The sequence below is a fragment of the Adiantum capillus-veneris genome, chromosome 6 (assembly GCF_014529385.1).
Source record: "Adiantum capillus-veneris isolate H3 chromosome 6, ASM1452938v2, whole genome shotgun sequence".
Lineage (NCBI taxonomy): Eukaryota > Viridiplantae > Streptophyta > Polypodiopsida > Polypodiales > Pteridaceae > Adiantum > Adiantum capillus-veneris.
The window spans coordinates 6,988,313-7,132,491 of NC_140936.1; the positions used below are offsets into that span (position 1 = coordinate 6,988,313).

The following is a 144,179-nucleotide window of genomic DNA, read 5'->3' on the forward strand; positions in this document are numbered from 1 at the left end:
GCCCCTCATATAATATATTTCTCTTTTTGGAGATAAGAGATTTCCTTTTATTTAAAAAAAATTTGTTGCAAGCTCAAAAATTTCAAGGTCCTTGAGGGATGTGTAGAAGAATGGTGGGAGTGACATTTTATTTGAGTGGTGGGAAAAGAATGGGCAATGGGGAGGGTAAAATAACATGCATTGGTTTATGCAGAGAGACTCATCAAGGAAGCGAGCCATTACAAACACTTCTACTAAGTAGAATGAAGAGCTATCAGAAGTAAAAACACATTTACATGGAATATCTAGGAATCCCTACGGAAAAAGATACAACTAAACATGTCGAACACACAACTAAAAATGTATGAAGAAAGACTGCAATTCTAGGATCAACCAAATAGGACAGTGAGGACCCAACATTGATAGATCTCTCTAAAAGATATGAAGCATATTCATCTATAGAGCAAAAGATTAAGGAATTAGAAATTGAGCTAAGGTTAGAACAAAAGCAACAGAGGGACCTTGCACTCTAGCACATGATCAAGGAGGTGGAACTGCAATCTAAGATAGAGGATTTGAAGGCACATTTACAAATTTCTAAAGAGGAGCTAATGAACAAGCATCTAGCCATTGAGTAAGATGTGTTCAAAGAGGCTAGATGCTCTTTGATACTCCAAACATAGATGATGCACAAGAAGAACCAAAAATTCGCATAGCACATGTGAAAACCAACACTTCTACAATACTTACAACCCTCAATAAGTATTGAAGCCATAAAACAACTCTAAGAAGTTGTCCTTAAAGAGGAAGATGAAGTCTGGAACGGGGCAATGGAATGGTAATAGACTTCCACTCAGTAATTGTGGGCCAAATCACTCCCAAGTACGTTAAACGATGCCTAGAATCAACACTCTCTACCCTACCCTCTCATGAATTTTTAGTATTTCATGCTCAAATAAAAGATGATTATAGAGATCCAAGAATTGAAGGCTAAAGAAAAAGATCTAACCAAGGAGATGAAGCAAAAATGGAGGATCAAGATTCAATTGGATCCAAAAAAATCTCCAGTTCTACATATTGCTTGTGAATGCATCGCAATAAATCAATGAAGATCCAGGGAAATTTTGACAAGGACTGACCACAAAAACATTTGCGAAGAGGTCTTTCCACTAGGGTAAGAATTTGAATCAACACCTCAACTTGTACCACCACACCAAAACAGATCCCTATAGAGACAAGTACATTGGTTTAAGCTTCTATACATTTCTCTATAGCAAAATCTTATGCCATGGATCCAAGCTCATCCTTCGTAGAAAAATCTATGCTCAATCTATATGTATCAATATAAAAGCCAATTTTTTGACCAAATTACCCGTCTTTCAAAGCACTAGAGAAGAGGGAGAAGAACCGGGTGTTGATTTGAACTTTGCCACAAATCAAAGTTGTACATCAAGTTGGGTACCAATAGGACAACCACGCCATGAAAATAGATCCATAACATGGATAATGTAAAGGCAATCGTTGCAAGTACAAAGGATACTTGTGAGGAAATGCCTTTATCTATAACAAAATCTTATGCCTTGGATCCAAGCTCATCCTTCGTAGAAAATTCTGTAATGTACCCAACAATTATCCATATAAATCATTTCAGATATTTTGCAAAGTAATTGAGATTCTCGATTTTGTGAGTCATCATGAGTTTATCAGAGCAATTGAAATGAAATCGGGTTCAGAATCTATTTATTTATAATCTTTTGTTATGTGGAATAATAGGTTTATGTGGGATCGTAATCTATGTGTGAAGAAAAAGCTTAAAGATAGTATTTTTAGGAGACAAAGAGAGGTGGATCAAAATTAGGATACTTCTTTCTTTCTCTCTTTCAAAATAGAATGTGAACTTGTAAGTATAGAGCTTTTTAAAATCTCGCATAGGATTCGCGTACAAAATATATATATTTATTTTTATTTTTTTTAGAGCCGCGACGACGCGCGAGCTTTTTTCCTCTCCTATTCTTGAAACCTCTCAGTATTCTTAGCACCCACCTAGAGCCTATATGAAGGACCCTTCTCCTCTCACTTTGAACACACACATCTACGTAAGCGGAAGCTCTCTCGCAATGACGCACCGGAGGAAGCCTCTCTCCCTTAACCTCTCACCTCCAAGCCATCTCCATCTTCAATCGTCGACGTGCCGTCACCCTATTTGTGAACACACTATCTCTCTCTCTCTCTCTTCAACAACGCGCTTTTCCTTTCTCCATTCCAAAGCTATGGCTCCGAAGCGTGTAACGTGAAGTTCTAAGGACGCCCATGACGTTGCACCACCAAGGAAGGTGGGAAGAAAGGTATCAACTCCAAACGTATCTCATGCGGAAGCAGCAACCGAAGAAGAAGTCGAAGCCGTCCAACCTCCAGCACAGGAGTTAACCACATGCGCTCCAAATCCAGTAAAACAAATTTATAATTTTGCATTGCTAATCATATTTGACTTGGGAAGCTAACCATAGGGAATCCCTTTAACCTTTCGAGAAACGCGATTCTATCACATAAAATAAGCATATGTTTTCATAGATTAGTGAAAGGACTATTTGATAAATTGTTATTGTTTGTTGAATTGTTATTGCTTAATAAATCGTTATTGTTTGATAATTGGGTGTTGATTGATATGAAGAATTGGTAGATCATGTTTGATGAATCATTTAATGAGAAGGATTGTTGAAAGGATATATTTTGTTCTCGTGGGTAGCGAGATGATGCCGTGGTTAGCGGAGATTAAGCTGAGGTTATCGGCTCTCTTTTATGCCTCACGGTTAATGGGATGCCTCGCGGTTGCGAGATGGGAAGGTTGCGCAATTCATGGTTAGCGAATAAATCCTTTGCAAAGGCTCTGTTGGTTAGACAGAGAAAGTCCACGGGTAGCGACAAAATCATGAGAAATTGGAAAAGTTATTTTTGTTGAATAATAGGGCTGCCTTCATTAGCATTGTTTAAATTGTTTTGGTATTGTTAAAGGGCTATATAAAAGAACCTGTGTTTGGAATTAATTAAGGAACACTGTTTGTATATGTAAAACAGTGTGGAAGAAAGTGTGTGTGTGGGGTGGAAAGTGAGGGCTGGCTCAAGTTGCCAGTCAAGGATGGGTGGTCTCGATTAGTCAAGAAACTCTCCACTCCCTCAAATTAAAGACTCATTGTGCCAAGAGTCGAGATGACCCAAATCTACGTGACACAAAATTACTATCTAGTTTAGACTAAATCTCTTATTATATTTATGGTTTATGGATGGCGGCCGTGCCTCTTAAACGTGAGGAAAAAGGCGTTGTTTATGGATTGTAAATATGTTATTGGGATTTCAACTTTAGGTTAAGAAATAGCTTTCATTGGAATCTTAGATTTATCGACCTGGCTTGTGGTGTATGATCATTATAACCACGTAAACAATGGATAGAGGACTTCTTCTCTTCTATTGCTCGTATCTCTACTTTGTGGAAACGGAGTAGGGTGTCGTTAACAGAAAAGGAGAACTAAGGAAGGCCATCTATCAAGTCGCCCTGGTCTTTTATGACGGGGACCTTACAATTGGTATCAGAGCTTAGGTTAAAAAGATTTAGTTGGCTACTTCAAGCTTCTATATGTGTATGGTTTTCTATCCTCATTATGAGACTCGCAGGGGTATTACAATATGCCGATTGATGTGTATCATAGTTATGGTCGAAACCTCTATTATGTTTGCTCTTGGAGAGATCTTTTGTAGACCCCTATATGACATTTTGATGATTTTATGATTAAAAGATTGAGATATTTTCTACAAAGACATTGTTTGATGGGTTAAGTCATGTAAGTGAGTTTTTGTGTAGATTGAATGAGCCATGACTGGTTAATTCATGTGATTGGATGACCCATGACTGGTTAAGTCATGTGATTGAGATAATCATGACTGGTTAAGTCATATGATTGAGTTTGACAGATTGGATAAGTCATGACTAGTTAAGTCAAGATTGGTTAGGTCATGTGATTGGGTTTTAATGAATCGGATAAGTAAGGATTGATTAAGTCATACGATTGAGCTTTCAGTGGACTGGATAAGTCTAAGTTTCGAAAGTACCCTATTGATTTGAGTTATTACAAACATTGATGTGCACTCAGGGGAATCCTCAAATCACTTCTACGTTGGAAAACCCTCAGAACGATGCTCTCTATACGGAGATTCAGGAGAAGAAGTTGTTGCTCAAACAAATGCAACCACCTTCTTTTAAAGGAGAGGGTGATGATATTGAGAAAGAAGCAGAAGTATGGATTGAAGCTATGGATGATTACTTCTCTGCTGCAAGGACCACACCTGCAAATCAAGCGATGTTAGGGATGTTTCGCCTCTCAGGGAAAGCGAAATTATGGTGGAAACAACATTGTCGTGACATGGGAGTGTTGGAAAACTCTCAGAGTTGGTGGGCGATCAAACAAGCGGTGAAGGAAAGACACTTACCTCCTACCCATGAAGCGATAAAGATGAATGAGTTCTTTAGCTTGAAACAATACAGTTTATCTTTGGAAGAGTACTACTCAAAGTTTGTAAGGCTTAGACGTTATGCACCATCAATGACCATAGAGCAGCAGGTAGCTCGCTTTTTTCAAGGATTAAGAGAACCAATTAGCTCGCGATTGGAAGCGTTGAAACCTACCACTGTACAAGATGCTTTACTACGAGCCAAACCTTTAATGAAGGAACAAGGGATTACAAGAAGAATTGAACAGAATCAAAGTATCAAAGATAGACAACCACAAAGGGTTTATGCTGCTAATGCGCAAGATTCTCGATGATTGAATGTTTGATGCTTTGAATGTGGGGAGTTGGGACATTATCGGAACTCTTGTCCACAACGAACTAATGGAGCAGTAGTAGCAAGTGAAGCAGACTAAGGGCCCAACAATTATCCATATAAATCATTTTAGATATTTTACAAATTAATTGAGATTCTCGATTTTGTGAGTCATCATGAGTTTATCAGATCAATTGGAATGAAAATCGGGTTCAGAATCTATTTATTTATGATCTTTTGTTATGTGGAATAATAGGTTTATGTGGGAACGTAATCTATGTGTGAAGAAAAAGCTTAGAGATAGTATTTTTAGGAGACAAAGAGAGGTGGATCAAAATTAGGATACTTCTTTCTTTCTCTCTTTCAAAATAGAATGGGAACTTGTAAGTATAGAGCTTTTTAAAATTTCACATAGGATTCGCGTACAAAATATATATATTTATTTAATTTTTTTTTAGAGCCGCGACGACGCGCGAGCTTTTTTCCTCTCCTATTCTTGAAACCTCTCAGTATTCTTAGCACCCACCTAGAGCCTATATAAAGGACCCTTCTCCTCTCACTTTGAACACACACATCTACGTAAGCGAAAGCTCTCTCGCAATGACGCGCCGGAGAAAGCCTCTCTCCCTTAACCTCTCACCTCCAAGCCATCTCCATCTTCAATCGTTGACGTGCCGTCACCCTATTTGTGAACACACACACTCTCTCTCTCTCTCTTCAACAACGCGCTTTTCTTTTCTCCATTCCAAAGCTATGGCTCCGAAGCGTGTAACGCAAAGTTCTAAGGACACCCATGACGTTGCACCACCAAGGAGGTGCGAAGAAAGGTATCAACTCCAAATGTATCTCATGCGGAAGCAACAACCGAAGAAGAAGTCGAAGCCGTCCAACCTCCAACACAGGAGTTAACCACACGCGCTGCAAATCCGGTAAAACAAATTTATAATTCTGCATTGCTAATCATATTTGACTTGGGAAGCTAAGCATAGGGAACCCCTTTAACCGTCCGAGAAACGTGATTCTATCACATGAAATAAGCATATGTTTTCATAGATTAGTGAAAGGACTATTTGATAAATTGTTACTGTTTGTTGAATTGTTATTTCTTAATAAATCATTATTGTTTGATAATTGGGTGTTGATTGATATGAAGAATTGGTAGATCATGTTTGATGAATCATTTAATGAGAAGGATTGTTGAAAGGATATATTTTGTTCTCGCAGGTAGCGAGATGATGCCGCAGTTAGCGGAGATTAAGTTGAGGTTATCGGCTCTCTTTTATGCCTCGCGGTTAGCGGGCTGCCTCGCGGGTAGCGGGATGCCTCGCGGGTAGCGGGATGCCTGGCGGTTAGCAAGATGCCTCGCGGGTAGCGGGATGCCTCGCGGTTAGCGAGATGGGAAGGTTGCGCAATTCGCGGTTAGCGAATAAATCCTTTGCAAAGGCTCTGTTGGTTAGACAAAGAAAGTCCACGAGTAGCGGCAAAATCATGAGAAATTGGAAAAGTTATTTTTGTTGAATAATAGGGCTGCCTTCATTAGCATTGTTTAAATTGTTTTGGTATTGTTAAAGGGCTGTATAAAAGAACCTATGTTTGGAATTAATTAAGGAACACTGTTTGTATATGTAAAACAGTGTGGAAGAAAGTGTGCGTGTGGGGTGGAAAGTGGGGGCTAGCTCAGGTTGCCAGTCAAGGATGGGTGGTATTGATGAGTCGAGAAACTCTCCACTCCCTCAAATTAAAGACTCATTGTGTCGAGATGACCCAAATCTACGTGACACCAAATTACTATCTAGTTTAGACTAAATCTCTTTTTATATTTATGGTTTATGGATGGCGGCCGTGCCTCTTAAACGTGAGGAAAAAGGCGTTGTTTATGGATTGTAAATATGTCAATGGGATTTCAACTTTAGGTTAAGAAATATCTTTCATTGGAATCTTAGATTTATCGACCTGGCTTGTGGTGTATGATCCTTATAACCACGTAAACGATGGATAGAGGACTTCTTCTCTTCTGTTGCTCGTATCTCTACTTTGTGGAAACGGAGTAGGGTGTCATCAACAGAAAAGGAGAACTAAGGAAGGCCATCTATCAAGTCGCCCCGGTCTTTTAGGACGGGGACCTTACAAATTCTATGCTCAATCCATATGTATCAAGATAAAAGCTTCTATACATTTCTCTATAGAAAAATCTTATGCCATGGATCCAAGCTCATCCTTTGTAGAAAATTCTATGCTCAATCCATATGTATCAAGATAAAAGCCAATCTTTCGACCAAATTATCCGTCTTTCAAAGCACTGGAGAAGAGGGATTTGAACTTTGCAACAAATCAAAGTTGTACATCAAGCTGGGTACCAATAGGACAACCACGCCATGAAGATAGATCCATAACATCGATAATGTAAAGGCATTTGGTGCAAGTACAAAGGATACTTGTGAGGAAATGCAAAGATATGCTCTACAACTTATCACATGGTCTAATACCACAAAAATCATCCGTCAAAGTTGAGACCAAAAGGAGGAATCTTGGTAAACCCCCAAATGCTTGTCTTGGCCAAGGAAAATGAAATGAGAAAAAAAAAACGATGATAAGCACGAGTAGGGATGAGTGAAGCACAAGGTAAGGGCCAAAGCCGTGAGCCCCTATAGCCAAGCACCCTCTCAACAAAAAAAAAAAAGATATAAATGAAGTGCCACCAAACCGAAGCAATGAGTAACACCATTGGCCTTCCAATAGTTGAAGGGATTCCTTTATTTCAATAGGGTACCAATCCCCACCACTCGGAGCTCCCCCATATAGCCTTCACTAGCTTACTCCTCAAGATAGCCAAATGGAATTGGAAATAATTCTTGAAACCAATGAAACCAAGAATTCTTGCAATCGGAAAGAATTCTTCAAACCAATGAGAATATTTTTGTGGAAAATAAACACCAAAGACTCGATGCCTTGGTAGTGGGCCAAATGGGAGTCTATGTTAGGACAATGGAGCAAGGTGGTATCACGATACTCAAATGTGCTATTCATGTAGAATCCTCGTGTGCCAAATTTGTGGGCTCAATCGCAAATCAAGACCAGGCATGGGAGATTATGATAAATGATATGATGGACAAAGCTAATCTCTTCTCTCAAGGTGGCCAATGGAAAGAGATAGAAGTACACGACAAACTATTGGCCCCTTGGTGTTCTAGCTTGAGATTAAGTGGCACAACGGGTGAGCTTGTATGCAAGTGTACCAAAGAAATAGAGACATTGGAGTGGGGAGAGATAACTACATATTTTTGAAACTTCATAACACACTAGACCCCTTGGGTCCCTAAAGCAGGATGCAAACTATTGAAGCCATTTTGGAGATAAATAGCGCAAAAGGTAAATAACAAAGGTCTCCAACGATCTTCCCATTTTTGGGACATCAATAGCAATAGCTAGAAACAAACATACCAATTGGCTACCCAGTTTCACCTCAATAGCACTAAAAGACTGCTGGTAAACATGACTATTGAAGGGTTGGACAAGTGCTTCATGCCTATCTACGAGTCAAATTTCAAGTGGAAAGCCTGGCAATGGCCTAAGAGTAGGCATTTCTGTAAGCCACAAATCAAGAGTATCTACCACAACATCTGGAAGCCATAGTGGCTACTGTCAATGAAGATCTTTTTGTGGAAGGTGCTATAGGGGACTTTGTCGACGACAGGCATGAAGATTCCATGGAGAAGTATTGGTTGAGGTACGTGCTCGATGTGCAAAACAGCAAGAGAGGACCCCTTTCACTTATTCAAGGAGTGTCCGGCGATTAGATGCCTAGCAGATAAGATTTGCAAATAGGTTCAAAGGACCTGGAAGATAGGGTAATTCAAGGACAGTCTTTTCTCAAAGGGAAGGTGATGAAAAGCTAAGCGTTGTTAATTTGCACACAAACTATTAGATTCTGCTACTTTCAGCAAGTTTGGAAGCCCTTGGAAAAAGGAAACACTCAGAGGAATATTGCCCTTGGAAAAATGAAACACTCAGAGGAGTGATATCAAGCACTTCTCGTCGTCTAGATCGTTAACAACGGGTAAGTGATAATGGATATTGGCTCGCCTATGTCTAGTGCTTTGTAGCATCTAGAGATGTTGAGAGATACCTCAAGGCTTGGCACCAGCTTGAGGCTACTTTGTACATTTCTTTCTTGAGATTTTAATACATATATCCAATCACAATTGTTAATTTGAAAAAAAAAATAATGTACTTGAGTACCAAAGTCTCAAATGGTAGCAAAGATAGAACCGGACCTTTTAGCTAGGCGTGGCACATATGGGTAATGTTATGCAAAGAAAAGAGTGGATGGTCCGACTTGAGACATTCAAAACACAAGGAATTTACAAGGGCAATACATAGTTACCCAAGCAATATTACCCCCAATATTCTCCTCAACAATCACAATCAACCTTGACAAAAAAATCCAATCACCCAAGTTCATATGTATGTTTGGAGAGTCAAAGAGAAGGAGACGTCCTCAAAGCCAGCAAAGAACCATGTCATCAAACATCAAAAGGAGAAATCAAAGACAACCAAAAAGGTGTGCCAACAGAAGAAAAAGGCCCAAATTGGCCTCTCATATAATATATTTCTCCTTTTGGAGATAAGAGATTGCCTTTTATTGAAAAAAGAATTTGTTGCAAGCTCAAAAATTTCAAGGTCCTTGAGGGATGTGTAGAAGAATGGTGGGAGTGACATTTTATTTGAGTGGTGGGAAAAGAATGGGCAATGGGGTAAAATTACATGCATTGAGAGAGCAACCCAAACGGAGGACTGGATGAGCCTCATCAAGGAAGCGAGCATTCGGTAAGGGGAACAGGGTAGCGGGAGGAGTCGGTGCAGTAGTCGTAGACGAGGAAGAAGCGCTGCACCCAAGAAAGTTGCCCCTGCTGCGTTTCATCCAAGCTCTGGTACGTCCCCTCGTTCCACCACTTTCCCTCCGCGCACGCCTCCCCTGCCCCTCCTTCACATGCATCCACTTTGTATGCCCCATACTCTGCTATGAAGGGTGCTTGCCCCCAATCGATTTTGTCCAGCCCCCCTCTCGTCGCCCACGTCTCCCCATCCCATAAGCTTGAGAATATCCGCATCGCCTGCATCCTCAGGTAAGGCACCCCCGCTGCCTCATTGTTGGCGAATCGCCTTATTGGTATGCCATCCACTGACAAGCTGCAAGCATGCACATCATATGTCATCAGTCTTTGTTTGCTTCAGAAAGGGTGGTAGCAATACCATTTGAATATGGAATGCCAAGGTGCCATAGTCTCTCAATGACTGCTTTAAGTTAGAAGCTTACATAACATGTTGCTCATTCCAAAGGACTGAGTACATGTGGAAGTCGGCGGCAGGATCAAACCAGAGGTAGATGCGTTGCTCTCGCCCTCCTACTCCATTTGAGAACACATTGGTTTGCAGAATATAGGGTTCGCCGGTCACATTGCCCAAGAACTCGAAGTCGACCTCATCGTGGTTTGATGTCTCTGATGAGAACTACATCATTACAGCAACCAGATTACATTCAAACTCAACTCTTTTGCATCAGCAGAACTTTATTTGCGACACAAATGTTGTCTGTTGGACTTGCATGTCACTTACATAATAGGCAGTAACCGTGCCGGCCGAATTCCCTGGCACAAGCTTGATTTGCATGTCTATGCTTCCGAACAAGTATGTCTTCTTCGAGGCAAATCCAGATGCTACAGTCGACAACTGTTGCTGTTAGATGGCATCCATGTATGCACAAAATTCAAGTAGTTTCTTGATCAGTGCATAGATTACTGAGGGACACATGCCACTCAAATTTTGTTAGCTCTTAGTTATCTTGATTCACTCTTCAAAGGTTAAGTGCCGTTCCGTCTGTAGAGCCTTGACCAATAACGTCTACAGAGCTACAATGCAATGCATTGCACATGCAACTTGGAGGTACTGTGAATGAATTTTAGTAGGAGACTACAGAGAACAGACCAGTGGAGTTGTCGAGGATGAGTTGCATGACTTGGCCGTCGTTGACAAGCTTGACATTGTTTGGAGCACCCCATGTCACATAAAAGTCATCTGTGAAGATGCCCGCTGCTGTGCTGCAGTAGCTTGTTGTCAAAGAGAGTATCATAATGACTGCAAAGGGTACTTGTGCACACCATCGCCTACATTTGCTCATTTTCCATCCCAACATCTCTCTTATGCAAACAGATAGCTCTTTGTGTCTCACCCAAGAAGGCAAAGATGGATGCTTGTCTGCACACCCAAGAGTTCTATGTCTTCCCAGGCTAGGGGTAAGACAGATGGTTGTCTCAACTAGGCAATTCAATCAAGAACTTTGATGTCTAGGTTGGTGCTTGGGGGTGGTACCAAGCATCACAAGAGTGAGTGAGTGAGTGTGTGTGTGTGTGTCTGTGTGTGTGTGTGTGAGTGAGAGAGAGAGAGAGAGAAAGCACCATTGTAACTGCTGAGAAGATGCCCAAGAGTGGCATCCAGCCTTGAAAGGTGTTGATGCCACCAAGAGCACCTTGTAAGTGGTAACCCTCTACTAGCTCACATTTCTACATTGTTCGTGTGGGTATGTGAACTCACACAGCTGTGAAGTATGCGCCCTTTGTGGGTTTGTGGGCTCTTATTGCTTTTATGACTTTGCTCTCAGTCTTGTCTCCCCTTGACATTTCCTTTATAAGAAGCTCTACACCCAATGGAAAAATAACTCATGTAACCACTAATTGATACTAACTTTTCTCTGTTAGCAGCAGGGAAAAGGATGAATATTTTTTTCTTTTGAAAGGTGAAGGACACCAACTGAATTAGCTGGTGTTATAGAACACTTTGGGGGCATCTCTCTCTCTCTCTCTCTCTCTCTCTCTCTCTCTCTCTCTCAACCCACACACACACACACACATACGTGCATGCATAGTGCTGACACACACTTGGATAATGCCCGTGGGTTGTTGAAGTCCCTCATCCTTGCATGACATGGGGTCCCACCTTTAGCAAGGGGGATCTAGGCCCCTAGTTCACCTCCTAGTACACCCTAGTTCACCTTGGTGATGCGCCGGCAGAGACCAAAGCCATGTGGTGCCGCCTAATTTGGGCCCTGGATGCTCCCTGAAGCAAACCCCTTGCTATATATACCTACTGATGAGGCTAGGCTGTCTTCGACTGGTAATTTGGCAAGGTGGAAGCTGAGCTCTTGTACTCTATGAGTGCTTGCTAATGAATGTAGTAGAGAGTAGAATGGTCATGAAAAAGAATTTACTCACGTGCAAAGGGCTACAATGAGTTGCCAAGTAGATGTGTAGCAATTGCATGGAAAGCTGTGTGGACTTGAGTAACGAGGTGACCACTACTTTCTATGTGAAGAAATGTCAATTTATTGGGAAACTTAGAGTAAACAATTAAGCTTGATCAAAACAAGTGCCAAGCTCCTGGCCATCGTTAATTTGCCTTGTGTCACTCATCGATGAGATTTATCCAATGGTGACAATTACTTACAAGATTTCAATGCGTTACCGAGGCCTCATGTAGAGACATCCTTTTCTTTTTTTGGCTTTTTTTCTTTTTAAAACTCACAATTTGAGAGTGAATTGTATTAATCACAGCATAAAATTACAAAACAACCTAAAGCTCAAGCCGAACCTCGAGGTGCTGAATATTACAAGTTTAATGTATATTGCCTCTCATGGAGGCTTACTTTTTCAAGGACTCAATGAAATTTTTGTTTGTGAGTTATATCCACTGCCAAGGGAGATCCCAGGTGCCTGAAGATATTCCCTTTTGCGACAATTTCGCTTGTCCAGTCAGAAGGGTTGGAGGAGTCGTTTTCTGATAGGGAGATCAACCTCTACTTTTGAATATTACACTTGGAACCCAAGCCACGGTAAACGTTTGCACAATCTCCAAAGCTTTCTACACAACTTGGGGACACGTCTTCAAGAAGAGGAGCGAATCATCTACGAGCAGTTTTGCCGGGAGCTGGCAATTGCCCGGTAAAGTCAGGCCTTCTAACTCCCTCTGCGTAGCACTGGCTTCGAGCATCATGATGAGAAGATAAGATCTGATGGCGAAGAGTAGGCGGGCAAGGGGGCATCCCTACTTAATAGACCTTTTAACCTCGAAAGAGTCCACAATTCTATCATTAAACAGGAGATCTCACTAGCTCACAACACCAGTGTACGAATGAGGCGACACAGGCGCGTGGCCCAAAGCCCAAAGCTTCCATAACATCTTCTAGCATTGATGATTTCATTGAGGAAGAAGAGGCAAATGTCAAGCTTATTAGTAATGAGCAGCTGGCCCTCTCTAGAATTCGACAACGATAAACATCAAACACATCTTCGTTGTTGTCTCCTCTTGTAAATTGGCTGTGGTTGTCCCACTTAGAATCACTCTACCGCTTTTCCATATCTCTCGCCTCTCAAGCTTATCCAGGTCAAAATCTCATGTCAAGTGCCTCATCGTATTCTCGTCAACGCTCCAATGCCCACTAATTTATTTACCAATCAAGAAAATGTGCTTTAAAAAAAACTCTCCTTTTTCATTAACAAAAAGGGGAGGCATCACTAAGGCAAAATTCGATAATAATCTTGCCTTTTGGAAAATGAAAATTTGAAGCTAATCTTCAAATATAACTTTAATGAATGGTTTAAGAAGGTTAGAAAACTTAATATATTTCTGTCACGTGACACGTTCAACCCTATGTGTCCGTGGACAAGCTACAGGACGACAAGGGTTTAGTCAGTCAAGTCAGTCTAGATTTAGAAGTGATCTGGCACTTTTGTGAGTCTATTTGTAGACCGTGCATGTCCTGTCACTTAGTGTAGATGCATATCCTTTGGTTGCACACAGCATGATCATAAGCATTCCCATCAAAATCCTTCAGGGGAATTTTTCAGTGCATTTAGCTTATTTTACCTATTTTTGGCATTTTTCACTTATTAATTTAAGTGACAACAAAAGTAGGTAGGGTAATTTTGCTAAGTTTGTATATAAGCAAACTAGAGCTAGCACTATTAGGCAGAAGAGGCAACAGGAGTCAAGCTAAGCAGGCAACTTCTCAGCAAGACCAAGCCTTGGTGGACCTTCCCTCCAAGCAGCAGATCCCCCATTCTAGCGTTTCTTCATCAGCATTGCATGGCGTTTTTGCACCAGCATATCATCGCCATACCTCCCACGACATAGCGTTCGTCATCAACATCATCGCCAGCAAACCCAGGCAGCTACTAGCGTTTTTGATAAACCCCAGCCTAGCGTTTTTTAGAACATCAGCCCTAGCGGTTTTGAATGACTTAGCGCCTGTAGATTCCCAGCCTTGGCGATTCCAAGCAAAGAAAGACAAGCAGATCCATCCATAAAGAAGTAACAGATTCAGCCGATAAAAACCTCAGTTTTCAGCCTTAAGCAACCCCTGTTTTCAGCTTTAAACCTACAGAATTTCAGTGACAAAGACCCACAGAAAAAGCCCCAAAAATCAGCGTTTTTGGACCTGTAGCAGATTTCAGCCCATAGCGTTTTTGGACAGCAGTAGAAAGATTGCAGATTTCAGCTCTTAGGTCGACTTCGTCATCCCCGTCGTCATCGTCGACATAGCCTACACTTACATCAATCATTCGCATTCAGTTGTACCAGTTTGTGCAATCATGAGTAGATCACTCTCACTGACGAGAGTGGGGCCTTTGGAGGAGGGTTTTACAACATCTCTGGTGTCGTATCTCTCTATCTCTCGGTCTCATACACTTGCATGCACAGTGTCCATTCACTTTGTTTGTGATCATAGCACTCTCTCTTTAAGAACGGAAGGCTTTACCTTCTATAAGAACAAAAGGAACCTTGAGCACAATTCGGAGCACTCATCTTGAGCAAAGCGCAAACATTCATTCCGTTGCGCCTAACATTGGTATCAGAGCTTTGGCAGTGTTCTGTATCACTCAAGGAAAGAACCACAAGAATCACAATAATTTTTTTTGCTTGTTGAGGTCGCACGAACCCAAGTTCACTTGGGCGTGACGATTCCTAATCGTGTTTTTGAAGAGTGACAGGAATCCCAAGAAAGAAGGGCTTGTCCAGCCTCCCCTTGTATCTCTTTTCACTCATTGAGAGCGGACCGTGCACTTAGCGGCCAGCCAATCGACCTGAGGTGGAAAAAAGCAACCTTGCTGTGAGCGCAAGGCCGCCAAGGGGTGCGCCCGCGGAAAGGAGTAGAACTCGGGTGAAGAGAAGATCCTTCTCAAACGCGGTTTGCAAGCGAAAGAAAGCCTCAAGAGCCTCAACACCCTCAAGAACTCAAGAACCTGAAGAATCCAAGAACCCAAGTTCCTCGTGAACTTAAGAACCCAAGACCACAAGAACCCAAGACTTCAGTGGATGGTCATCACTCGAAGCGGAATGGATACTTCGCTTGGAGGTGATGAGCATGAGAGAGACGAAGAAGAATTTTTCCCACGAGGAGGTTTTTCCAACCCTCACCCTTCCCCATCTACGCAAAGTGTTGTACCAACTCCTATGGAGGCTTTCGACAAGACGATAATGGACAGGAAGTTAGAAAGCGAAGAAAGAATCGCAGCCATAGAGCGTAAGTACCAAGAAAGAATGGCATTCATAGCCCGTGTGAGCGAGCAAGCAAGCCCGCTTGAAAGCCAAAGTAAGAGAAGCAGAAAGAAAGGCGGACTTGGAGCGTGAGCGTGAGCAAGCGCGCTTGGTGGCCGAACAGAGCGCTCGACACATGAAAGAGATGTTGCGACTCTTTTCTCGAGTGCAGGCGCAGTGGCTACCTGCATCAACGCCTATGTCATCACCTACATCATCACTAGAAGGCTCTAGAAGGATCTAGAAGATTTTAGAATTTTTTAAAAACATGGAGAAGATTCCGGAAGAATCTAGAAGTTTCTGGAGAGCTCTAGAAAGTTGAAGAAGGATCTAGAAGGTTCTAGAAGAACTAGAAGGATCAAGAAGTTTCTAAAAGCTTGGAGAAGATTCCGGAAGAATCTAGAAGTTTCTGGAAAGCTCTAGAACGTTGAAGAAGGTTCTAGAAGAATTAGAAGGTTCTAGAAGATTCTAACGTCCTCAAGAACCTAAAAAGTCCTAACCTCCTCAAGCACTAGTATAAATAGGGGTCTTGGGCCACAAGACCCTCAGTCTTGCCAACACCAGTCATGAGCCTCCTATGAGGAAAGCCCTCTTCTGGTTCTTGTCTTATGTTCAAGTCTTGTCCTTGCAATCAAGCCTTGTCTTGTACTCAAGTCATGTAATCCAAGTCTTATATCTAGCTCTCTTAATAAAGTATTAAGTCTTGTGATCCTTCTTCAACTTTCTAGAGCTCTCTTAATCTTCTCAAGCCATCATGGAGCCGACGATGGAAGGGGTCATCAACGCATTGCAAAGCATCCATGCTCAGTTACAAGAACTTCGTGAGAGTAACGCTCAACTTCAAGCAGGGCAACCCCTAATCTTGGGACCGGCGTTGCAAAATCTTCAACGTCAAATTCAAGAGCTTTAAGAGACAAGCACACATCAAGCACAAGCTGCAAGATCTAGCTACTCTCAACAACATAAGAAGGAGCCAAAGGTCAGCATGCCTGAAAAATTTGATGGGACTAGATCAAAGTTTAGAGGTTTTCTCCAACAAGTGCGCCTCTTCATTCGAATGCAACGAGAGCGTTATCGAGATGATGCCTTTGAAGTAGGCCTTATTGGGACCCTCCTCTCGGGTACGGCTCTCTCTTGGTTTGCTCCCTTGAAAAAGAATCTCCTCTTTTTCATGACTTTGAAGCTTTTGTGCGGGAGTTGTTTGCAACCTTTGGGGATATTGATAGAGCAAGGGTTGTTGAAACCAAACTTGGAAATCTCCGCCAAGGATCGAGACCTGCATCCGTCCATGCATCCGAATTTCAACAGCTCACTTGTGATCTGACTTGGCATGAGGAATTTTCATTAGTCAATTTCGGTGGGGATTAAAGGATGACGTAAAAGATCTTTTATTGACTATACCAAAGGTTCACACACTAAGCGAGTTCATCTCTCAAGCAATAGAATGTGATAATCGACTATTTTAGAGGAGACAAGAGAGGCGTCTTGGGGCACCATTGCGACCCCAAATAGAAGTGACACATAATGGCTACACACCTCAACAGGGCCATGAATCAAGCATTGATCCCATGCAAATTGATTCAGCACAGTTTCAACCTCTCTCAACCCAGGAGAAGCAAAGGCGATGCATTAATGGCTTATGTATGTATTGTGGAGAGCAGGGGCACATGGCTCAATAGTGTCCAAGGAAGAGAAGGATGAAGGTTCATGGTGCAATGGCCTCAACGTGTTCGGAAAACATGGACGTCCAACCCCAATAAAGACCGACCGGTTGGACAAAAGACAAGCAAAAAAAGGTCTCTTTCTTTCCGCTGATTCCACTTCAAGTTTTATGCTACCAGTCAAGATCCATATGTCGGGTAGGCACATGGATTGTGAAGCATTACTAGATTCAGGCGTAACAGCGTGCTTCATGGACAAAGAATTCGCAAAAGAACAAGGCATACCACTTGTGGAGAAGTCTAATCCAGCAACTGTAGAAGTCATTGATGGTCGTCCCCTCGCTTCAGGGGATGTCAGGTATGAAACTCACCCCATAGAAGTAACATTGCAGGAGCATGTTTCAAGAATAGGTTCAATATTATACAAAGCCCAAGCAATCCAATTGTTATTGGGCTACCATGGCTTGAATTACATAATCCTGACATCGATTGGAGGGTTCGGAGAATTGAACCACGAAAAGTCCAAAAGAAGAAGGGAAGGTATAATAGGCCTATATATCTTGGAGCCAAGGTCTTCGTGCGTGCAGCCAAAAAGTATCCAACTTTCCTGATATTTGCAACACCAACCGACACGTCGACAACAAAAATCATGGAGGCATTTCCACGTCAATATCAAGATTACAATGATGTTTTTGAGAAGAAGAATGCAGACCTCTTACTGGAGCATCGACCCTATGATTGTGCTATAGAGCTTCAGGAGGGAACCCAACCCCCTTTTGGCCCAATATACAAGCTATCTCAAGATGAATTGGTAGAATTACGGAAAAATATTGATGAGAATCTTGCTAAGGGGTCCATACGGCATTCAAAGTCCCCAGCAGGAGCTCCAATACTCTTTGTAAAGAAAAAGGACGGGAACTCTCCGGATGTGCGTGGATTATAGGGGCCTAAACAAGATCACCGTCAAGAATCGCTATCCCCTTCCCTTGATCCTAGAGCTTCTTGAGCACCTTGGCAAAGCAAGAATATTTACAAAAATAGATCTTCGTGGTGCTTACAACCTAGTCAGAATCAAAGAAGGTGACGAATGAAAAACAGCCTTTCGGACAAGGTATGGCCACTTTGAATGTATCGTCATGCTATTTGATCTCACAAATGTCCCAGCTATTTTTCAACATTTAATGAACAATATCTTTCGCGAGTATTTGGATTATTTTGTGGTAATATATTTAGATGATATCCAAGGATCAAGAAGAGCATGAGCACCATGTACGCTTAGTGCTTGAAAAGCTTCGTGCATCAGGGTTATATGCAAAGTTGGAGAAGTGCTCTTTTCATCAATCTAAGGTGGAATTTCTTGGTTATGTAATTTCTGAAAAGGGAATCTCCATGGATCCAAAGAAGGTTCAAACCATCCTTGATTGGGAGACACCCACCTCGGTAAGAGATGTTCAATGTTTTTTCGGATTTGCAAATTTTTATCGTATCTTTATACAAGGATACTCCAAGGTGGTTACAGCACTCACAAGGTTGACAGGCCATAATAAGTTTGTCTAGGACTTAGAGGCCGCGAAAGCATTTCAGACTCTCAAGCAAGCTTTCACGACCGCACCCATTCTAATTCATGCAGATCCTACAAAGCCTTTCATCCTAGAAACAGACGCTTCAGATTTTTCCCTTGGCGCTATTCTATCCCAAGTAGGAGAGGATGGTCGAGTACATCCAGTGGCTTTTCATTCCCGCAAGTTCTCAGCTGCAGAAATCAATTATGAAATCCATGACAAAGAGCTCTTAGCAATCATCGACTCCTTCGACACTTGGTGTCACCTACTTGAAGGAGTTCCTCATAAGATCACTGTCTTTACAAATCACAAGAATTTGAAATACTTCATGACATCCCGCGTCTTGAATCATCGCCAAGCCAGGTGGAGTGGTATCCTATCAAGATTTGGTTTTCTTATCTCTTATAGACCTGGCCGTCAACAAGCTAAGCCAGATGCCTTATCAAGAAGATCCTACCTTGCACCTAGAGAAGGCGATGCAGCATTTGATCAACAAGAGTCAGTGATTTTGAAACATGAGCAGCTTAAGCTAAACGCCACCATGAGCCAAGCTCCTGAAGATTCTACTTTTCTTTCTAAGGTGAAGACGCAAATGGCCAAAGACCCACTTGCTCAGAATATTAGACAACAACTACAAGGACAAGAGGTTAATGAGGACTTTTAAGAAATTGATGGACTAATTTACTATAAGGGTCTTCTCTATATTCCGCCAGGACCAACACGCTTGGAGGTACTTCAGCAACGACATGATCTTCCATCAGCAGGGCATTTTGGGGTTAATAAGACAATTGAGCTTCTCTCCCGCGACTTTTGGTGGCCTCAAATGTGGAAGCTTGTCAAGGAGTATGTAGGCACTTGTGCACTTGCAATAGATCAAAGGCCCCTCATCATCGTCCTCATGGGTTACTCTATCCCTTGCCCATTCCAACCAAACCATGGTCATCCATCTCCATGGATTTCATTGTAGAGCTCCCCTTGTCACAAGGATTTGACTCCATTTTAGTAGTCGTGGATCGGTTTACAAAAATGGCACACTTCATTCCAACCACTAAAATCATCACCAGCGAAGGTACGGCCAAACTCTTTCTACAGCATATCTATCGTTATCACGGATTACCGGATGGCATAGTTTCTGATCGAGGCCCACAATTCATCTCTAGCTTTTGGAAAAGCTTATTCAAGCTCCTCGGCGTACAAATCAACCTCTCCTCAGTCAATCACCCACAAAGTGATAGACAAACAGAGAGAGAAAATTGAGTTTTGGAACAGTATCTCCGCTGTACTATCAACTATCACTAGGATAATTGGGTGGAGCTCCTACCGCTAGCAGAATTCTCCTATAATAATAGTTTTCATGCCTCCACCCATCACACTCCATTCTTTGCTAATTATTGTCAACATCCCAAACAGGATATCTACAGACACTATCAAGTCAAGAATCCAGTTGTTATTCATCTTACACAACAATTATCTGCGATTTACAAAGAACTTACAATTCATATCAAAGAAGCTCAATCCAAGTATAAGGAAAGTGCAGATCTCCATCGCATGCAGCATCCAAAATACAAAGAAGGGGATAAAGTGTGGCTTCTCCGACGTGATCTACGTTCATGTCGTCCCTGTCAAAAGCTTGATTATCGAAGGCTTGGCCCGTTAAAAATTATCCGTCAAGTCAATCCAGTCACCTATCGACTTCGATTGCCCTCATCCATGAAAATCCATCCGGTGTTTCATGTCTCAGTCCTAGAACCTTGTCACACATCTAAGATCCCAAGAAGAGCCCTACAACCACCTCCTCCGATTGAGATTCAAGGACATGACGAATATGAGGTCGAGAAAGTCCTAGATTCTTGAGTTTCGCGTGGCAAGTTATAGTACTTGGTGCATTGGAAAGGCTAGGATGTTAGTGAACGAACCTCGGAACCAGCACACCATCTACAACATGCATCTCTCAAAGTCCAAGATTTCCATCAACAACATCTATGGAAGCCCAAGTCAAGGAACACCACAGCTCCTCGTGGAACTCGTCGCTAAAGGCAGGGGTAATGTCATGGATGCTTGAGAGTCAGTCATTGCCTGCATCATCACCTATGTCATCGCCTACATCATCACTAGAAGGATCTAGAAGATTCTAGAAGTTTCTAGAAACATGGAGAAGATTCCAAAAGAATCTAGAAGTTTCTGGAAAGCTCTAGAAAGTTGAAGAAGGATCTAGAAGGTTCTAGAAGGATCAAGAAGTTTCTAGAAGCTTGGAGAAGATTTCGGAAGAACCTAGAAGTTTTTGGAAAGCTCTAGAAGAACTAGAAGGATTAAGAAGGTTCTAACCTCCTCAAGAAGAACCTAGAAAGTCCTAACCTCCTCAAGCACTAGTATAAATAGGGGTCTTGGGCCACAAGACCCTCAGTCTTGCCAACACCAGTCGTGAGCCTCCTATGAGGAAATCCCTCTTCTAGTTCTTGTCTTATGTTCAAGTCTTGTCCTTGCAATCAAGCCTTGTCTTGTACTCAGTCATGTAATCCAAGTCTTGTATCTAGCTCTCTTAATAAAGTATTAAGTCTTGTAATCAATATTAAGCTTATCATCAAATCCAAGTTCTTGTACATTGTGAGCGCCTCCTCTTGCTCTCTTCTAGCTCTATACGCGCTCATAACAGATACACAGGATTTGCATGATGATTTGAATGATAATGATAAGCATGATGATTTGAATGACAATAACAAGCATAATGATTTGGATGCCAATGACAAGCATGATGATTCGCATGATCAAGATGTGATTTCTCACAAGCATGATGATTTGCATGAAGATGATGTGATTGTTCACAAGGATGATGTGTTATGTGATGCTTTTGCTAGCGAAGCTAACCTCGTTGTAGATTCGATCAATCACAAAGAACCGATCTTGGCTCTCGGGTCGAGGTCCAAAGAACCCCCACAGGACGATTCGATCATTCAGGAAGAAGCGATCTTGGCTCTCGAGCCTAGGTCCAAAGACCCCTCACAGGAAGTATTATGTGTTTGCATGATTGATATGCACGCATTGTTCGAGTGTTTCATTCGTGATCGTTTCCTGTATTTTAGTCAACGTCTTTATGTGGTCCCTTTTCCTAGGCATGACATATTGTACGTTGAGCACGTTTCACTCATGAATGAGCCTGAATGTATGCAGATTTTTCATGAAAAGCTGAAAAGTATGCATTCAAGGATGTCACATTCCATGACTCTTCCTTGGCATGCCATAGTTGTAGAAAGAGCACATGAAAGTATGAGCACCAAGCATGGGCATTTTTGTTGTGAATTGCCACAGTTGATTGATTTAGATCAGAAAGACAAGATTCGATCTCATTGTTTGTGTGTGTGTGGTGAACGGTTTAGCACTCCGTCTCTTTGTTCATCTACATTGCATGCACAGTCTTTGAGGCAAACAAGATTTTTTCCACTCACTTTACATGGAATGGATATGTTCATGTTTTTGTGTTGGAAATGGTTTTAGGAATTTTCAGCCATGGAGATTCTTGAAGAAAAAATTAGCATGATTAAAGACGAAGTTGAAGCATCGAAGGAGCCACAAGAGACTTTGTGTCGCTTTCAGCGCGGCCCAAAGAAGCAAGCACTGCAGACCTTTATGAAGTTCAAGTACCGCACGACCCACACATCAGAGTGGGCCGACGAAAAGTCCCTTCCAAGATTCCGGATGCTATTGGCGATCTCCCTCGATGCCATACAGTTCGATACCAGTACCTCACTTTGAAAAGGAGCATATGTCACGTGACGCATTCAACCCTATGTGTCCGTGGACAGCTACAGCACGACAAGGATTCAGTCAGTCAAGTCAGTCTAGATTTAGAAGTGATCTGGCACTTTTGTGAGTCTATTCATAGACCGTGCATGTCCAGTCACTTAGTGTAGATGCATATCCTCTAGTTGCACACAGCATGATCATAAGCATTCCCGTCAGAATCCATCATGGGAATTTTCCAGTGCATTTAGTCTATTTTTGGTATTTTTCACTTATTAAATTAAGTAACTTTCCAACAAAAGTAGGTAGGGCAATTTTGTTAAGTTTGTATATAAGCAAACTAGAGCTAGTACTATTGGAAGAAGAGGCAACAGGAGCCAAGCTCAGCAAGCAACTTCTCAACAAGACCAAGCCTCGGTGGACCTTCATTCCAAGAAACAGATCCCCCTTCCTAGCATTTCTTCACCAGTATTACATGGCGTTTTTGCACCAGCATGTCATCGCCATACCTCCCACGGCATAGCGTTTGTCATCAACATCATCACCAGCAAACCCAGGCAGCTAGAGTTTTTGATAAACCCCAGCCTAGCGTTTTTGAGAACATCAGCCCTAGCAATTTTGAATGACCTAGCGCTTGCAGATTCCCAGCCTTTGCACATCCCAGCCTTGGCGATTCCAAGCAAAGAAAGACTAGCAGATCCAGCCATAAAGAAGTAGCAGATTCAGTCGGTAAAGTCCTCAATTTTCAACCTTAAGCAACCTCTGTTTTCAGCCCTAAACCTGCAGAATTTCAGCGACAAAGACCTACAAAAAAAGCCCCAAAAATCAGTGTTTTTGGATCCGCAGCAGATTTTAGCCCATAGCGTTTTTGGACAACAGTAGAAAGATTGCACATTTCAGCCCTTAGGTCGACTTCGTCATCCCCGTCGTCATCGTCAACATAGCCTAGACTTGCATCAATCACTTGCATTCAGTTGTACCAATTTGTGTAATCATGAGTAGACCATTCTCACCGACGAGTGTGGAGCCTTCGGAGGAGGGTTTTACGTCTCTGGTGTCAAATCTCTCTTCTCTCTTTATCTCTCAGTCTCATACAGTTGCACGCACAGTGTCCATTCACTTTGTTTGTGATCATAGCATTCTCTCTTTAAGAACGAAAGGCTCTACCTTCCATAAGAACAAAAGGAACCTTGAGCAGAGTTCGGAGCACTCATCTTGAGCAAAGCGCAAACATTCATTCCACTGCACCTAACAATTTCTTTTGTCGATGACAAATTGGTCTTGTCGTGCCTTACCTTTTACACTTTGAAAAAACAATGTACATTGTAGAGGGTCTTGTTGACATTCTAAAAGACGAGTGCGTACATCGGCTCAATTTTAAAAAGTGTCTTATTAGATAGAATTTAAAAATATGCTTTCACTTTGCAAGTTTTATTTGCTAAAGCAAAGAAAAAATGTTTATGATATAATTTTCATCTTGGTAAAAATAGGTCAGCTCAATTTTGAAAAGTGGCTTATTAGATAGAATTTAAATAGATGCCTTCACTTTACAAGTTTCATTTGCTAAAGCAAAGAAAAAACTGTTTTTGATGTAATTTTCATCTTGGGAGGGAATATTCGCTCCAAATTAATGGGAGATCCTCTTATCCCTTAGAGCTAAACAAACATAAAAAGTAAATTCATTAATTTGTTGAGAGAGAGAAGAAAGGAAAAGTGAGGGGGGGGCGGGGGCCCTTACACTTGAGTTGTTTTTTTTTATGTTTTAAGGCCACCATACATACGATTATAGGCTTGTAGCCTAGTGGTTTAGCTTGACACCTACTCCTTCAACGTGATGGGTTTAAATGCAACTAATGAAACTTGAAATTATAAGTGGGTTTGTTGTGGCCTTTGAAATGGAGTGGGTGAGGATTCTGAAGCATCTTGTGAAGATTCCACATAACGAGTAGGAAGAGACTATTGTGTGCACAATTGTAGATTGTGACTGGTAGATTTCAATTAAATGCATACCTAACTAGTAACGCCCTTCCTCACTAAGGCTTGTTTAGAAATCCAACCAGAGCTCCAGTCCCAAGGAACCAGAGGGGCTTTGCTTGAGAGTGTCAAGGCTCACACAGCAACACAAGAAGCAAATTGTATATGGGGCAGCCCAAGGGTTATGCCTTCTACATCAAAAGTGGCCGTCCCATATAATCCACAAGGATATAAAGCCCAACAACGTGTCACTAGACAAAAATCTTGAGGCTAGATTGTTTGACTTTGGCATGGCAAGGCTCATACGTGTACTGGACGTGTGAGCACATTGGCAGGGGGACATTGCTATGTGTCTCTAGAGTACTATCAAAGCTTTAGGTGCACTTTCAAATGGGGCATCTCCTCATTTGGGGTGATCTTGCTAGAGCTCCTCACTAGGAAGCGACCTACAAACAAGGAATTTTTTGAAGACACAAATATGGTAGGCAGCTCGCTAAGGCAGCTTGTAAATGAGAGGCATACATCTAAGGAACTAGATCCATGGCTTCTGCAAGTGGATTGATCAAACAAGCGTCCACCTGGTTAGACACGTAATCGAACACCACATTTGTGTTTTGTTGTTTTTCCAAGCTAGTGTAGCGACATTGTGTGAATCTTGATTCCATAGTAGCAGGTCGATTCTTTGAGTTGTAATTTTGTCATGAAAAGTATAAAGGTCCAAATGAGCTTGCCACTTGCCATTTAGAAATCCCTAGGTATAAAGATCAATAACTTTAATGTCAAAATGAGGCTTATCTTTTGAAGAGAAGAGAGCTCTGTTGTACATACGCTTAAGCGACTACGAAGCTCCAACTTGTAATCATCGCAAATTAATGATTGGGTAATCCATTTTCAGTTTTGAAATTTGCATTGTGTTCCCCTTTTCATACTCTTTCATTCACATGTAAGCATTGTCAGTTCTGTTGAGGTTCGCGACTACGCGTTAGTGAGTCTAATCTTCATATTTGAGTACTTAAATCACTTTTTTTTTTTTACATTTTGACCATAGAAGAGTGTTCCTAGACCATAGAAGGACCTTTTTGGATAGTTTTGTTTCAGTTTTCAAGAGTTTTTTCATGATGGATCGTGATTTTGGTACCTTGTCAGATTGCGACCAAACTTCGTAGGCTAGTGCCCTAGATACCTTGAACCTCCTCCTAAAATTCCATTGCATTGCGACTTCGTTTGAGTGTCAAAATAGTGTGATGATTTAGAGCGGTGAGGTAGGACATAGGCATATTTTCCAATGATTGAGTGATGGTTTGCTTGCTAAGTTGTTGTGTTAGCTTGATAAAAGCACTTCTTGAGATTTGACAACCTCAAAGAATCTTCGTGCCTCATCCGGATTACTTCCCTAAGTATTGACATTATGTTAGTGCCAGATAGCTATGCTACAAACGTCTGTCGCGGTGACCCGCTAACATTGGCACCTTTGTCGGGGAATGATCCTTAGATGGTGAGTGACCTAGTGTGTATTTGGACTATTCTTTTCCCTGACGATTTGTCGTTCCATTCCATTTACACTTCAACAATGAAACAGCAGACACGAGGTTTAGTACTTGGTAGAGTTTAGAAGTCGAGAACTTGATAGATCTATTCTTGAGAGGTAAAGGGGGTTGTGAGTAAGATAGCCAAAAGCATTTCATTCTTTGATTTTCTCTATGCTTTCAGATGTACCGTTTTTTATTTCCACTTTATTTTGTACAATTTTGTTTGTTTTTCATCCTAGTTTCAATTCAGTACTTAGAAGTAGGGTAAGTAGAAACTACAACCATCCAATTCGGCTGAAAAGATCAGGGAATAAAGGGATGAAAACCATATTTTGGGCAAAACGACCATAAACTCTAATAAGCTGAAAATTTGATGGTAGAGACTTGAAAAGTGATCCAAATTCAAAAATTTATTGATCAAGGGCATTAGCAGACTCTCTAGGAGCAATTTGAAAAGTTTGAACAGATTTTGTGCTCAAACATGGACCACGATCCATGTATCCCAGAGACCATTTTTGTAGGAAAGTGATCAGCGACACTATGCATCAATGGGACATTGCTCTGAGAAAGTTTGTTGAAAGAAAAATATTGAACTCATATCACAATTGGCTAATAGGAAAAAAAAAACAAAGATTTTAGACGCAAAATTGGACAAATCTTGAGATTTTGAGATCCAAATTCAAAAATAAGTGAAAATATGGCATCCACAAAGTGCAAGCATTTAACTGACTAAATTTTATGTTCAGATGTGGTCAAACATGGATCGCAATTCATGTCTCTCTCAATCATCTAGGGTTGATATTTTACCAGTAGATAGTTGATAACATTTGGAGAAACAACCCAAAAAGACACCATAGGAAAAAAATGAAAAAAGTTGGTCAAAAGTATTAAACACAGAAACTAGTCAAAAATTGTAGGTCATACAAAAAAACTTGCTTTTGACTAACAAAAGGTTATCCAAATCCAAAAAGAAGTGGTGGAGTAGACTACCGATACTATAAGTAATCAGCATGCCGAATTTGGTGTTCACATTTGATGAAACATGGATCACGATCCATATCTCCCATCAAGTATTTTGAGTGATATTTGAGCAGTAGGTAGCTCAGACATAAACAAATACTTTTCTCAAAAGAAGCATTGTTAAAAAAAGTTGAAAAAAGTGGTCAAAAGAGCCAAAAACAAAACGTTGTCAAACCTACCACAACAGACTCATTTCACCTTTTTTTGTCAAAACTCATCCAAATTATTTAAAAAAATTTGGGGGATGGGCTACAAACATCCTAGTCTATCAGCTCACCAAATCTCAAGTCCAGAAGTGACCAAACATGGATTGTGACCCATGTCCCCCATATGAACTTTTGGACAGAAACTATACCAACCTCTATAGCAGAGACCATTGTGAACAAATCTTCCCAAAGAAGGTTTAAAAAAGTCCAAAACACTCATCAAAAGTACTAAAAAAAGTTCAAGATGAAAATTATTTAAAATAGAACTAGGGATTGACTTTTGCTTGACCTAATCAAGTTCAAATCATACAAAAACTATATAGCTAGCATCAAGGGACCAAGGACAAGCTATGTGTCAAGTTTCATCACCTTCTGACACAAGGGTACATGGATCGTGATCCATGTCCCCTGTCAGACTGAGACTAAATGTGTACGATAGCTAGAGCATGTCACAGACTGAGACCAAACGTGTACGATAGCTAGAGCATGTCACAAGGTGCATAGTGGTCTTTTCAAAACTGAATTTGGATATCAAAGACCAAGTCAAAAGCCCAAAACTATCAAGCATTTTGACAAAGTGCCAGAGAATTGACCTAATTTTCAATCCAAATATCCAAATCCAAAACACTTTGATATCATAGCATCTACTAATCATGTTGATCTTGATGGTACCAAGAAAAGTCAATTTAGCCTCCAAACATGGATTGTGATTCATCTCCCCATAGTGATAGCTTGACCTGAAATTTTCCAGATGAGTAGTACACACGGAAACCCAAGCCTAGTTTTGGAAAAAAATTGAACAAATTTGGGCCAAAAGATATCAAAACAAGTGACAGAATGAAAACTGCAGTGCATACCAAGGGCTGGATATTTGAACTATCAAACCAAGTCCAAATTCAAAAAGATTTTAGATTTAGCTTGTCATAGAAAGTAACAAGCTGCCAAGAGATCGAGTCCAAATGTGGTTGAACATGGATCCCGATCCATGTCTCCAACCTCAGAATTTGATGAAAATTGGCACAGAGTCTGCATATAACCTTGTCTAGCCACCGTCAAAATTTGGAGTCAAAACTTATCAAGGGGTCATGGATCGCAATCTGTGTGCCTCTTTATAGTGGGGGTATTTGACTTGATAAGCTTGTAGATATACTTGAGTACATCTCAAATCTCAAGTTTGGACTAAAAATACCTTTTAAAGACCAAGATATAAGCCAAAGTTTCTGTGTCTTGATCCTGAAATTGTTTGGAGTGTTGTTTCGAGTGCAGTTCACCAAAATTACTCTAACTTTTAATAGACAGCTCCAAATTGACTCAAATGTAGCCAGAAAGAAAGCTTATGAGCAATAGGACACACATGGACCTGATTTTTTTTCAGGTTTCCTCTTTTCAAACTTTAGGGTACCCAAAACCAATTTCTAGAGACCAAAGGACCACAAAGATCTGACTTTTGAGAGACTTGAATAGGGACAAAAAGGAATAAGTTGCTTTAAGCCAAAGTGGGCTTGTCCACGACTATCTTGGGAGTTTGAGTGAGACTTTACCATGACAAATCATTTAGCACGAGAGTTTTCTACTCCACTGGGAGACATTCAAAATGCAAGATATGTTGAAACTCTTTCGAGAGTGAAAATTGATGAAGACCTAGAGGAGAGGCATTCTTTGATCAACAAACCGAATGTGAGATTCATCAAAATCAACGAAGCCATGAGAGTTCTAAGAGATTATGCTCATGAGGGATTGTACAGGTTCACAAAAGGAGATCCATATACCTTCTACAAGTGTGTAGAACCCAATGCTGGAGGGTTGGCAGATCATAAGAATCTCTATGCATTCACGTATACATATGCACATGGAGTGCAAGTATTGATGGTAGATAAGTATGGGCGAGAGTACAAACCTGTTGATCCAATTGACCTAGAACGATACACATACAAGGATACTCCAATCTCTACTTACTTTCAACCAAAAGCAATTCCAGAGCACACATCAGAGAGGATTTCACCGAGATTTTCTCCAAGACGAGAAGAGACAGCGAGAGATATCCTTGCCGGAGACCATTAATTAGTTAGATGGGTGACTGAATCACGCAAAATGAGACCATTTCAAGTGGCTTAATGTATCAAGACAAAGTATGATGGGTCGGGGGATCCATGTAAGGTGCAACGGAAGTGAATGTTGAACTTTGCTCAAGATGAGCACTCCGAATTGTGCTCAAGGGTTCCTTTTACTTACGAAAGGTAGGTAGAGCCTTCCGTTCCTTTAGTGAGAGAGTGCAATGGACACAAACAAAGTGGTGAACACTATGAATGAAGGTACTAAGACTGAGAGATGGAGAGAGAAGAATACGACACCAGAATGTTGTCAAACCCTCCTCTGAAGGCCGTCTACATATGATTGCACAAATCTCTACAATGCTTGGACTTGCCGACGATGTCGAAGATGATGAGGACGACAACGAGACGGGTTGAAATCTGCAAATGCTAATGGCTGAAATCTGCAAAGCTTTATCTACTAAATTCTGATTCTAAGTCGATGACGATGCCGATGGCGACGATGCGACGATGACGCGTTGAAAACGTTGGTTTCATCTGCTGAAAATGCTGGATAGCAAGGCTGAAAATACTGATTTGATCTGCTACAAAAATGCTGATTTCACGTGCTACAAAAATTGCTGATTTGCTCTACTGCAAACCCTGGACAGCAATGCTAAAAATGTTGTGGCTGCTGATGTAAAAACGCCAGCAGATCAGGCTTGAAAATGTTGGCAAATCTGAGGTCTCAATGCGAGGATCTGTTACGGGTTCAGGCGGTTCATAGATGCTAATGGCTGATTTCTGGATTCTGAAAGATGTTGGCTGATATGGGAAGCACCAAAAACGTCAGGCTGTCTGTTGGGGGAGGTCTTGTTGAGAAGGTGCATGTTGAACACTGGGTTCCTGCTGCCTCTTCTGCTAGAAAGTGCTCACTTTGGTTTGCTTATATATTTCATTAGTAAAATTGCCCTACCTAGTTTCCAACAAAAGTTGCTTAATAAATAAGTGAAAAATGTCAAAAAATAGAAAAAATAGGTTTAATGCACTAAAAAATTCCCCTGATGGATTCTGATGGGAATGCTGATGATCATGTTGTGTGCAATCGGAGGATATGCATCTAATCTAAGTGTCTGGACATGCACGGTCTACGAACAGACTCTCAAAAGTGCCAGAACACTTTCTATTCTAGACTGACTTGACTGAACTGAACCCTGGTCATACTATAGCTTGTCCACGGACACACGGGGTTGGATGTGTCACGTGACATCCCCTCCTTTTCAAAGTGAGGTACTGGTACCGAACTGTATGGCGTCGAGGGAGATCGCCAACAGCGTCTGGAATCCTGGAAAGGACTCTTCGCCGGCCCACTCTGATGCCTGGGTCGTGCGATACTTGAACTTCATAAAGGTCTGCAATGCTTGCTTCTTTGGGTCGCACCGAAAGCGACACAAAGTCTGTTGTAGCTCCTTCCATGCTTTAACTTTGTCTATGGACGTAGGTCCACCTTCTTCAAGAATCTCCAAGGCTAAAAATTCATCAAACCACTTCCAACACAAAAATATGAACATACCCATTCCATGTAAAGTGATTGGACGTCTTTTCTAAAGACTGTGCATGCAATGTAGATGAACAAATAGACGGAGTGCCAAACCGTTCACCACACACACGCAAACCATGAGATCGAATCTTGTCGTGATGAACTAAATCAATCAACTGTGACAAAACACAATGGAAATGCCTATGCTTGGTGCTCATACTTTCTTGTGCTCTTTCTACAACTGTGTCATGCCAAGGAAGAGACATGGAATGTGACTTCCTTGAATGCATACTTTTCAGCTTTTCATGAATAATCCGCATACATCCATGCTCATTCATGAGTGAAACATGCTCAACGTACAATATGTCATGCCTAGGAAAAGGGATCACATAAAGACGCTGACTAAAATACAGGAAACCATCACGAACGAAACACTCGAACAATGCGTGCTGACGAATCATTTAAACACATAGTACTTCCTGTAAGGGTTCTTTGGACCTAGGCTCCAGAGCCAAGATCGCATCTTCGTGTTTGATCGAATCTTCCTGTGGGGGTTCTATAGACCTCGACTCGAGAGCCAAGATCAATTCTTCATGATTGATCGAATCTGAAATGAGGTTAGCTTCACTAGAGAAAGTATCAACTAAACCATCATTCTTGTAAACAATCACATCATCTTCATGCAAATCATCATGCTTGTCATTGTCATCCAAATCATCATGCTCATCATGATCATTCAAATCATCATGCTCATCATTATCATCCAAATCATCATGCTTATCATCATGCAAATCGTGTGTGTCATGCTTTGGAGAAGAAGAGACTGAGAGAGTCTCCTTCTCCTGAATCCTTTCAAACTTCGCCTGCACATTATAAATGAGAGATGAAGAATGAACAACTTCCTTGCAATCCAATTCTGTTTTCCTTTCTGCGTACTTGCGATCAAATTCTTTGGCCTCCAAGCGTAATTGCTCACACTCCATGGTTGCCATTCTTGCTTCGTGCCACGTTGTCATCATGTCCATCATCGTCTTGCACCAAGCCTCCATAGGATCTAGTGCAATCATTGGCGTAGATGGGGAAGGGTCAGAAAAACCTCCTAGTGAGGAAAACTCTTCTTTGCCACTCCCATGCTCACCACCTTCATGCGAAGTATCCATTCCGCTTCGGGTGATGACTATACACTTGAAGTCTTGAGTTCTTAAGTTCACGAGAAACTTGGGTTCTTGGGGGTCTTGGGTTCTCGAGGGTCTTGAGATTCTTGGGGGTCTTGAGGTTCTTGGGTTTTTGCGCTTCTTCTTTCGCTTGCAATCTGTGTTAGAGAAGGATCTTCTCTTCACGCAAGTTCTGCTCTTTTCCGCGGGTGCACCCCTTGGCGGCCTTGCGCTCACACCAAGGTTGCTTTTTCTCACCTCACGTCAATTGGCCGGCCGCTAAGTGCACGGTCCGCTCTCAATGAGTGAAAAGAGGCACAAGGGGAGGCTGGACAAGCCCTTCTTTCTTGGGATTCCTGTCACTCTTGAAAAACACGATTAAGAATTGACACGCCCAAGAAATCTTGGGTTACGTGCAACCTCAACAAGCAAAAAAAAAAAAATCTTGTGGTTCTTTCCTTAAGTGATACAGAACACTGTCAAAGCCCTGATACCAATGTAAGGTGCAACGGAAGTGAATGTTGAACTTTGCTCAAGATGAGTGCTCCAAACTGTGCTCAATGGTTCCTTTTACTTATGGAAGGTAGAGCCTTCCGTTCCTTTAGTGAGAGAGTGCAATGGACACAAACAAAGTGGTGAACACTGTGAATGAAGGTACTGAGACAAAGAGATGGAGAGAGAAGAATACAACACCAGAATATTGTCAAACCCTCCTCCAAAGGCCCCACTCTCTATGGCGAGAGCGATCTACTTATGATTGCACAAATCTCTATAATGCTTTGACTTGCCGATGATGTCGACAACGATGAGGATGACGATGAGACGGGCTGAAATTTGCGAATGCTAATGGCTGAAATCTGCAAATCTGTATCTCCTGAATTTTGACTCTAAGTCGGTGACGATGTCGATGGCGATGATGCGACGACGACGTGTTGAAAACGTTGGTTTCACCTGCTAAAAACGTTGGATAGCAAGGCTAAAAATGCTGATTTGATCTACTACAAAAACACTGATTTCACGTGCTACAAAAATGTTGATTTGCTCTATTGCAAACACTGGACAGCAAGGCTAAAAACGCTATGGCTGCTAATATAAAAACGTCAGCAGATCAGGCTTGAAAATGCTAGCAAATGTGAGGTCTCGATGCGAGGATCTGCTACGGGTTCGGGCAGTTCGTAGATGCTAATTGGCTAATGGTTGAATTTTGAAAAGTGTTGGCTGGTCTGGGAAGCACCAAAAACGCCGGGCTATCTGTTGGGGTAGGTCTTGTTGAGAAGATGCCTGTTGAACACTATTTTCTGGCAGAAGAGGCAGCAGGAACCCGCTAACTTTGGTTTGCTTATATATTTCATTAGCAAAATTGCCCTACCTAGTTCCCAACAAAAGTCACTTAATAAAAAGTGAAAAATGTCAAAAAATAGGGAAAATAGGTTTAATGCACTGGAAAATTCCCCTGATGGATTCTGATGGATTCTGATGGGAATGCTGATGATCATGCTGTGTGCAACCGGAGGATATGCATCTAATCTAAGTGTTTGGACATGCACGGTCTGCGAATAGACTCACAAAAGTGCCAAAACACTTCCTATTCTAGACTGACTTGACTAAATTGAACCCTAGTCATAGTGTAGCTTGTCCATGGACACATAGGGTTGGATGTGTCACGTGACTATTCATATGCTCAAGTCTCACTCTTTAAACAAGTCTTGAGAATTGAACAAATTGCAAATTTCCATACTCGTTATGAGGGATTTGGGTTGGCATTGGAAGAAACGACCTTGACTTGGTGTCAATCACTAAACAAAGATGATTTTCATGGGAGATCTCAAAAAGGGGAATCAAACACAACACGGTGTCACAGATCTATGCTTTTAAACAAAAAGCAAACAAGAAAGTAAAGAAAGCTTTGCTTCGCTTCAAACAGTACATAGAGAGGTCCTATGAGAGAGCTACCGCAAGATGAGAAACTGTCGATTCTCTTCATTGAGGTCTTGAGGAATGAGACTCCAAAAAAGGACCTGCATTTGAAAGCATGCACAACATTTGAGCAAGTCACTAGAGAATCTCTTTATCTAGTTGACAAATGTAAGGCCTATGGGGGGTGACGAAAGACGTAGAAACGCGACTAGTAGTGCCTCATCTCCAAAGAGTGAATCCACAACAAAGAGAAATGTTCAAACTCCTGTAGTGCCGAGCATTGATCAAGTGGTGTAACACTCAACCGGAACCGCAATATATGCTAGGGCAACAATCGCCTCTTCTGAATGAAGATAGAGTTGTAGTCAACTACACCCAACCAGCATATGCGCCACAACCCATATCAAACTAGTATTCCATGGACGAGAATACGATCATGTTCATAGTCGATCAAGAATATGGATCAAGGACCATTCTTACAAGACAAGAACAACAAGCAGCTAGATCACCAGCTATGCAACAAGAAGGTCCATGCTATGAATATGGAGGTGACCATTGGGCACGAGCTTTGCATCTTGAGCATATATCATAGCCAATCCCTCTAGCTTGTGTTTTGAACCCAGTAGGCATGGCACCCCATAGAACCTTCCATGGGACGATCTTTATTGTTGAGGGCTATGGAGGGTCCCAAATATTCTTTGCGACTAATGCCCATCTAGATTATGGCCGGTGCTTTCCTCATTGCTTATTAAGTCAGGAGAACCAAGTTTCTTTTAACATAGGTTTACAGTAGATTGACTTGGTGTGCGGTTTGAAGAAGTTTTTGTGCTCAGGCCTCTGTCATGATTTCCAATCCTGTGAGCCTACACAAATTAGCATAAGCACCTTGCTAAGATCATGGACAACTTTGCTGATTAGAAGTCATTCAGTACTATTTACATGATACTAGGAGGCCAGCTACTTTGCTTCTTTCTAACCCCTACTGACTTCGTCCCAAAAATGGGATAAATGTATCATTTCCTTGTTGAATTTTATGGCAACTACCCTTATAATGGATTTAAAAGATCCCTTCCCACTTTTGAGAGCCAAGGGGATCAATGTGCTATGGAGTTTTTAATATCTAGCTGCCTCACCCCATTCTAGTGTCTCTAATACTTTGGTACACTTCCATACTAGCTCACTTGTACAACCGCCCAGTTTCAAGTTTGCCCATGGAGGTTACAACAGTTTTTCATGGATCCCGACCTCATTCCTCAAGCCTCTTGGAAGATTAGCTTCACCCCAATCATGCATGATGGTGCATGCCTAGTCTTGTATGGCTATTAAGACCATAAATTTAACATACTGACTCATATGGTAACAAGTTTACAACTTGTTGGAGATCACAAAGGCCCATGTCCAAATTGTTCACATTCACAAAATGTGTGTATGTATGTTTGTGTCTATGTGTGTGCACGCGTGCGCACAATTGAGAAGTTGTAATGTCCTAGAAAAAATCCCAAGAGACATCAAAGACGACGAGTCAATAATTATAGAGAAATAACTTTTTGGAGAAAATTAAACCATATTAAATGTTATAGGAATTTAGTGCATCTATTTTTTTGATAGAGACACCTTCTAGGTAAAAAAAGCCTTTGTGGAAAACTTGGGGTCAACAACTTTTTAGTGTGAGTGGAGTTTGTCAAACTAGGATTCATAGAACTAAAGGGTACTGCCAGATAATAGCATTAGACTTAGACAAGTGGAAACAAAAACTAATGCCACAATCACAACAATGAATGGTAAAAATGGATTGAGACAAGAAACCATAGTACATTATTAGTAGAAAAGCAACAAAGTACAACTACAAGAGACAGAGAAAGCTTGGAAAAAACCAGAACTAAAACTAATCCTACTAGGATTGAATTGGACATTTGACTCAATTGGAAAGACTAGCCATAAATAGCTACACTACCAACTAATCAATAATTAGTGGAGGTATGGGCCTGAGGCTTCGGCTATCACTTTCGACCAACGCAAGCAGATCATGAATGCAAGCCTAGTAGCCAGCTAATCATCTCAAGGTGCCTAGCATCTTGGGCCAGCATCTCCCGTAGCAAGTCAGGACTCGACGTCATCCCCATTCTCGGCAAATTGCAGCTTGCATTTGGCATACGTGGATCAACACACAGTCAACACCACAACACAACAAGTAGCCCCTGCGCCCCCGCTGTCAAAGCCAATCCAACTCCACCCGCTCTCCAATCTCGCTAGAAGTGTATCGCCAGTTGTCAAGAGCGTGAAGCCCCTTCGAGGTTCTTACCTAGCCCTAAGGAGGTCTTGTGAGCCGTTAGTGTCAAGGGGTCTTCTAGACAATCTCAAAAAGGGCTAAGCATATTTCACTAGCCCTTAAGTGAGCAGCCACACTCACAACATTTTACTTACACACGATTGTTTGGACATGAAAGATATGCAAACACAGAAAATACATATATAGAATCACATTTTTCATGGAAGTAAAAGGCATTTGCACAAAAAATCAAATATGCACATCTCCAGGCCACATGTTTCCAATACAATCCCGAGCCAAATAAATTGATGGATTCCTTGAGAATTTCGATCCTGCATTGGCCGCTAACTGGGCGCGGTCTACTTTTCATAGCCTTTAGTTGGTATTGCATATGATCTCTGTTCGTTTTTGCCTCTCCAGACCACCCAAACTTGACACAAGATCAGCCTTCAATACAGATCAAGGAGGATCCTTGCATTTTAACCCTTCGGACCTCCACTTGCCAAGCCTCGGACGTACCTTAAAAACGTTGCTAGAAGTGCAAGTGACGGAGAAACAAAACATTGTCAGGACGGCATCTTAAAACGTTGCACGCACCGAAAGGGCGACCAAGTCCCCTAGCGTTTCAAAATGCTTGTGTTCAAGATCATTCTCCATGGCGATCTCCTCCTGTGCAACACCTGTTGGCCAACCATGCCCTCAAATCTTACATCTCAAAATGCTACCTACAAATGTAGATTTGGCATCGTTTTTCTAAAGAGGTTCAAAACGTTGGCCGATGTGCACAGAAGATTTAGACCAATCCAAGGGACACCCACTCAAAACACACAGCAGTAGCAGAGTTGTCGATTATTTCTCAATGGCAGTAGGAAACGTTGGGTCCAAGGCACCTTTCAATTTAGTATTTTAAAACGCCATGCCAAAACGCTACAATGCGGAAGTCCTCTTGCCGAGAGAGAGAGAGAGAGAGAGAGAGAGAGAGAGAGAGAGAGAGAGATTGTTGAACCAACCAACTGGGCAATGAATAGCGATATACAATGGGGGCTTGGGTGCTCTTGATAAACTAGCTTTGGCGACCATAAGTACCCCCTCACCAAATTGCCCTACCCAAGACTTTGACAAATAAGTAAAATAAATACCTAAAGCCAAAATAAATATTGGGATCACATTGGGCTATGCATTTGTGATCCTATAACTTTAACACCCTCTTTGTAGCTCATGGTGGGCATATGTAGGAACACCAAGTAGATGAAGAAGCTACTATGGACACCCTAGCACAAGGCCTTGGACTATTGGATACACCTCGATTGTGCTACCCTGACTTTTTGCCTTCAAAAAATGCTATCTTGAGCATTGGTTGCCTCATGAAAAATTAAATTGTAGACCACACTACATCCAAGAATCCCATTCGTGAAGTGTAAACACATCACATTCAAACATTCCCAGACAATGAACTTTGAAACACATCATGTCCATAATCTAGCCAACAACAATGGATTGTCTCTACAGCACATCCATAGTGTTTCGTATACATTGTGTTGGTTCGTTGCTAAATGCATGTTTCTTGAATTCCAACCCACGGGTTCAAACACCAATAACTTGAACTCCATGGGTCTATATCATAGGGAGCTTCTTTTGTTCTTCTTTGCAGCTCACAAGCATCTCCCTTGTTGAAGCTAGTTGTGGCAACTACCACTTGTCTAGAAATTTGGTGTCGTGGCCACTAAGGCTTCCTCTATGTGTGCTATGATGATCTCCTTTGTCAAATCTTTATCCTTGCTATCTTTGTTAAGTTGCCTTTGTCCTCTTGTGAGTTCTTGATTTTGCCTTTGGCTTCACATTCTTGAGTCAAACAAAGCGTCTTCTCACATTTGTAACAATAGCTCTCGAACCTCATGGGTACCAAAGGCAGTTAACTGAGCATTCGCCCTGTCGAGCTTGCCTTTGCTTATGTCGTCTAGCAAGCTCGTGCATTTGCCTTTGGCTTCACAATCCTGATCAAAACAAATTGATGGATTCTTTGAGGACTTCGATCCTGTATAGTCCGCTAACTGGGTGCCAACTGGTCCACTTTCCATAGCCTTTAGTTGGTATTGGATCTAATCTCAGTTCACTTTTGCCTCTCAAGGCCACAAAAACTTGACACAAATCAACCTTCAAAACATTCGAAGGAGGATCCTTGCATTTCAACCCTTCGGACCTCTAGTTGCCAAGCCTCCTATGTACCTTTCAAAACGTTTCTAAAAATACAAGGTCCAGAGATGAGAGAGAAACAAAACGTTGTCGCGACGGCATCTTAAAATGTTTCACCTAAAAGGGCAACCAAGTCCCCTAGCGTTTCAGTACGCTTGTGTTCAGGATCATTCTCCATGGCGATCTCCTCATGTGCACCACCTGTTGGTCAACCCTACTCTCAAATCTTGCATCTCAAAATCCTAACTACAGGTGCATATTTGGCATTGTTGCTAAAGCGTTTCAAAACGTTGGCCTGTGCACCCAGAAGCTTTAGACCTATCCGGGGGACGCCCTCTCAATACACACAGCAGCAGCAGGAAAGTTGTCGATTATTGCTCAATAGCATTAGGAAACGTTGGGTCCAACGCACCTATCGATTTAGTATTCTAAAATGCCACGCTAGAACCCTACAATGTGGGAGTCCTCTTGTGTTGCTCTTCAAAATGTCAACCAAAGTCCTTCAGAAATGCTAGGCAACAACCACTCCTCCTTTTGTGTTTCCTCTTCACAACGTCGTGCTTCTCCTCCCTCGCTTCGATGCCATGTCAAAGTGGACAATGCGGAAGCGTAGAGCAATGGGGAGAATACACGAGAGAGAGAGAGAGAGAGAGAGAGAGAGAGAGAGAGAGAGAGAGAGAGAGAGAGAGAGAGAGAGAGAGAGAGAGAGAGAGAGAGAGAGAGAGAGTTGAACCAAGCAATTGGGCAATAGTACCTAAAGCCAAAATTAATATCGGGATCACATTGGGCACTTCACTTGAGATGTTATAGCTTTAACGTAAACATCATGTGTACTTATGTATGCCATGCCTTCCAAGGCATCTATCAATTGTACTAAACTAGCATGGACTAGACCGTTACAAGCTTCAATCAACAAAGGCCAACAAAGAAGCAATGAACAAACAAAACAAAGGACAACAATAACAAACGATATTAAGCAAAGAAAGAACAAAATCGACATCAACAACAATCAAGCACATGGCAACAACCTACAACGACAAAACGTTGCAAATTTGTGTGGGGCAAAAATCCCTCAAACTGCCAACCATAACTCTTTGAATATATGTGTGTAGTCTCAATTTGTGTGCCACCCTCTGTGTAGGGAAGGAGTGTGCTCATCAATCTAAATGTGTGTGTACAAGAGGATTTGTGTTCTTTTGTGTTATAGGGGAGGATTGTGTGTCTACACCCTTTGTGTCAGGGGAGAGAATTTTTATACCTCACCCGTTGTGTGTTTTGAGGGGAGGCAGTTTGTGTGAGTGCTACTTATCATGAACCTATTGTGTAACAAAACCAACATGGGGAGGGTTTTTGAGGTGCAGAGTTTGTTGCACCGCAAGAACTCCTCCTATCCAAATGTGTCAACCATGTAAGCATTACCATGTGTTACGCCACATGTGCCATGTGCTGCCCTATAGGCCGTGTGAAGGGTCAAGTGTCAAGTTAGCATATTTTCCTTTGGAAAAGAGTCAACTGTCTTTTGGAGATGTGTAAAGGCCACAGGTGTTGCTTACATAAGAAGGCTATTTGTACTCAAAAGTTAATATAATGCAAAAGTTCTCTTTCATCTTAAATGTGTCTCTTGTCTTTCCACCATAACCTTTCACAAATCACCCAAGCTCCTCTAGATAAGCAACATTGGGGATGAGAAGAGGTTTGTTTAGAAAAACTTCAAGCCAACCGCATAGAAGAAGAGACGGAGGAAGTAGCTTCACTTGATAAGACCCTTAAAACCAAGGTGACTCCCAACAACCTAACCTTAGGTATAAGAGTTGTGGAAAATAAAGCGCATCAAACTAAGAGGTCAATGTTTAGAGATGTTATAAAGACCTATAGATTTCTTTCACATACCTTAGACAACTGAGATAAATTTTCCCTCTTAAATCAGTGTGAAGACATCCCTAAAACTGTGGAGCTTCAGAAATTGGAAGTTTGAAAAAGGAAGATTGCATCTTTGAATCAAAGACGATGGATTAGATTAGGCTTACATCCTACAAGCATTTCTTGAACACCTTTTGAACATTTCATATAGACCCAAATTTGGCTGCAATGGATGTGTTAAGGTTTTTTTTTTAAAGCTCTAAGCAAGTTCTATGACCAAGAGATATGACTTTGTACCAAATTGGGATCTCCCTCATAACAGTGCTGAGCGAGAAGATGGGATAATGGGATAGAGTAGCCAAAAGTTCAACAAGAGTTACCTATCATGTAAGTTTGGAAGAAACCTTCCTTAAGGACATTGGATTCTAAAGATGAGTAGCAAAAGAGGGAATATTATAATGCCACCTATGAAATAGAACAAGATCTACCCACTACAATTCAATTTGACTTTGAAAAAGAGCAAAATCATGGAAAGTTGTTGAATAGACAAGGGGAAAGCTTTTTTATTTTCTAACCAAAAACCTATAAGACTAAAATGGTAATAGCAAATGTAGGAAGCTAAATTGGGGAATTTATGAGCCTACCCCATGCCAAAGACATTTTTAGAAACCACAATTCTGCATGATAGTAAACTCAATTTTTTCAAGGAAAAGGCCACTACGTGTGCACCATCAAAGAGAAAGAAAGGAAAGCAAGTAGGTGGAGAGAAGAGTGCTTCCATGAGTCAATAGGATTTGACAATACATTGTTCAATCCAAAACCATCCTTAAACACGTGGATAAGCTACCACGATGGTAAGTTCCTCTATCGCTATGTACTCTAGTTCAAAGTTCATTTTATGTTGATAGCATGGAGTCAGTCAACATCACTTGTAAATGGCTATTAATGTTTACACCTCTTGGTTGTTGCACAAAGTATCGTTTCTGTCTCTGTTTTTTGTAGTCAAGGTGCATGCAACATTTGTACAAGCCACATGTGCGACAGAGTCTCTCTCAAGTAACCAGTAGACTAGCAATCTATTGTGAATAGTTTGGTTGCTAAATGTTTAGAGAACATGCTTGCAAAATATGTCTCACAAGCATTGAGAAGATTGGACATCTTTTGTAGAGTGCTGCTAAAAGTAGATCTAGAGCATCATGTCTTTTTTGTCCCTTGTCAAGGATGACTGCGATGAAAGTGTGGGAAAATGTCATCAAAGTATAACTTGGATAAGCCATACATGATCAGCAAACTCACTCTCTCTTTCTCTCTATATATAAATGTCAGAGGAGCGTTTGCATTTCTGTGTCTTTTGCAAGACAAGTTATTATGATAAAAATGGATGATGGGTTGTCAGTTAGATGACATTTCAACACTTCGACGTTTCACCTTTGTTGACCTACCCAAACGCCTCAAATGGTGAACATGCCAAGAGGTTGGGAGCCCCAAGTTTGTTTTGTAGACCTGTGGTGGAGGCCTATTTTGGCTGCTGCATATTCTAAAGGAATCAATCATGCTGCTTGCAAGTTGTCACAACACCAACTACGTAGTCGTTCGTTCTTGGCAAACTCACTTCTCTCATGCTAAACAGGGAAAAAAATACTTAATTCCTACCAGACCAAATTGACTGAAGCATCCAAAAGTAAACTGCAACAGAACCTACACTTCCAAAAAACCGTTAGGCCCAAAGAAAAACAAAATATGGGCAGTTTACTACATGTTATAGAAACTTTAGCTACTTGGCAAGAATTCAAACCAAACAATTTAATGGTACGAGGTCCAACTGCCAGCAATTTGCCTGTTGTAAACCCCTGGTGAGGAGAGACATTGCGTGTATACATGAACGAAAAAGCATTAGCCACTCTCCTCTTGCTTTATTTTCTTGTGTTTCTTTGACTTCTTCTTCAATGAAGCTTGTTCATCATGTACTTCGGGATATTTACGTGAAGATGCAAGTGGAGATGCCTCAAAGTTCAAGTTAGATTGATCTCTTTTCAATTTCTTGCTCGGCTTCTCTAGCACTTCCAGATCTCTTTGTGGAGACGCAAGTGGAGATAACTCAACCTCTGAGTTCAAGCTAAATGAATCTCTCTTTGATTTCTTACTCGACTTCCCAAGCTTCCCAGAAGTAATCCTTTCCTCATCTTCTTGCAAGCTTTCTACCGTAGAGGGTCCTCCTACCCCCATGCTTAGGCTTGCAGACACTGCCTGATTTTCTTGTTTGATTTCTGATCCTTTGCCTCTTGAAGCTATTACATCTGCATTAAGTATGGACAGTGAATGCTTTTGCTTATGTGATGGTGTATTGGATCTACCTGTCCACAGATCGATTCAAACTACTCTCACCAACAGCACATTAAAAAACAGAGTAATGCACACAGTTTCTACATGATAATAGGTATGTACCATCTGCTCCAGATGACAAACGGTCCGTGTTTGGAGGAGGCCTGCTTAAAGCAACAGGGTTAAGGCTTCGCACAACAGCCACTTGGCGAGAGACTCTCCTTACTGTCATTTGACAAAATAGGCATGAACCAAGACTGCTGAAGATACTTAGCAAGAGAACCACTTAATAACCTGAAATTGGCCGCCATCTCTTCCATAGCATGCAAAGAATGAAAAAATGAGAGCCCAACAGACAGTGAGCTGTCGCATGTGACCCCATTAACAATGGCAAACCAAAACAATAACAATCAAATTCCAATTACAAAACTAAGGTGATAACAATGGGAAAAAACATGTGTGCCATAGACTGACATTTTCAGTAAAAAATCAAATATTTACCAGTAAAAATGTAATAAAGTGAAATTGTAGGACCTCCCATACCTTAAATTAGGACCGCATGTTCCAGGTCTGTACAACAACATTCATCCTGCCGTTTGAGTTTTTTTAAATGATTAGATCTCTTCTAATAGAAGAAGTCAAAGGGCTGAAATCCGCGAGTAAGTACTCAAGCAATCATGCAATCACATTCTACAAATCTTGTGTGTGTAATGATGCTGCAGAATATTGCTTTTTTAGGCCCAACTTGAAGGTAAGAAGGGGCTAGCGATGAACCCACTAGGGTTACGAGGAGAGAGAGAGAGAGTGCTGTACAGAGAGAGAGAGAGAGAGAGAGAGAGAGAGAGAGAGAGAGAGAGAGAGAGAGAGAGAGAGAGAGAGTACGCTAGCTGTTCGTGTGTTTTCTAAGGCACACACTTAAAAGCCCTACGTTTTATTATCTTGGGTACATGTTATGAGGGTCACTTAAGTGATCCTAGGGGTGGTTCACACCCAAAGTGTAAAAGAATAAAAAATATGTATGAGAGGTGCCCAAAAGGGCCTTTAGACCCAACAACCTCCCACTTAAAGGCCCGATGTGGTACCTTTAAGCAACTCCCACCAAGTGTAAGCAATGCTGATGTTGTGTCTTAGCAAGACACTTAGTGAGAACATCTGCAGGGTTATCCTGTGTTTTGACCTTTGTCAGTGTGGCAAGGCCATCATCCAATACCTGTCGTATAAAATGGTGCGGCACATCAATGTGTTTGGTACGAGCATGGAACATGGCATTCTTAGCCAGGCATACAGCACTCTGACTATCACAACCAAGCACTAGAGCATATGCAGGAAGACCAAAGTCTCTCACCAACCTACCAAGCCAAATAGCTTCCTTAGAAGCCTCCATGGTTGAAATATATTCAGCCTCTGTAGTGCTCGGTGCCACAATCTTCTGTAACCTTGAACACCATGAAATAGCACCTCCAGCAAGTGTGAATACATACCCACTGGTAGACTTTCTAGTGTCAAGATCACCTGCCATGTCCGAATCATAGAATCCCCGCAATGATAGTGTACCCTTGCCATAACATATACATGTGTCCTGTGTACCTTTTAAGTACCTGAAAATGCCCTTCACTACCTCCCAATGTGGTTTGCCAGGATTAGACATAAACCTGCTAACAACTCCCACTGCATAAGCAATGTCTGGTCGTGTAGCAACCATGGCATACATCAATGAACCACACGTTGAAGCATAAGGAATTTTTTTCATAACATGGGCAGCTACATCATCTTTTGGACGATCAAGCTTGCTAAGCTTTGTGTGCAGTGGTAAAGGCACACCAAGAGGCTTAGCATCAACCATATTAAATCTCTCCACAGATTTCAACCCCTAGCGTTTTCAGTTTTCAGCCCGTCTCATCGTCGTCAACATCGTCGGCAGGTCCATTGCATTTAGACCATTGTACGAGGATTGTGCAATCCATAGCATAGACCTCTCTCGCCATAGAGAGTGGGGCCCTTGGAGGAGGGTTTGACAACATTCTTGTGTCGTATTCTTCTCTCTCTTTCTCTCAGTCTCAGCACCTTCATTCACAATGTCTTTCCACTTTGTTTATGATCATTTGCACTCTCTCACTAAGGAAACGGAAGGCTCTCCCTTCCATAAGTAAAAGGAACCCTTGAGCACAGTTCAGAGCACTCATCTTTAGCAAAGTTCAACATTCACTTCCGCTGCACCTTACATTGGTATCAAAGCTTTGGCAATGTTTCTCTATCACTCAAGGAAAGAACCACATAATTTTTTTTGGCTTGTTGAGGTCGCACGTAACCAAGTCCACTTGGGCGTGTCGATTCCTAATCGTGTTGTTGAAGAGTGACACGTAACCCAAGAAAGAAGGGCTTGTCCGGCCTCCCCTTATTCCTCTTTTCACTCATTGAGAGCGGATCGTGCACTTAGCGGCCGGCCAATCAACATGAGGTGGGAAAAAGCAACCTTGGTGTGAGCGCAAGGCCACCAAGGGGTGCGCCGGCAGGGAACAGTAGAGCTCGGGTAAGACAAGAGCCTTCTCTAACACAAATTGCAAGCTAAAGAAGAACCTCAAGAACTCAAGGACTCCAGAACCACAAGAACCCAAGTTCCTCGTGAACTTAAGAACCCAAGATCTCAGTGTATGGCATCACCCAATGCGAACTGGATACTTCGCATGGAGGTGATGAGCATGGAAGTGGCGAAGAAGAATTTTCCCCACCAGGAGGTTTTTCCGACACTCGCCCTTCCCCATCTACGCCAAGGATTGCACCAAATCCTATGGAGGCTTTGGTCAAGACGATGATGGACATGATGTTACAACAAGAAGCACAACGCGCCACCTTGGAGCGCGAGCGCGAAGAAAGAAAGGCAAAATTAGATCGCGAGCACAAAGAAAGAAAGGCAGAATTGGAACGCGAGCACGAAGAAAGACAATTAGCCTTGGAGCGTGAGCGTGAGCAAGCGCGCTTGGCGGCCGAAGATAGACGAGCGGCCTTGGAGTTAGAGCGTGAGGCGCAAGAGACCAACGCATGCAAGAGTTGGTCCTACAGGCACTCACCTTGAAACCCGAGCTAGTCAAAGATGTTGGTGGTTCATCAAGTGGCGCAAGCCAAAATTCGGACTACAACAACCCCGTCACCGAGAAGTTGACATTCAGTAAGTATGACGGTAAGATGGATGCTAATGCTATTCATTCTTGGTTGTATCAATTTAATGCTTATTTTGCGACAACTAGGAAGACAGGGAATAGCAAAGTTTTGACGGCAGCCATGTATCTTGCCGGAGATGCCATTAATTGGTATCAAGCGTGGAAAGAGGAGCAATTGACCGCGCACCTAGAGGAAGCCGAGGTAGGCGTGCCTCTTTCTTTCAGTTGGGCAAACTTCCAAGACAAGCTCAAGGCGTGGTTCTTGCCACCTCAGTACCTAGCGCGATTAAAAGAAGATTGGCGCAATCTTAAGCAAAATGGTACTCCAGTCATGTCTTTTTCTAACCATGTTTTGCAGCTTGGCACCCAATTACGCAAATCGGAAGCGAAGCGCAAAGAGGCTTTTATGTTCGGATTCGACAACTAAATCAGGTTTGATGTCGAAGTCCTCGACATATAGATCTCAACAAGGCGGTAGCGATTGCTCTCGCACAGGAGATGAAGCACAATAAGGGAAAGCCTAAGGAGAACAAGACTTCTCAAAGTACCTCTCAGACTCTATATGTCGAAGTCCTCGACATATAGATCTCAACAAGGCGGTAGCGATTGCTCTCGCACAGGAGATGAAGCACAATAAGGGAAAGCAACAAGACTTCTCAAAGTACCTCTCAGACTCCTCAGAACCCACAAAACGGTGAAAACGGTAAGAATGGTAAGAACGGTAACTCTTCTGACCAATTTTTCTCTAGTCTCTCGGAAAAGAACTCACACAATGAATCTAAGGGTAAAGCTAACACAATTACTAAACCTAAGCTCAATCCATATGAAAAAGCAGCACAAGGAATTTAAGGAGGATACATCACGTCAGAAGAACAAAGCATTTATTCTAAGGAAGGTCGATGTTAGCATTGTCACATCAAGGGTCACATAAAGAAAACATGTCCTAAGATTGAATCTGACGAATCATGAGAACCCACAGAACCCACATCCTCTGTCAATGCCATAAATGAGCACACTAGTTTGACCCACATGATCCTCCCATTGATGAGTCTCTCAATAAGTGTTATGGTCATGTGAAGGGTCAGCGTTTTGTCATATTGTTTGATCCAGGCAGTATGCATAATGTGATAAGTGACTCTCTTGTCGAAAGAGCCCGCTTGGAGGTTAGCAAGACATCTCCTTTCGAGGTATCGGGCTTCGCTCCCGGTATGGACTCTCTCATCATGCAAGAGTGCCTTGATGTGTTGTTTATTGTTCAACAAGTGTCCTTCCGCATAAAATTTGTAGTATCTCCTCTTTCAGGATGTGATATGCTTCTTGGCAATCGATGGTTTCGTGAGCATAACCCTCTCATTGATTGGACAGCCAATACTTTCACTTTCAATGCCAAAAGTGACTCCCATTGTCATTCGTGGAGAGGAAGTTGTTTATTCTTCATCTCTCATTTCTAATGTGCAGGCAAAGATTGAAAAGAATCAGGAGAAGAAGACTCTCTCAAACTTTTCTTCTCCAACGCATGACACACATGATTTGCATGATAAAGATGTGATTATTCACAATGATAATGATTTCCGAGATAAAGATGTGATTGTTCACAAGGATCATGGTTTAGTTGATTCTTTTTGTAGTGAAGCTAACCTCATTGCAGATTCGATCAATCACGAAGAACCGATCTTGGATCTCGAGTCAAGATCTAAGGAACCCCCACAGGAAGTACTGTGTATGCACATGATTAGTTAGTACACATTGTTCGAGTGTTTCATTCGTGACGGTTTCCTGTATTTTAGTCACCGTCTTTATGTGTTCCCTTTTCATAGGCATGCCATATTGTACAATGAACACGATTCACTCATGAATGAGCACAGATGTATGCAAATTAGTCATGAAAAGATGAAATGTTTGCATTCAAGGAATTCACATTCCATGTCTCTTCCTTGCATGACACAGTATCCGAAAGAGCACAAGAAGGATTGAGCCTCAAGCATCGGCATTTCCATTGTGATTTGCCACAGTTGATAGATTTAGGTCAAAAAGACAAGTTTCAATTCCAATTTTTCCGTGTGTTTGATAAAAGGTTTGGCACTCCCGTCTCTTTGTTCGAACATCTACATTGCATGCACAGTCTTTAAAAAAGACTAGAATTTTTCCAATCACTTTACATGGAATGGGTATGTTCATGTTTTTGTGTTGGAAGTGGTTTCAGGAATTTTCCTCCTCGGAGATTCTTGAAGAAGGTAGATCCACGACTATAGCCGAATATGGAGCTTTGACACAGTCACAGATGACTTTGTGTTGCTTTCGGCACGGCCCAAAGAAGCAAGCTTTGCAGACCTTTATGAAGTTCAAGTATCGCACGACCCACACATCAGAGTGGGCAAGCGAAGAGTCCTTCCCAGGATCGTTGTTGGCGATCTCCCTCAACGCCATACAGTTTAGTACCAGTACCTCACTTTACAAAGGAGGGGATGTCACGTGCACATCTAACCTTATGTGCATGTGGACAAGCTACTTCATGACGAGGGTTCAGTTAGCTTAGGAAGTGTTCTGGCATCTTTGTGAGTCTGTTCGAAGACCGTGCATGTCCAGACACTTAGAGTAGTTGCATTTCCTCTGGTTGCACACAGCATGATCATCAGATTACAGTCAGTACCCTTCAGGAGCATTTTACAGTGCATAGAATCCATTTTTCACTTATTATTATTAAGTGACTTTGTTGGGAAACTCGGTAGGGCAAATTGGCTAACGATATATATAAGAAAACTAGCGCTAGCACTTTCTGGCAGAAGAGGCAGCAGGAGTCCAACTCACAGGCACCTCTTTCTCAGCAAGACCGGTAGAATCCCTAGCGTTTTCAGCCATCAAGAAGCCTAGCATTTTCAGCAATTGCAAATCAGCCCCAACGTTTTGCAGATTGCAGATGGGCCTAGCGTTAGCAATTTCCAACAGATTGCCTAGCATTTTTGCAGCAGATACCACAACAGCCCTAGCGTTTTTAGGAACAGCAGATAGCCCTAGCATTTGCAGTTTCTTGGCGACAGGTCCCCCTTTTGCATCAGCCTTTTCAGTTTTCAACAGTCGAAGCCTCTCCCCGCTTAAAAATCAGTGCCCTTTTTTTTGCATGAGGCAAGTTCATGAAAAAGTGACACTTGGCGCATTTACAAGCTTTTGCCCGTTTTGGGATTGTCGCCTAAAAATCTCCCGAGTGGTCGCCCAGTTGACTTCGCGGCGGCAGAGTTGTAAAGTGTTCCCCTAGTCATACCGGATGTAATGACACGAACACATTTTGCGGCCCAAAATAGCAGTTTCCTAAATTTTAGGAATGATTCTGTTGGGCTCCCTGTGGTCATCTGACCATCTATCCTCATTGGGACCGCATCCAAAAATGCAATGTGGCCCAACTGTCGGATATTTTCTACTGGGAATCCCACCTTGACTTTATGTCTTTATTGAGTTCACTTCCTAGTATCCACCAACTTGCTAAGTGCGACGGGGGGACCTATATGATCTTGCTCTCAGCCTAGACATCCTCTTACTATACGAATTCCAGAGCCGACCACTTCCCGTCTGCGGGTGAAACTACCGTTCACATTGGCCATACAATGTCTGACCGTTTGCTACTTCAAAAAGAGGGTCTCAAAAATAAAACAAAACCCATTGGAAAGAAACCAACAACTAAAGTTAGCAATTGCCACGTCCTCGTGACATAGTTAACAGCTGCCACGTCCGTGACATACCCCCCTCTTGAAATCGCAAACGTCCTCAATTGCATACCATAAATACACGCCACTGATGATCTTGTGCTATCAACACTCTTTTATCATTGCATGTACTTGCAAGAAAGGTTGTAATACATAGATACAAATGACTTAATGAGACCTTCATACTTTTGTCATTTCAATCTATTATGTACATTTGATGTACTAGCTCTATCATTACCCCTCCTTTGCACACGTTGGGTTGGAGCATAAGTAGGCTGTAACCCAAAGGCTTCAAGGTAAAGCTACAATATATTTGGTGACTCTGACAGTTCATGCTCTTCCATCCACTTTGCATAAGTGATAACAGCGCTTCACGACGGTGACGATCAACAGCCTTTTTCTGTTTTGCCTGAGTCTTCCCCAAGGCAACTTTAATTTTCTTATACATCTCATCCATGTTCTCAACATATCAATCTGCCTCAAAGATCTTGTCCTTTGTATGCAAAATGGGAGGAACCTTTTAGCCGCCTTCAACAATCTCAAAAGGTGCTTTGCCAATAGACAAATGCACCGTATTATCGTACGCATACTCAAGCATAGACAAATATTGTTCCCACTTGCCCTTATTATCTGACACATAGCATTTCAGTAGATCTAAGATAGTAAATTAGCCTCTTCTGACTGTCCATCAGTTTGTGGATGAAACGGAGACGAGAACTTGAGCGTAGTGCCAATGTTCTAAAACAATCCTCTCCAGAACAAACTGGTCATGCGAGGATCACGATCACTAATAATCGATTGTGGCATACCATGGTACTTAAACACATTATACATGAACAAGCGTGCCATCTGATCAGATTTTATCTTCTTCCTGACAAGGATAAAATGGGCCTGCTTGTTGAACCTGCAGATAATGGTCCATATACCATCATTTCCTGTTGGCGTTCTTGGAAGATCAAAGATAAAGTCCATCGCAATGCTTTCCCATGGCTTATCCGGAATCAGTAGTGGTTGTAACAACCCTAGTGCCTTTTGCCTGTCAAACTTGACCTTTTGGCAAACTATGCATGCTTGCACAAAGGCATCCACATCTCTCCTCAAGGTAGGCCAATAGAAGAATGTCTCTACCGCTTTAATTGTCGCATCAATGCCACGATGCCCTGTATACGTTGGGACATGACTCTCTTCCATGACCTTATGTCGCAGTGGCCTAGTGACACAAAGTCTGCCATGCATCATCGTAGTGCTCGTGATGTTGCCACTCTTGTAACTGTTCGAAGATCCTTGCAAAATCTTCATCAGCACTATACTGTTTCTTCATGTCATCTAGCTCATGATGATAAGAAATTGACACAACTTAAATTTGTGGCTTTCTTGATAACGCATCAGCCACAACATTCTTCTTGCCTTCCACATGCATAATCTGGAAGTGGAACATGGAAAGAATGTTTGCCCATCGCATATGCTTTTCAAATAACTTTGACTGTGTCAAGAAGTAACGCAAGATCTGATGGTTTGTATGGACAACAAAATCAGCACCTAAGAGGTAGTGCTTCCAACTAGAAAGCGCATGAATCACGGCCAAGAGCTCTTTCTCATAGACTTGCATAGTCCTCTCTGGCCCTTGCAAAATTCGGCTTTCATAAGCTACTACCCGTCCATCTTACATTAGCATTGCTCCAATGCTACTGCCACAGGCGTCACACTGGACCACAAATGACTTCCTGAGATCTGGCAAAACAAATACTAGATCTGAAGTCAACTTTTCCTTTAAGAGACTAAAAGCTAAAATCTCTTTTTGGGTCCATCTAAAAGTGACCTCTTTCTTTTGCAAAGCGTGAAGAGGCGATGCTATCTCTGCAAAATTTCTGATAAACCTTCTATAGTAGGAACACAATCCCAAGAAGCTTCTAACATCGTGCACAGTCTTCAAGTCTGGCCATGTCTTGATAGCTTCGACCTTTGGGGGATCCATTCTAACACCATCCTTTGAGACTATGTGGCCAAGAAAGTGGATCTTTTAGAGGAAGAATTCACTTTTCTTAGGATTGACAAGCAACCTGTGACTGCGTAGCTCTTCAAACACAATGGTCAAGTGACGCCTATGCTCCTCTTCATTCTTCGAATACACTATCATGTCATCGAAGAACGTCCCAACAAACTGTTGATGCGAGCGGAAAATCCAATCCATCATTCTGAACGTGGCAGGAGCATTTGTTAGCCCAAACAGCATCACTAGAAACTCATAAAGACCAAATGTCGTTCTAAACGCAGTCTTGTGCACATCCTCTGGCCTTATACGAATCTGATGGTACCCACTCTTAAGGTCTATCCTATTGAAAATTGCAGCACTTTCTAAACGATCGAGAATATCATCAATTCGAGGAATAGGAAACCTATTCTTGATGGTATTCGTATTCAACACACGGTAATCAATACACATGCACCATGAGCCATCCTTCTTCTGCACTAGGAGCACTAGGGAGCAAAAGGGTGAAGAACTAGGCTGAATCAGCCCCTTCTCTAATAACTCCTCAACCTGGCCCATAATCTCTTTCTGTTGCGCCGTGCTAACCCTGTAGGGAGGTCTATTTGGTAGGTTGCACCTTGGCACCAAATCTATCTGATGGTCCTCAGGTCTCTCTGGTGGCAATTGCGACGGTAATGAATCAGAAAAACAATCACTAAACTTTTGCAAAAATGCTGACATTTCATTATCTAACATAGATAAATTTGATTGATCACTATCTGAGACATCACGTGCAAAAAGCAAGTACACAGAAAGATGATTCTTTATTACAGAAGTGATAGCAGAAGCATATACAATAGGGACTGACTCTCCTTTAAGCTTTACATCCAAGATGTGAGTTTTGCCCCTATGTCACGAGGACGTGGCAACTGCTAACCTTAGTTGTTGGTTTCTTTCCAATGATTTTTGTTTAATTTTCGAGACCCTCTTTTTGAAGTTGCAAATGATCGGACATTGTATGGCCAATGTGAACGGTAGTTTCACCCGCAGACGGGAAGTGGTCGGCACTTGAATTCGTACAGTAAGAGGATGTCTAGGCTCAGAGCAAGATCATGTAGGTCCCCCCGTCGCACTTAGCAAGTTGGTGGATACTAGGAAGTGAACTCAATAAAGGCATAAAGTCAAGGTGGGAAAACCAACAGAAAGTATTCGACAGTTGGTCCACATTGCACTTTTGGATGCAGTCCCAATGGGGATTGATGGTTAGAAGACCAGTGGGAGCCCAACGGAAGCATCTCCTAAAATTTAGGGAACTGCTATTTTGGGCCATGAAATCTGTTCGCATCATTAGCTTCAGAATGACAAGGGGAACATTTTATTACTCTGCTGCAAAGTCAACTGATGCACCAGTTGAGAGATTTTTAAGTAGGAAGCCCAATGCAGGAAAATTGCATGTACAAGGTGGTACCAAACATACTGTACGTGGCGTATATGTACGTACTGTAAGTACAGGAAAAAATTTTACGTACGTAAAAATACGTACTCTTGTAAAAAAACCGCAAAGAACTAAATTTTCTAGGACATTTCCAATAAAAAACAAGAGAGAAGCCAACAACTTATAGAGACATTCAAAGACACATTTTACAAGACAACCATATACTGTGTAACTATTGCAAGAGATTTGGATTTTTATTTTAAATCAGCACTGTACGGGCTTCCCACTGTACGGGCCATGAAATCTGTTCGCGTCATTAGCTTCAGAATGACAAGGGGAACATTTTATTACTCTGCTGCAAAGTCAATTGATGCACCAGTTGAGAGATTTTTAAGTAGGAAGCCCAATGCCGGAAAATTGCATGTATGAGTGCCAAGTGGCACTTTTTGGTCAATTTACCAAGTCTGGGAGAACAGAACCCTTAACTGACTTTCTGGAGCAGTTTTGGAGGCTGATAATTTTGATTTTTAGCCATTTCTCTCCATTTTTGAGCTTCCCATGACTTTACCTAGGTCCAAGGAGCTCATTTCCAGCATCAGATGCGTGTTTACAGGGCTGTTTTTCTGCGTTTTCAGCAATACACAGGTTTTGGCAGCCATGGAAATCTTCTCCTTTTTGCATCTATTTGTTCACAGATGCATTACAGGTCAAAGGCAAAAGAGAGGGCGCTCGATTTATGCTTGGGGGATGCTTCATTGAGAGCCTGTCGTCACAGGTTAAGAGCTATGGAGTGCTTCCTTTCCCTCTCATGTACAGTGTGGTGCTAGGAGTGATGCCCTGCAAACTACACACTGCTCTCTCTCTCCCCTACGTGCAGTTATGTGATGCCCCACAAGAGGGCTACTCATTTGACTGATGTACAGCTGTGTGGGTTCATGCTTTTGTGCTGAGGCAAGAGCCTCCTTGAGCAGGAACAGGGGTAGCTAGCTGCTACTCCAAAGCAGGCACCAATGAGGGTCATAACCTCACCGTACAGGTGCGTTTTCAGCGCTGTGTATGTACTGTAAATTGATTGTTTTTCATCCATACGGACAATAGAACCATTGGGAATAGTGCCCCATTGGCAGAGGACAATTAGGGGACTGTTTGGGACTGAAAACAGGGCAAAAACCAGTAAATACAGCGTGCTGAATATACTGTTTTTGGGCAAGAATCAGAGGGTTTATGCCCGTGGAAGTGAGTTCCAACAGGGGGATTTGGTTTCGCGCAAGTTTTGGGGCTGTTATGCTGCCGAAATTTGGCCAAATCAAGTGGTATCTAGTTGGATATAGACAAAGGATTCCCAGGACTCTACTTTGTAATTACCCTCTCAAAGAATAAAGAAATACCGAAAGGGGCGCCAATTTTGGGGCCTACAGGTTGTTGGCGTCTACTTGGGGCATTCTAGCTTCCGAGCCGTGTGTGATTAAGTGTTAATTCGCGTCGCAGGTTTCCTTCGCACGTGCTCTGTGTGTGTGTGTCTAAATTAAACAATTTCAGGTGAAAGCCAAAGCCTACCGCCCCACGGGCCGGTTTCACCCTATGCTGTAGAGTGATCTTTTTGTTGCAGGCATCCAAGACTCCATGCACTCGGAACATCCACGAGATCCCCAACAAGGCGTCACATCCTTCCAACGGCATGATGTAGCACTCTTCTATGTCAACATATGACTGGATATGCAGACGCAGCTTTCCAATGATGGGAGTAACACACTTTGAGTGGCCAGGACATGCCAACCCTGCCTCTGTTGTGTACCCCATCTCCTCAGCTTTGATGCCCAGCTTCATAGCTAACTCTGGTGAGATAAAGTTGGCTTTGGCACCTGGATCAAAGAAGATGAGTGCCGTCTCATCCCTAACTTTACCCCATGCCTTGCATAACTCACTGGAATCTGTGCTGGGCCTATCACCCACCATGTCTGGCACTAAACCTACTGTGGGTTTAGGTTTCTTGCCTTTCTGGTCTTCTTTATCCTCTGAGTCAGCTGGTCTTTTCCTTTGTGGACAATTGGTAGCAAAGTGACCAGGCTGCTCGTATATAAAGCATTTGTTTTCAACCATTAGGACCTTCTTTTCCTCGAGCAACTTGCGCACAAAAGGCTTCCTTTTCTGTTTCTTTGCCTGCGCTCCAGAGGTCCCGGCTGAATCCTTGTCTTTGGTGGCCTTTTCTGACCCCTGCGCATCAGGAGCCGTTTTCACAAAGGGCTTCTTCGCTGAATTTTTCTTTTGTTGCCCTCCTTTGTCATTGCTTGGAAATCCACTGTCCTCTCCTTTCAACAAGGCAAGACCAATGTTCGCAACTTCAATTAGCTGAGTGAGGGTAGCCACTCTGTTCTTGGTACAGTAATCGCGAAGCCCTTTAGGCAACCCACAACAGTACTTCTCTATATGCTCTGTCAATGGCACAAATCTGTAGGAGGTCACTAAGAATAACGCTTTACAAAACCTCCTATTGTACTCCAGCAAGCTCTTGCACGAAGCTGAAGTAAGATGGTGCCAATCTGTCATGAAATCGGCTTCAAATTCATTTGACAACCAAGCAGATACAAACATTTGCTTGAAGTAAACCCAAGAGGCGGGTGTCTGTCCTTGCATTAACAATGTCGTCCACCATGTAACATTGTCCTTTAAGAAAGTGGCAGCTTTCCTGACCTTCGAAGCCTCTGTAAAATTCCCTCCCGCATAAGCAGTATCAAACTACTGGAGGAAAGTGAGGGCCTTTGTCTTATCCTCGAAACCACTGAAGGTACTAAACTTTACAGCTGCACCACCTTCTTTGTAAGCCTTCGGCTTCTCTAGTGCCCCCAAGTTGTCATAAGGAATGGTCTACAACATGGGCACTGCAGTAGGCATGATCGGCACATCTTGGCCATTGACATTTTGCGTCAAAGGTGCGATATCTAGCTGCTGTCCAGAAAAACCAGCCATGCCAAAATGACCCTGTGGGACCCCAAACTGGCCCTGGTTGTAGAGAAAACCTTGCTGCATGCCGATACTTCCATACATGGGGTTTGGCATGATGCCTTGCATACCCCCAAACACTGTTCCTGGCATGTACGGCTGACTTCCAGACGCATAACTAGCCATACTTTGGAACACTGATCCACCCCCGAAATACCCAGGATGTACCGTGGGTGGTGGAAAAACTCGATGCATAGCCTTGTATCCAGTTCCCTGTCCATTCAAGACAGCATGCTGACTCTGAAAGGTGGCGGGCTGAACTGGCATAACCTGTGGAATAGGTGTTCTAGCCACCTCTTCAAGCACAGGAGGGACCTGTTTTGGAGCCCCTGACTCCACAACATGCGAGTGTTCCCTTTCCTGCTGAGTCGCATTAAGTACTTGGGCTTGAGCCTCGACAAGCTCCGTACGCGGCGTAGGTTGCCTATTTTGTTGTTGCACTGGTGGCGCTTGCAAGAACTCCATAAACCTTGGGTTCTGCACAACCTGCAAAAAGCCATTCACCGCGGCAACTAACTGAGTCCTGAACGCATCATCCTCAAGTTGCCCAGTCATAAAGCCCTGTACTACGAGAGGGACATTCACATTGACAAGAGGTACAGACTCACGTGGCCGTGAGCTCTCGCCAATCTCAAAGACCATAGGAATCTCCGGCCTGCCTTCGAAGAGGAACCCTCTTCCATAATGCCCTTCCCTTTGTCAGCCATAGTGTAATCCCGCGTTCCTGCACTCTGTGTCTACCCCCAAAACAACCGAGGCTCACTCTTTAAGGAAAAAGTGATTGATGTCCCAACAACGGAACCATGAAACCGGCCCATGGGGCGGTAGGCGTTGGCTTTCACCCGAAATTCTTTACTTTAGACACACACACAGAGCACTTTGCAAAGGGAACCTACGACGGGAATTAACACTTAAGCACACACACAGCTCGGAAGCTAGAATGCTCGGAGCAAACACCGACAACCTGTAGGCCCCAAATACGGCGCCCCTTTCGGTATTTCTTTATACGTTGAGAGGGTAAATTACAAAGTAGAGTCCTGGGAATCCTTTACCTGTATCCCGCTAGATACTACCTGATTTGGCCAAATTTCGGCAACATAACAACCCCAAAACTTGCGCGAAACCAATTCCCCTGCTGGATCTCACTTGCACTGGCGTAAACCTTCTGACTCCTGCCCAAAAACAGTAAATTCAGGTCGCTGTATTTACTGGCTTTTGCCCTGTTTCCAACCCTAAACAGTCCCTGAACTGTTCTCTGCCAGTGGGGCACGATTCCCAAAGGTTCCGGCATCCGTATGGCTGAAAAGCAGTCAATTTTCTGCGCATACACAGCGCTGAATTTGCACATGTACGGTGAGGTTATGGCCTTCACCGGTGCCTGCTTTGGAGTAGCAGTTAGCTACCCCTGTTCTTGCTCAAGGAGGCTCTTGCCTCAGCAAAAAAGCATGAACCCACACAGTTGTACATCAGTCAAATGAAGAGCCCTCTTGTGGGGCATCACATAACTGCACGTAGGGGAGAGAGAGAGCAGTGTAGTGTGCAGGGCATCACTCCTAGCACCACATTGTACATGGGAGGGAAAGAAAGCACTCCATAGGTCTTAACCTGTGACAAAAACCCAAATGAAGCCTCTCCCAGCTTAAAAATCAGCGCCCTTTTTTTTGCATGAGGCAAGTTCATGAAAAAGTGACACTCGGCGCATTTACAAGCTTTTGCCCGTTTTGGGGTTACAGCCTAAAAATCTCCCAAGTGGTCGCCCAGTTGACTTCGCGGCAGAGTTGTAAAGTGTTCCCCTAGTCATACCGGAGGTAATGACGCAAACACATTTTGCGGCCCAAAATAGCAGTTCCATAAATTTTAGGAAATGATTCTGTTGGGCTCCCTGTGGTCATCTGACCATCTATCCTCATTGGGACAGCATCCAAAAATGCAATGTGGCCCAATTGTCGGATATTTCTGCTGGTAATCCCACCTTGACTTTATGCCTTTATTGAGTTCACTTCCTAGTTTTACCAACTTGCTAAGTGCGACGGGGGGACCTATATGATCTTGCTCTCAGTCTAGACATCCTCTTACTATACGAATTCCAGTGCCGACTACTTCCCGTCTGCGGGTGAAACTACCGTTCACATTGGCCATACAATGTCCGACTGTTTGCTACTTCAAAAAGAGGGTCTCAAAAATAAAACAAAACCCATTGGAAAGAAACCAACGACTAAAGTTAGCAGTTGCCACGTCCTCGTGACATAGTTAACAGCTGCCACGTCCCCGTGACATACGCTCCGAGTAGAAAGTGTTACCACTGAGTAAGAAAGTGTCACCACTGAGTAAGAACATGGATAACTGCCGACGGCTCCTCGTAAATTTGTTCAATCCATTCAGGTCTCGAAAACATTGTGCTCTCATAGGCTACAACATGGCCTTCCTGCATCAAGACCGCTCCCACAGTGCAGCCACAGGCATCATAGTATACCTCAAATCGCTTTTGCGAGTTTGGCAAGACCAATACTGGGCACTCGTCAACTTCTCCTTGAGAGTCTTAAAGGCTACAATCTCAAATGGTCCCCAAGTGAAAGGAACCCCTTTCTGTGTAGAGGAGAAGCAATCTCCGCAAACTTTCAAATGAACCACCAATAGTAAGAACGCAAACCCAGAAAGCTACGAACCTCATGAACATTCTTCAAATCTGGCCAATCTCTGATGGTCTGAACTTTGGCCAGATCCATATTGACACCCTTCACAAAGAATGTCTCTCAAAAAGTGAATCTCTAGTAAGAAAAACTTACTCTTCTATCCATTCACCACCAATCGATGTTGCCTTAGTGTCTAAAAAACCCTATGGCAAGTGATGTTGATGCTCTACCTCATTCTTGGAGAATACGATGATATCGTCGAAAAGATGTCCACAAATGACCTATACTCTCGAAAAAACATGTCCATCATCTTGTTGAACGTTGCAGGAGCATTTCTGAGACCAAAAGACATCACAGATACTCGTACAATCCAAAAGACATCCTGAATGCGGTCTTGTATACAGGAGCAATTCTCATCTGATGATAGCCACTTTTCAGGTCGATTCTATTGAAACAAATAGAAGCGTGTAACATGTCCAATATATCATTGATCCTAGGTATCAGGAATCTATTCTTGATGGTGATTTTATTGAGAGCCTTGTAGTCAATGCACATTCTTCAAGATCCATCTTTCTTTAAAACTAAAAGCACGGGCGAACAAAATGGTGAGGTGCTAGGTTGAATCAATTCTTTTTCCAACAATTCTTTTACTTGGTTCATAATCTCTTCATTTTGGGCTCTGCTTTCTCTGTAAGGTGGCCCGTTCAATGGCGTGCTTTCCGTGATCAAATCAATCGTGTGATGTTCAGGTTGTTGAGAAGGTAACTCTCCTCGTAAACCTTTTAAGAAACAGTCAGCCTGAGCTTGCAAAAATTCATGTCGTTCCTTCTCAAGGTCGGACAAATTTAACATTTTCTTGTCATCTATCTCATTAAAGAAGATCAAGTAAACAAGACAGGATTTCATTAATCTCAAAATGGCCAAAGCAAATACAAGTGGGACTGACTCGCCTTCAATTTTACATCAAGTACTATCTCTTTACCCTTTTCATTCTTCAAAGTTGCTTTTCTCGCCATGTTGTCGACCACCACATTGTTCGTGTGGAACCAAGGGATTCCTAAAAGGACATCACACCCCTCCAAAAGCATGATATAGAAGTCCTCGTGCCCCAAATACCCCTGGCAATGGGTACTTGAAAGGAACCAAAAGCAAATGCCAGTGTTATTGGAAGGGTCCATTAAAACTGCAGGGGTATTGTGAATTTGACATGGCAAGTGATATTGATAACCGCAAGTCAACTAGTGGGTACATTTAGTATTTATACCCTAGTAGGTGGTGCTATTTCATGGTGCTCTAGACTTCAAAGGATAGTTGCACTCTCTACTACTGAGGATAATATATTTCACTCTCCAAGGCTTCCAAAGAAGCCATAAGGTTGGCCCGCCTGTTCAGTGAGCTTGGATTGCCTGTGACACACGTGTCCTTGGTAGTGATAGCCAAAGTGCACTCTGTTTGGCTAAAAATTCCATGCTTCATATCTTTCATGCGCGTACCAAACATATTGATATGCGGTACCATTTTATCAAACAAATGCTTGATGATAGTTTGGTCTCATTGATCAAAATCAGTACACATGAGAACCCTGCTGATACTCTTACCAAAAGTCTACCAAAGGCACAACATGAGCATTGCCTACAGATGGCGGGAGTTTTTATAGCTTAAAGGTGACTCTAAGAGCCTTTAAGTGGGGGGTTGTTGAGGTAAATGCCCAAACGTCACCTCCAGCCGTTTCCACCGTGTAGCTCTGATCAAGAGCTTCACAAATATATTTTCTTTATATTTTTAGCCCACCATTTTGAGCCTGTACAAGCATTATACTTCATTTATTGACACTTGGACTATTTTTAAAGGTTTCACATTGTCTAAGTGGCCAAATGGCCCGTTGTAATAAAAGGGTCCCAAAAACCTCATCATTTTCATAGCCTCCTCTCTGCAACTAGCGCAAGCTCTCGACATTGCCTCTCTGCACTCAACCTCTGCGCACATACTTCGCTGCCTAAACTCACTCAACCTGAGTTTGCGAACCTCCTCTTTCACTAGCTTGAGTTGTTAAGCACGTATGTAATCACAAACGATTACTCTTCTTTCAAGAAGGGGGACGTCGCAAATTGCTGACGTGTCAAAGCCACTAAAGACCTAACAACTTGTGGACAAGTCACACTTGGCCCTTTCGTGCACACCGTTGAAAAGGACACTAGCAAAGGGTTTGTATATTGAGTTGACGATGCATACCTTTGTACCGATCCACAAAGCAAGGGATATGCTTGATCCGAGCAACTATAGGACGATCATGGTTGGCCACATCTTGGCCAAACTACATGGAGCAGCTACGGAGCAAGAGCTCACTTTATATGCTAAACAGGACGGCTCGAGATCAGCACACCAGGCAGGCTTCAGAAGAGCTTTCTCTATCGAGCTGATTTGCAGGTCCTGACCGAGGGGCCTAAACCGTAGAAGAAGAAGCAGCAGAAGAAGTAGAGGCACCAGAAGTATTAACAACTTGTGAAGCCTTGCCAAGTGGCCCAATTTTAAAAGAAGTTCCCACCACCTTATGGGACCCCATCCGATGGGGGCCAAGGTGTCTACAACCATAAATAAAGCAAGACCAACTATCACTCACAAACTCTCTGGCGTAAAAACTAATGATGTAGCGTGAAACCGGCCCGTGGGGCGGTAGGGCGTTGGCTTTCACCCAAAATTCTTTACTTTAGACACACACACAGAGCACTTTGCAAGGAGAACCTGCGACGGGAATTAACACTTGAATACACAGACGGCTCGAAAGCTACAATGCTCCGAGCAGACGCCGACAACCTGTAGGCCCCAAAATTGGCACCCCTTTCGGTATTTCTTTATTCTTTGAGAGGGTAAATTACAAAGTAGAGTCCGGGGAATCCTTTGTCTATATCCAACTAGATACCACTTGATTTGGCCAAATTTCGGTAACATAACAGCCCCAAAACTTGCGCGAAACCAATTCCCCTGCTGGAACTCACTTCCACTGGCATAAACCCTCTGAATCCTGCCCAAAAACAGTAAATTCAGCACACCGTATTTACTGGTTTTTGCCCTGTTTTCAATCCCTGAACTGTTCTCTGCCAGTGAGGCACGATTCCCAAAGGTTCTGGCATCCGTATGGCTGAAAAACAGTCAATTTTCTGCACATATAGAGTGCTGAATTTGCACCTGTATGGTGAGGTTATGACCCTCAACGGTGCCTGCTTTGGAGTAGCAGCTAGCTACCCCTGTTCCAGCTCAAGGAGGCTCTTGCCTCGACACAAAAGCATGAACCCACACAGCTGTACATCAGTCAAATGAAGAGCCCTCTTGTGGGGCATCACATAACTCCCATTGGTCATCTGACCATCAATACCCACAAGGACCGCATCCAAAAATGCAATGTAGCCGAGCTGTCAGGTACTTTCCTTTGGTGACCCCACCTTGACATTGTACCTTTATTGAGTTCACTTCCTAGTATCCACCAACTTGCTACGTGCGACGGGGAGACCTACATGATCTTGAACCGAGCCTAGACATCCTTTTACTTTACGAGTTCCAGTGCCGACCAACTTCCCATCTGCGGGTGAAACTACCGTTCACATTGGCCATACAATGTCCGATCATTTGCAACTTCAAAAAGAGGGTCTCAAAAATAAAACAAAAATCATTGGAAAGAAACCAACAACTAAGGTTAGCAGTTGCCACGTCCCCCTGACATACCCCCCTCTTGAAGTCGCAAACGTCTTCGATTGCATACCATAAATACATGCCACTGTTGATCTTGTGTTGTTAGCACTCTTTTATCATCGGATGTATCCGTAAGAAAGGTCGTAACACGTAGATACAAATGACTTAATGAGACCTTCATTCTTTTGTCATTTCCATCTATTACACTGAATTTATATGTACATATGATGTGCTAGCTCTATATCATTCCTCCTTTGCACACGTTGGGTTGGGGCATAAGTAGGTTGTAACCCAAAGACCTCAAGGTAAAGCTGCAATACATTTGGTGACTCTGACAGTTCATGTTCTTCCATCCACTTTCCATCCATAGGTGGATAGTTCTTGAACTTCACCACATAGCGTCTTGCAACTTGTCGCTTAACTTTTTACCTGTGCAAGAGACTCTTGCCTCTGCAAACGAGCATAATTCAACAACACTGTGGCGTACTACCCACAACCAAGTAAGCTCAAATTTCAAGATGATTTACCAATGCGTCATAGAATCCAAGCAATCGCCTCAGAGAATCGGCAAGCAGCGTGTCACCTGGCAGACCCACATCACTCCCGCAAGAGATCTAGTGGCCAATCTACCATCGTGAGACCTCTCCCTATCTCATCTTGGTTCATACTTGTAAACCCTAAAAACGCAGCAGAAAATCAGCCCTAATTTGACCACTTTTTAGCAGGGCGTACATGCTGAATTTCTTGTTAGTCCTGTGAAGAGGAACCCTCTTCCATAACGCCCTTCCCTTTGTCGGCCATGGTGTAATCCCGCGTTCCTGTACTCTGTGTCTTTACCCAAAACAACCGAGGCTCGCTCTTTGAGGAAAAAGTGATTGATATCCCGGCAATGGAACCATGAAACCGGCCCATAGGGCGGTAGGCGTTGGCTTCCACCCGAAATTCTTTACTTTAGACACACACACAGAGCACTTTGCAAAGAGAACTTGCGACGGGAATTAACACTTGAATACACACACGGCTCGGAAGTTAGAATGCCCCGAGCAGACGCCGACAACCTGTAGGCCCCAAAATTGGCACCCCTTTCGGTATTTCTTTATTCTTTGAGAGGGTAAATTACAAAGTAGAGTCCTCAGAATTCTTTGTCTATATCCAACTAGATACCACTTGATTTGGCCAAATTTCGGCAGCATAACAACCCCAAAACTTGCGCGAAACCAATTCCCTTGCTGAAACTCGCTTCCACTGGCATAAACCCTATGATTCCTGCCCAAAAACAGTAAATTCAGCACGCTGTATTTACTGGTTTTTGCCCTGTTTTCAGCCCCAAACAGTCCCCGAACTGTTCTCTGCCAGTGGGGCACGATTCCCAAAGGTTCTGGCATCCGTATGGCTGAAAAACAATCAATTTTCTGCGCATACACAACGCTGAATTTGCACCTGTATGGTGAGGTTATGACCCTCACCGGTGCCTGCTTTGGAGTAGCAGCTAGCTACCCTTGTTCCTACTCAAGGAGGCTCTTGCCTCAGCACAAAAGCATGAACCCACACAGCTGTACATCAGTCAAATGAAGAGCCCTCTTGTGGGGCATCACATAACTCCCATTGGTCATCTGACCATCAATGCCCACAAGGACCGCATCCAAAAATGCAATGTAGCCGAGCTGTCGGGTACTTTCCTTTGGTGACCCCATGCAACAGACTTGGACACTCCAAGTCAAGAATCAATCGCGACAGCACCAAATAACCACTTCAAAACAATTCACAGATCACAATAGATTTGCACTGGCCCGGCGGAGTTCTGTGCCTAGAGATATTGGCCCCAAAGATTGGCGCCTCTTTCGGTATTTCTTTATGTATTAAATCAATGTCAAAGTACAAAGAGCAATTAGGGTTTCACTCTCAGACTCTGCGTCTAGATGCTCTGCAGAGTGAGCCCTAAACCGTGTATATAAAGATTACAAGGGATGCCCAAAAGCAGAGCCCCAAAAGCTTTCAATTCAAAAGCAGTTTCTCTCTCTCTCTCAATGAGAGCAAAATAAAGCAATTATGCCTTTCTCTCTCTCTATCTTCCAAAGCGTAGCCCAAAAGCTGGGATTTGCGTCGCTATAAAAAAAAAAGCTTTCTCCCCCCCCCCCCTCCACCTCCGTGATTTCCAGAAATATCCGTGTACTGCAGCCACGTGGCATGGCCGCCTGCTTTTAGGGTTTCCAGCCATTTTAGGGTTTCAGCCAACAGTTAGGATTAGGGTTTCCAAAAATTAGGATTTTTGCAAAATAAGGGTTTCTGGCAAAAATTAGGGTTTGCAGGAATTTTAGGGTTTCTGGCAGAAATTAGGGTTTCTTCTGTCGGTAGCCACGTCATCACTTTGTGACATACCCCCCTCTTGAAAGCATTGTAATCGGCCGCGATTATGGCTGCAAAACCGAGAAAATCCATAAACCGCCTTAGTAGACACTGACTGTTAGTACCTACGTACTAGGAACACACATCTAGCACATGTACCAAATTGACAATCACGTCACACGACATCTCAGGACATCACTAGAGATCACATGACATTCAACATTCATTCGGATCTTAGACCATGATTTATCGGCAATGTAGCTAGCAATCACATCTAGGTCCAATCGGAACCTCATCGATGTCCGATTGACTAACCCCTATTGCAACCATGTCTATTCGAGATCAATCAGACCAAAATGCTGCAGTCATTTCGTCTATCGGTTCCTGCACTCAAAAGAAGTCAAGAACAAATCAGTATCATAATCAAGAATTCCATTTCATAAAGTCATCCAGCAGAATATTGTTAGCTCTCAGTATCCCTGAAGCTCAAAGAGACATCAGTGACTTTAGTATCAAAATCAAGGCATCCGTTGACAAAGGAGCGGAGTAACTCCCCTCTTGTGCATCCCACTGAACCATATCTTCGGCCAAGCTGAATTTCCGGGGTCCGTTTGGAGTAGACTATTCTAAACCAAAGCATCGAGGTAAAGTTTCACAATCCGAGGAGTATCTGCTAGGTCCTCCTCCTACATCCACTTCGCATCAAATGCAGGAAAGTTCTTGAACTTAACCAAGAACCGCCTTCGGACTTTACCTTTCTTCGTATCCCTATGTGCCAAAATCTGTTCAGGAACAAGGGTCTCCTCGTTTTCTTCCACTTCGGGTTGCTCATCAGGCTCCCCATCATCAGGCACATCACCCTTAAAAGGTTTCAAGAGACCCACATGGAATGCATTGTGAATCCTCCAAGTATCTGGCAGTTTCAATCGGAAGGAGACATCATTTATCTTCTCAGTAATCTAGAAAGGTCCATAGTATCACATACTAAGCTTTGGAAAAAGCCTCTCCTTTCTCTTTTTCTTTCTTAGGCGTGCCTTCTCAAAACGTAAGAGCACCCAATCATCCTCCTTCAATTTCAAGTCGAGACGATGGCGATCCGCTGCCTTTTTCTGTCGTTCTTGAGACTTCTGCAAAGTCTCGCGAACCTTGGCAAAAGCCATATCCAAATCTCGCGAATATTCATTCGCTTCAAATATCTAATCTTTCATGCTCAGGAAGGATGGAACCTTCGCAGCACTTTCAACAATCTCAAATGGCGTCTTCCCCGTCGAAGAGTGTATCTTGTTATTGTAGGCAAATTCCACCAAAGGTAAGTTCTTTTCCCATTGAGTCTTCTAATCCGAGATACAAGACTTCAATAAATATAAAACCACTGAATTGGCAATCTCAGATTGCCCGTCAATCTGCAAGTGGAACGATGACGAGAACTGCAACTGCGTGCCAATGTTCTCCCAAATTGCCTTTCAAAACAAACTCATAAATCTGGGGTCTCTGTCGGAGACAATCGTCTCAGACGTGCCATGTAATCGGAAAATCATCGTGATCAGTCTGTGTTCTCGGGAGATCGAAAATGAAATCCATTGCAATACTTTCCAAGGGGTGGGTGGGTATGGGTAAAGGCTGTAACAATCCCTGTGCCTGATGCCTGTCAAACTTGACCTTTTGGCATACAGTGCACAAACTCTTCCACATCCTTTTTGAGTGTTGGTCAAAAGAAGTATCTCTCTACCCCTTCATGGTGGTAGCAATGCCACGGTGACCCGTAAAAAGGTGGACAGTGGCATTCAGTCATAACCTTTTCCCTAAACGGCTGTGTAACGCACAACATGGTTTTTCTCATCAACTAGCCTTTCCGAAGAGAGTATCCTGCTACTGTCTCCCCATCCCGTATCCGTGTGAAAATATCTGCAAAATCTGTATTTGTGGCATATTGGTCGACCATATCGTCGAAGCTCATATGAAGCTCATATGATGTATCGCGAAAAAAGCCAGAACCAACGGCTTCCGAGACAAAGCATCTGCCACCACATTCTTCTGTCCCTGCACATGGACAATCTGGAAGTGAAACTGTGACAAGATGTTCGCCCACCACATCTGCTTTTCTGAAAGCTGCTTCTGTGACAAGAAGTAGCGCAAACTCTGATGGTCTGTAAAGACAGTAAAATCCGCTCCGAGTAGGTAATGCCGCCACTGAGTAAGAGCATGGATAACCGCCAAAAGCTCTTTCTTATAAATCTGTGATGTCATCTCTGGCCCAGAGAACAATCGGCTCTCGTAAGCAATGACATGGCCTTCTTGCATCAAGACCGCACCCAGACTACGACCACAAGCATCACAATATACTTCAAATGACTTCTGCAAGTCCGGCAAAGTCAAATCTGGTCCTGTAGTCAATTTCTTGTTCAATGTCTGAAAGGCAGTCACCTCTGTGGATCCCCACGAGAAAGGGACTCCTTTCTGTATCAAGATATGCAAAGGGAAAGCAACCTCTGCAAAATTTCGTATAAACTGCCTGTAGTACGAACACGTTCTTCAAATCGGGCCAATCACGTATAGTCTCTATCTTGGCCGAATCCACTTGCACTCCTAATGCTGAGACAAAGTGTCCCAAAAAGTGTATCTTTGAAGCAGATGATCTCTGTGTTCAGCCTCATTCTTGGAGAAAACAATGATATCATCAAAGAAAGTGCCAACAAATAGCCTGTACTCTCGAAAAATCCCGTCCATCATCCGGTTAAATGTCGCAGGATCGTTGGTTAAGCCAAAAGGCATCACCAAAAACTCAAATAATCCAAAAAGTAGTCTGGAAGGCTGTCTTGTAGACGTCTCCCGTCGCGATTCGGATCTGATGATATCCACTCTTCATATCAATCTTGCTAAAGCACGAGGATCCCTGTAACCTGTCGAGTATATCATCGATCCTAGGAATCGAAAATCTGTTCTTGATGGTGATTTTGCTAAAAGCTCTATAATCGATGCACATTCTCCAAGATCCGTCTTTCTTCAAATCCAGCAACAGTGGACAGCAGTACGATGAAGTACTAGGCTGGACAAGACCCTTTTCCAAGAGGTCTTTCACTTGGTTCATAATCTTTTCACTCTGTACTCGGCTCACACGGTAAGGTGGCCGGTTCGGTGACGTGCTTCCAGGTATCAGGTCAATGGTCTGATCTTCAGGCCCTCTGAAAAGCAATCGGCATGAGTGTGGAGAAAAATCTTGACGTTCTTTTGATCAGGTCAAAACATATTCGACCTTTATCCATCGTTCAATTCTCTCCCAAAAGAATGAGTAAAGAAAATCAACTACAATTCTCTGAGCCCTTCATTTATCAAAGTCGCTTTCTCGGCCCGATAGTCAACCACGGCGTAGTTCTTGTGGTACCAAGGGATCCTAAGTAGAACGTCACTCACGTGCCCTGAACACCCCTATCATTGAAAACGAAGTTTTCCAATGCTCGGTGTAATGGCAACATCCCATCTGAGTGCCACTCGAACTATCTTCGCCTGTGGCCTCAGCCTGTCGGGCGTAATTCCAAATCGAGCCGCCAATTCCAAGTCAAAAGAAGTTGGCCTTGGCTCCTTCAAAAGAGCTTCCTGATCTTTCACTTTGCCCCAGAAGCAGCAAAGTTTGTACTTTCATTCATTTCATTCGGTTCAGGCCCCACACAATGTGGTACCAGTTCTGCTTTTTATCTTCCTTTTTTGCCACGTTCCTCAGCTGCTCTCGAACTCTCAAGCCTATCGTCGTCTTTATCATTATGTCTTTCTGTGCCTTTTTAGGGCACTTCGCGGAGATATGTCCATGTTCCCCGCATCCAAAGCACTTCCCCTCTCTGATGATGTAGCCTGCTACAGTGTCACTTCACAAGACAGGCAGTTGGACAGTTAGCTACAGTTGGTCTGGTTCACACTGGACGGACCCTTTGGCTGGGAGTGACACGTGGCAGGGTACCTACGGTGGTCTAGTGGACGTCGTGGCCAGGTCACCACCACCACTCAGTTTGGAGATAGACTTAGCTGGCTGGACATTTATGGGCCGTTGGTGGCTCTTATGGTTGTACATATCAGTGGTCGTTTTGGGGGAGTTGGGGTTTATCTTGCACGTAGTCGTCTAGAGAGTCTTACACAAAGCACTGCTACACCATCCATGCACATATGAGCCTCGACACCCCATCTTGTACCTGTGAGTCCTGGGCTGGAGCTAAGTGTGCTGCCACTCCAGAGTCTGTACAAGGTCCTTTGAGTTAGTCGAGTCCACATGTTCTGGTCTACTGTTGTGTCTCTGTTATTATCCATTGTTTCTTGTATTTCATTCTGTTGAGAGAGTTTCTGTTTGTTGAGTGAGATTGTCACGCACATTGCACTGGGGGACACCCACACTGTAGAGAGCACGACACATTATCCGCGCTACAGGTGCTCTCATTTTGGCGATCACGGTGGGACCTCAACTGAAGTCTCACTCTGTTGAGTAGCTGGGTTCTTCGCTTCGCCTGTGCAGCCTGTTGGTCTGGTCCAGTTTCACCCTTGATAGCTTAATCTAGCTGGTCTAGTCTCTCGCCTTGCTGGCCTGGTCCCCTCTCGCCCTGGTCCAACTTGCCTCGTCTCTGGTCTAGACCCCTCGACCCTGGTCTAGTCCTCCTCGTCCCTCGTCCCTGGTCCAGCTGGTCTAGTCACTTGCCTGGTCTAGACCCTGGTCTCGTCCTCCTCATCCCTGGTCCAGCTAGTCTAGTCACTCGTCTGGTCTAGTAGAGTCTAGACCAGTCTTCAGCCAGTTCAAGGTTCTCTTACCCAAAGCTTGGTTGGATTGGAGGTCACTGCATGACACATACAAGGAGGTCAGTTGAGCGTCAAAGCCCACTACTGAGCCCTTTGAAGTACTATCACAGAAGACGACCTTTGACGCCGTGTAGAAATCCTTCAACCTCATCACCTATACCTCCACATATCACATCACCCGTTCCTTCGTCATCAGGTTCCCCATCTTCGCGATCACCTTCTCCAGAAAAGCTCTCTCCTATTCTGCTACAGCAAGTTATTGTGCAACAGACTTGCTCTCAGCAAGGAATCATGGAGCCACTAGCTAGTGTTTTGGCCAAGGTGAACATCAAGTTCCCTACCTTCAAAGGGCTGTCCTCAGAAGATGCTGACGACCATGCAAGAAGATTTGTATCTCTCTGTAGGGGACGTGGGCTGAACAGAGAAGATGCTTACTTGGTACTATTTCCATCCACCCTGGATGGCCTAGCAGATAAATGGTACAGCCGATTTGCAGAGAACCATTTTGCAACTTGGGCAGCCTTAAGACAGCAGTTCTGTGCAGCCTTCAGGCCGGGTGACTACCAGGAGAAGGTGTTGGATGAGTTGGCCAACATGGTGCTCAAGCCTGAGGAGACTTTTGCGGAGCTTATGACTAAAACTAAGTCATTGGTGGCCAAGCTTCCCCAACAACCCGGTGAATTCATGGTTAAAAAGTGGGTGGAGAAGGCGCTTCCCAAAACTTCTCAGCAAAAACTCCGAGAGAGTCTCCGACCCGATGCCACTCTCGACGAGTTCATCGCAGCTGCTACTAGAATAGAGGGAGCTAGGAAGCTCTTCAACAACTCTCTTCAAATAGATACTCCCTCTGTGTTCTCAGAAGGTAGTCCTACTAATCCTTTAACTTCTTTACGCAAGGAACTGGAAGCCCTAAAGCTACAACGAGCTCTTCAAGAGGAGAGGTCCTCTCTTAGACAAGAGAAGCCTACACATAATGAGGCATTGGAACAGATTAAGCGCGAGTTAGAAGAGCTCAAGTGTCAGCAAGAGACTAAGGCTATGGTTTGGTGTAGCTCATGCCGCTCTCCGGGGCACCCCCCACAGGAATGCCCCCTTCGCGTTTACTGCCACTTTTGTGAAAAATCTGGACATGAGGATAAAGAGTGTTACTACCTCAAGGGATTGCGTCAAATACAGCAAAATCTTGGTCCTTCTCTCCAACAAGGGCTAGCACCTGTATCCAACATGGTCTCACCCTACGGCCATCAAAACCAGTTGCCTCCTCTGCTGACAACACCCCCTATGCAGCAAGGTATGCACAACAATTTTGCACCCCACACTTTTTATCATGCTAGTACTCCCTCAGTTCCCCAAAGTTTCTACACCTCAGCCTCCAATTCCATGCAGCAACCACCTCGTCCCCCGTTTCGTCCTTCCAATCGGCCCATACTCTGCTACAGATGTGGAGAATATGGGCATTATCAGAGCAAGTGTCCTTTACCCGAGGGGTCCCCTCCTTGTCGTCATTGCCCTGATTCGAAGGATCACTACAGTAAGGATTGTCCTAAGCAAAGGGCATCCACGTCTTCAGGCTCGACTCAGAACCAGCCCGAATTCACCTTTCCGAAGATAAATTTGATTACTGTGAACACCGTGCCTCAACCTTCACCTGCTACTCATGTGGTTAAGCCTCTGCAAGTGGAGGAGCCTACTGGTGTCCTTACTCGGGCACAAAGAGCAGCTCTTGGTCTCAGTCTACCCACAAGTCCACCTCGCCAGTCTCCACTTCCTCACTCGGGTCTACCTGACCCAAAGGACAAGTCCTTCCAAATTGCTCAGAGCAAACCAACTTCCTTGTTATCTGACATTGATGGAGCCTTCTTAGAAGAAGTGGCTGACTTGGAACAGATTAAGGTCACAAAAGGAGCCCAGTTCGAAGGTGCCAAGCCCACAGCAGAAGCCATCTTGAAAAATACTTTTCAGCAGGTGTCACTATACGACATGCTAAGGCTCGACGCAACACTTAGCAGTGACACCTTGTCAGTCATTCAGTCTCTGTACCCGGGGGCTGGGCCTAGTGGCGGGCACCTCCCTGTACAGCCCTCAGAGTCCTATTTGATTTCCTATCCGGCTGCTCCCCTCACCGACTATAAAAGTCCACGTCTTACTGTATCTATTCTACGGAAGTCGTTCTCAGGCGTCATAGTGGATGGTGGGTCTGGAATCAACCTAATGCCTGAATTTACCATGTCAGCCTTAGGTCTGCAGCCTACTCGCCCTGCTCCGTTCACTGTTACATTGGCAGACCAGCGGACAGTCTATCCTGTGGGCATAATAGAGAAGGTGCCTTTGAAGGTACAAGACTTCACCTTTAGCTTGGATTTTGTGGTGGTCAGTCTTCCTCAGGTGGAGGGAGGATTTCCGTTGCTGATTGGTAGACCCTGGTTACGGCATACTAAGGCACTTCATGATTGGGGAAACGACGCCATGTGGATATCCACTCCCGGCTCCCAAATGCAACCAATCCGGCTTGAAGGAGGGATGGATCCAGTGGCCCAGCACAACTCACTGACAGTACAGTCCAACCCTGACCCTGAGCAGCCCATCGCACCTGACGGGTCTGACGAGGACCTGCTACAGTGGTTGGAAGCTACCACTTCAATGCCATGTTACATGGTCTCTACTCAAAATTTACATGTGCCGCCAGTTACACTCTCTCTTCAAAATCCTCAGGAGGACACCGATGTCCAAAGTCCTACAGCAGACAGTACAACAGTCGAAGAAGTAAGTGTGTCAGCCCCACATTCTCATGCGTCGAATGAACCGCCGATGGAAGCCCTCGGTCTTGGGGAACCTATCACACATCACCGAAGGTGGAAGAAATCTCCTCTGCATGCACTAGCCAAAGATTTCCCTCTTTCTAGAGCATCTCCCAAGTTGGACCCTATGCAAAAGCACTCTGTCAGGTTGTCTCTATCGGAAAATTTGCCCTTCGAGGAGCTCCCACAGGGATGGCTACAAGAAGAGTATGCAGAGTTTCCAATCGATCAAACCCCTGCTCATGATGTCTTGAAGCTCCAAGAGGCAGCTCACCTCTCATCTTCAGAAGCACCCTCTCCAGCTACAACCCCTGACCTGGTCAGAGAAGTCAACCTGGGAGATCCTGACAACCCTCAGCACGTACTGATAGCAGCTTGGTTATGGGAGCATCCCGCATTACTCAATCAGGTCGTCTCTTTCATTCACTCTTTTAAAGATGTTTTCGCTTGGTCCTACAAGGATTTAGAGGGGATTCCACCAGAATTGGGTGTCCACACTATACCTTTGGTCGAAGGGGCTAAGCCTGTAAGAGGCCGAGCTTACAAGCTCAACCCGAAGTATACTGAGGCGATCAAGGCAGAGTTAGAAAAAATGCAAGAGGCAGGGATCATAGTACCTGTGGAGCACTCTGAGTGGTTATCACCCATGGTGATAGCGCCGAAGAAGCAATCCAACAAAATCCGCGTGTGCGTCGATTACCGTGCTCTAAATAAGGTAACTATCCCAGATGGGTTCCCAACACCTTTCACCGAGCGTGTGCTCGAAGATGTAGCAGGGCATGTATTGTACAGTTTCATGGATGGGTTTAGTGGATACAATCAGTTGGGCATCCATCCAGAGATCAACTGAAAACGGCTTTTGTGACTCCTTGGGGTATTTTTATATACACTCGAATGTCTTTTGGGTTGAAAAATGCTCCACCTTCTTTCAATAGGGCGGTATATCTCATCTTTTGTCCTCTGCTTACGGATCATCTTCGCATCTTCATGGACGATTTTTCGACCTTCTCAGGTGCTCAATGTTCAACCCCAGTGGAAAACCTAGAGGAACACCTCTCTCAGCTCTCTGCTGTCTTCCTCAGGTGCAGAGAGGCGCGTCTAAAGCTAAATCCTAACAAATGTCATTTTTTGGTTACTGAAGGCACACTTCTAGGCCATGTGGAGTCAGCTAAAGGTTTAGCTCCTGACCCAGAGAAGATTGTGGCAATCTTAAAGTTACCACCTCCCATCAACCCAAAAGGGGTACAGAGCTTTGTAGGCCACACAGGGTATCATCGCAGGTTTATACGCATGTATGCACAGGCGGCTCAACCCCTGACCCGTCTAACCAGTGCTGCTGTTCCCTTTCAATGGTCAAAGGCAGAGTCAGAAGCTTTTGCATACCTTAAAAAACGCCTCACAGAGACGCCTATCTTAGTAGCTTCCGATTGGTCTCTCACCTTTCATGTGCATACAGATGCCAGTCAACTGGCTGTGGGTGCGGTGCTGACTCAGCCTAGTAAGGAGTATAACCTGGATCGCCCTGTTCACTATGCAAGTCGCCTACTCACCAAGGCAGAGTGTAACTATAGCACCACAGAAAGGGAAGGTTTAGCCATTGTGTATGCTCTGCAAAAATTTCGGCACTACTTATTAGGGGTCCACTTCACAGTTATTACTGATCACCATGCCCTCAGATATCTGCTCAACAAGCCGCAGGTTGCAGGTAGAGTATGGCGATGGCTACTCTTATTTCAAGAGTTCGACTTCGAAGTGGTACTCAGGCCCGGCAAACATCATGTCCTCGCCGACCATCTTTCTCGCGTTTACACTGGTGAAGAAGCAACAGGGGTTGCTGACGACTTTCCGGACAGCAGTCTTTTTAAGGTGGATACCACACCGGAATGGTACGGCGATGTTTTGCATCTGCTTTCTAGGGGCCTCTACCCTGAGAATGCTTCTCCCCTACAGAAGAGACGCCTGTTGCTAAAGTCTCGACCTTTCACTCTCATTGGGGGCCAGTTATACAAATCAGGGCAAGATGGTGTTCTGAGGCGGTGTGTCTCCCCTCACGAAGTCGAGTATATTTTAGAGGATGCCCATAGAGGTCCCACTGGTGGCCATTACCCTGGCCATATTACTGCACAAAAGATTCTCCAGTGTGGCTTGTGGTGGCCCTATATTTTCCGCGATGCAATCGCCTATGTAAAGGTATGTGATGTATGTCAACGTTGTGGCCCTAAACCAAGCAAACAATCAAACCGTCCTCTGCAGGTCTCTATGGCATGGCAACCCTTTGAGAGGTGGGGCATAGATTTTGTAGGCCCAATTACTCCCTCTGCCCAACCCGGCAATCGGAAGTATCTCTTGGTGGCTACCGACTACGCAACAAAGTGGGCAGAGGTACTTGCCACAACGGACTGCACTGGCACTACAGTAGCCAAGTTTCTCTATGAAAATATTTTGTGCAGGTTTGGATGTCCATTGGAAATCACCAGTGACAGGGGTAGTCACTTTGTGAATGAAACAATTTCTACCTTGCTGGCCAACTACAAGATTTTTCACAGAAAATCTTGTTCTTATTACCCTAGAGCAAATGGGCAGGCAGAGAGCACTAATAAGGTTCTGATAGCACTCCTGCGGAAAGCATGTCATCTTCATCCATCAACTTGGGCTCAAGCTATCCACAGTACACTTTGGGCATATCGAACTTCTTTCAAAGCCACAACCAATCACACTCCATTTCAATTGGCGTTCGGGTTGGAAGCGATAGCACCTTTCGAATTCAACTCAGGGTCCCCGCGAGTGGGAAGTCTTCGTGCCAATGGAAATTTGGGGTCGGCAGCAGTCTCTCGTCTTTTCATTTTGGAGGAAAGCCGAGGTTTGGCTTCACTGGCTCTAGAAGCAGAGCAGCTTCGTCGTAAAGCCTGGCATGATCGCCATCTCAGGAAGCCGCAAATAACACAAGGAGCACTGGTGCTACTTTATCAGGCCAAGTTTTTGAAAAAAGCAAAGAAGCTGGTTCCAGCTTGGCAAGGGCCCTTTAGAGTACAGGAGGTTTTGCCACAGGGGGCTGTTCAGTTAGTCACTTTGGAAGGCGTCCCTTTGCCACTAGTAAATGGCTCCAAAATCAAGTGCTATTACTCCTCTGAGTAAAGGGTATGCAACTTTCCGCCATCTGTAGGTTCTTTGGCCCATCTCTCTCCTCCCCTCGAGCTTTCCACCAGAATAGATGTTCTGTTACTGTCTCAGTTTTTGCTATGTTTGTAAGTTTCCACCTTTCCTCTAAGATATCTTTTCTCCACTAAGTCCTCTTGGTAATTGGGTATTATCGGGAACTTCTGCAAGAGTCACTCCTCCTCACTGGACGACTCCTATAATCAGTCACTTCTAATTCCTCTAATGGTTTCTATCCTCAGTGTTATTTGCAGTTAAGTATTAAGATCCTTCCAAACTGCTTTCAGTCAAGCTTCTTGCGTGACTTTGTTCAGTCTGACAACTGGAATCTGCTTGGGGACTAGTGGGGACTCTGCTTAGATGGCAATTGGGATAATGAGCAAGGTGTAATCAAGGACTTGGCTTGATGGGACTCCCAATGCCATACTGTCTATGGGAAGAATATAGGCTTTACTGCAGGAACCTTAATCTCCCAATGAGTCAAAATTACCCTCCCTTTTATCTGCTCGAAAATTGTATCTGCTAAAAAATTAGCACTTTGTACCTTCTCTTTGCTTCTGCTATCACTTTGTACCGAGTACCGAGTGTGATCATCGGCCCTACCCTCTCCCACACCCCCTCTCGCCCTACCCTATACTCTCGCCCCCTACCCTCTCCCACACCCCCTCTCGCCCCTACCCTATACTCTCGCCACTATCCTCCCCTCTCGGCCCTACCCTCTCCCACAACCCCTCTCGCCCCTATCCTCCCCTCTCGCCCCGTACCCTCTTCCTCACCACCTCTCGCCCCCTACCCTAAACTCTCGACCCTATCCTCCCCTACCCTCCTCTCTCGCCCCCTACCCTCTCCCACACCCCCTCTCACCCCTACCCTATACTCTCGCCCCTATCCTCCCCCCTCGCCCCTACCCTCTCCCGCACCCCCTCTCGCCCCTATCCTCCCCTCTCGCCCCTACCCTATACTCTCGCCCCTATCCTCCCCTCTCGCCCCTACCCTCTCCCGCACCCCCTCTCGCCCCTATCCTCCCCTCTCGCCCCTACCCTCTCGCCTACCCTCTCTCAGCAACCCTCGCCCCTAACCGTCCCCTCTCGCCCTAACCTCCCACTCTCGCCCCTACTCTCTCTCAGCACCCTCTCGCCCTGCTCTCTACTTGCCCTACTGGTTCGCCCTACTGGTTTGAATTGCTGCCCTAAATTGTGTTTTGCAGCAAAACTAAAGCATCACGTGCTTTTCCATTGCCAGCCTAAATCGTTTTGCAGAAGAAAATCCAACCTGGCCTATATCTGAGTGCTTTTCCATCACTTGACTACTCAGAGGCTCGGTTTGTCATCCGACCTCAACATGGCAGGGGGTAGCAAGCAACAGGAGAAACAGCAAGAAGGAAGTAGCAAGAAAAAGGTAGAGTTGAAGAGGAGGAAAGCTCTGGTTGCATCAGAGAGCGAAGCAAATGAAGTATCTGCAAGCAGCAGCAGCCATGACATAGAGAACTTTACCTCCAATGACCCAAGTGATGAGAGCTACAAAGCAGACTCAGCAGCATCTGATGATTCCGATGTCAATTCCGAGTCAGGTGAATCCAATGATCAAGAGGAACACTCAAAGGTGGCTCAGAAAAAAAGAAAAGCAGTAAATTATCACTCATGAAATCAAGAGGCCTGCTTCTTCAAAAAATCGCACAGCATTTTCATATGCAGCAACCTCGACCATCTCTCAGCGAGGTGCTGTCGACTGCTCAGCTACGGACTCTGGGCCTCACAGAATTGGTTGATGCAAATTTACCTGATACTATTCCAGCAGAACTGATACATCAACTGCTGAAAAACTTTCCAAAGGTCCGGGGCCACAAGCTAACAGCTACAAGGCTTGGCCATGCCATGGGTATGACCAACTTTCCAACTGTGAAGTCTACTACTCGCACTTTCTCTTTGTTGTCCAAGGACGCGACAATTCAAGCATGTAAAGAGCTATTGAGCTCGGATCACCCAAATTATGAGCGAAACAGACGGCTTCTCGCAATCTTCAGGTATTACTTTCTGGCTCGGGATGCCAAAGAAGACAAGGTACAAACAGATATTCTCACTACATTCTCCCACTGCGACGGGCTATACTGTTTAATCCACACTATCCCATGTGGATTCCACCAAATTCTCTTCAGCTCTCTGCAGTCTAGGGCTAAAAGATTTCGGGCCCAAGTGCAGTCTGTGCAGTTAACTTTTAGATGTTTTGCGGCGCCTCTCTTGGCATGGATCATAAACATACCTATTAACATAAATGAAGTGGATGAGGAACAGGGAACCTCGAAAGGGAAAAGGAAACCCGTGAGCATGCAACTAGACCCCACAGTCACCAAGAAAAAGAAGATCAAGGCGAAAGTGATGAAGGATACAGTGAAGTCTCTACTCTCCTTGCCAGTTTCTGAGAGACAACAGACTAGGGTACATCTTCAGCGTCATACGTCTACTGCTACACCTGGTTCTGTTGTGTCGACACCAGTGTCTACTGCCGCTCCTCAAGACAGGATGGTCACTTCACCCTTACAGGATCCTCTTCCTTCTTCTCCCATCTTCACTCATACACCGGTCAACATATTACTCGCTGCACCTACAACAACAATCTCTGAGGCACCTTCTACACCGAGTGTCCCTACTTCTAGCTCGCCGGTTGTGCCACCATCTGCACCTACTTTTAGCTTGCCGACAGTGCCACGTGCGCCCTCCAGCATCACATCCATCTGAGGGATCTTCAGGTAGGACCGACTCCACTTCTCTGTTTCAGCTTTCAGAGAAGTTTCTTCAGGACTCCAGAGCTGCTATTGCCACCATCGAGCTAGGCGTGGAGCAGCCAGCTGCAACCCACCAGCATCACTCCGCCACATACGCAGCTATGGAGGGATCCCTGCGAGTTGCCGAGAGTGCCATCGCAAATCGAGATGCAACGATTTTTGCACTACAGCAGGCATTGAAGATAAAGTCAAGAATTATTGATGACCTCAAAGCACAGGTGCAAGGATTTCAAGAAATGCTTATGTATGATAGCAGGCCTACCCAGGCTACTGTGGGATATGGATGGACTAGGCCAGGGATACAGGTCCACGGTCCAGCCACCTTTGCAGCGCCAGCAGGTCCCTCTCAGCCCTCTCAGCAGTTCATGGGACACTACCCACAGCCCCAGGTCCAATACTTCACTCAGCAAGAGTCTCAGATCCAGATGCCACGCATGCAGAGCCAGAGTGTTCCTTGCTGTGACGGTGTTGCTGGTGCACACCGCCATGGTTGCGTTACTAGGCGTCCGGAGTTCACTTCAGGGCAGGTACTCCCATCCGCTGTGCAGCAGATGGCTGCTACAACCACAGGAAATCAAGGTATGCAAAGCACAGGACAGCAACCGCATGGTTACACTATTGATCTGATGGCTCCTCCCGATCCGGAAGCTTCTGGAGCAACAGTGGGGACGACCCTTTCCCTTGGGTGACAGGACTGTGCTCTTACCTCATCTTTCATGGTACATATAGTTACTTTTGCAGTTTCATTCAGTTTTGGCTCACCGAGACGGTGACCAGTCCTGGGGCGGGCAACCTGTAGCCTGCTACAGTGTCACTTCACAGGATAGGCAGTTGGACAGTTAGCTACAGTTGGTCTGGTTGACATTGAACGGACCCTTTGGCTGGGAGTGACACGTGGCAGGGTACCTACGGTGGTCTAGTGGACGTCGTGGCCAGGTCACCACCACCACTCAGTTTGGAGATAGACTTAGCTGGCTGGACATTTATGGGCCGTTGGTGGCTCTTATGGTTGTACATATCAGTAGTCGTTTTGGGGGAGTTGGGGCTTATCTTGCACGTAGTCGTCTAGAGAGTCTTACACAGAGCACTGCTACACCATCCATGCACATCTGAGCCTCGACACCCCATCTTGTACTTGTGAGTCCTGGGCTGGAGCTGAGTGTGCTGCCACTCCAGAGTCTGTACAAGGTCCTTTGAGTTAGTCGAGTCCACATGTTCTGGTCTACTGCTGTGTCTCTATTATTATCCATTGTTTCTTGTATTTCATTCTGTTGAGAGAGTTTCTGTTTGTTGAGTGAGATTGTCACGCACATTGCACTGGGGGACACCCACACTGTAGAGAGCACGACACATTATCCGCGCTACAGATGAAGCGAGCTCTCTCCTCAGGAGTAAGCTTGGGTCGTGCATCCTTTTTCTCTGGATTGCCCTTTTTCATTCTACTTTCATTCCCAGAAGTCTGTTCGGTTCGTTCTGTCATGGCCTCATCTACGGGGTAGGTCAGACTGCCAGAGTGAATGGCAAAGCCCCGCTTCGCATGACTCATCAACTCCTGAATATAAGCTGACTGTTGTTCCAAGCAGTGATCTTGGATCTCTGTAGGTAGACCAGTAGACCCAAGGTAAACCGCTCAATCTGTTCTCTGAACGAGATCTTCTTGAATGAAGAGGCGGGTAGAAAAGAGCTCCAGAATCTTTCACAGTAAGCATTGATTGTATCTTTCTTGGTCAACCAAAGATGGTTCCAAGCAGCTCGTATTTCTCGTTCATATTCTTGCGTCAACCAAGAAGAAATAAAAAGCTTCTTAAATTTCAGCCATTTAACTGGCTCAGTCTTGTTTAAAAGAAGCGTGGACCACCAAGTATGAGCATTCCCCTTAAAGTAAGAGGCAGCTCTCCGAATCTTGGAGTGCTCTAAATAGCGTCCTCCCGCGAAAGCGATGTCAAACTGCTGTATAAAAGACAAAGTCTTCGAAGCATCTGAGTATCCTGAAAAAGTATCAAACTTGATCAAGTGGCCACCTTCCTTAAACTCTCCGACTTTCTTGCCTTTATCTTCGAGAAAGTCATACTGGTTGGCTTTGTAAAAATTCTTCTTGTTCGCATAAAAGTTTTCGTCATCGGAATCTAAGCTATCTGTAGACGAGTCCTCACTAGAACTGTCAGTCTCTGGGTGGGATTTATCCTTCTTTGCCTTTTTCTTGCCCTTTCCGAAGCTTTGTTTCTTGCTTCGCTTTTTACCTTTTTTGCCTTCTTCGCTCGAATCTGAAGAGCTAGAAGAACTGTCAGAAGAAGAAGAAGAAGAAGAACTGGGTACTCCTTCAAATCGAACACGCTTCTTCTTTTTCTTTGCCTTGTCGAATGTCAATTGAAGACCCAAATATCCCGAGAAGTCAGTGCCTTTCTTCTGCTTTTTGCGGTGCTTTTTGGCTTTCTTTTGCGCGTCAAAAAGCTGAGCAATCCGTGCATCAACCACCTCTTGTAATTCCTTGTCTGAATACTATTTGCGATCAGAAGGTTTCTTAAGAGCGGGTTTCGGCGGTGGTGGTGTGGTTTTCTGCCACTGCTCATGCACTTACTGAAAAAAAGTCTCGCTCACACATTTTGCAAATTTTGGGTCCTTCGCAAAATTGAGCATCATCTTTGTTGCATCGTCGATCAATTGACGACGCTCCATCTCTCATCGCTCCGCCTGAGTCGGCCGAGGCGGGCCATACTCTCTGCCAAAATCTTCGTTGCCATCCCTTCCCGCATCTCCGGATGCAAAGGGAGTCGATTGATCCTTGCGTGAAGCCATAGGTGCCACGGAAAAAAATTGGGATCGGATTTCCCGTAGAAGAGAAATCGGCCGTGCTCTGATACCACTGTAACAGACTTGGACACTTCAAGTCAAGAATCAATCGCGACAGCACCAAATAACCACTTCAAAACAATTCACAGATCACAATAGATTTGCACTGGCCCGACGGAGTTCCGTGCCTAGAGATATTGGCCCCAAAACCAACGGAAGCATCCCCTAAAATTTAGGGAACTGCTATTTTGGGCCACGAAATCTATTCGCGTCATTACCTCCAGAATGACAAGGGGAAATTTTAGAACTCTACTCCAAAGTCAACTGGGCAACCAGTCGGGAGATTTTTAAATAGGAACCCCAAAGCGGGAAACTGCTTGTAAATGTGCCAAGTGGCACCTTCCTGTGTACTTGCCTCGGCCAGAAAACTCGGCGCTCAATTTCTGGCTGAGAGGAGCCTCATTTGCAATTTGTCATAGGTTAAGAGCTATTGATTGCAAGCTTTCCTTCTCATGTACAGTGTGGTGCAAGAAGTCATGTCATGCACACCTCACACTGCTCTCTCTCCCCCCTACGTGCAGTAATGTGATGCCCCACAAGAGGGTTCTTCATTTGAATCATATGCATCTGTGTGGTTACATGCGTTTTAGCTGAGGCAAGAGCCTCTCTGAGCAGGAACAGGAGTAGCTAACTGCTACTCCAAAAGCAAGCACCGGTGAGGGTGATAACCTCACCGAACATGTGCAACTTCAGCGCTGATTATGAATTTTGACTGTTTTTCAGCCATAGAAATGCCAAAACCATTGGGAACAGTGCCCCACTGTTAGAGGACTGTTCAAGGACTGTTTAGGGCTGGAAACAGGGCAAAAACCAGTAAATACAACGTGCTGAATTTACTGTTTTTGGGCAGAAATCAGAGGGATTATGTCAATGGAAGTGAGTTCCAGCAGGGGAATTGGTTTCGGGCAAGTTTTGGGGCTGTTATGCTGCCAAAATTTTGCCAAAACAAGCGGTATCTAGCTGGATACAGGGACTCTACTTTGTAATTACCATCTTAAAGAATTAAAAAAATACCGAAAGGGGCGTCAATTTTGGGTCCTACATGTTGTCGACGTCTGCTCGGAGCATTCTAGCTTCCGAGTCGTGTGTGTGCTTAAGTGTTAATTCGTGTGCAGGTTGCCTTTGCAAGTTCTCTCTATGTGTATCTGAAGTAAAGAATTTCGGGTGAAAGCCAAAGCCTCCCGCCCCACGGGCCGGTTTCATGGTTCCGTTGCCGGGACACAGATCACTTTTTCCTCAAGAAGTGAGCCTCGGTTGTTTTGGGTAAAGACACAGAGTACAGAAACGCGGGATTACACTATGGCCGACAAAGGGAAGGGCATTATGGAAGAGGGTTCTTCTTCAAAGGACAAACAAGAAATTCCTATGGTTTTCGAGGTTGGTGAGAGTTCACAGCCACGACTGTCTGTACCTGTTGTTAATATGAATGTTCCTCCAGTACAGTGCTTTATGATTGGGCAACTTGAGGATGATACATTCAGGACTCGGTTAGTTGCCGCAATGAATGTGTTTTTTGCAATTGGTGCAGAATTCAAGGTTTATGGAGTTCTTGCAAGCGCCACCAATGCCACAGCAAAATAGGCAACCTACACCGCGAATAGAGCTTGTTGAGGCTCAAGCCCAGGTATTTCATGCGTCCCAGCAGGATAGGGAGCATTCGCACGTTGCGGAGTCAGGGGCTCCAAAACAGGTTCCTCCCGCCCTTGAACAGGTGGTTAGAACGCCTTTTTTACAGGCTATGCCAGTTTAGGCCGCTACCTTTCAGAGCCAGCATGCCGTCTCTAATGGACAGGAAACTAGTTACCAGGCAATGCATCCAGTTTTTCCACCACCCACGGTACATCCTGGGTATTTCGGGGGTGGATCTGTGTTCCAAAGTATGGCTGGTTATGCGCCTAGAAGTCAGCCGTACATGCAAGGAACAGTGTTTGGGGGTATGCAAGGCATGATGCCAAACCCCATGTATGGTAGCATCGGCATGCAGCAAGGTTTTCAGAACAACCAGGGCCAGTTTGGGGTACCGCAAGGTAATTTTGGCATGGCTGGTATTTATGGGCAGCAGCCAGATATGGCACCTATGACGCGAAATGTCAATGGCCAAGATGTGCCGATGATTCCTACTATAGTGCCCATGTTGCAGACCATTCCTTATGACAATTTGGGGGCACTCGAAAAGCCGAAAGCTTACAAAGACATGGTGCAACTGTAAAGTTTAGCACTTTCAACGGCTTCAAGGATAAGGCAAAGGCTCTCACTTTCCTCCAGCAGTTTGATACAGCTTATGCAGGAGGGAATTTTACAAAGGCGTCTAAGGTCAAGAAAGCTGCCACTTTCTTGAAGGACAATGCACTTACAAGGTGGACAACATTGTTAATGGAAGGACAGGCACCCACCACTTGGGTCTACTTCAAGCAAATGTTTGCATCTGCTTGGCTGTCAAATGAATTTGAAGCCAACGTCATGACAGATTGGCACCAACTCACTGCGGCTACTTGCAAGAGCCTACAGAAGTACAATCGGAGGTTTTGCAAAGCATCACTCTCAGTAACCTCCTACAGATTTGTGCCATTGACAGAGCAAATAGAGAAGTATTGTTGTGGGCTGCCTAAAGGGCTTCGGGACTATTGTACCAAGAACAGAGTAGCTACCCTCACCCAGCTCATGGAAGTTGCTAACACTGGTCTTGCCTTGTTGAAAGGAGAGGCCAGTGGGTTTCTGAGCAACGAGAAAGGATGGAAGCAGAAGAAAAATTCAACGAAGAAGCCCTTTGTGAAAATGGCTCCTGAAGCATCACAGGGGTCAGAAAAGGCCAACATAGATAAGGATTCAACCGGGACTTCTGGAGCGCACGCAAAGAAACAAAAAAGGAAGCCTTTTGTGCGGAAGTCTCTCGAGGAAAAGAAGGTCCTAATGGCTGAAGACAAACGCTTTATATGCAAACCACCTGGTCACTTCGCTACAAATTGTCCACAAAGGAAAAGACCAGCTGAGCCGCTGACTCAGATGATAAAGAGGATCAGAAAGGCAAGAAGCCTAAACCATGACAAGTTATGGTGGGTGACAAGCCAAGTACAGATGCCAACGAGTTATGCAGAGCATGGGGTAAAAGTTAGAGATCAGACGGCACTCATCTTCTTTGATCCAAGTGCCAAAGCAAACTTTATCTCACCAGAGTTAGCTATGAAGTTGGGCATCAGAGCTGAAGAGATAGGGTACACGGCAGAGGCAGGGTTGGCATGTCCGAGCCACTCAGAGTGTGTTACTCCCATTATTGGAAAGCTGAGTCTGGATATTCAGTCATATGTAGACACGGAAGAATTTTATATCATGCCATTGGAAGGGTGCGATGTACTACTTGGAATTCCGTGGATATTATTTAGAGTACATGGCGTGCTGGATGCAGACGGGAAGTTGGTCGGCACTGGAATTCGTACAGTAAGAGGATGTCTAGGCTCAGTTTAAAATCATGTAGGTCCCCCCATCGCACTTAGCAAGTTAATGGATACTAGGAAGAGAACTCAATGAAGGCATAGTGCCAAGGTGGGGTCACCGAGGGAAAGTACCCAACAGTTGGGCCACATTGCATTTCTGGATGCGGTCCCAATGGGAATAGATGGTAAGATGACCAACGGGAGTCCAACGGAAGCATCCCCTAAAATTTAGGGAACTGCTATTTTGGACCACAAAATCTGTTCGCGTCATTACCTCCAGAATGACAAGGGGGAACATTTTAGAACTCTACTGCAAAGTCAACTGGGAAACCAGTCGGGAGATTTTTAAATGGGAAGCCCAAAGCGGGAATCTGCTTGTAAATGTGCCAAGTGGCACCTTCCTATGTACTTGCCTCATGCAGAAAACTCGGCGCTCGATTTCTAGCTGAGAGGAGCCTCATTTGCAATTTGTCACAGGTTAAGAGCTATTGATTGCAAGCTTTCCTTCTCATGTACAGTGTGGTGCAAGAAGTCATGTCCTGCACACCTCACACTGCTTTCTCTCTCCCCTACATGCAGTAATGTGATGCCCCACAAGAGGGTTCTTCATTTGACTCATGTACAACTGTGTGGTTACATGCGTTTTTGCTGAGGCAAGAGCCTCTTTGAGCAGGAATAGGAGGAGCTAACTGCTACTCCAAAAGGAGGCACCGGTGAGGGTGATAACCTCACCGTACAGGTGCGTTTCCAACGCTGGTTATGAGAACCATTGGGAACAGTGTCCCATTGTTAGAGGACTGTTCAGGGACTTTTTAGGGCTGGAAACAGGGCAAAAACCAGTAAATACAGCGTGCTGAATTTACTGTTTTTGGGCAGAAATCAAAGGGATTATGTCAGCGGAAGTGAGTTCCAGCAGGGGAATTGGTTTCAGGCAAGTTTTGGGGCTGTTATGCTGCCAAAACAGGTGGTATCTAGCTGGATACAGGTAAAGAATTCCCAGGACTCTACTTCGTAATCTACCCTCTTAAACAATAAAGAAATACCGAAAGAGGCGCCAATTTTGGGACCTACAAGTTGTCGACGTCTGCTCGGAGCATTCTAGCTTCCGAGCCATATGTGTGCTTAAGTGTTAATTCCCGTTGCACGTTACCTTTGCACGTTCTCTCTATGTGTGTCTAAAGTAAAGAATTTCGGGTGAAAGCCAAAGCCTACCGCCCCACGGGCCGATTTCAAGGCCCTTAAATATGTAACCATGGCTCACTATCTGACACTCTTCCGGATGAAGGTGCAGATAGGTGACGCCGACCGATGTACCGAGTCCAAGCAATAAAAAGAAATACCAAAAGGGGCGCCAAGGTTTAAGTAAGGTGCAGCGGAATGATTGTTTGCGCTTTGCTCAAGATGAGTGATCCGAGCTGTGCTCAAGGTTCCTTTAATTCTTATGAAAGGGAGAGCCTTGCGTTCTTAATGAGAGAATGCTATCATCACAAACAAAGTGAATGGACACTGTGCGTGCAAGTGTATGAGACCGAGAGATAGAGAGAGAAGAGAGATACAACACCAGAGACGTTGTAAAACCCTCCTTCGAAGGCCCCACTCTCGTTGGATGATGCAAGTATAGGCTATGTCGACGGTGACGACGGTGATGACGAAGTCGACCTAAGGGCTGAAATCTGCAATCTTTCTACTGCTGTCCAAAAACGCTATGGGCTGAAATCTACAAATCTTCTATTTGCTGAATTCTGACTCTATGTCCGTGACGATGTCAAGAACGACGATGCGACAACGACGCGCTGAAAACGCAGATGCTGAAATCTGCGTCTTCCAGGCTGAAACTGTAAACCTTGCGGAAACTAACCATGCGGCGAGAAAATGCTGCGGGAAGGTGAGATCTACGAGGTTTGGGGATTGATCTGCGGGTGCTAACTGCTGAAAACTGAAAACGCTGATGGTTCTTGAGTTTCCGTCGCGGAGAATCTGCAAAACGCTAGGCTTGGCTGCAGATGCAAAAACGCTAGGGCTGAAAATCTGCAATTCTAACGCCGGTTGTCTTGCAAATGCAAAAGGCTAGGCTGATCTGATGTCCTGCTGCTGCTGGAATCTGCAAGTGCAAATCGCTGGCTGATATGGTCCAAAAACGCTAGGCTGTTGCTGTGGAGCAAAAACGCTAGGTCTCTTGGGGGGGTTCTGCTGAGAAGGTGCCTGTTGAGCGTGTGCTCCTGCTGCATCTTCTGCCAAATAGTACTAACTTTGGTTTGCTTATATATTTTCTTACCCAAATTGCCCTACCTACTTTTGTTGGAAAGTCACTTAAATTAATAAGTGAAAAATGCCAAAAATAGGTAAAATAGGCTAAATGCACTAGAAAATTCCCTTGATGGAATCTGATAGATTCCGATGGGAATACTGATGATCATGTTGTGTGCAACCAAAGGATATGCATCTACACTAAATGTCTGGGCATGCACGGTCTACGAATAGACTCACAAAAGTGTCAGATCACTTCTAATCTAGACTGACTGGACTGACTGAACCCTTGTCGTACTGTAACTTGTCCACGGACACATAGCGTTGGATGTGTCACGTGCCATCCCCTCCATTTCAAAGTGAGGTACTGGTACTGAACTGTATGGTGTCAAGGGAGATCGCCAATAGTATCCGGAATCCTGGAAGGGACTCTTCGCCGGCCCACTCTGATGTGTGGATCGTACGGTACTTGAACTTCATAAAGGTCTGCAATGCTTGCTTCTTTGGGCCGTGCCGAAAGCGACACGAAGTCTTCTTCAATGCTTCAACTTCGTCGAGAGTCCTGCTTCTTTCTTCGTCGAGAGTCAAGAATCTCCATGGCTGAAAATTCCTGAAACCATTTCCAACACAAAACCATGAACATACCCATTCCATGTAAAGTGAGTGAAAAAAATCTTGTTTTCTCTAAAGACTGTGCATGCAATGTAAATGAACCAATAGACGGAATGCCAAACCGTTCACCACATACACGCAAACAATGATATCGAATCTTTCTCTTCTGATCTAAATCAATCAACTGTGGCAATTCACAACGGAAATGCCCATGCTTGGTGCTCATACTATCATGTGCTCTATCTACAACTGTGTCATGCCAAGGAAGATACATGGAATGTGACTTCCTTACATACATACTTTTCAGCTTTTCATGAACAATCCGCATACATTCGTGCTCATTCATGAGCGAAACGTGCTCAACGTACAATATGTCATGCTTAGGAAAAGGGATCACATAAAGACGCTGACTAAAATACAAGAAACGAGCACAAATGAAACACTCGAACAATGCGTGTGTATCAATCATGCGAACACATAATACTTCCTATAAGGGTTCTTGAGACCTAGGCTCGAGAGCCAAGATCAATGCTTCCTGAAGGGGTTCTTTCTGAGGGGGTTCTTTTGACCTAGGCTTGAGAGCCAAGATCGGTTCTTCGTGATTGATCGAATCTACAACGAGGTTAGCTTCGCTAGAAAAAGCATCCACTAATACATCATCCTTGTGAACAATCGCATCATCTTCATGCAACTCATCATGCTTGTGAGAAATCACATCTTGATCATGCAAATCATCATGCTTGTGAGAAATCACATCTTGATCATGCAAATCATCATGCTTGTCATTGTCATCCAAATCGTTATGCAAATCATTATGATTCAAATCATCATGCAAATCGTGTGTGTCATGCTTGGGAGAAGAAGAGAGTCTCCTTTTCTTTATCATGTTGCATCTGTGTGTCACCAGCGTGTGACTACTATCTATCCTTTTTGTTGATTTCTTTCTTATTATCTATTTACTTTCACTTTTTGGAAACACCCCTCGGGAAATCTAACTGCCCTGCATTGCATAGCTAGTGTGGAACTGTCCAGAGGGAGTCCGGGCCTGAGGGCAAGAGAGCACTAAGGTTGGACAAGGACTATGGTTAGCCAAGTGGGGTCATTGACTAGCCAAAGTGGAATCCTTTGCTACAGAGGCTACATTTCAGTTCTGGATGTGGCCGCAGTGTACAAAGAGGGTCGGATGACCTAGAAAGATACAATGGCAGCATCTCCTAAAATTTAGGGAACTGCTATTTTGGGACCTGAAAATGTCTTCGCGTCATTACGTGCAGTTTGACATGGGGATCATTTTGTTACTCTGTGGCCAAGTCAACAGAGGCTGCAGGTGAGATATTTTTAGACCCGAGGGTCTAAAGCGGGAAAATGCACAAATGAGTGACACTTGGCACTCTGAGGCCAGTTTACTACTTATAGAGAAGGCAAAAACGTGATTTATAGCTGGGAGGCTCATTTTGCAAGTCTCTGTCACAGGTTAAGAGCTATGGAGTGCTTGCTTTCCCTCTTATGCACAGTGCGGTGCCAGGAGTGATGCCCTGCACGCTACGCACTGCCCTCTCTCTCCCCTTTGGCAGTATGTTATGCCCCTCTAGTGGGCTCTTCATTTGACCAATGTACAGTTGTGTGGGTTCATGCGCGATTGCCGAGGCAAGAGCCTCTTGCACAGGTACTGGATTAGCTAGCGGCTAATCCCCCCGCAGGTACAGGTGAATTCGGAGAGGTTTCACGCCAGAAATCTCGTCCGATTCAAAGGGCAAGTAGCCCTACAGGTGCGGGAGCTCGAGGACTTGCTAGGGATGCGACCGGCACGCGAAACGGAGCCCGAAACAGTGAATTACAGCCTGCTGTGTATTTTTGCAGGTTTAGGGTTTTGGCCCTAAACGGACCCTAATACCCCCAGGAGGTTCGGGGACGCAAGGGGACCGCTGTACAGGCGATCTGGCGCATTTTCAGGGCTGAAAACAGAGAATTCAGCGTGCTGCAGATTCTCGCCAGGTTTTGCAAAGCGCCCGTATGCGTCGGGAAGGTCGGTCAATGCGTGGGAATACTGACCGTGAAGGGTTCTAGTACAGTTACGCTGCCGAAATCGGGCTGGAACAGTGGAAATTCAGCCGAGTTTGTGCGGGGCAGCTTGTAGGAACCACAGCGTTTATTCCCTCTTTTGAATAATAAAGAAATACCGAAAGGGGCGCCTAAGTTAGGGGCCAATCTGGTGTCCGTCTACTCATACAGGTGCAATTTAGCAGCCTGTATCCCTCTCCCCTTTGATGTGTCTTGAAAGTACAGGTAAAATAGACGACTAATAATGGGTGAAAGCTAAATCAAGGTTTAAAGTAAAGTCTACCGCCCTTTTTGGATTGAACAGGCCGGTTTCATGGTTTCATCGACGGGATTAAATCACTTTTTCCCATAGAAGTGAGCCTTGGTCAGTTTTCGGCTTGAAGACACAGGGGATCATAGACGAGACACAGGGAATTGTAATTATGGCTGACAGACCAGATGATGTGACTGAAGAGGTTTCCTCTTCACAGGGTCAACAGACACATGAAGTGGGTGAGTCCTCAAGACCACCACAGACTGATGATGATATATTCAGGACCCAGTTGGTTACTGCTGTGGCTATGTTCACACAAGTAATGCAGAATCCGAGGTTTTTAGCCTTTCTGCAACCTCCTGTTCCGTCTCAGCAAGTTGGGTCACTGGATCATATTCAAAAGCCTGTTAAGGCTCGAGCACAGGTGATTCATACCGCACAGTCAATGGAAACACCTGTACACTTGACGGAGAACATGCAGTCTCCACAACGTATGCCTAAGGTGCAAGAACAGGTGGCTGAGATGCCAGTTTTTCAAGCTGTACCAATTCAGCCCGCCACCTTTCAACAACCTATAGCTGGTTCTAATGGGCAGGGAAGCAACCTACAGGCTATGCAACAGGTCTTCCCACCACCTTCAGTACACCCTGGCTATTTTGGAGGTGGATCGGTATTTCAGAGCATGGCTGGTCATGCACCTGGAAATCAGTTTTATACGCCAGGAACAGTGTTTGCGGGTGCTCAAACGATGATGCCTAATCCCATGTATGGTGTCACGGGCATGCTACCAGGGTTTCAGAGCACTCAGGGCCAATTTGGGATGCCACAGGCAAATTTTGGTATGGCTGGAATTACAAATCAGCAGCCAAATATGGCATTTCCAGGTCAAGTTAATAGCGGCCAAGGAACACAAATGAACCCTAATAGTGTTCCCATGTTTCAGTCACTTCCATATGACAATTTAACGCCGCTGGAGAGGCCAACTCCGTACAAAGAAGGTGGCAAAGGAGTGTCATTCACGACCTTTACAGGGTTTGATGACAGGAAGAAGGCTCTTTCATTCCTCCAGCAGTTTGATAAGGCCTATGCAGGGGGAAACTTTACAGAGGCTTCAAAGGTCCGCAAGGCAGCCACTTTCTTGACAGGGAATGCGGGACAATGGTGGACAACTTTATTGCTTCAAGGGCAAGCTCCGTCCACATGGATTTACTTCAAGCAGATTTTTGCAGCAGCATGGTTATCTGATGATTTCGAAGCAGATGTCATGACAGAATGGCACCAGCTTAATGCTGCCACTTGCAGAAATCTGGATGATTACAATCGGAAGTTTTGGAAAGCTCTACTTCCAGTAACTTCCTATAGGTTTGTGCCATTGACAGAACAGATTGAAAAATACTGTTGTGGCCTACCCAAAGGATTGAGAAAATACTGCACGAAGACAAAAGTCACTACTTTGACGCAGCTCATCGAGGTAGCAAACACTGGCAATGGTTTGCTCAAGGGAGAAGATTGTGAATTTAACACTGGCGTCAAGGCAGGATCAGGCAAGAAAAATTCAGCCAAGAAGCACGTTCCCAATGAGGCTCCTAAAGGGACTCAGGAGTCAGCCAACGCAGGGAAAGACAAAGCTACGGCTGAATCAGAAAAAGGACCAGCAAAGAAATGGAAAAGACGTTTTCCTCGCAAGTCAGAAGAGCAAAAGAAGGTCCTGAGGACAGAGAACAAATGCTTTATATGTGAGCAGCCTGGCCACATCGCTTACAACTGTCCTACAAAGAAAAGGCCAGCTGATTCTGAAGACAAGGAAGACAAGAAAGGAAAGAAGCCCATGGCTGGTCTAGTGCCAGATATGGTGGGCGACAAGCCAAATTCAGATGCAAGTGAGCTTTGCAGAGCATGGGGAAAGGTTAGGGATCAAACAGTGCTTATCTTCTTTGATCCAGGTGCCAAAGCCAACTTTATTTCCCCAGAATTGGCTTCAAAGTTGGGAATCAGACCTGAAGAGATGGGGTATACAGCAGAGGCAGGTTTGGCATGTCCTGGCCATACAGAGGCTGTGACACCCATCATTGGAAAGTTGCGTCTACATATCCAGTCCTATGTAGATGCTGAAGAATTTTACATCATGCCACTGGACGGATGTGATGTGTTGTTAGGTATTCCTTGGTTATTTCGTGTACAGGGAATCATGGATGCCTACAACAAAAAGATCACTGTACAGAGCAGGGGAAAGACTCACATTCTGGATGTAAAGCTTAAAGGGGAGTCTATTCCTACTGTATCAGCTTCTGCTATTACTTCTGTAATGAAAAAGCATCTTTCTGCGTACTTGGTTTTTGCACGTGAAGTATCAGATAGAGATTTCAGCTTTTAATCTCTTAAAGGAAAAGATGACTTCAGATCCAGTCATTGTGTTGCCGGATCTTAGGAAGTCATTTGTGGTCCAGTGTGATGCCTGCGGTAGTAGCATTGGTGCTGTGCTAATGCAAGATGGCAGGGTAGTAGCCTATGAGAGCAGAATTTTGCAAGGGCCAGAGATGACCATGCAGGTCTATGAGAAAGAGTTACTGGCTGTGATTCATGCGCTCTTAAGTTGGAAACACTACCTGCTAGGTGCAGACTTTGTTGTCCAAACGGACCATCAGACCTTGCGATACTTCTTGACACAGACAAAGTTATCTGAGAAGCATATGCGATGGGCAAATATCTTGTCCATGTTCCATTTTCAGATTGTGCATGTGGAAGGCAAGAAGAACGTTGTGGCTGATGCCTTGTCAAGGAAGCCACAAATTTCAGCTGTGTCGATTCCTTATCATCATGAACTTGATGATATGAGAGAACAGTATGCAAATGATGAAGATTTTGCAAGGGTCTTCGAGCAACTAATGGATGGACAACGTCATGAACACTATCTTCTTAAAGACGGGTTCATGATGATGCATGGCAGATTGTGTGTCACAAAGCCATTGCGACGCAAAGTTATGGAAGAGAGTCATGTCCCACCGTATGCAGGGCATCGTGGTATCGATGCTACAGTTAAAGCGGTTGAGACATTCTTCTATTGGCCTACATTGAGAAGGGATGTGGATGCCTTTGTGCGAGAATGCCTAATATGCCAAAAGGTCAAGTTTGACAGGCAAAAGGCACCAGGGTTATTGCAACCACTACCTATTCCAGATAAACCATGGGAAAGTATTGCTATGGATTTTATCTTTGATCTTCCAAGAACGCAGACAGGAAATGATGGTATTTGGACCATTATTTGCAGATTCAGCAAACAGGCTCATTTTATTCCTGTCAGGAAGAAGATAAAGCCAGATCAGATGGCACGCTTGTTTATGAGCAATATTTTCAAGTATCATGGCATGCCACAGTCGATTATTAGCGACCGTGATCCACGCATGACTAGTTTGTTCTGGAGAGGCTTGTTTGAGAATATGGGCACCACGCTCAAATTCTCTTCGTCATTTCATCCTCAAACAGATGGGCAGTCAGAAGAGGCAAATTCTACTGTCCTAGATCTGCTGAAGTGCTATGTGTCAGAGCATAAAGGAAAATGGGAGCAATATTTGCCATTGGTGGAGTATGCATACAATAATACAGTGCATTCATCAACTGGCAAGGCACCTTTTGAGATAGTTGAAGGTGGCAAGAAAGTTCCTCCCATACTGCATACAAAGGACAAGATATTTGAAGCAGATAAGTATGTTCAGGACATGGATGAAATGTACAAGAAGGTCAAAGTGGCCTTAGAAAGGACTCAGGCAAAGCAAAAGAAAGCAGCTGATCGTCACCGTCGTGAAGTGGTATATTCACTTGGTGATTGGGTGCTTTTACGCTTTGAAAAGGCAAGGTTAAAGAAGATGAAGGGCAAGGAAAGACTGTTTCCAAAGCTCAGCATGCGTTACTATGGGCCTTTTCAAGTGTGCGACATAATCAGTGATGTTGCATATAGGCTGAAATTGCCTGACAGTTGGAAGATTCACAATGCGTTTCATGTGAGTCTTCTCAGACCCTATGTGGGTGATGTGCCAGAAGCTATTCCAGCTGAAGATCAGCCGGAAGTCGAGGAACTTGACGAAATCTTGGTCCCTGAACAGATTTTGGCACACAAAGAAAGGAAAGTGAAAGGCAAGGTTGCTAGGCGTTACTTGGTAAAGTTCAGAAACTATCCACCAATGGATGCTAAGTGGATGGAAGAAGGTGAACTTGCAGAGTCACCAACTGTGTTATCACTCTACCTGGAAGCCTTCGATTTGCAACCTACCTTGACCCCTTGAGTTTCAAAGCTACATGGATTGTCAGTGTGACAATGGCTTTTGAAACAAATGATGTACATGGTATTTAAAGTGAGCTCAAATCAAATACCTGTTACATGAATGTTAGAGCTGTACAGATTGTCAGTTTGGCAATTGCTCTTATGGAATGTCCAAAAGTTTGGTTAGTGCTATAGAAGTGAGTATTTCTTGTCAGTCTGTCAAGGATACAGTGATTGCTTCTATTAAAGAGTACATGTGTAACTGCATTCTTAAACTGTCGGTTTGGGTATGCTCGCAAGTGTTACGGGATCCAACGTGTACTATAAGACAGTGGCAAAATGTGCAGCTACCATTTTGTCATTGGAAAGTTCGTGACTCAAAGCAATGGCAGAGTGCGAAGCTACCACTATGTCATTGGGACAGGGTTCACACGCAGGCAATACATGAGTCGACGAGGTGTTGAATACACCAGGGTTGACAATGAGCATGTATGTGTCGTATATGTGTCGACAGGTGTTGAATACATCAGTGTTGACAGTAAGCATGTACGACATAGATGCAAACGAGGACGTTTGAGATTTCAGGAGGGGGGTATGTCACCAGCGTGTGACTACTATCTATCCTTTTTGTTGATTTCTTTCTTATTATCTATTTACTTTCACTTTTTGGAAACACCCCTCGGGAAATCTAACTGCCCTGCATTGCATAGCTAGTGTGGAACTGTCCAGAGGGAGTCCGGGCCTGAGGGCAAGAGAGCACTAAGGTTGGACAAGGACTATGGTTAGCCAAGTGGGGTCATTGACTAGCCAAAGTGGAATCCTTTGCTACAGAGGCTACATTTCAGTTCTGGATGTGGCCGCAGTGTACAAAGAGGGTCGGATGACCTAGAAAGATACAATGGCAGCATCTCCTAAAATTTAGGGAACTGCTATTTTGGGACCTGAAAATGTCTTCGCGTCATTACGTGCAGTTTGACATGGGGATCATTTTGTTACTCTGTGGCCAAGTCAACAGAGGCTGCAGGTGAGATATTTTTAGACCCGAGGGTCTAAAGCGGGAAAATGCACAAATGAGTGACACTTGGCACTCTGAGGCCAGTTTACTACTTATAGAGAAGGCAAAAACGTGATTTATAGCTGGGAGGCTCATTTTGCAAGTCTCTGTCACAGGTTAAGAGCTATGGAGTGCTTGCTTTCCCTCTTATGCACAGTGCGGTGCCAGGAGTGATGCCCTGCACGCTACGCACTGCCCTCTCTCTCCCCTTTGGCAGTATGTTATGCCCCTCTAGTGGGCTCTTCATTTGACCAATGTACAGTTGTGTGGGTTCATGCGCGATTGCCGAGGCAAGAGCCTCTTGCACAGGTACTGGATTAGCTAGCGGCTAATCCCCCCGCAGGTACAGGTGAATTCGGAGAGGTTTCACGCCAGAAATCTCGTCCGATTCAAAGGGCAAGTAGCCCTACAGGTGCGGGAGCTCGAGGACTTGCTAGGGATGCGACCGGCACGCGAAACGGAGCCCGAAACAGTGAATTACAGCCTGCTGTGTATTTTTGCAGGTTTAGGGTTTTGGCCCTAAACGGACCCTAATACCCCCAGGAGGTTCGGGGACGCAAGGGGACCGCTGTACAGGCGATCTGGCGCATTTTCAGGGCTGAAAACAGAGAATTCAGCGTGCTGCAGATTCTCGCCAGGTTTTGCAAAGCGCCCGTATGCGTCGGGAAGGTCGGTCAATGCGTGGGAATACTGACCGTGAAGGGTTCTAGTACAGTTACGCTGCCGAAATCGGGCTGGAACAGTGGAAATTCAGCCGAGTTTGTGCGGGGCAGCTTGTAGGAACCACAGCGTTTATTCCCTCTTTTGAATAATAAAGAAATACCGAAAGGGGCGCCTAAGTTAGGGGCCAATCTGGTGTCCGTCTACTCATACAGGTGCAATTTAGCAGCCTGTATCCCTCTCCCCTTTGATGTGTCTTGAAAGTACAGGTAAAATAGACGACTAATAATGGGTGAAAGCTAAATCAAGGTTTAAAGTAAAGTCTACCGCCCTTTTTGGATTGAACAGGCCGGTTTCACTGTGCCTGCATTTGAGAAAAGAGTCGCAACATCTCTTGCATTCTTGCTTTGGTCTCGCGATCAAATCTTGCTTGACTTTCTTTTTCTTCCAAGTCGTACTGACGGTCTATGGCTTCCATTCTTGCATCGTATTCACGATCTATGGCTGCCCATCTTTCTTCGTAGGCCTTTCTTTCTGCTTCTCTTTCGTGGTCCAACTCCTCCATAGGAGTTAGCGCAATCCTTGACGTAGATGGGGAAAGGGGAGGGTCGAAAAAACCTCTTGGTGAGAAAATTCTTCTTTGCCTCTCTCATGCTCATCACCTCCAAGCGAAGTATCCATTCCGCTTCGAGTGAAGACCATCCACTGAAGTCGTGGGTTCTTGTGGTCTTGGGTTCTTAAGTTCACGAGGAACTTGGGTTCTTGCGGGTCTTGGTTCTTGGGATTCTTGAGCGTCTTGAGTTCTTGAGGTTCTTGAGGTTTTCTTTCGCTTGCAAACCGTGTTCGAGAAGGATCTTCTCTTCACACGAGTTATACTCCTTTCCGCGGGCGCACCCCTTTGCGGCCTTGCGCTCACACCAAGGTTGCTTTTTCCCACCTCACGTCGATTGACCGGCCGCTAAGTGCACGGTCCGCTCTCAATGAGTGAAAAGAGACACAAGGGGAGGCTGGACAAGCTCTTCTTTCTTGGGATTCCTATCACTCTTCAAAAAACACGATTAAGAATCGACACGCCCAAGCGAACTTGGGTTCGGCAAACCTCAACAAGCAAAAAAAATTCTTGCGGTTCTTGTGGTTCTTTCCTTGAGTGATACAGAACACTGCCAAAGCTCTAATACCAATGTTAGGTGCAGCGGAATGATTGTTTGCGCTTTGCTCAAGATGAGTGATCTGATCTGTGCTCAAGGTTCCTTTTGTTCTTATAAAAGGGAGAGCCTTCCGTTCTTAATGAGAGAATGCTATCATCACAAACAAAGTGAATGGACACTGTGCGTGCAAGTGTATGAGACTGAGAGATACGAGAGAGAAGAGAGATACGACACCAGAGATGTTGTAAAACCCTCCTCCGAAGGCCCCACTCTCGTTGGCGAGAATGGTCTACTTATGATTGCACAATCTGGCACAAACTGAATGCATGTGACTGATGAAAGTCTAGGCTATGTCGACGGTGACGACGGTGATGACGAAGTCGACCTAAGGGCTGAAATCTGCAATCTTTCTACTGCTGTCCAAAAACGCTATGGGCTGAAATCTGCAAATCTTCTATCTGCTGAATTCTGACTCTATGTCGGTGATGATGTCGATGATGACGATGCGACGACGACGCGCTGAAAACGCAGATGCTGAAATCTGCGTTTTCCAGGCTGAAACTGTAAACCTTGCAGAAACTAACCGTGCGGCGAGGAAATGCTGCGGGAAGGTGAGATCTGCGAGGTTCGGGGATTGATCTGCGGGTGCTAACTGCTGAAAACTGAAAACGCTGATGGTTCTTGAGTTTCCGTCGCGGAGAATCTGCAAAACGCTAGGGTTGGCTGCAGATGCAAAAACGCTAGGGCTGAAAATCTGCAATTCTGACGCCGGTTGTCTTGCAAATGTAAAAGGCTAGGCTGATCTGATGTCCTGCTGCTGCCGGAATCTGCAAGTGCAAATCGCTGGCTGATATGGTCCAAAAACGCTAGGCTGTTGCTATGGAGCAAAAACACTAGGTCTCTTGGGGGGGTTCTGCTGAGAAGGTGCCTGTTGAGCATGTGCTCCTGCTGCCTCTTCTGCCAAATAGTGCTAACTTTGGTTTGCTTATATATTTTCTTACCCAAATTGCCCTACCTACTTTTGTTGGAAAGTCACTTAAATTAATAAGTGAAAAATACCAAAAATAGGTAAAATAGGCTAAATGCACTGGAAAATTCCCCCGATGGAATCTGATGGATTCTGATGGGAATACTGATGATCATGTTGTGTGCAACCAGAGGATATGCATCTACACTAAGTGTCTCGGCATGCACGGTCTACGAATAGACTCACAAAAGTGCCAGATCACTTCTAATCTAGACTGACTCGACTGACTGAACCCTTGTCGTGTTGTAATTTGTCCACGGACACATAGGGTTGGATGTGTTACGTGACAATTTAGGGCAGTGCTCTCTTCGGGTGGAACCCCGACACTGCCCATCTTGTGTGTCGTGCATCTCTTTCAATTCAGTTGTTGGAAGTGCTTAACAGTTTGTTCCGTCTGTTCTTTTCCATTGGCACTTGGTGGCCTCCCATTTACAAAGACTCCATATCCTGTTGTCTCACAATAGTGCCTACTCAGTACTATGAGAGGAACCTATGACTGGATCTCCAAAGAAACAGAATGCGGAACTAGACACACCAAGTGCACCTCAGGCTGGTCCAAATGTACCTCTAACTGTGAATCCTCTTGTTCTAGTCCACCTCCGGGATCTGCCTACCAATCCAATGGCAAATCCAACTGCTATGGCTGAATCTCTGGCTCCTAGTCTAGCAGCTCTCATCAAGAGGCCTATCTTGAGGCAACTCTGCATTCTCGACAAGCTATCTCATCACCCGTCTGTAAAAAATGTTTGCCTGCCTGCCTCTGTCTCTGCTAATCACTCAAACTGGACTGCTGCTAACTATCCCCTCTATTCTCTAATATGCTCACGTGCACTGTCCTGCTGCTAAGAAAATCTCTGCTTGGTCTGATGTGGTTGAGAAGGTCGAGCTCTCTCATGACCAAACTGTTGTTGTGGGCATCCCCTGGGACAATCCTTCACAACGTGACCCGTTATATGACATCTAAGCCACTGGTTTGGTCTACCCGTGACCACGATCCTCTGTCAGAGTAACACGCCCTCCCACTCATATGTAATGAACTCTGAAAACTCAATGGAAGGACATAGAGCCATCTTAATCAATGGCACAAATGTCTGTAACTTCTCTAAACACATAAAAGGGCTGCCAAAAATAGATCCCATTTATTTGAGCATGTCCTGCAAATCTAAAACTTGATGGCAAATCTGGAAAGGCAATCTTCACTGGAAATCTAACGACAAGACACACCTAAAGACGAGACTGATCTTAAGTCGCATCTATCATTTGCTTCCAGGACATCAAATCATGACTTGTGAGCATTGGTAAGACACACTTCTGTTGTGAATTTTCACAGACAAGCAAAAAGTGTCTTCACATGAAAGTTTTAGCACATATGATGGACAAAATTGATATTAAATTCTTCCTAACAGTTGGTTAACACTATAGGCCAGTTCAATCCCCTTTGCATCCAAAGGTTAATGCATTCTAGAATCAACATTCTCGTGATCATAATGCCTTACTCTTCCCAAAGAATCCAAAAAACCCTTCTTTACTTTACAACCGATGGGCTACATGGTAGTCTTAATTTCCATGCCATTATCGTCAGGGACCACACATAAACCTTTAACCATATGAAGGTAGAACATGAATAACAATCATGACAAACATTGCACAAAACCATGATTGGAAAATATTTGACCATTCAAACCTGGGTTGTATACTTGCAATGCCAAATGATGAGAAGTGCATGCAATTTGTCAACCTCAATCACTTAATAATGGACTGTTTTTTTCTTACACAAATGTTTTCCCACAATTAAGAAGACCGTGTAGCTTACCCTCTAAGGGTGAATCACCCTTCGGCAGGAAAGCAAATGGCTGGACTGCAGCCACATTCTGTAGATCTAAAATCTCATAGGATGACCCTGCTTGAAATCATAATTAAGGTCTAAACAAAGTAACAACTCCTGACCTTAAAGGTTCCCACTAAAGCTGGAAAAAACAACGAGCTGGAGGGACTAGCTAACCTTTGGAGTCCTCAAAACAACCCATCTTGCCATCGGAAGCATTCAAAGCAAGTGTCACATGCTTTCCCTTGAATTCGTCAGCTTTTAACTGTCATTTTAGGCCCAATATCAGAAACGTGTACACATCCAAAAGCTAAATTTCAATGTGTTCAAATGATCCTTAAAAATTTTGAGCAGCCCACGTGCAAGCAGCCCTAAATGCATTCACAAACACCAGAACCTTAAGTAATGGCATCATGTGATGGTCAATCCCCTGCTTTACGAATCAATTATCCAAAACTTAAACACACGTGCATCGGCAAATCAATTTGTGAGAGTCCAATTGAGAACCTCATGCAATCATCAGTGGTATCCTTGTGACCATACCAACAGATTGATGAAGACATGGAAGGATGTAGGAAAGGAGCAGGTTGTAAATCAGATAGATAAACCTTGTTGCTAGCCAGTCAAATATGCAAAGGCAACACGGATTAGGTGTGTGAGTGCGTGCACGCGTGCACGCGTTCATGCATTCCTGTGCAAGTGTCTCAGGTTTTGATTCTTTCATCGTTTGTCTTAAATCTATCTGGCAAATACGAAACAGCTAAATGTTCGGCAGTGCCTTTGACTCGCATGCTTATTTCCTTGCTTCCGTGCAACAAGCCATATAGGATTATTGGAAAATGAACGAGCTTGTTAAACGCCTGACTGAAGATTTTTTCTTTGTATGGATGCCTTCACAAATGACATGCATCCACCTCATGCACCATTACATTCATAATGGAGCACTCGCTTCAAAATGTTTTGAGGTGTACGTGGGTGTTGTGCGTGCGCCGCTACTGGCAGAAATTATACCTGGTTGTCTTGAATGCGAACCAACCAAAGCTCTGCAGTGTCTGGAAGGGATTCTTGCAGCAGTGGAGGCGTGACAATTTCTTTGAACTGAGGTGGCGGCTTATAGCTGCACATAGAGACAGTATAGACACAAACACATTCAGCTAATTGTCAGGCCAGAGAGCAAAAGGAGAACTTACGGAGGAGGAGATCCTGGGCCATCTTGGCGATGCAGCACCTTCTCCTGTCAAGAAGAAAGAGGAGCAGACTACGTAATAGCAGGGAAACACAAGTCAAATCAGCGGCAGCTCCCATACCTCAGAACCGTCTTCGTTGCTCATTTGCAAGTTTCTCTGAGCGGGCGAGGTTCAATTCCCAGCAGACACATACGAAGCGGGTGTGGGGAGGGGTGGTTAATTTGTGTTACGTGCTTCAATACAAGTTGTATTTTGTTCTCGTGAACAATTTATACATATAATAACTGCTAGTACATAACCTTCTCATTAGAACTCTCTCAGTTTCTTTCAGAGCCAGGCCTTAGTATAATGGATCACACATGCACATGGCCTTAGTATTGGATCACACATCTTTATGGCCTGCAATTCCTGCACTATAGTGGTAGTTTTCACCTTTAAATTTACCTCTTCCGCAGCTAAAAATGGGAGAGAATTTAAATGTAAGCAGTAAATTACTCCAGCCTCCCACTCACTACTTCCCAGCGGACTAATAAAGGCTCCATGTAGCCAGAATGCCATCAACTTGTGAGTGCTCTTGTGATGGCTTTGCATGGCGTAGTTCAAGGCTGACAATTAGTCCCTCAAATTATGCACAACTCTTGTACTATTGGGTCCGGTTCCTATCACTAATGAACTTCCTATAAGGTGCAGCATCAATGATTGATATACTCGCCAAGCCCCAAGTTCCCACCCATCATTATTCTTTCATTGCATGCATAGTCACAATCTCACAGAATCCTCTGATACTATGATAGCCCCTACCTTGTAAACGGCGTTGGTGCTATCTTTCCATGTCCTTTGGTGGTTTGCATTACTATCTTGCAAGCAGCTTTAATCTCAATATAACCATGAGCCAGCACCTCATAGTCAACTTCCACATTGCACCCATGCATGATATGTTGCAAGCAACTTATCCTATGAGTAGAGTAGGGTATTTCATGACGTTGTATGTTTTTATGTTTCATTTTCCAAACATGGCACAACACAGATGAGAGAGAGAGAGAGAGAGAGAGAGAGGAAGGAATCGAGAGAGCAAGGCGCAGGTGTCGATGTTGAATTAATTAGTGCCCTTATCAGCTTCACCGCAACAATGTAGATTACAACGTGCAGGTTGCAAAAGCGAGAGAAGACAATTACCATCTTTTGGGTTTGACAATGGCAATTGGGTGACGTATACCAGTAATGGAACGATTGCAACGATCAAATCTTTGCTGGTGCGACAAGATGAAGAATATATAATACAAAGTGCTACCACACATACTTGGCATCCATTAGCCAGCTAGCACAACACATAAGAAATTTGTAGCCTACAATGCCTAATTACGTCGTTTTTGAAGTTGTTTCTATTGGGTTGGTGGTGATATGTAGAATACGGATAATATAACATGCAGTATGCCAATAGGTTTTGTTTTTTTATAGGCATTCTAAGGACTCTTTAAATGTACTACCAGCTTATATGGTAGCTTTAAAGAAGATTTTCTATACGCAAAGAAACTGAGTAGCTTTTAGAAGATTTCGTGCAAGTACTCGCCAAAGAGATTCCAATGCTTTTGAGGCGGCAATTAAGAATGCATATCTTATATCAAATTAGGTGATAAAGAAAAGATGAAGAACGTTTTTGAATGCATGCAGTGCAATGCCAACTATGGATAGTACGCACCTTGCATGAATAGAAACAGAAAGTCGTACAGCAACAGAGAAGTGAAGTGTACACAAAATAACAATGAGACTGCAAAAATAAATTAGTTACGTGCCTTGTAAAAGGAGAAGCGAGGAAGTAAATGCAGTCACCTTTGATCTTGACTGTTGAAAATGGACATGGTCTCGAGTTGATCGCCGAAGAGCAAACAATTTTCCATCTAAGAATTTAAATTTTTTTTGGTGTGAAAGACAAAGTTGAAGGTGCAGCTCCTAGAGAAGCTCATACCTCAGCACGACTAGTGGCCCGCATGGGAGAGAGAGACATGCCTTTCTTAATAGAACTCCACAAAAGCTGGAACATGCTTGTCTTTGCAGGAGATCATGCATAACACATTAATCATATCCTTTGTTGCCTCCATGAAGAATAGAGTAGGGTGCTTGCTTCCTTGTCCTCAGTATGAAAACCATGCGCAAGGGATTGCAAGCTAGCTTGGCATATATAAAAATCCCTCAACCGCTTAGTGTGCAGCGTCGCACGCTCGCGCGCACGAGAGAGAGAGTCCAAGAGAGAGAAGTGAACATTGGGGAGAAGATAATTAACAATTGCAATATTGTTGCTATATTCGATCATGAAGGACATCATCTGACTTGCCCCATTGCTTGCCTATCGATGGCAGACATGGAAAGCGTTGCTTTTGATCCTCGGAAGCTCTAACGCTGATGGCAACAATATATAATTCATGAGAGGAGAAGACAACGTGCCATATAAGATCAGAGAGATTGCGAGCTAGGGGTGTTGGCCGAAGGAACCTCATGTCACTATGATCTCTATGTCCTCACGTCGACACAGGGGTTGCCATTGTAATCGCCTTTATTAATTGAAATAAAAGTTTTAGTTTGTTTTTGAATGTTTGGTTGTACCTATAGCACCCACGTGGCAATTTCCTTGAATCCATCTCTCCATTATATATGTTAGATATATACTATTAGAGGGAGAGGGATTCCCCCCCCCCTTGCGGCATGTGGCGAGAGATCCTTCAAGCAGCCAGTGTTCCCTACAGTCTCCGACCACACAGTGACACACACACACACACACACACACACACATAGAATTGCACGAAGAAAGAGAGAGAGAGAGAGAGAGAGAGAGAGAGAGAGAGAGAGAGAGAGAGAGAGAGCGACAGCCAAAGGCTGCCGACTGTACTAGTGAGGACTAATGTACCTTCCCTCTCCACTAAAATACCCACTTACTATAAAAGAAAGCTTGGAGTCCACTATTAAGTCCTTACTACGCACTTAATAAGAACTCAAAACTTTGTATGAGCATGTGATTCCTTGATGCTAGAGGATCTGCCTTGTAATGGCCTCATCGTGTTATTTATTTTGGATTCTAGCATCAATTGTGTTGGATGACTGCAATGGTATGTGTAGCCTCTATGATGGAGTCCATATGTCATGTTGCCTATCTTTCCCAATGCATTTCAAAGAGGCAACTTGCTTTATGGGAGTTGTAAGCATCTGGGTCCACAAAGGAATTTTGCATTACCTCCCTAAAAAGCATAAGGGCGATCACCAATAAGGGACATAAAGTAGAGGTTGAATCAAGGGTCTAAATGAAGGGGCTCCTAAAGTTGAGTTGATGACTCTAGACTGGTTAGTCACTCAAGAAAACTTAGAGTTGATGGCTTTCTTTAAGTCAAACAAGAGCCAATACTTCAAAGTGGGTAGACTTCAAGAGATTGATGACAACTCACAATGTTGTAAAAGCTTCTCTTACAGAGAGATATATCTATAATAACCTGGCTAATATTCTTACTCCAGCCGGCAATGTCACTCTGAATATGGATAATCTGAAGGCACTTATGAAAACCATGCAGAGTGATTTGCAAGACAATCTCTCTGAATACAACACCACTTTAGCAAATCAAGCCATCGAAATAATCCCGATGAGGAGTCTGAGAGGGAAGAAGAGCAGGATGAGGAAGGGGAGGACAACCAAGCAGATAAAACTGATGATGATGATAATACTCCTCCTTCCCACCTTCAAGCTCTGGAGCTGGTGGATCAGCTGCCCACAGGAGTCTGAGAGGGAAGAAGAGCAGGATGAGGAAGGGGAGGACAACCAAGTAGATAAAACTGATGATGATGATAATAGTCCTCCTTCCCCACCTTCAAGCTCTGGAGCTGGTGGATCAGCTGCCCACAGGGGGCAGTAAACCCAACAACGACCAACCAGACCAGACCAGCACAAGGATCAATCAGACCAGCAGTCGGGGACCAGTGATCTGATGATCAGCAGCAAGGCAGTGGAAAGAAGGGCAACATTGGAGGTTCTCTCGTACACCAGTCACGGCACAGTCCGGAAGGCAAACGAAAAGGAAAAGCTGTGGTTGAATTCTTAAAAGCCGATGAGCAACACTCCTTACAGCTCATCACATTGAATAAGAGATTAAGACATCAACAAGCTCCTGTTACTAGGAAGTATTTGGAGGATGATACTTTTATCTATGACCTAGAACGATTTCAAAGACTGTATGTGGGTGCCAAGGAAATGATTCAACACTAGAAATCAACTGCCTTTCATGATCAAGAACTGTGTCAATTACATGAGCATCCCAGTAGAATCCAGCTACTGAAAAGGGACCTGAGTGGATGCTGACTTCTTGATGATATGATAGTCAATCCACATTGGCAACGAAAGTCCATTGCAAACCAACACTCTCTAGCTCTTGAACTGGATCTACTGCTAGGCAATAGGCATACATACAGGTGTATGAAGGAAGTCAGGACTCATTGAAAGAAGTATTGCTTCAAATGCAGATTGCCAGAGGAGTTTTGGATCAGAGGGCGCAGCCCATCATCGAAGATCAGTATTTCAACAGTAAATTGCCTTGGACTCAAATGACAGTAGGAGAACATGCAACTGCTCTCCGAAGACTCTTTCAGCTTGTCCGAGTTACTAGGAAGATGATGCAGCAGGAGAATCAATTTGTTCTTAATTGTTTGGAGTTTGTGTGTGATTCTCCAGTTCTCCTATATGCATTGCCTGCTAAAGAAGCTGAACTGCCCAGATTCCTCCTAGCTTGGTATCCTCAGCATCCAGAACCAGTGGATCGGCTCACCTACTTCAGTATCACTAATGAACTCCAGGACTGGTATGAGCGAGGCACTGTGGAATGGAAAACCTGGCAACCACTGATGATCAATGATGCTCTCAAACTGGATGATGTCATGGAACTGCAAGGAGAAATGAAAAGGGTCAAACTCTGTATGGAACAGTGGAAGATTCATCTCCGGGGCTTAATGAAGATCACAAATCAGTTGCTTCAACTGACTGTGGAGTCTTCCAAGATCCCTGAAAAGGATATCACTGCTAAACTTGGACTAGGGCCACAATACATAGAGATGGCTGAGATTCTCTTTGAAGCAAGAATTAAGACAAATCCGCCTCTTCACAAGGATGGATCCACATAGCCTCGCATTGTCATAAATTGCTCATAACCCGTTTGACAAATGGAAAACGCACTCGTATGATCCCAACACCAAAACCTCCAATCCTCTCATGGCTTATGAATTTGACATGTCCACTAAGAGGCGGGACCAGATTGAGCAGGAGGCCATTTACAGACTTATCCAGAAGGACAATGCTGGCACTGGAACTTCTGAGGCACCAACACAAAAGAAGGGCAAGAGGAAGCGGGTTACTGTTAAAAGTCCTTAGATCTAGGATCTTAGGCAAGCTAGGGCTGACTTTGAGGTGGGAACCCTGCGCAAGCTTGAGGTGCTTGTCGTGCTTGCTGGCTAAGGTGCTTGTCGTGCTTGTTGACTAAGGTGCTTCAGGAGCTTGTCATGCTTGATGATCAAGGTGCTTGAGTTGCTTAAGGTACTTGGGGGCCAAGATTCTTGAAGTCAAAGCATGGCCTACAAAGGAGGGGATGAGCCCCAAGAGTAGGGAGTGGGGTTGAATGGCCTTTTCCCTCACCCAAGGGACATCCCTTGTTCAAAGAGGCAAATAGGACACATGTCAAGCCCCTAGCTAGGTTGCCCTCATAGTGTGACTAATGCCTATTGGATAACCCTTAGAGAGGTCCAATGAAAATTTATTTATTTAATTAATTGTTTAAGCATTTTTCAAGCCTCTCTCTCTCAAAGGGAAAAGGAGGACACTTGTCCAAATGTTACCATTGTTGCTTGATATGCCTAATGCATGTGATTGGCTAGTCTAGAGAAGGTCCAATTAACTTCAAACTTGAGCTAGGAAGAGGGGTCGACCCAAGCAAGGAGGGGGGGTGCTTGCAAAATATACTCCCTTTCACACACACACTCACACACACCCATTCTCATGGTGTGTTGAGCAAGAACTCCATCTCCTTCTCCAAGCTAGAGAAGTTGAGAGCCTACACCAACAACTCTTGGCTATGGAATGCAAATCCAACCAAGATCCATGTTCCAAAGTGCAAGCTTGCCATCTTTTTCATCTCCATTAATATGCTACTACGCTATGCTAAGCTACAAGAGTAATAACAAGTAAGGAGACTATTTCTTTCTCGTATGTTACTTCTTCTTCCTCTTCCCTTCCCTTACTGCATGCTAGCTCTCTCCACCTTTGAAGGTGTTTGAGGTCTTGGGATTGAGGTCAGGGATATGTTAATGCTTTTGCAAAAGGGCATAATTTTGGTGTATGAAGTCTACCATCTTCATAGCACCAACAAGATCTCAAGTAATACAAGCTTGTATTGTACCAAGTCTCTCTTTATGGGAGAAGGAGGGGGGACCGGCTCCACATAAATCCGGTCCTCAACTTTTGTCAATTTCTCTAATCCTTTCTCTCTCTCTCTTTTACAAGTATTGTTCATGCCAGGCTAATTAGGTGTAATGTCCATTTTGCTACCTTTGATCAATTACTCTTCTTATGCTCTTTAAGAATTCTCTTAAAGGAAATGATCACTATTATAATTTCAATTTCCTCTATAGTCCATGTTATAGCCATATTCCATTACACTAATTCTCATTAGCAAAAAGAAAAATTTTATTAGCAAAAATGGGAGCCATCATTAAGGCCTTAGCCCTTTGGGCAGGTCAAAAAGTGTGTGTGTTGGGGTACCTTGTCACTATATGGCATGGGGTTCCCAAATTAGGGGACCTTATGTGGATTTTTTCTTTGCCATCTGATCACCATGGTGAACTAGGGAGCGAAAAAAGGGGGGGGGGGGGGGGGGGGGGGGATGGTGACGCTAGTTTATTCCTATTTCACTACCCTCATGTTGTGCGGGGTTGAAACAATCAAGACCTCATAGTTCCCACACAAGAGCCTTACCCCACGCTATCGCACATAGCTGTCTATGTGGACATGCCTAGTTCACCCCCTAGTTCAATCCTAGTTCACTCGAGTGATTGAATAACAAAGATCAAATCCGTTTTGTATCCCCTAAGGTGGGCTCTACAGCCCCTATTGAGGGACCTTTGTGCCATATAGTGATGAGTTTGGGGGTGGGCGAGGTGATTTTAACGTGGTAGGAATAATCCAAAGAGCCCTCAAAGATCTATCCTCTAAGTCTTGAAGTCAAGACCCGAATAACGAATCTACCACACTTGAGTTATAGAGAGGTTACTCTTCAAGTTTTCTCTTTGTATTCACACACACACACACACCCAAGACAATAGAAGTTTTAACGTCATGGGAACAATGATAAGAGATCTCAAAAATCGATTTGACAAGTCTTGAAACTTGTGTGTGTGTGTGTGTGTGTGTGTGAGAGAGAGAGAGAGAGAGAGAGAGAGAGAGAGAGATGGAGTTTCTTGACATCTACATTAGCCCAAGCTTCAAAGAATATATAACAAGAGGAGAAAGGTTGCTTACAATGATTAGATATGTAGGCTAGGGTTTCAAAACAACTTTTACTCTACAAATCTACTCTCCTTCCAAACATAGACAACAACAAACAAAGCTTGGGGAGTAGTTTTTGAAAATTATTTGATTACACATGTGTACTATGCACATTTTAGAGTGCAAACGGTCACTAGTTGACAATACCGCACACACATGTTAGGGTTTGTGACTTTGGCCTATGCTTCTTGTTGCTTATCTACATGGAGCCTAGTCGGCAACATATAGTCATGTGTATACCATGTGCTTTATTCTTGTCGACATGAGAAACCCTATTTTGGACTCTTAGGAAGAAGGGTAGACCCATGATCGTAGTGGTTGATGTTGGAGTACTTTGGGCTCTTGACTTGTTCTACACATTTGTGCTACATAGTTTTTCTTTATTTAAAGGTGCAACCATGTACACACTTTTCTAATTCATTTCAATCAAGCTTACTTTGTGCTTGCATTATCTCTTGGTGCATGCTCTGATTAAGTGTGTATGTAGTTGCTGATCTTTAATATGCTTAAGTTATGAATGCCTCTGTGCTCCACCACCACAACCATCAACACGGTCATAGATTAGTGTGCATGGTTATGTGGTGCTATTCTCACCAGTTCTAATAATCACAAAAAGATCTGTTGGGATTCGTGGGCTTTAACCTATGTCTTGGTATCTATCATATCTAATCTATTGGATGCTTAGGTGGCAGATTTCAAACTATTGGCAATATAACATTGGAAAAATATAGATTAATTTGTAGATTGATCACGTCGTGTATACGTAATCATTTTGTAGCGTAACATTTGCAAAGACATGCATAATTTGATCAAGATTCAATCATGCATGCACACATGGACTAAAACAATGTGTGTGTGTGTGTGTGTGTGTGTGTGTGTGTGTGTGTGTGTGTGTGTGTGTGTGTGTGAGAGAGAGAGAGAGAGAGAGAGAGAGATAGATTTTATTATCGTCCTCGGAGGTCAAATATGACCTATGGGACCAAAGTTACATGTGATGTAGTATGTGTATGGCTGATGAGTGACTCTCGATGCTCCAAAATTGTAGTGATGAGAGTCGCAATGGAGAGCCCACACTTTGGCTGGGAGAGGAAAGTGTGTAGGTCTAAGTTATGGCTGAAAATGTGAGAGAAGCAAGTTCAGATGTGATCAAAAGCTGAGCACTCTAGTAGTGTGTGGTACTCAGACTCTCGAACTTGCAGTGAGCATAATGTGCACAATCGATTTGACTCTTCTCCATTGCCCCAACGCCCTATCTCGCATCGAAGGAAATGGGAGCTAAGCCAAATTGCTGCGATAGTGCGTATCGTGGACAAGGGAATAGGCTCAAGCATGTAATTGTGAGTACGGTTTCCTCTCTCAGCGAAGAACATGGTTTTGTAGTTGGGGGCAATATAGGTGGTGTAATGTATGAAGCGTGACCCACCGGATTTCTCCCAAGCCGTAATACATTGGCGTTGTAGAAAAGCTTCATTCACTTTGAGAGTCAATTGAAGCATCATGTAGCAAGTGTAATGCATCCCATCTCCCAGACCACTTCTTTATGTCTTGCATCCATCCCGTGCTCAAGATCTTGCTTTTATGCGTCTTTTGAACTTTTTTGCTTGCTTCCCATGCAATTGTAGGAAGTCGATGTGAGGGGTTTTGACGCATCTTTATCATGTACTCCACAACCCTTTCCATGCCCATAACCTCAATTGGAAGAGATCTCGACTCAAGAAGTAGGAGCATATATGGTGTTTGTGTCTTAACTTGGAGAAAGTTTGTAAGAAAACGCTTTTGGACATTCTCGAACTCTTTCCAAGTAGACTTTGAGATGCTCCCGCCCCACACTTCAACTCCATAAAGAAGAACCGGTGTCACCAATGCATCAAAAAGATACTTCTTGAGAACCCAACACTTGATGTTTCCCGCATTACACATGTTCTCAAATGCATAATATGCTTTCTTTCCCGCTTCCAAACGACGCATAGCACATTCATGCCACTTGTGATTGGATGGAACCTCAAGGCCAAGGTACTTAAAGCTCTCAACAACTTCAAGTGTCTCGTTGTTGTACACAATGCATGGCTTCTCCTTATGGTTGGTTTTCACAAGCATAACCTTTGTCTTGGATTCATTTACAATCAGCCCACTATGCAAGCAAAAGTTCTCAAGGACAACCATAAGCTTTTGTGCATCTTCTAAAGTGTGTGCTATGAGCACTACATCATCCACATACAACAAAAGCATGATTACCGCATTGCAAATAGTGACCTCTTCAATGCCTTCTTCTTGCATAAAGTGAAGTACCATTTGTTCCAATTGATCTATGCATAGACCAAAGAGAGTTGGTGACAATGGACATCCTTGTTTAACCCCAATAGTGCTTACAAAAATTTCTGAAATTTCTCTTCCCATGCGCATTGACAAATCACCTTCTCATAGATTCGAGAAACCGCAAACATAAACTCACTTGGCACTTGGAGTTCTTCCATCCTTCTCCACAACTTGTTACGTGGAATCATATCAAAGGCTTTCTTAAAGTCCACAAAACAACAATACAATCGCTTGCCTTTCAACCAACTTTCCTCCATGAGAACACGAAGAGTGACAAGATGATCAATTGTGCTATGGCATCGACGAAAACCCGCTTGTCCCTTTGCACGCTTGTCATTCTCTTCAGCCCAATCACTCAATTTCATCTCCATTATGCACCCAAACAACTTTGCCATAAGAGACCCAATCATTATAGTCCGGTAGTTGCTTACATTCTTTACATCCTCTCCTTTATGCAAAGGCTTAACCCAATTAGTACTCCAATCATAAGGCATACCATGTTGAAGTGCAAGGTTGAACATATCACACATCCACTCATGGGTAAAATCTCCCGTCCATTTGATCATCTCCGGCTTGATACCTTGAAGATCTCCCACTTTGCGAGTGGCCAACTTTTCAAGCCCATCACATACATCCTCAATAGTAAAAAAAGACGGCATACATGGGAGTGAACCATAAAATGGCATTTTTTCAGTATTTGCTTGCTCATATAATTGCCTACAATGTGTGTACATATCCACTAGACTCAAGTTACCAAAATTCTCAACCCGCTTGCCTCTCAAGTTTCTTCAAAATCTTCCACATGCATGTGCTTTTTCTTGGACTTGAAATTCTTGTTGCTTTACTTCCCATCTTCTTCTCTTCTTTTGAATCAATGCCTTGTATGTATGCAAATGACTTTGATAGTTGTCTTTGTCCATAGTTGCATCAAGCTTTATCAAGGACTTTCGAGCATCTTGACATTTTTTATCAAACCACCTTTTGCGTGATCTATCTTTGTTGATACCATGGAGATGCTTTATGGCAAAGCATTCTTCCGCACAAGAACAAATAGCTTTCTTGAAAGCTTCCCATTTAGTTTCCAATGGTGCATCACATTGAAGCTTTGTCATCCATAATTTTTGCTCAACCATTTCAATGTACATTGGTGCCCGTTTGAAATCCATACATAGTGATAACTTCTCTTTCCTTTGGCTGAGATTATCATGCTTAGTTGCTTCTCCACATGAAAGGTCAATACATAAGGTGCGATGGTCGGATTCCGGGGTCCATTGACCAAACATAAAACTCTTTATGCGATACATGATGGCTTCAGAGAGTAGCATATAGTCAATCACACTATCCCCATTATGTCTCCTACATGTAAATCCATTGGTTCCACTCCACAAAGATACACCATTGGCAATGAGCATGCCCGTGCTATTACAGATGTGTAAAAGTAACTTTCCATAGTGATCCGGCTCTTTCTCATCCATTGAAGTACGATAATACAAGTTAACTTCCTCCAACTCCCTTGAAATGTATGGCATATCAAATTGTTGAGTATCATGTTGCAATGTTTTTGTGCGAGCATTCATATCCCCAAATACAATAACATCACCTTCACCTTTGAAATAAGCAATGTTCTCTTCCAAATCAGAAAATGGTTGATCTCTATCCATGCAAGCATAAAAGGGAGAATCATGATGAGGAATGTAGCAACCGGCTACAAAAATGGGTGCTCTTTTTGGTGTCATAATTTTCAGCCATACATAACGTTTGTACTTGTCATCTTTCACAATTGATACAAAATCTTCCAATCCTTTCTTAACCATACATGCTAACCCTCCTTGTCCTCTTCGTTGCTTGAGATTCTTTGACCACATGAATGAATGTACATTGTAATCCTCCAAGCCGTTAATCCTTTGTGTATCATGCTCCCAAGTTTCAACAAGAAGTACAACATCGGCTTTGCTTGTTAGTTCATCAATGCCAACCCCCGCATTCCATGGGTATCCATTACAATTCCAAAAGCATATTTTCAATCGTAACTCGGTCTCATAGGTCACGCATCCCTATTTGCTTGAGAGACTTGCCTCCTCCTTGGGCACATTTTCTTCATGAGAGATCTCCTTGTTTTTATTATTCTTTTCCTCATATGCCTTGCGACGCATATTTTGTTGCTTAATAGTGCGATCTTCACATACAAAACATTTTGTATCCCTCAAATAGATCCAACTATTATCAAGGATAATCTTTTGCTTAGTCTCATCCGGCATGGTGCATACAATTGGCCGTTCTCCCGAGCGAGGAGCTCCTTGCTTCCCCACTCTATGTGCTCCATAGACCATAACTCCGGACATGCCAAAGTGGGTTTTGAAGAAATCTTCAATAACAATGGCAAGAGAAGGAGGTGTCTCTAACTTCTCTTCGGGAATTCCACGAATAACAATGTTCTTGGAACGTCTCTCCCGTTCCTTCAACTCCTCCACATCCACATTCTCAACATTCTTTGTTTGAACCATAGCTTGCATGAGTGAGGAATTAGAAACCACATTGCTACCACATACATCAGCCCAAGACTTGTTTGTGCATACATTTTTCATGTCGCATACATCCCGGCTCATAGTGTCAAATTTCTCCTCTTTCAATACATGGTCATGCTCTACTTTGCTCATCCGCTCCTTCAAAGCATTCAAGTCCACAAGAGAGCGTTTACATTCCTTGACTTCCTCTTCAAGTTGCATCAAACGTGCTGTTTGCATCTCAAGTGTCCTCTTGAGATTCTCATTCTCAACCACAAGTACCCTTAGTGTGCCATTCTCCATTGCAAGTGCTCGTAAGTCTTCGCCTTGTTTGTTTACGGTCTCTTGCAATGATACCAAGTACGCCATGATCATGGTTTCCGATGTCGTTGGTTGGGTAGTTGTGTTTCTATCTCCACACTTAGGAGATTTTGGATCATTTTCCACAATGGTTGTGGACCTTGTTGAAGAAGAAGAACCCTTGCGAGTGCCGGAAGACATTGTACGTAAAATAGGAGATGAGAATCAATTTTGTTGAACTTGTTCACTTCCAAAATGCTGCTACAGAAACGCCTTCCATAACTCTGAATTTTTTTTTCTTTACATCAATGCGTAGAGGACTTCGTGCTCTTCAATTGAGGCTATAGATCACCCAAATCGGAGTTCGGATGAAGAAGTTATGATCAAAAGAGTGGACTGATGTCTACTAGGTCAAAAAACGGCTGCGTTTTTTTAGAGAGAGAGAGAGAGAGAGAGAGAGAGAGAGAGAGAGAGAGAGAGAGAGAGAGAAGATGATAAGCCTTGAGAAGAGCGTGGAGAATTTTCTTTAGACTGAGGATTGTGTGGAGCTTCAAGATCTTGGAAGACAGAAGTATCTATGCTCTCTCTAGTGCAATCTCTCATAAAAACGAAGAAAAAAATTCTCCCTTTTGTGGTCCTCAAATCAAAAAACTCTAAGCATAAAAGTTGTTCATCTTGTCATTTCCAATAAGTCTGGAAGCTCATTTCTTCAAAAACGCATTGTTTTTTGAGTTATTTTAAAAATGCTCACCCTAGTCCTTTGAATGCAGTTTTTATTTTTAAAACTACTCCGTTTACCTTCTCTCTTGCATGGGAGGCTTGTGGGACCATATCCCTTACCTACACATAGCTTTAGCTTTGCATGTGTGGGATAATAACACCTGGCTCCCATTCCCACCTTTTGGTTAGCCATACTACCCACTTTCATAGGCTTTGGGGATCTATCTTGGGCTCTTTTGGACTCATAAATACCCGCTTTTCATCCTGTAAAATCCCAATTGAATCCTTATTGAATTTTGTTGGAAATTCTACAAAATACATTCACCTTTTGAAACTCTCAAATAATGGGATACATTTTACCACCCATTTTGCATTATTAGCGCTTTTACTATTTTTTATTTTCTCACTAAAATGGCCAATTCTAAAGATAGAAAACCGTTTTACTAGACCAAAAATGAAATTTGGTGAGAGCAAAAATTAGAATGTGTAAAAGGTACCTTGGGTATAAAGGTAATGTGTGGGACATTTCTAGATGGTGTGGACTCACCTAAATTTAGTAAAATGGTTTATAAAAGGGCTTAAAAGAGTGTCCACGAGTGGTCTAGTGATTGATTTGGAGCCTTTTATGATACCAAATGAGATGCCTTGGCTAGCTCTATATAATGAGCCTTTTTGTTCTCATTCTCAATCATTATTTTCATCATTTTGTGCATACACTCTACTCCAATATCTCTAGTGTGATTAAGTTGTGATTTGCATGTCAACACCATGAATGGTTCTCTATCTTGTCCTTCCTAATTTGTAGAAATGGTATCAAAGCCATTAAAGGTGACTAACATCTACTAATCATCATTAAGATCCTTAGCAACTCTCTTCTATTCTCTCCATTGCATACCCTATTCTTAATTAGTGTTCAATTGGTTAGCATGAGCATGTTCTCAATGAGTTTAAGACTCTTCAACCACTACTCACTTGTTAGTTAGAAACCTAATTAGCGTTAAGTCTCATCAATTAGTACTTTATAGCTTTGTGCCCAAGTACTCTCGAAAAGGCTTCCAGGTCCACCAAAGAGGTTTTAAGCAAACCAAACCCAAAATTCTCTCTCTCTCTCTCTCTCTCTCTCTCTCTCTCTCTCTCTCTCATCGTAAACAATTAAATTCAAAATCTTTATAACCAAGCACAACCAATGCAATGTAATTCATATTTATCTACAAGGATGATATTATTGTGCTATTGTATGGAGTCCACACACTAGCCTTGGAGAGTCTCCAAGTGCAAAGACCGCTCCAAAGTGCAATAAGTAGCGACAAGAACCAAAGGGGAGATTTACCTTCAAGGGGAGGGGCATTAGCAGCAATAGCATTAGTGTTATTTAGCCTCAAGGGGTGCACTATTGAGAACCCCACTATATAATGTGCATTCGTGGGGTATCTTTTTTTTAACATGTTTGAATAATGAGCCCCTTATGTTAGGAAAATTTCCAAAATGGAACATAAAACCCCCCTTTTGTTATTGTATCTCTCTTAATTTGCCTAGATTTTTTGTATAAGAAATCCCTTCTTATGAACTCACGTGGTACATTAACATGACTACATATTGCACCCCCGAGTATTTAGCTTTGCATTTTCATTCAATAAAGCTTATGAGAAAGCTAAGTCAATAGTAACGACATGATATGTGTATAGTTTCTCCCTAATACCTTCCCCCCGCTGATGGTACAAAATAAAATAAAAAATGTAACGACATTGAGAATGACAAAGCTCTAAAATCAAAAGACGAAGATAAAGTAGAAGGGTAGACAACCAGTTGGACTGACAAAGTTGAAGGTTTCTCTCTCTTACAGAGGAGTCACATTGGGATGAGCTTAGATTAGCTTGGTCTCTAACTTTGTTCAAGGGGAGGCATTTTTGCAAGCTCTTGGATTAGAGACTTGTGGTAGGTCTTGGATTGGAATGATTTTCTTTTTTGCTCCTCTCTGATAGGAGTGGTGCTTATGGATTGGGGTGATACCTCTTTATCTACTAGATTGGGGATGTTTGCTCCTGGATTGGAGTGTGTCAAAGTTGTCAGTTGTCATAGTTTAAACCCCAAGGAGAGGGTTGTTGCGATTCGTGGGCTTTAGCCTATGTCTTGGTATGTATCATCCCTAGTCTATTGAATGCTTGGGTGGCAAGAATCATGTGATAGCATATGGAAAAGGTACCTTGGGTGTATAGGTAACCATGTGGGCTCATTGAAGACTTAGTAAAAGGGTTCATAAAAGGGCTTCAAAGAGTACCCACGAGTTTTATAGTGATTTGGAGCCTCTTATGATGTCTTGCATCATCAATCTCTATTGTATGATTAAGTTATGATTAGCATGTCAAAACCCCAAGGGGATGTGGGCATTTTTCCATGGCACTAACTGCTCTTTGTGAACCCTACCTTGTATCATATTAAAGTCTTCACGTGTAGCACCTCTTGTTAGATCCTATGTGACAAATAGTCCTTGACATATTCATGTGTACTTTTTGCTTGATGAGTTGTAGATAAGTCCAATTGAGGTGTACATTATGCCAAAGGATTCCCCTACTTTCACGAGGGGAGCACTTAACTTTGATACAAAAAGTGTTGTTGGAATTAGGGTTGCGTGGACGCGCATAGAGCTTGGAGAAGATAAAAATTTCCCAAGGCACCCAAAAGAGAGTACATTGCTTTGTGTGCAAATAGAAAGATAAAGATAGCCCTAGATTGATCGTCGTATATATAATGCACAAGGGAAAAAACCTCCTAATGAGTGCAGCGTACCCCGACAGTCCTAAGTCTATCTACATACATCACTACCACATATATTGTAACAAATCCCCCTTGGGAGTGATGCGGTGTACCGTTCCCTAAGGACACGACCAATCCACAAAGAGAAGCAAGCCCAAATCTTTGCAAAGTTCTTTGAACTTCTCAAGAGGTAATGCATTTGTGAATATGTCTACAAGGTTGTCCTGTGTTGGCTCGTAAGCCAAGCCGATCTTTCTTGCAAAGAGTCTTTCCCTGACATAGTGATGATGATGCACCTCAACGTGCTTTGTGCGAGCATGAAAACCTAGGTTCCTTGCAATTGTCAATGCGTTTTGACTGTCAGTGTAGATGATGTTGGCAGTGTACTATCCAACACCCAAATCAACCATAAGGTGACCGTAGCTATGAAGTCTACCTTGTACTTAGTCTCACAATTTAAACTACTGGCCACATTAGGCTGCTTACATGAATTGTTGAGCATGAAACAAAAACCACTTATGGACATTAGTGTGTCATAACAACCAACCCAATCTGAGTCAAAAAAATCATGCAAATATGGCACCAATCATCCTCCCTTGGATAAAATAACCCAAAGTGCCACTCAAGTAGCAAAAGATCCTTTTGACAGCATGCGAATGCTTAGACCCTAGGCTATGCATAAATCAGATGATCTGTGAGATTGCAAAGTGTCAGTCTAGTATTGCATACATAAGTAAGGCATCCAATGACAATTTGATAAAGAGTGACATTTGCAAGATCCCCAATATCATGAAAACTCAAATTCAAACGTGTTTGCATTGGAGTAGCAATAGGTTTGCACTCCATAAGTCCAAACTTACATATTAATGCCTTTATGTATCTTGCTTGACATAAAGCAATACCTCTATCACACTACTTAAACTGTTTGCCCAAGTAATGATGCAAAAGCCCCAAGTCTTTCATCTTGAAAGTAGCATTCAATGTAGCCTTGAACTCAACAATGTGTGTCTCATTTGGACTAGTAATCAACAAATCATCTACATACACGGCTTATGTTTTAACTTGTAAACCCGCTAATGTTTTAACTGATCAAATGGCCTATTTGCCTGTAGGCAAATCACATAAAGTCCATGTTTCATTTTCTATGAGTGCATCATATTCTATTTGTATTGCAACCATCCAATTATGTTCTTCATCAAAAGAAGAGGTTCCTCTTCATCACATAAACTAGGAACATCCAAAGCATAACAATCGGATGCATATGATGGATGACAAGAACCTAAACAAGTACAACTAGACATCGGTGCATCTGATTTACTATCACACAAAGTATACACCAACTAGAAGTGAGCACAATCTTTCCAACTCTCTTGATTGAATAAGAGGCATTGATGGCACAAGTGACCGTATTCCCATGAGGGATATCCTCAAGAGAGGTAAATAAGTCACGATTCAAAGTAATGTGCTTTGCAACATTTCTACAAAGTACCAAACATATGACTCTGTAGAAACTAATACCCTACATGTATCATGGACATCTCATGGATAGACGGATCCTAAATACACTTTGCACTAAATGCCCATTTTGCATCTACATCATCATCACAATAACCATTTATACAAGACTATGCGATAGTTGCACTAGTAGAAGATCCAACTTCTTTCTTCTTGGCTTCTTTTGCCTTCAACTTAGGACATTGATGCACTAGTAGAAGACCCAACTTCTTTCTTCTTGGATTCTTTCGTCTTCGTCAGGACATTGCCTTGCAATAATGGCAACACATCTTCTTCTTTCCTTCTTCACTAGAATTCCTAGAAGAGTTGCTATTAGTAGAATCACTAAACATAACTGATCTGCTACTCATAGAAGAACCATGAAAAGTCGCTACATTGATGTTATCACCTCCTCTTTGAGCAACAACATAAGCCTCTTCAATTGCACGCTGTTTAACCATGTTCTTTCTCAAAAGTGACTCCTATGATAGTAACGTGCACAATGCATCAAACTTGATAGCTTGAGGGTTTCCTTGGGTCATAAGTCTCCAAGTAAATGGTAAGAGTTTGAATGCATATATATATTTTTTTGTACAAGTGAATTGCCAAAAATGACCACCTGTAGAAATGAGTTGCTCATTGATATCCTTAATACCAGAAAGAAAAATGTCCATGTGTTGTCGTGCAGAAACACTGCTCGCAGACGCTAATACAATGAGAACCAAGCCAACAACAAGTTATCAACCTAGGACAGAGTTGATCCGTAGGTGCATGGAAACAAATAGTTGATTGTCACTCAACTATTAGACCTTCTCTAGATAATCACTACCAAAGGAAATCATTCTAAAGCACTCTAATCATACTGAATTGCAATCTTTCCTACAACACTTCCGTTCACCGAAACATGGTCAAACATTGTTGATTCGTCACGAAACTCAAGGATTCTACTCTACACACCTAGAGGACACTTCCCTGAAGTTTCTAACCTAATCCACAACCCGTAAACATATGGTGCAGAAATCACGTATTAAGACAGGCCGAAATTTACAGGTCGTCGAATCTGGAAATGTTTAGTCCTAAAGTGTAGTTCTACTTGCCGTGAATGCAATGACATAAAGCAATCACAAAACAGACACACGGATAGAGAGAAAAATCACTCGAAAGCTCATGGAAGAGCTCTTCGCGAAGAGACTGAAACCGCTCAAGCTTGGCGTCGAAACGTAGCTCTCGCCGTTGTTAACACGATGGCGTAGTCACTTTCACAATGTAGTAGTCATAGCATGCAAGGGGAAGGGAAGAAGACCTCTCTCACTCTCACACACAGTACGCAGTCACCATACGTTCAGATAAGCCCCAAAAATGATTTTTTACAAAGATCCTTAGGTTTACAAAAGATTGGCTTTTATACCTCAGCCTTGGAGGTGTCATCTCATCAAAATGAATTCTACTTCCTATCAGGGGTGTTGTTGAGTAGCAAATACAATGACATATGTTCCGAAAATTATATGGAGCCTGATAATTAATTACGTTTAAGCTCATTGTGTGAATAGTACAAGAAAAATGGGATTTCGGATGCGGTTGATTTGCAGGTCAACACTCCCCCCTTCCGCGTTCAGGTCGTCCTTGACATGATCTTTGTCTGCTTGCCTTGCCAACTGGCCATCTTCTTATGCCCGCTGCTAATGGAAGCCTGGTGGCTTTATCAATTTGAGATAGGATTCATATCGTACATTCCCCAGAGTGATAGTAGGGCCGAAGATCTTGCTGTCGTAAGTGAAAAATCCTGTATAAAACGCCTCTTCGACTGCCTACATATGATAGCTCGGCAAAAACATAACTCTCTGATAGAGTAGATGCAATACTTCAGGTGATGGCTGCTTTGAGAGGTCGTAGACCATCTTGGCGAATGTGTCGCCTGTTGATAGTAGACTTGAGTCAGTAGCTTTGGAGGGCGTGAACACTTCAAGACAGGCCAGTAAGGTTTTGCATATTTTTCTTAGCATGATGCACGCTAGGTCAGGAGAGCCAGTGAATATCCTAATGGCGCCCTTTAGGGTTTTCACCATATAGGCTGCACTTATTCTCTCTCTTGCACTAGGTGGTGGCAATGATGGGTAATTTAGTCATGTTGTGTGTGTTCTCAATAATCTGAGATGATTGGCCCATGATCTGACACATGGCAGTGGGCAGTAGGCACAATCATCCCTTATAGCCTTAGGTGCTTCCACCAAATTCTTCAAATATGCTGAATATTTGATGAACCAGGCTTTTCTCTATTTGGGTTGAGAATCTACAATTCTTTTCATATCTGCTTTGCTTTGTAGATCTCCTTCGTATATGGCTAATGTTCCTTTGGCTTGAATTCTCTTTTTGGTTGCTTCAACTTCATATTTTAAAAGAGGATATGGAAGTGTTGGCTGCATCCACTCTTCTCTTAATACTGATGTGGCAATCCCTTGAGCACCCAATCAGTGGATAATTCTTTTTTCCCATTCTATGGCGGCTTTGTGATCTTCTGCTGTAGTTTGTTCTATCAGATGTTGCAATCGAGCCTCCTCTTCAGCTGTTAGAGCCTGTTCCTTTTCCTCTTTCTGCTGCATCTCTTCCTCAATAGGCTTAGGGTCTTCAACCCCTTCTGGTATTTGCATGTGCTCTGTCTGAGCACTCACCTCTGTCTCCCCTGTGCTCGAGCTTGCTTGGAGCTCTTGCAGCTGTCTTTGTACCTCTACTTCCCTTTGAGTAGCTGTAGCTGCATTTTTGACCAGTAATTCTTGAAGCTCCGCGAGTTGTTGGCTTAACTGCTTGTTGTTGGCTTTTAGCTTCTCTTCTTCTCTTACAAAATCTTCAGCTAAAAGAGTCCTTTGTCGTTTCTCAAACTTAAGAGAATCCTGTAGTTCTTTGATTTGCTCTTTGAGGGCCTGCACTTCTCTATTGCTGTCTTCCGGTCGGCCTCTCGCTGCCCTTGGAGTTGCCCATAGCCTTTGGATTGTTGCGTCTTGAAGTTCCAATCTGGCTTTCAGCTCCATGATCTTATCTCTAGCGGCTTCTAACTCATCTTCCACCTTTTCTTTTTCAAATGTGACACTTCGGACCTCATTGGAGGCCTCTGCCACCCGGAGTGTTAGTCCATCTCGTTCCGCTTCAGCTTCTTTCAAAATTCTAGATACATCTTCAAGTTCATGCTCTGCATCATTTGCTCTTAGTTTTGCATCTTGAAGGTCTTTAAAGAGATGATCATATTCATCTTGCATGTTCGCTTCTCTTGTTCTGAGCATATTGTTTTCCTCAGCTAGTGTAAGAGACTGCGTCCTGATTCTGTCCAGAAGTTGGTGCGCGTCTCTTACATCTTTCTCATTATCTTGCAGTATGTTCTATCTAGTAGGCCGATCAATTGGCCCGGAAAATGGAACTTGGTACCCCATGCTCAGCATCACCCCTGATGGAGGAGGCTTATACGGGCGCTCCAAGGGTTTCCAAATGTAGTGTTGGGGGTTCTGTTCCATTCCCGGCACTTCAGGTTGCTCTTGTTGCTCTTGAGACTTTTCTCGTGCTTTTCTATCCCCCTGTGCTCTTTCCGCAGCTTGTGCTGGCGGCTTTTCTTCAGTCTTTTCCTTCCATGGTGGGTGTGGCACTCCGTACACTCCCTTGGCCGCTTCTTCTTCTGAATAGCCTGCATTGAGTAGGTCTTGAAAAGCGCATCTGTCTTCCTCCTCCTTATCCTTTGGTGGTGTTTGCACCTCTCCCTTCTCTTTTGGTGAGCTCTTTGGAGGGGTGATTGAAGGTTGAGGGCTGGGTAAAGGAGAGAGTGGCCTTGGAGAGGGTGATTTCCCACTTTCCTTCTTTTCGTCTTGAACATCTTTTGCTTCAGCGGTTATTTCTTTCAATCTCTTCTTTATGTCCTCCACTTCATCTGAAGTGAAAGGCTCTAGAGATTGTTGCTCTATCACTCTTTCCGACTCTTCATATGCTTTAATATAATGATCAAATTGATCTTCGAGTGGTCGGGATGAGCTGCCCCCGACTCTTGCTGGATCTGGCACCCAGTATTCTTCAAAATCTCCCTTCAAGGCTCTTTCGGCTCTAAATTGGTCAATTAGCCTTTCTATCCTTGCCGCTTTTTGGCTAGTGGTCTCCTTGGGCTTTGGCTCCTTGATCATAATTGCTTTGCCTTTCTTTGGCGGAGGTTGTTCCGCTTCCTCTTCATGTACTGTTTCTAATCTCTTTCGGGATATGGTCGCAATCCCAATGGGTGGTGCTACAGGTGGCTCTTCCTCTACATCCTCCTCCTCTCTCAGCCACTCATTCTGTGATGGGGGTGCAGGCCATTTTCCTCTGGCTCCAATGGCTTCATATGCTATCTTGGTTAAGACCTCTCCCCCGCCGATGTATCTTGGCTTCTCTATCCCCATTTGTACTATTTGTTCATGCAAATACTGTGCATAGTTTACCGCTTTAGGCACATTGCTTCGGATGGCCCACGTCACTGTCGTGGTGGTGCCGTATATTTCTGAGGTCTTTTGCTGCATAAATGGAAATATTGATTGTACAGCTTGCAGATTCTGGCTGCTCCTTGGTCCACCATGTCTTCCCAGGTCTGATTTGGCTTCTTCTTTTGGTGATAAACTTCTAAAGTTTCTCTTCTTTCCCTGACATCATTCCCTTTATTGCCCATACTTAGGGCATTTACTATCACCTGTGGTGTAATCATCACCTTGACTTTTTGATTGTCCAATTCGGTGATCACAGCCTTGCCATCCTTCTAAATTGTGCTTGTGAGCTCATAAACTCTTTGTAGATCCATGCCTGCTGGCTCCGCAGTGAAGAAATTGTGCAAGTCTGCCCTTTCCAGCTGAGTTAGCAGAGCTTCTTTGTTTGCATAATCAATGATTTCTCTTGGGTTCATAGGGATATCAACTGTGTTCCCTTGAGGATCTCTGAAAGTGCCTTGGTATATTGAGATCCCTTCATCCTCAAGTGTTCCGTCATCTATCCATGCTTTTGCAGGCTTTAGTGATTCTCGAGGTATGGTGTACGGCTCGTTCTTTGCAATGATGTCCTTCAAGGACATCTTTTTCTTTTTTGCCGGTGATCGGCTTGATTCCATTGATCCTGGTGTACTCATAATGTAAAGTTAGTGAGCCTGTTAAAATCTATCATAATATCAGCTTCTTGCATCCATATAACTTCAAAATTGAACACAAGCTATTTAGGACCTAGGGGTGCTATGCATGTTGTAAAAAGTGCAAATCATGCTTAGAATAGTGCAATGAGACTTTATACGCATATAAAGTCTATGTGAACAGATGGTGGTGATTTTGAATGTGTGCATAGCCCTTGGCTGGTAGGTCACATGTATAGGCCTGGATTCCAATTTGGATGTCATTTGAACAAGTTTTGACCCTTTTTCTGATTTCAGGCTTTTTGTGGGCTTTCTGTTGAATGACAATCATTAAGAGGATTTCTGAGGATGAAACTTGGTGGGAATTCCTGTGAGATAGGAGCAAAGGCTTGGGATAAGTGAAGCTTGAGATTGGATGTCAAATTTGGCATGAGAGACATTATACGCGTATAAAGTCTAAGTTGGCAAATTTCATCTAACTTGATACCATGGATAGACTTTGGCTAGGCTTACACTCCCTTTGCACCAAAACCTGATTTGGGTTAGACATCAGCTGCTTTAAACCATGAATTTGAGATCTAGTGTGTTGACCCTTGTGATTGGGGTCTGAGTGGTCATGAGGCTATTGAATGTGGTAGAACTTGGGTTCTGAGCTATAACAATTGTGTTACAACCCTGAAATGTGAAAAATGTTAACAACTCCTCCAATTTTGCCTCTGTAGTCTTTATACGCGTATAAAGTCTAGATGGTCAAAATGAGGCTGAACTTGATCTGTGAGCATGGTTAGCCCTTTGATCATTCCAAATTTGACTTTTGAGGTTTGTCATTGAGGCTGGGGTTCAATTTGTGGTTTTGGCATTCTTTTTTCACTCTTTTTGATCCCACTAGTCATAAACTTGTTCAAATTGGATATTTGGCATGTATTCATGATATTGGATAAGATGAAAACAAAAAATGATGAGTTTGACCTCCAGAAGAAGATGAAGTCATTATACGCGTATAAAGACTACATCTGGATTGTTTTACTGTTTTCAATGTATTTTGTTGCTGATGCATTGTATAGTGCCTGGATCAAGTTTCGTTGGATTTGGAGCAAGTTTGTTAGTGTTTCGGTTATAGTTTGAGTTTAGGCCTAAACCTTTCGTTTTTTTGGCATTAGATGCTCCAACTAGCTCCAAACCCAGTCAAACTTGGTAGGTTCTATGCTTAGAGTATGTAGTATGGCAATATGAATTAGTTTGTGATGAACTCCTTGTGAAATTGGCAATGAGTCTTTATACGCGTATAAAGACTACTGTTGCAAAAATGTGAATTTTTGAATCCTGACTTGCATGGTGATTGTGCCCTAAGCCCTAAATACTTGATTTCAACTTTGAAAGTCATTACTTGAGCATAGAAACTTCCATTTGCCTTTTAAGTCCTCGAAGTTGTTGCTTGGTCCTTGAGCCATCTTCCCACCCTTATTCCTGCTGAATATCAATTTCCTAGCTTGGGGAAGTGAGTAAGAACCTTTTCGTGTGGTTGTTGCCGCATTTGGGTTCTCCAACACCCCTTTTGGCGATTTGTCGCTCTTAAAGCGTCTTTTTGATTGGCGAAGATAAATAGCCGCTTTTTTGCACTTTTGGCCTTAAGCACAGATAGTTGGTGGTATGCCGATGCTGCTCGTGAAGTTTCGGGGCAATCGATCACTTCGTTTGCCCGTATGAACCAAATGACACTTTGCAAGCTCGAAGCCGTTTCTTGTATTAAGGCCATTTTTTTGTGATTGGAATTTGGAGAAACTTCACAGGCCCTTAGGCTATGCTAAAAGGTATCTCCTTGTGAAATTTCACTCCGTTCTGACAACTTTTTTCCGGATCGGGTTATAGGAGGCCTGAGAAATTAGGGTTTTTCCAGCTGACCTAATCTGGCATTTGGGGTCATAGACATGTTCTTCTACTCTAGGGTTAACCTCCTAACAAGTCTTGTAGCTACCAGGTTAGTGGTTGTCGAGTTATGGCTACTTTTCTCTCTCTTCTCGCATTGCCCTACTGCTGTTTCTGAGAGTTTTTCGCAACAAAGTAAACAATGAACACCAATAGTGCATGGTAGTGCCTCACCTCTCATATCTAGTGCTGTCTAGTATCCCATGCGTGTCGTACAAAGCCGTCGAAGGTCGGAGCGCTCTAAGTGACTGGAGGTCTCTGTCAACTGTGAATAGTAGAAATGAACTTTAAATGGAGTGAAAATTTCTCATATTGGGGGTCCCCAGGCCACTCTCGATGAAATTTGACATGTGCTCCCATCTTCTCATGAAATGTGATTTAGACTCGAAAAGTTCCTGATTTGGACTCCATTTGCTCTGTTTACCAGAAATTTGGCATGTCGGTCAAAACCTGGCCAGAACACGCTTTCCGCTACAGTCTCATAATTGCACCCCCAATGTACCATAGGTTTTCCTATAGTCACTGATCATCCCCATATTCTTTGTTTTTCATTACGACCGTTTCTCACCTGCTTTTTGTATTTTTGAAGTTTTTCTGTCAAAAATTAGCAAAATTAAAAGGAAAATAGTAAATCAAACCCAAAAAATCCCCAAAAATCATAATGAACCACAAAAATCACCGCAAAACATTATATACACTCAGATGCAATTTTTATGGCCGGATTTCTCCGTTTTACCAATATTTGTCCGAAAAATAGCTACTTTTACATATATACACACACCTAGAGCCCTAATTTGGCATTTGGCCTCATATATCTGTAGATTTCCTGCTGTATAAGGGCATATGTACTTGGGTTAGTCTAGAAAATTCCGCAATCAAACCAAAACCCTTCAAAATAGTCGAAAAACATGCCCTTTTTTGCTCTTTTCACATTCGTTGGGTCCACATTGAGAATGCCTCCCCCCTTCCTAATCGGAGTCCTCCCGGACGACAAGGTATCTCCTCGGAGTATGTGTCGTGCATAGGTTAAAAAAGTTATGCTAATGCTTGACCGATTAATGTGGCCCTATTTTATGCATACTCAGTCAATGCATGTAAAAATTAATGCTGTGCAAGAGAAGGGAATAAGCAAGTTGCTTATTGGCATTCGCCGTGGAGGTTTCCTGTTTTCTTTGCAAGTAACAGCTGTAGCTCTACTGCTCTCCGTTGAGTTGTCTTTTTTGCAAAAGGCAATTGCTTTGCCGACACTATTGATATAGCCATAACTGCTTCTATGGAGAGGATTGGCTTGGCTAGAATGGCCGTCAGCCGTAAATTCTTTTCTTTCCATTGGTATTTTGTTTCTGCCGATTTTTGTAGATGTTTTGGCACTTCCTTGGTTGCCACTGGTTTGTTGTTGATTGGCATCCACATAAGTCGGCTGTCCTTTTTCAAATGCAGATGTCTGCCTTCCGTTGTTGCTTGTACTGAAGGGAGTTCCTTTTGCTTTGGTTTTGGTATTCAAATGCTACTGACATTTGGGTTATGGCTGAGCATTTTCTTTGGGATCCATATCTGTTTTATGCCCTTGGTTTTTGGTTGAACCACCTGCTTCATTGGAATTCTTTTGTTCCATTGTTGTTTGTCTGCCATGTCATTTCTATCCTTCCGCATCCATACTTGCTTCTATTGTTTTGGTAACCTAGAACTTTGCATTGCGGCCCGTGACTTCGTATGTCTGTAATTAGCATGGTTGGCCTTTACCTGATTGTTGGTCTCGGGTATCATGTTGTTCTTTGGTGGAATTTTTGCTTTTGGCTCTTTTTCCAGTGAGTGCATGGCTTGCAGCTGATTATTATGGTATTGCTGAGCAAAGGCTATCACCTATTGTTCATGTGCATGCTGAATTTTAACTGCCTTTGCATTCCAATCTATCTGCACATTGTACACTTTTTGCCACGGTTGTCCCAACATCATTGGGTGTTGTGTGCTTTCATTCTCCACCACATAGAATGTGTGTTTGTAAATATATTGATGTATTTGTACATGCAATATAGTCCATCCCAATGTTTTCAACGGGTGTGATGTACTACTCTCCAACACCTGAGGAGTAGGATGAAGTTGACCTGTGGATTTGACCTATTGGTATAACCCGTAAGAGATCAAATTTGCTTGAGCTCCCGAATCAAGCAATGCTATCGCTTTAACTTGATTGTTGCCCACTTTGACCGCAATTATTGGCTCTACTATGTCTTCATCTAACTTCGTCAGTCGAATGGCATTGATCCGCAATGGTGCTCCACTTTGTTGTTGTTGTCGCAGAAGTCGTCGTTTTGCAATGAGTTCTTTTGCTTCTGCTTGAGCTTCCTCTCGTACTCGCGCTTTTTCCTTCATTTGTTGTTTTCCTTGATGGATTTGTTGGAGCATCTCCTATGTGAGTGGTAGATGATATTTCTTCAGTCGACATCCACTAATCCAGTTTGGCATTTCTTCACCTGCTAATGTAGCAAGCTTGACAGCTCCACTTTGTGATAGATCACTAATCACAAATGGTCCCGTCCCGCGCTTTTTAAGTTTCTTGGTATGTTGCTTCAAAGTATAAACAAGTACGTAATCACTTGTTTTGAACTCTTTAGTGCGTACATGTTTGTCAAAGAATTCTTTTTGTCTTCTCTTTTTAGCATAGATTGAAGCTACAGCTCTCAAGCGTAGTTCATCTAGCTTTTCAAGATCATCTATTCTTGAAGAGAGCTCATGCCCTGTCCATTCTAAGCGTTTTGCTACTCGTAGAGTTGGAATTAAAAACTCTATGGGTAGTATAGCATTTAGGCCAAACACAATGTTGTACGGTGTTGTTCCTATCGATGTTTTGTAAGCTACCCTGTATGACCATAGTGTTGAGTGTACCTGCAGATCCCAATCTGTTCTTGATTCTGACACTATTTTAGTGAGAACCGTGCATAGTGTTTTATTTGTGGCCTCAGCTTGTCCATTGGCCTGTGGATGGTATGGAGCAGATTTCCTATGTATGACCATGAATTCCTCTAGAAGATATTCAATGACATCATTAAGAAAATGTGTTCCACGATCACTGACAATTTCAGTTGGCAACCCATATCGTACGAAAACATTCTCATACAAAAATTATGCAGTGGTGCCGGCATCTGCTTTTTGCGTTGCCTTGGCTTCGACCCATTTTGTGAGATAGTCCGTAGCCAATGATATATTGGGTATGGGTGCGATATGCAGGGGGTGAGATAGGTCCCACAAAATCAATTTGCACCATTTTGCAAATGCTCTTGCTCCCATCATTGGCCGTAGTGGCATCTCATATCTTTTTATTGGCACCTTGGTGCGCTGACAGGCGTCACAACGCTTTACAAACTCTTCAACATCCATGTGCAATGTAGGCCACCATATACCTACGGTTAAGACAATTTTTGCCGTCTTATCACCCGAAAAATGGCCTCCACTTATTCCGCTATGTGCATGTTCTAGAATTAGCAGGTATTCGCTTTCACTTGCACAGATTCTAAGTTGATTGTCCTTTCCTCGCTTATAGAGTTGGTTCCCAATTAATTGAAAGTCACGAGTTTCCAGCTCTATAGCTTTTTTCCGTGCTCTTGTGATGTTCTCAGGAAACGTCCTGGTGGTTAGGAAATCAATGATATATTGACTCCATGCAGGTGCAATGTTTACCTGAAACAATGTGGTGTGATCCACTGGTCGTTTGGCACTACATGTAGTACAATTGGTAACATAAGAATGTATGTCCGCATACATAGTTGGCCAATAAACCCCTAACTGTTTCAATCTCTGGTGTGTTTTCATTGTTGAACAATGAAATGCACAATCCTGAACATGTGCTTCGTCAAGGTAGCCCTCGAACTCTTCCAGATTTATACATAATCGTTGGATTTGGTCCGATCCAAGATGATACAGTCGTCCTGCTATCAACTGGAAGTTTTTTGTTTCTTGAATTGTTTGTTGTTTGGATCTGTATTCCGTGTTATCAAACCCACTTCCAAAGAAAAAGATGCTAAAAATTTCCTGAGACCATTTGGGTACCATTTCAATATTGAAAAGATAAGCATCTCGTATGTCATCATCTACTCCTTCAGGAGCTTCCCCATTGTGTATCCTTGAAAGATGATCCACTCGTAGATGGATTTTACCCTTTTTGACCACCACTGTGAAGTCAAACTCTAGCAATATAATAAACCAGCGTACAATTCTCCCTGTATTGCATGGTTTATTTACCGGATACAAAAGAGCTTGATGATCTGTGAAGAACACAAATTTGTTTACAAGCAAATAATGCCGAAATTTCTTTACAGCATAAATCATTCCTAACCCTTCCCGCTCGGTGGTTGTGTAGTTCTTTTCCGCACTGTTTAGCTGTCGGCTCGCATAGCAAACTGGAAAATCCATTGTTCCGTCTCCAAGTTGAGCCAGAATACTTCCAATGGCATATGCAGAAGCATCAATGTGAACATGGAATATCTTTTCCCAATCTGGTGCCTTCAGTATAGGTGCTGATATAAGGTTTTCCTTCAGCTTTTGGAATGAAGTTTCACACTCCTCGGTCCAATCGAAATTGACTAGCAAACGATACAGAGGTTGTGTGATAACCGCATACATGTATATGAATCTTCGATAGTATGCGCAGTGTCCCATGAAGGATTGCACTTGTTTCGCATTAGTAGGCCTGGGTAGGTCTACAATGACTTTGACTTTGTCTAGGTAGTTGTTATGCCATTTCTTGAGACAATGTGTCCTAAGATGCGGCCTTGCTTAATCATGAATACACACTTTTCCGGGTTAAGACAAATTCGATATGTCCTGCATTTTTCAAAGACCTTTTGCAAATGTTCGATATGTTCCTCTCGTAGAAGAGAGTGTACACAAAGATCATCCATGTAAATTTCTAAGAATATTCTTAGGTATTCCTTGAATGCGTGAGTCATTAACCTTTGGAAGGTAGCTGGGGCATTAGTTAAGCCAAAAGGCATAACTCAATACGCATAAATTTTCCATTTTGTGGCAAACGCTGTTTTGTGTCGATCCTACCTTGCTATTGCCAGTTGGTTGTATCCTGAAAACCCATTCAAAAAAGAATACGCCCGTTTTTCGGCCACCCGCTCAAGTACATGTTCTGTGATTGGCAAGGGATAATTATCCCTTATGGTGTCTGCATTTACCTTTTTGAGGTTTACAGACACTCGCAATTTTCCATTCTTTTTGGGAACTACCACAATGGGTGACACCCAATCTGTATGTTCGATTTCATAGATGAATTCAGCTTCCATCAGTTTATCAATCTCTTCTTTGATTCGTTCAGCAAATGTGTCGTTATATGTATAAGGACGTTGTTTGCTAGGTTTTGCATCTGATTTCAAAGGAATTGTATGTTGGCATATCGATGGATCAACTCCTTTGAGGTCTTTATAGGACCATGCAAACACATCTTTATACTTCTTGAGGAGTTGTGTTAGCCGTTCTTCTTCTTCAGGCTCTAAATCGTTGGCTATATAGACCGGCTGAGGCTTTTCACCTGGTTCTACAAGGTCTATCCTTTTTACATTTTCTGGCCCATCGTAAGATTCTTGGTTGGTTCTTTCCCTGACTGTTGGTGTCATGATGATTTTTCTGTCCTGGATAGTAAATTTCCGATAGTGTGATGGTACACTCATGTTCCCCTTTTCTGACTCCCCTTTTCCATCACTATCTTCTTCAGTAGTCCATACCTCTCTTAAAAACCGTTTCAGTTCTTGGTATTTCTGTTTACGCTCCAGTTTGGTCCACTCTTGGTCTTTTGTTGTTTCTTTTTTTGGTTTTTGAGATTTTTGTGATTTTGTTTCTGTTTTAGCTTTTTGTTCCTGTTTTATTTCCTCTCGTGTTCTTTCTTTTTGATCTTTTGAGAATCTTCTTGACATGTGATCTTTTACACAATCCTCTGCTTTTATAAGCATCAAATAGTGAGTTTTGCCTTTTATCCTGGGCATCAGGTTCTCTCTCGCTTTGTTTCTTGCTCATTTCCTCTTATAGCGTTCTTGGCGTCTAGGGTGTTGATTAGCAAAATCATAAAACTTGATATTCTCGGTTTTCCTTCCACGCTCACTTGAGGTGTCTGAATACTCATTATCTGCATCATCATTTACTTCCAGATGTTCAGAGGAGTTATAAAACTCTTCTCGTTCTGGTGGTTCTATCGTCTCATCTTCTCCTGGTATAATGCTTACCATGTAATAGGGTAGCACATCATAGCCATCCTTATCGCAAAATTTTGTTGTTGGACTATCTGTAATGGTGCAGACAATTAATGTTGCTAGTATGTGTTCCCATTCTAGAGGTTCCAAGGCATCTTCAAGGAAAGGTTCCGAAATATACTCCTTGTCTTCTATCGCTCTTTCTAAGACGCATTCCTCTCTTCTTAGGCTTCCACAATGTGAAGCTCTGCACATCCATAGCTCTTTTTGTTTCCCTAACCATGCCGGGAGTTCTGATCCTGCTACTATTGCTAAATCAAACTTTTCCACAGGTGTTTGGTTCACATCTTTGTAACTATGGTCTTTCAGGTGTATTTTAGTTGTTGTCTCGCCATGTCTGAGGTATATGTGGTCGTAACCCCAATCTTGGACCATCTTCAATTGTCGCATGAATGGTCTTTCCAAGATGATCTCATAATTATTCTTCTTGTCGAAATCGACTATTGCAAATGTATGCTCATACTCGATTCCGCACGAAGTGACAATCACTTTTTCTAAGAGTCCTAGAGGCTTCTCCATGAACCCATCTGCCAATTGCAGTTTCATTCTGGTAGCTCTTAAAGCTGGTTTTTCCCATTTTTTCCAGATTTCCTTGGTGGCGATAGCAACTCCCGCTCCACTATCAAGAATAGCTTTGGAAACTACTCCTTGGAATTCTACTGGTAGCGTGGTGTTTCCATCTTCTCCCTCACAATACTCTCCAACGTTGTTTAATGGTACTGGCCTAGTGTTTAATTGAGGCCTGTCCAACTCTCTGATCCCTTCTTGAAGCCTCAAGGTGGGGTCTTTCACTCCAAATTTTTCTAGGCATTTACCTACTGTGGTCCACATGTTTGGCCGTAACCTTAGGAGTTCTACTAATGTGATGGTGCATGCCACCGGAGTGGACAACAACTCAATCAATCCTTGCGAATCCATCACTTTGTTAGAGGAAAGTATTTGAGATGGGATTGCTCTCACTTTTGATTTGGCTTCATACTCTCCTAGGTAAGAGGGTAAAGTTCTCATCGAATCTGGTTGGGTGTGCCCAGAACTAATTGATCCTTGGTCTCCCCCTTGTGAATGTATCTCAAAGTTTATTTGTGATCTCGCCTCAAATTCTTCAATAGGAGGTAAGGTTACATTCTTTTCTTTTCTTGTGTTATTCATGTGGTTACTCATCCTATTAGCCTTGTTGGCCTCCTGGATTTGCTTCCACAGATCGTCTAGACCGTTACAGTCCTTACCCATTTCTGCCAATATTTTAGGCTGGAACCCGTCACTTGCCTCATCTGTGGTATTTGGCACTATGATAGGCTCTCCTCTGGACTCATAGGCATTAGTGAGTCTTTCCTTTGTTTCTACATGTTCCTCTAAAGTTGGTTGGATAGGGGTTGGAGCTGGTGTCTCATGCCAATTTGCAGGTTTACCCGGCGGTTCTTCCATCAATGATTGAGCTGTTTTGATCATCTTTTTACACATTTCCAGCCTCAGTTTTTCTATTTCTGCATATGGTTAAGTCATCCACCTTTGCTCCTGGGTTTGATTCTTTTTGAGTCTAGCTTCATAAGCTTTTAGAAGCGCATCCAACTGCTCATTTACCTTGTCAGCCAGTATAGATCCTCCTGATCCCACACTTTTGGGCTCTGCTATTTCCTTGGGTGCTATGGTTGTCGTGGTCTGTGAGCTTAAGCTAGCTAGATCCTCTAATTGCTCCAACCTCTCCTTTGTTTGCTTCAACTCCTCCGCTAAAGCAGTTTGCTCTTGTTCCTTCCTAGCTTTCATACGAGGCTTTCTAGCCTTCTAAGTGCTTCGTTGATTTTTTGTTTCTGAAGTAGGGGCATCGGTTTTTGGCTCTTCAATTATGGGCTCGTCTGTCCTTTTCTGAGCTTGTGCCCTTGTAACTACCTGAATGGGTATTACCGTTTCATTTTCTAACCCTCCACTGGATGGCACTGCTTCCATCATGTTTAGAGTAGTTTTTGCTCCTTTATTAGGGTTTTTAGGGCATTCAGGAATCAAATGAGTAATTCCACATTCTGGGCAATACGCATTGACTCTGATGATCTCATCGTGAGGACAGTCCCTTAGCCAGTGATCTCCGCCACACTTGGTAGCAGGGTCCCTTGGGCTGTTGAGGTGCTCCTTGTGCCCCTCTTTGTTGGTAAGCATGTCTCTGTCCGGCCATGTCCCCATTGGCTATGAACATTAGTGTTCGTTCATCCAAACTGTATCTTCCCTCTCCTGCAGCCTGGGCAGCTGTTGGTGGTCCCGTACTTCCAATCATACTCCAAGGTTCTGGCATTTTAGGTTCTTCAGGTGGATAATAGACAGGATTTTCTATATATCCACTCGATTCATCGTAATATGCATGCATAGGCACCAAAGCCTTATCCTCTGATTCGGTTACGATTGGAGTGTATCTTATACCTACTGGTCGTGATCCTGGTAAGGGTGGTTGTTGCCCCAACACTGGTTGTGGTCTTTCTACACCTACAGGTCTTGGTAGGTTGCCTGCTTGATATCTAGGCATCGTGGAGATTGAGGAGAAGCTACCGGAGCTTGGGGAGCGTAAGGTCTCTCTCTCACATATCCCTTGTTATAATAACATTCCTCGGTACCATGGTTTGTCCATTTTTGTTCAATAGCACACCACTTGGGCTGTTTAGCCTGGGGTTTGGCGTACAAGTTAATCTTTTTTAGCACTTCATCTACAAGTTGCTCCTGGTTTACAATGACTTCTCCTTTTGGTGCTGTCTTAGAAGACTTGCTTCCACTTTGTTGTGAAGATGAATCGTCATCAAGGTCCTTGAACTCCCCCTCTTTGTAGACCGCACAATTGTCCACAAGGTAAAGAGCCTCCTTGGTCAACTCATTCAACGTCGTGCTCCTCTTCATATGTAAGTCTTTCTGGAGATCCGCATTCCTTAGTCCCTAGATGAATATCAGCATGAGCCTGGACTGAGTTGGCAGTTCTCCCACAGGACAGAACTTAACATATCTTTTTAGTCTTAGGGCTGCCTTTCGTACAGATTCTCCATCTTTCTGTTTGAATTTATGGATTTGTGAAACGGTATTATGAGCTATCCCCCTTTGTGAGAATTCCTTGATAAACTCGTCAAACACTTCCTCCATAGACTCAAAGTCTCTACACTCTATAGAGTCAAACCAAGTGGCAACATCATCCTCTAGGGTTAGTCCAAACCCTGCAAATTGGGTAGGGAAGTCTAACACCTCTTCGGCTCTAATTACACACACAAAGGCTGCTACATGATCTCTTGGGTATCTGCTTCCTGTGTATTTCTTGTTTACCCATTTTTGCACTTGAGAGGGTCTAATTCTCCGATGGTCTACAAACCTCATCATTGGATCTCCACGTCCTAATCGATATACCTCCTCAGATCTTCTATAATAGGCTGGTTCCTCTCCTAGTGGTGCTCCTAAGCCATAATTTCTAACGGTTCTCGCTGGAGGTGGTTCATCTCTTCGAACTCGTTCTATGGGTGGTCCTCCAAGCTCTGTTGACCCTTGAGTCTTTGTCTTACTCTCTCCTTGATACCTTGAATAGAGTGGTGGTTCTTGCAAATCCCTTAGCCCTCGTGCGGCTTGATAACCATCTCGGTTTTGGTATTGTTCCAATGTTGCACTTTGTCGGAGCCATGCCTGCAATGATGGCTGGTTTGCTGGTGGGTTTTGGTTGTTGAATGCTTGCGGTCGGGTGGAATGTGAGGTAGCATCATAATATTCTGCAAAAGGATTTGTTGACTCACTTGGGGTGTAGGTGGCTCTTGGCACTTCTTTAGCGGCATGTGCTGATGCTCCTGGACCTGTTGCCCTTTCTACCTCCTCTGGGAGAATACGTTGGTATTCTCACCCGTATCTATTAACAAAAACTATACCCTTCTGCATGGCAGTTTCATAAGAGAATAAGTAAAGAACCTTGTCTTTGCTTAATTCATTTATGTATGGTTCTTTGCTGCGAAAGTAAGCGACTATACCCTCACTCTCATGCTTGTAGATTCCCACGTTCTCGTTATAAGTTGGAACCCTTGTTGTTTCCTTATCATACATAAAAATAGCTCCGGGCCGATCAATGTTTGGTGGCGGTTCTTGAGCTTCTGAAACCATTTTCCCTTTCGCCACATTATCTCCATATCTGTTGTAATCTTCAGGGTTACTGACTATCGGATAGTGGTTCCCCTTTTCGTCTCGGAATCTATCTCCATCATCATAGACTCGGATTATCTCCAATCTCTGAGCTGGCCTCTCTTCGATACAAATGCACTTGCGTCCTCGATAGTCAGAATAGACTAGGGCTCCCCTCGAGTTTGTTCCTTCTAAGAAGATCATAGTGAGTTTGGAATCATTCAAAGGATTCAGGGAGGTGCTTCCTCCTGGCATCGGTCCGTCGTATGTGAAACGTCTTGGCTGTTGACTACCCATCATGAAGAAAGATTTGTCTGACGAAGTGTCAGTATCACTACCTTCCTCAATAATTGGTGCTAGCGGATCTAACCTTGCTTGAGTCACACTCTCTTCGGTGGACACTAAGCTAGCTTGGTCTCCTGCTACTTTTTGGTCTCTTGGAATGTGTCTTCCTGATCTCAAATTCATCAAACTTACCTCTTAAACAACCTTTTTTTAAAACCAAACCTCTTCTCTGAGAAGTTCTGTTGTTCGTGTCTTTTCCTTGACTTGCTCCCTTGTGTAGTTGCAATCCCTAGTTCCTGCTTTCTCAGAAAATATTTACCCTCTGAAACTTCATCAAAATATGAGCATTCACATTAGCCATCCACAGCTGTTAGAACTAGTCAATCAATCCTCAATCAATGACTGTATGCAAAGTTTATGCACTCGGTGAGTAAGTCCTAACTTTTCACACCTATTCTGGCAATTGGACTCGTTGTTTAAGTTCAAATCTTGTTTTGACAAAATATTTGGGATTTCAAGGTTGACAGAATGTCTTTGGAACAATTAGTTTCTCTTTTTGAGCCCAGATCTAGCCTCAAGTCTTTATATGCGTATAAAGACTACTGTGGCAGAATTACACCAAACTTGGTCCCATAGTTGACTTTACAATACTGAACAACCCTATGATGTCAGTTCCCAAATCTAGTGTCTATCCTAGGAGATGAGTCTTTATACGCGTATAAAGACTTCTGACACAGATTTGACCCAATTTTGTTTTGGATGTTACCTACACCCTAAGGAACTCCTAGATACTCTCAGTTTCTGTTTTCACCCCTTTTGGTGTCAGTTATGAACAATTCAAGTTGTTATCTAGTCCAGGTTGGCCTTTTTTGCACTTTCTAGCCCATATGAATTTCAAAAGCAATCAAATTTTGGCTAGGTACTTCTTTTCTGCCTTAGAACACTAGGGAATATTCATTTACTCCATTTGAGCCAGATCTGTTCAGTAAGTCTTTATACGCGTATAAAGACTTTAGTTGAGTTTTGGTCAGAATTAGAACACAAGCATCCCCAAGTCTTTAATCACTGGGTTTCAAGCACTTTTACCAATTTTTATGCAAATTATGCTTAGAACCACAAGTTTTTCTCTTTTTCTTGTTTTTGACACTTTGTCTTTTGGCTTTTGGGTACTAAGGGTTGGTCAAAACCCTAGTCTCAAGGTGTACTTAAGGTAAAACCCTCTTTTTGAACACCCTGGTTCAGTCAGACTTGTCAAATTTGGTCTCTAGATGCCCCTTGAGACATTATTCGCGTATAAAGTCTCTGTTCACAAAATTTCAAGTTTTCTTCACAAAACTCTTGCAAATGCCCTCTTATATGCACAGCAACAATCAGTCATGAAAAAATGTCAACAAGAACCTGTTTATTGCATTTTTAGCCTCAAAATCAACTTTTCAGAGATCGTGAATGCAAACAAACACATCAGCAAATAAGTAATCGTTGAATAGCTCTAGATCAAAATCAGATCCCTTACCTAAAGCTACTCCTACACATCATGTGGGGTTTTGCATTTATGAGTAGAAAAACGCTTCACTGCTACACACAGACTAGTAAGCCCTTTTCTCTTCGATACAACTATTCTAAACTAACTAACTGTCAATCACGAAAGACCCAGGCGAGACACACACTCCCTCGAACCTCTCTTTGATCCTTAGTTCCTATCTAAGATACAAGAAAATTTGGCGAACCAAATGGGCTTTTACCTCGTAGGATTAGTCAAAGGTCACCTACTTAGGGCTCTCGTCCCCGACAGCGGCGCCAATGTTGTCGTGCAGAAACATTGATCGCAGACGCTAATACAATGAGAACCAAGCCAACAACAAGTTGTCAGCCTAGGACGGAGTTGATCCGCAGGTGCATGGAAACAAATAGTTGATTGTCACTCAACTATTTGACCTTCTCTAGACAATCACTACCAAAGGAAATCATTCTAAAGCCCTCTAATCATACTGAACTGCAATCTTTCCTACAACACTTCTGTTCACCGAAACATGGTCAAACATTGTCGATTCGTCACGAAACTCAAGGATCCTACTCTACACACCTAGAGGACACTTACCTGAAGTTTCTAACCCAATCCACAACCCGTAAACATATGGTGCAGAAATCGTGTATAAAGACAGACCGAAATTTACAGGTCGTCAAATCTGGAAATGTTTAGTCCTAAAGTGTAGCTCTACTCGCCGTGAACGCAATGACATAAGGAAATCACAAAATGGACACATGGATAGAGAGAAAACTCACTCGGAAGCTCACGGAAGAGCTCTTCGCGAAGAGACTGAAACCGCTCAAGCTTGGCGTCGAAACGTAGCTCTCGCCGTTGCTAACACGATGGCGTAGTCACTTTCACAATGTAGTAGTCATAGCATGCAAGGGGAAGGGAAGAAGACCTCTCTCACTCTCACACACAATACGCAGTCACCGTACGTTCAGATAAGCCCCAAAAATGATTTTTTTAAAAAGATCCTTAGGTTTACAAAAGATTGGCTTTTATACCTCAGCCTTGGAGGTGTCATCTCATCAAAATGAATTCTACTTCCTATCAGGGGTGTTGTTGAGTAGAAAATACAATGACATATGTTTCGATAATTATCTGGAGCCTGAAGAATTAATTACATTTAAGCTCATCGTGTGAATAGTACAAGAAAAATGGGATTTCGGATGCGGTTGATTTGCAGGTCAACACCATGTCATCTTGGGGATTGGAATGCAGCGAACTTTTTGAGTGAGCTTTGTAACAAACTTTTATTCTCTTTCTCTCTACATTCCTATATTTCATTGAAAATGCTCGCTCAAGAGGTTATTGGTAAAAGCTTTTGGGAGGGAGATTTTTTTAATTGTCATCCATCTCCCTCTCTCTACAACTTTAGCTTAGCTCTTATCCCTCTCTCTCCTCGTTTTCCTCTCTCTCTCTCTCTCTCTCTCTCTCTATATATATATATATATATATATATATATATATATATATATATATATATATATATATATATATATATATGTATGTATGTATATATATATATATATATATGTATGTATGTATGTATGTCTCCATCTCTACCTCTCTCAACCTTTTTGTGTGTGTGTGTGTGTGTGTGGCTCTCGTAACTGAAACCCTAGCCGCCTAGCTGCCAAGTCTTCCCCTGGGGTGAGGGGTAACCCTCTAGCGGGGGCGTCTGCATCCCACAGCCTTGTCCCACGAGCAGAAACTATCTCGCCAGCAGATATTGTCGCCAGTAGAAACTGTCCTGCACTCGACTACCACACCATTGAACCTCACAAGCCGGGTTTCGGCCTTTGCAGACCCCGTTTTGGCGTTTTTGCGAGCTGCAAAGCCCCGTTTTTTGGAGCTGCAGAGTCCTCGTCTCACGAGCTGCACATACTCGCTTCTGTGTTTTAGCGAGGTGGCCTAAAAATTCACCCTTTCTAATTACCTACCATTTTCTTGCTTAACCCTTTAAGCCTCCAGACCCGTTTTCTGCTCATTTCTTTTAAGCAACATCAAACACAGTTTGAGCTTGGTTCCCATAGTTGGGCCTGCTCACACAAAAAAGTCGAGAAGTTTTAAAGATCGAATGGCCTCCTTCAGCACACCAATGGCCAACACATGCAAGAGTTTCCTTGCGGTGGCAACTGCACCTAAGAAGGATCCCGCCACTCGTCAAGAAGCAAAGATTATTGCTCTTGAATCTTAGATTCAAGAACTTATTGGAGAGAATGAGCGACTCAAAGAATGCTTGCTTAAGCTAAAGGAGATAAAGATAGAGAGCCAAGTCCTACTGGCAAAAGCCCACGGTGTTGAAGCGTCCCTTTACCAAAACCGTCAAAGCAGTGAAGGAAGCCCATGAAGCGACACACGAGAAGATCGACACCAAGATACAAGCAGTTTTACAAGAATCTAAACTACAAGAACCCCTTGGCCTTAAGATCAAGATTGGAGGACTCCATGCACCTTGGTGCACAAGCGAGGACACTCTCAAAGAGGCAATTGCCAAACTCAATGACATTCTTCAACCTATCAACATCGAGCCTGAAACCATTTCATGGATCAATGACACACACAAGCATGTGCCACCCGAGCATTTTATTCTCACCTTTAAGGACAAAGAAGAACGGAAAAAGCTTCTACGCCAATCCCGTCTCCTGAAGGGAACAACGTTTTGGATCACCGAAGAATTATCCACAAACCAACTCAAAGCCAAAGCAAGTGAGCTCAAGAAGGTACATGAAGCTCGCAAACAAGGTAAATGGGCAGTTTATCGAGGTGGTAAAGGCATCCTCCAAGAATTTCAAAACCCCAAATTAGCTCTCTCCATAGCTGACCCTCCCTAGGTTTTTTGTTTTCCCCATTTCTCTTTCCTTTTTACCCTCCCAATGGACCCTCATTCCTTAACTGATATGTATCGTCATCATCATCCTGTGCTTAGTCAAAACCGTTGTAATGTTTGTTTTTGGTCCCATGGGTCAGATCTAACCTCCATGGATGATAATACAATCTATCTCTATCTCCCTCCCTCTCTCTCTCTCTCTCCCTCTCTCTCTCTCTATAAAAGTTACACTTTGTGAGTGTGATGCCATACACCTTTCAATTATGCACACATTAAGAAAACAACATTTTGACAATGAATTATCCATCTCCCTCTCTCTATAGCCAAAGTTTTAGCTCTCCATCTCTCTCCCTTTATGTGTCACTCTCTCTCAACCTTTTTATTCTCCAATGTACTATCTCTCTCTCTCTCTCTCTCTCTCTCTCTCTCTCTCTCTCTTTTCCAACTCTCTCTCTATTCCCATTATCTTTCCCTTACTCTCTCCCACACACTTTCTCTCTCTACTAAAAGTTACACTTAGTGAGGGGTATGCCGTACAATTTAAAATTAATCACACACCAAGAAGTCAACAATGTTATGACAATGAATTATTGCAAAAGTTTCAAATACCCAAAGTGACATTACAAGGTATAATTAAACCATATGGCATGGCTATTCATATATTATTGCAAAAAGTTTCAAATATCCAAAGCAACATTATAATTAGACCATATAGCATGGTTGTTTATGGGATCCACTACTGATAAGGTGCTCCTTATCTTTGACTACATAGTACAAAGACAATTGAGCACTTGAAGAAGATCCTCATGGTGAGCTAGCTTTGATGGATAAACATGCTATGGTTCACATCCAATCCGAAGTAGTGAAGGAAGAGAAAGTAAATATGCTTGCAAGCACGTATGGTTTGCTTTGTGCTATGCAATTTGTAAAATCTCCACATGTACAAATTAAACTACTTATTGATGTGAACTTCATACAGCTCACCTCGAACCTGTGAACTAGTTGTACCAGCCGCAAATGTTTCATGCACATTGGCCTTAATAATAGTATGACGTGCAATTTAAGCCTCTATGATAACTGTTGAGTCTATTTGCTTCAGGGCTACAATTGAGATACATGGTCAATAACGCATATTTTGTGAATCTTTCATTGTAGTCTTCTTCATTATGTATCTTCTAGCCTCTAAATTAATCGATTCTCCAGTTGTTAACTTTGTTTCCTTCTCTATGGGCCATATGCTTGGTACTCTAGCTGGGCACAATGTGATTGTGTTACAAATTTGCCATGTGTGATCCACATTGTCATTGCTCGACCACATGAATTGAGCCTTTGAGCCTCTTTCATTAGCACTATCTGTTTTGTTATCCCAAGTTTTGATCCCCCAAAAGGACGGTGCTCCCAACCCTATACCGGTGTTTTAAATGCTCTTTTTGCGCTTTTCGGCTTGTGCACCCAACCATCCTTATTGACAAAGTACCCACAATGTCTTATGTATTTTAGTCTCTTTTGCCACCAGTCTCTCAACATATTTGTTGCATTGTTGAGCGGCCATTCCGCTTACTGCTTGCATACCTCTTCAATTTCTAGCAACATTTTGCACCAGGTACTTTGATCGATGTGAAGCATTTTCTTCCTCAAGAACAACTGCTCCTATTACCACGTGTTTTCCAAGATTTAATTGCAAACATCTAGGGAAAGTTTTAGATACTTCAGAGATCACATAGGGATTGAAGCTCTCTTGTTCGTTGGATTGAAGATCTCAATACATTTTTGGCAATTGGGTGGTTGTGACTTTCAAGGTGGATGAATAAACGGGCCTAGTTGTTGTGAACGAGTAGGTAATAAACAGTGCTAGGACACTCCGAAAGTAGAATTGGACTTTTTCCATAGTGGAAGCACTTTAAAGTACCATTTGCCGAGATTAACTTCGCTCACAATGGAAGAAATTTAGAGTACCATCTATGTTGAGCCTAACATGCCCATAGAAGAAATTGACGCCATCAACTTTTTCATCCATGATGTTTCATTTTGATGCCCATTTACTACTCCAATGGGGCATGTACTGTTGTTGCAAATGAAGTGTCCACCACATTTACTACATGTGATGATAGCTGGATACTTCATTCTTGTCTGGACAGTTTCATCGAGCAATGGCCCATCATACATTTTCTCCATTCCAAACATTTTAGAGACACCACATGGAACATGATCTAGCTCGTAGACACAATTATTATTATATTCATATGGCACTTCAACCACCTTTTTCCTATTTGAACACCTTAAAACCATTTTGCTCAACTTGAGGTATTGGTGGCTATTAAGTACTATGTGCTCCAGAGTACTCTATATTAACCAGCTTTCTTGAATAGGAGCTGGCACATAGAGTATAGGGAAGTGCCATGCCTTGAGGAGATGATCAATCCACAAAGGGGAATAAGCCCAACTCTTTGTGGAAAGCTTCAAACTTCTCACAAGATATTGCCTTTGTGAAAAGATCTGCAAGGTGATCCTGCGTTGGCACATAAGCTAAGCTAATCTCTCTTACTGAGAGTCTCTCTCTAACATAATGGTAATTCACCTCAATGTGCTTTTGTGAGCACAAAGTACTAGGTTCCTTGCAATTGCCAATGCACTTTGATTGTCAGTGTAGATGATGTTGGCCATACATACTCAATCGTACCCGTGAAAACTACCTTGTTCTCAGCCTCACAAATGGTAGTGGCCACAATAGGTTGCTTCTTGCTCAACCATGAGATACATGAGCTGTAGAACATGAAAAAAAAAACCACTAGTGCACACTCGTGTGTCATAAACAACCAACCCAATCTGATGATAATGATCTCCCCTTTGGATAAAACAACCCAAGATGTAAAGTGCCACTCAACTAGCGAAAGATCCGCTTGACAGACTGCCAATGCTTAGACCATGTGCTATACATAAATCTATTGACCTGTGAGATTGCAAACTGAATATCCAATTGCATACATAAGTAAGGCATCAAATAACAATTTGGTCGGCACAATCACCAGCATAATGAAGAATCAAATTCAAACATGTTTCCATGGAAGTGGCAACAATAGGCTTGCAGTCCTCAAGTCCAAACTTACATAGCAATGTCTCTATGTAATGTGTTTGACAAAAGTCAATAACACCATCACACTGCTTAAAATGTAAACCCAAGTAATGATACAATAGCCCCAAGTAATTCATCTTGAAAGTAGCTTCAAATCACCTTAAATTCAACAATATGTGTCTCATTTGGACCAGTGATCAACAATGTCATAAAATCTAATATCTAACCAACCCAGATGATTTTCTCATATTAAACTGATCATTTAATGTGGGAGAATAAACAGAAACAAGGGTTAGAATATAGACATGTGCTTATGGATCTATCTCAACACGTGGCCAAGGTTAAAAGGTCCAAGTGAGAGATGGTCTGTCAAAGAGAAATGCTAGCTAATGGAGCTTAAAGACCTTAGGGTTAACTTCATTAAAGACCTCCAAAGGTTAGTGTTAAAAGTCCTTTGACCTTAGGCAAGCTAGGGCCCAAGCTTGACGTGATTGCTGACTGAGGTGCTTCTCGTGATTTCTGACTAAGGTGCTTGAGGTGCTTAATGACTAAGGTGCTAAGGTGCTCCATGACTAAGGTGCTTCAGGGGCTTGATGTGTTCTTAAAGTCAAAACATGATCCCTACTCAAGGGGGGAGAGCCCTCATTGTAGGAGCATGAGAGAGAACACACACACCCTCACACAAGGCAAGCTTGGTCTAAAGAAGCAACAAGGACACTTGTCAAGTTCCTCTCCATGTTTCACTCATGGTGTGCCTAAAGCCTATTGGTTGGCCTCTCAAGGGGTCCAATGATAATTTAACATTTAATAAATTGTTTATGCATTTTTCAAGTCCTCTCTCTCAAAGGGGAAAGGGGGACACTTGTCCCAAGGCTAGCATGGTTGCTTGATTTAACTAAAGCATGTGATTGGCTAAGCTTGTAGGGGTCCAATCAAATTCTCTCATGAACTAAAAGGAGGGGTCGACCAAGTG

General features: G+C 43.3%; 2 protein-coding genes across 8 annotated transcripts; both read right to left on the bottom strand.

The window, feature by feature from the left end:
• Window positions 1-9,411: 9,411 nt before the first annotated feature.
• Window positions 9,412-11,452, bottom strand: LOC147455100 (xyloglucan endotransglucosylase/hydrolase protein 24-like). Its single transcript, XM_086513938.1, has 4 exons — window positions 10,781-11,452; window positions 10,412-10,512; window positions 10,113-10,306; window positions 9,412-9,985 (listed from the first exon to the last, which is right to left on the bottom strand). Exons 1-4 carry the CDS (start codon window positions 10,986-10,988, stop codon window positions 9,604-9,606), a joined length of 885 nt encoding a protein of 294 aa, XP_086370064.1. The 5' UTR covers window positions 10,989-11,452; the 3' UTR covers window positions 9,412-9,603.
• A 30,248-nt stretch (window positions 11,453-41,700) lies between these two features.
• LOC147455101 (uncharacterized) lies at window positions 41,701-100,646 on the bottom strand. Of its 7 annotated transcripts, none has more exons than XM_086513941.1 (7): window positions 100,532-100,646; window positions 100,415-100,458; window positions 100,236-100,341; window positions 99,402-99,489; window positions 99,213-99,299; window positions 42,484-42,585; window positions 41,701-42,392 (listed from the first exon to the last, which is right to left on the bottom strand). In XM_086513941.1, exons 1-7 carry the CDS (start codon window positions 100,553-100,555, stop codon window positions 41,932-41,934), a joined length of 912 nt encoding a protein of 303 aa, XP_086370067.1. In that variant the 5' UTR covers window positions 100,556-100,646; the 3' UTR covers window positions 41,701-41,931. The 7 variants fall into 7 exon arrangements, with proteins under 7 accessions (XP_086370067.1, XP_086370070.1, XP_086370071.1 ...); XM_086513944.1 differs by having other exon boundaries at window positions 100,411-100,458; window positions 100,532-100,621; XM_086513945.1 differs by lacking the exon at window positions 99,213-99,299.
• Window positions 100,647-144,179: the final 43,533 nt, after the last annotated feature.

Coding starts and splice junctions, on each gene's coding strand:
- LOC147455100 (XM_086513938.1), bottom strand. CDS start 10,988: ATGTTGGGATGGAAAATGAGCAAATGTAGGCGATGGTGTGCACAAGTA. Junction 10,307..10,411: donor GCACGGTTACTGCCTATTAT/GTAAGTGACATG, acceptor GTAATGATGTAG/TTCTCATCAGAGACATCAAA. Junction 9,986..10,112: donor TGGAATGAGCAACATGTTAT/GTAAGCTTCTAA, acceptor GCATGCTTGCAG/CTTGTCAGTGGATGGCATAC.
- LOC147455101 (XM_086513940.1), bottom strand. CDS start 100,529: ATGGGAGCTGCCGCTGATTTGACTTGTGTTTCCCTGCTATTACGTAGT. Junction 99,490..100,235: donor TTCGCATTCAAGACAACCAG/GTATAATTTCTG, acceptor CTAAAATGACAG/TTAAAAGCTGACGAATTCAA. Junction 42,586..99,212: donor GGGTGATTCACCCTTAGAGG/GTAAGCTACACG, acceptor GTCAAATGACAG/TAAGGAGAGTCTCTCGCCAA.